We start from the raw sequence: 122,036 nt of genomic DNA, 5'->3' as shown, positions 1-122,036 counted from the left end.
ACAAGTGCAATCTCTCAGGCAGCATATTGAAATACTCCCTGGGAGATTTCCCCATCCACTCCCTGTGCCTGACATCTACGCAGACCTAACAGGACCCGTTTTCCTTCTGTCAAGCAGCACGGCTCTTCAACAATCACGATGCAATCTGAACTAGCCCCTCAATCATCACTGGCCTTTTGCTTCCCTGCATGAACTGCCAGAGCAGTCATGGAGGGAGGGTGCCTGGCTTCAGATCTAATGTGTCTATGTTGCAGATATCATTTTTGGTCAAGTTAAAACAAAATAAAAATCAACAGATGGTGAATATAGGTAATCGTATGCTTGAAAGAGGCTATATTTTATTTACAGACAATAAAGAAAAGTAGTGTCACCTTGCCTACTTGAAATCAAAGATTTATTGGCAAGCATTTGCATGGCTCATCAGCAGTGGAGTGGAACAGTGCTGTGATGAATTGACAGTAATACAGTCACTGTTCTCTCCCCCTTCCACAAACACGTGTAAATAAATCTAGCATTTCCAGGAAGATTATGATACATTCAATATATATGATGCTATCCTTTTCAGAAGCATTTCTTGTTTGAGATCTCGAAGCGCTTTACACATACTGAGTAAGACCTTCAGCTGGTGTAAATCAGTGTAGTTTTATCCACTTCAATGGAGCAATGCCGGTGTACACTAGCTGAAGGTCTGGCCTGCCATGTCACATCATATCCATGAAAGGTAAGAAAGTACCATTAGTTCCCTTTAACCCAGTGGTCCCCAAACAGTGGGGTCCTCCCCATCTAGTGGTCCAACTCCAGCTGTTAGAGATATTTGCTACTAGCAGTCGTTGATGGGCCACATGCCACTGTAGGCAGTCCCATCATCCCATCCCATCCCCTCCATAAACTTATCAAGCTCAGACTTGAAGCCAGTTCGGTTTTTTGCACCTACTGTTCCCCTTGGAAGGCTGTTCCAGAACTTCACTCCACTGATGGATAGATGAATAAGAAAAGACATGATAGAAGTATGCAAAATAATAAATGGAACAAAGAGGGTAAATTAGGTGCTGCTACTTACCCCTTCTCATAGTACAATTTCTAATATACTTGTCTGACAAAACCATTTTTCCCAACAATAAAATGTTTTCTTACAAAAAAATAATCCAAGCAGCTCTAATTCTGAATATTTCTTCTTGCAGGTGGATCAAAATGTCTTCAAGATTATTCATTAATGAGTGAGGCTAAGAATTTGTCATGGATATTTTTAGTAAAAGTCACGGACAGGTCACGGGCTTCCATGAATTTTTCTTTATTGCCTATGACCTGTCCGTGACTTTTACTAAAAATATCCATGATAAAATGGGAAGGAGCTGGGCAGATGTGGGGTGTCTGGGAGCTTCAGGAGCCCCTGCCACTGTGGGGGCTCGGAGCTGCTGGGTCCCCTTGTTGTCACACAGCCCCCTACTCCATCACGACAGCAGGAGTTGCGGGGTACTCCTGCCACCCATGGCGACTCAGAGGTTGGGGGCCCCGCTGCCTCAGTCGGTGGGGGTACCTCTCAGCTCCCCACTGCTATGGGAGGCGGTGGGACCCTGCAGCTCCCAGCCGCCGGGCTGAAGTCACTGAGGTGTTTGGAAGTCACAGATTCCATGAATTCTGTGATCACTGTGACAAAACTGTAGCCTTACTAATGATGCATTTTAAACCTATGAATTGTCGGCAAATATTTTCCTTTGATTAATCATAAGTAGGGATGTAAATATCCTTTTAAAAGTTACCTGGTTCAATGATTACAAACCATTTAACTGGTTAACTGATTAAAGGGAGAGGGTCTGGGGTCACTCCCGCTAGTGCGTGGCTGGGGTCGTTCTGGCTGGCCGGGGCTGGGGTCAGGGTCACTCTGGACAGCCTTTGCGGCTGGGGCTAGGTTCAGCCGGCCAGCCCAGGGCTGGGGGCCAATGATTAGGGTGGGTTAACTGGTAAGACTAATGCGTACCAGTTAACCATTTAATATTTTACATCCCTAATCATAAGGGCTCAGATTTTCATAACTTCATTATCATTAGTTAGCCTCAAAGCCCCACTGGGATGTTGGGAAGTGTTAATCCCCATTTTACAAAGTGGGAGCTAAGGCACAGGGTAGATGAAGGGCCAAATTTTTAATGATATTTTGGTGCTTAACTCTCATTGAAATCAATAGGCATTAGGTGCCTAAATACCTTTAAAATTCTTCTGCTAACATAACCCACACACCTCCTGGGTGTGACGTTCTGTCCCATCTAGTGGCACTGAGACCGCTGAGAGAAAGAGAGAGAGAGAAATTAATGAGTTTGCTCTACAGCCAGTTGGCTTTTAGCTCATGTAGTAGAGCAGGCTGCACAACATGCAGCCCGCGTGGGCTCACTGTGTGGTCTGCGGGCAAGTGGCGGGGTGGGGCTGTCGGGTTTGCAACCATCCGGGATTTTTCCTCCCTCCCCCTCACATAGAGTGTGGCGCAGCTGATTGGGCACCTGGGCCTGATTTAGCAGCTCCCATTGGCCTCAACCAGGCAGAGTCCCTCCCCGCTCCCTCCTCCCCCTGCCTCAGTGTTGCATCATAGCACTCTGCGGGGGGAGAGATTGTGTGCTCGGGAGCTTGTTTGGTTTGGCTCCACATGGAGCCAGCGGCTGAAGTGGCATGGTGGCAAGGGGAGTCCCGGGGGGCAGTCAGGGAGCAGGAGGAGGGTTGGATGGGTCAGGAGTTCTGGGGTGGGGGCTGTCAGGGGGCGGGGGTGTGGAGAGGGATTGGAGCAGTCAGCGGATAGTGAGCAGGGGGAGGGTTGGATGGGTCAGGAGTTCTGGGGGGGCTGTCAGGGGTGGGAGTACTGGGGGTCTGTCTGAGGGCGGGGAGTGTGGATAAGGGTTGGGGCAGTTAGGGTGTGGGGGGGTCTCAGGAGGGGGCAGTCAGGGGACAAGGAGCAGGGGAGGTTGAGGGTTCTGAGGGGGGTGGGAAGTGGGAGGGAGTGGATGGGGGCAGGGCTCTCACCACATCCTCTTTTTTTGATTGTTGAAATATGGTAACCCTAAAAAAGTGGTGCCGTGGCTAGGCAGGGAGGAGCCGCCTTCCGGAGGCACTGGAGAGCCAGAGTGTCGGCTTGCAGGGGTGGCGAACCCCAGCCATCGAGGAGCCGGCGCGGCACAGGGGGACAGCAGCCCTGCAAAAGCGGTGGCACCGCTAGGGGGAGCAGCCGTGCCCCCCCCTCCTGCCCACGCTGCGGCCTGGCACACACACACACCCCGGGGGCTCCTGCAAGCTGCAGCAGATGCATGCGGTTGGTGGCCCCTGTGCACCCCCTGGCTTCCCTCTTGCCACGCTTGGGCTTTGCGGCTCCTGGGCATTTGAGCCACCCGGGGCGTGGGGCCCTGAGCCAGCTCCAGGAGGGGCAGCGGCGGTGGTGGCTCACGCTCCCGGGAGCCAAAGAGCCCGAGTGCGGCAAGGGGGCAGCCAGGTGGGGCATGGGGGGCCGGTGACCACATGCATCCGCTGCAGCTTGCAGGAGCCCCCCAAGGGGGGCGCCAGGCCGCAGCCTGGGCAGGAGGGGTGGGGGGGCGTGGCTGCTCCCCGCTAGCCACGCCACCACCTTTGCAGGGCTGCTGCCCCCCAGTACCGTGCCAGCTCCTCCATAGCTGGGGCTCGCTGCCACCACAAGCAGGACGCTCTGGCTCTCTGGTGCCTCCAGAAGGCAGCTCCTCCCTGCCGAGCTGTTGCAGCAGCCCAAGCCCGGCAAAGCCAGTGAGTGGACTCGGGGCAGGGGCCGCCGGGGTGGGGTGAGGAGGGCTTGTGGGGGGGGCCTGTGCACCCTCCAGGGGAGTTCAGGGGGCAGGGAGGGGGGAACCTGGTCTGGGGAGCAGCCCCTGGGCTCGGCTGGCCCCTAGGCAGGCTGTCCCCTGGGGTCTATAAATGCTCGTTGGCATTTGCCCCTCAATGAACCGATGTGAGGGGCACAAGGTGGAAGTTTTGCCTAGGGTGCAAAATATCCTTGCAGAGGCCCTGGGTTCTCCCCATGCCTGGGAGGGCCTCACCTCACAGCCCCACACGCACGTGCTGTGCTCCAACTGCCCTAAGGGCCAGAAGCACACGTGTCTCCGTCTCCCGCTCCCCCCGCCTGGTATACAGTGGGTGCATTACTTCCGGGGCCTGCTGAGGTGGGAAGCACTGGGTATGAGGCAGAACTGGTAAGTGCCGAGCAAGGGGAGCGGCGCCTGGCCTGGGCTCGAGCCGCAACTCGTGGGGGGGGGGCGAGAATTGTCCAAGACCCGCCCAAACCCCTCCTTCGGTTGGAGGTGGGGCAGGGCAGCTACTGTGCTGGTTGCTCCCAGGGCAGCCTCTGTAGTGATGGGGGTGGGTTTTGAACTGTCTGTGGGCACCCAGGAAATCCCCGGGGGTGGGGTGGGGTGGGGTGGGGTGGGATGGTGTGTGTGTGTGTGTGTGTGTGTGTGTGTGTGTGTGTGTGTGTGAGAGAGAGAGAGAGTGAGAGACCTGCCCTGCCCCAACTGCTGCCCCTTTCCGTGGTCCAGGGACCTTCCCTGGCCCCCATCACACTGCCCTCACCCCCCAGGGCTCCCTGCGGCCCCTGTGTTTGTGTGTTGGACAGTCACATCCAATCCCTTCACACTGCCCCTCTTTCCCCTCCCCAGCTTAGTTCATAGCCCCAGAAAATCCCTTCAAACTGTCCCCCTTTTCCCCTCCCCTTATTTCATGGGGGGATTACAAACCGAGTGGGCAGCCGTCACTGGGGTGTGTGTGTTGTGTTTCAGGGGGGCTGGGGGAGTGGTGTTTTGGCAGCGCTGGGGGGGGGGGTTGGGCCCTCAGCTGTTTTCTTTGGAGTAATATGGCCCTCGTCGCTTTATGAGTTGTGCAGGCCTGTGGTAGAGGCTCATGCACTAAGTTCCAGAGGTCCCAGATTTGAGCCCATCTGCTGACGACAGGGGTCTGTTGGCGTTACACTAAGAGTACATCTACACTGCAAGTGGGAGTGAGCCGCTCAGTTCTGGCAGACAGGCTTGCGCTAGCATGGCTTGAGCTCGTGCACTAAAACTAGCAGTGTGGATGTTGCAGCTCAGGCTGAGGCTCATGATTTTGAGCCCAGGAGGTCAGGATGGCTTGAGGGCCTGCGCCATACGTCCACAGTGCTAGTGTTAAGTAGCTTGCACCACGCTAGCATGAGTCTGTGTATCTGGGCTGGGAGGCTCTCTCTTAGCTGCAGCATTGACATACCCTTTACAACTTGTCCAGGACTGTGTAAAATGTAAGTGGCTAAGCTGGGACTTGAACCAATGTCTCCTGAATTCTAGTCTGGAACTAGATCATCCTTTTTCCCTCCAAAGGAATTTCAGCTCCAAATAAGTGGCCAGATTTTCAAATGAGCAGAGCAAATTGGGTGCAGCGATCTTTGAAAATCTGGCCATGAACATCGTTAAGGGAGCTACTGGGTGCTCAGCATTATTGAAACTCTGGCCCTTATTTAAGTGCTTAAACAGCTGAGCCCTTGAAAATCTAACCTGACACTCATTTGAAAATCTGATCTCTAATGTCACCTCACTTCTAGAATGGAGAATGATCTTTTATAATAGCAAACAGTGAATATTCTTGGTCATAAACAAGTGGGCAGGCGACTAGACTCAATGACCCAAGAGATCCCTTCCAGTCCTACGTTCCTATAGGTACCCTTGTGATTTGTGTGTTTGCATGAGGAATGGCTATTCCCTGAATGTCCAGATGTACAAAAATGTGTTAGTGTAAATGCTCCCAAACAGCAACTAATGCAGATGCACAAATGTGGACAAATCAATCAGTGGTAGAACTGGGCAAAAAAAACCTGACAAATTGTTTTTAATCTAAAAATGCATTTCGGGACCCCTGAAACTATTGTCGATTTTGAGTTGAATTTGATTAATGCTTTTGGTTAAAAAATTTCAAATGAGTCAAAGCAGTTCATTTAGCCTTTTTTTGTTTCAAAATGGTGTTTTTATTTCAAATTTGGCCAATTAAAAACAAAAGGTGAAAACACCTGAAATGGCTGAATGTAAACAAAAAAAACTAAAAAAAAAATCATTTTGAATCAACTAGAAATATTTCAGTCTTTTCAAAATGCTGCTGATTCAATGAAAATTTTCAAAAAATGTGTTTCAACTCAAATTGAACTGCAAATATTAGCAGATGCTGTTTTCCAAGTTCCAGTAAGAACACAGAGTGTGTCATTTTTGAGGACTCTCCACTTGACCACAATATTATTTTCTTTTATGTCCAATAATTTAAAAAAAAAAAAGAACATTTTTATCGAGTCATTTCCCTATCAACAACCAAGTCAATTTTCTTTTGTCGTGTAAGGGTCCGTGTATGGGTCCCCTTGTCAGGTGAGGGATCGCTCTTCGCCCTCTCAGGTGCGGCTGGGAGCCAGGCCGCCTCACTACAGGAGGCTGAGTAGCAGTTCTGGCTTAAAGTCCACGCCCTAGATCAGGGCGGGGATACAGGCAGTAGTCCTGGGCTCAGACCCTCAGGCAGGGGCTGAGCAAACAAACAGTACGTTAAGCCCGAGCCCTAGGTCAGGGCCGGGCAACAAACACCAGTTCAGAGGCTCAGACCCTCAGGTAGGGGCTGAGCAAACACACAGTAGTTCAGGGGCTCAGGCCCTCAGGCAGGGGCTGAGCAAACACACAGGAGTTCAGGGGCTCAGGCCCTCAGGCAGGGGCTGAGCAAACACGCAGCAGTTTAAGTGGGAAAGCCCCAAGCCCTGGCTCAGGGTGGGGTAGCAACACAGGTACAGGGCTCAGACCCTCAGGCAGGGCTGAGCAGCAGTTTAAGTTTGTACAGGGGCTCAGACCCTCAGGCAGGGGCTGAGCAAACAAACAGTACTTTAAGCCCCAGCCCTAGGTCAGGGTTGGGCAAACAAACAGTAGTCCTGGGCTCAGACCCTCAGGCAGGGCTGAGCCGGAACTGGTAAGTCCAGGCTTCTAAGCCTGAGCATTGGGGGTGAGGGGGAGACTGCCATCCGTGAGTAGGGGGTGGCAGGGGGGATGCAGGCCCACCCACTCCACTGTATCCCAGCCCGGGGCCCTAGCAGCGGCGTGGATCCGCTGCAGTCAGTGGGGATCCTGGCCACAACACACTGACATAGGCTAGGGTCGGCTACAGCCAGACTGGGGTCAGCTATCCCCGGGCCACTTTCAATCTCCCCCTCTGTTGGTACCTGTGTCGTCGTGGCTTCGGCAGGGGGGTCCACCAGCATCGGCTCCTCAGGAGACGGGTGCATGGGTGGGCTCGACTCCTCCTCGGGATAGCGGGAGCGGGGCAGGCTCGGCCAGTCCCCCTCTGGGTACCGGGCTCGGGGCAGGCTCGGCCAGTCCCCCTCTGGGTACCGGGCTCGGGGCAGGCTCGGTTCAGCAGGAGCTTGGGCACCAGCGTCCCGTCCTCTCCAGCGGCCGGGGCCTAACTGAGCGTTGGGGCTGGGCCTTTATACTTCCTGTCCCTCCCCTTGACTTCCGGGGGGCGGGGACAGGCGGCGGTGACTCCGCCCACTTCGGCAGCTGTTCTGGCTTGGCCCTCTCAGGTGCGGCTGGGAGCCAGGCCGCCTCACTACATGTCCTTAAAAGAAACCAAAGTAAAATCCATATTTTATGTCAGTGCAGTAAAAATCAAATTAACACTCATTCCTTAAACTTCTCTAGCCCATGCAACAGTGGGAATAATTGGGACACAAAGGATATAGACATATGGTGCTAAATTCAGCCTTTCTACCAGCAGGTCACATTATTATTGACCTCAACATCTTTTAGTGCCCCCATGGCTGAATTTGATGGTAGAATATACCTAAATACAGACCTGATCCAATGTCCATTGAAGCCAATGAAAAGACTCCCATTCATTTTAATGGGCTTTGGGTCTGGCTTAGTGAGTTGTTTGCATGTGCTCGTCGAGTGTTTCTCAAGATGGGGGCTGCAAACAAGTTTCAGGGTGTGACCACTACACTACCCTTCCCATTCTGCTGACTGGAAGGGGACACTGTCTAGATCCCAGATAGATATAGAGTTAGCGTGACCACCTTCTCAAAAGGCAAAAGCAGAATACATGCAGAAACCCGTCCCCTCTGTCGCCCTGCTCCTGTTCCTCCTCTTCCCTAAAAGCTCCGCTCCCTGTCCCGCCTCTTCCCCCAGGGAACCCTGGACCCTCTGTCTGCCCTGGGTGGGGGTGGGTGGGGTGTCTAAGAGTAGCCCCTGACCTGTGTCCCCACCCCCAGGGTGCGCCACCCAGGGCAGGTGGAGAGTCTGGAGCTCCCCAGAGCAGCCTGGGCTTCCTGCACAGCAATTACCATGGTCCAGCTCCAGCTTCTGGCCTGTCCAGGGGGCAGGGCCTCAAGAGGGAAGAAGAGGTGCAGGGGTGGGGCCTCGTGGTGAAGGGGGGCTAAGGCCCACCTCAGCCCCCGCACCAGGAAGAGGTTGGCACCACTTGGCCAGGTGCAGAGCAACGCTGCCGGGAATCCCAAAGGCATTCAGCCCAGGACTTGAACTCTGCATTTCGGGACTGTCCTGCCCAATTCGGGACAGATGGTCACCCAATGTAGAGTATGAGGAGTGGAACTGGAGAAAGAAAGTCACGTTTCAGGAGGGACCTACTTTGGTGTGACATCGGAAGCTCGGAGTCAGGAATGCAGATAGAGGCCAGGCTGCTATCTCTGAAAGTATAGAATACCAGTATGTATCATTGGCCAGTCAGCATACTTAATAAAGATCTCTTTCCTACAACTCTGCCTGCCCTATACATCACTTATTACTAATGAAAGAAATGGAAGGGGAGCCCGGGGGAGTCTTGGTATGGAAAAGGGGTCAAGATGTGAGAACTAGGGCTGGGTGACATTTTTTGGCTATAATTGCTTTCCACCTAAAAACGAAGGTTTCAGTTGATCAAAATATTTTGTGAATTTGTGTCAAATTATCAAATTATTTTGGTTGGAACCCCCCCTTTTTTTTAAAGTTTCATTTTGACATTTTCAAAGCAAACCACTGTAATTTTCCAGTTTGAAATGACTTTTCATTTCTAATTTGATTTCATTTTTATATTTTAAGGTAAAAAAAAAAACCCTTGAAAACAAAATGTTTCATTTGACCCCAAGTGATTTTTTTCCCCAATTCTTTTGGTTTGTCCAAAATTCACAAAATTGTTTCAGTCAACCCCAAACTCCCCTGCTTCTAATTTGGCCAGCAAACCAAAACACTGCTTATTCAAACAACTCTACTGAGCCCTGGTCTACACTAAGCGTTTAAACCGGTTTTAGGAGCGTAAAACCGATTTAACGCCACACCCGTCCACACTAAGAGGCCCTTTATATCGGTATAAAGGGCTCTTTAAACCGGTTTCTGTACTCCTCCCTAACGAGAGGAGTAGCGCTAATATCGGTATTACCATATCGGATTAGGGTTAGTGTGGCCGCAGATCGACGGTATTGGCCTCCGGGCGGTATCCCACAGTGCACCACTGACCGCTCTGGACAGCAATCTGAACTCGGATGCAGTGGCCAGGTAGACAGGAAAAGCCCTGCGAACTTTTGAATATTTCCTGTTTGCCCAGCGTGGAGCTCCGATCAGCACGTGTGGTGATGCAGTTAAAAATCAAAATAAAGAAAGAGCTCCCTCATGGACGATGCGGACGTGATCGCTGTAAGGGCAGGCAAATCTGTTCTATCAGCGCTCCGTTACAGAAGACGAAATTCAAAATCATTTTTAAAAAATCTCCAGACAGATGCTATAGCAGGGACTCAGCGCACTGCTGCGTGACAAGCGTAACGGAAAGCCAAAGAATCAAATGGACACTCATGGACTGGAGGACTCAAGCTATCCCACAGTTCCTGCAGTCTCTGAAAAGCATTTGCATTCTTGGCTGAGCTCCAAATGCTTCTAGGGTCAAAAACAGTGTCCGCGGTGGGTCAGGGCATAGCTAGGCAATTTACACACACCCCCACCCACCCCCAGAAGTGAAAGGGAAAACAATCCTCTCTTGACTCTTTTACATGTCACCCTATCTTTACTGAATGCTGCAGATAGACGCGATGGTGCAGCACTCAACACCAACATCCTTGCTCCCCCCACGCCATGGATGGCTGATGGTACAATATGACTGGTATCCGTCCTCATCATCAGCCTATTGGCACATGGGGCAGTGCAAAAGGACTGGTAACCATGCTGACTAGCATCGGTAAGGTCAATCAAGGGCGCCTGGCCCTAATTTTTCATGGTAGATGGTACAGTATGGCTGATAACCATCGTCATCATAGCAACAGGGGGCTGAGCTCCATCAGCCCCCACCCTTCATGTGTAAAGAATAGATTCAATTGCCCCTGGACTAGCAGAGGGATGCTGGGCTCCTCTCCTCCACACTTCTTACTGTCCTGTCTGGACTATCATAGCAGCTGGAGGCTGCCTTCCACTCATATCTCACTAACAAGTCACTGTGTCTTATTCCTGCATTCTTTATTACTTAATCACACAAGTGGGGGGACAATGCTATGGTAGCCCAGGAAGGCTGGGGGAAGAACGGAATCAACAGGTGGGGTTGTTGCAGGAGCACCCCGTGAATAGCATACAACTCATAATTTCTGCAGGATCTGACACAGAGCAGCTGTGCTCTCTGGTTCTATGATACAGTGGTTCTCTAGTACACTTGCCCATATTCTAGGCAGGTCTGATTCTATTTTTAGATACCAAAAAGGAGGGATTGACTCAGGGAATCATTCCCAATTTTGGCTTTTGCGCCCCTGGCTGATCTCAGCCAGGGGCACTTATGACAGCAGCAAATGGTGCAGTGCAAAAGGATTGGTAGCCACGATCATCTTATTACCAATTTATGGTATGGTAGATGGTACAATATGGCTGGTAACCATCTCTGCTATCATGCAAAAGCATGCTGCTGTGTAGCGCTGCTGAATCGCCTCTGTGAGCGGCATCTAGTACACATACGGTGACAGTCACAAAAGGCGAAACAGGCTCCATGATTGCCATGCTATGGCATCTGCCAGGGCAATCCAGGGAAAAAAGGCACGAAATGCTTGTCTGCCGTTGCTTTCCCAGCGGAAGGAGTGACTGATGACATTTACCCAGAACCACCCGCGAGAATGATTTTTGCCGCATCAGGCACTGGGATCTCAACCCGGAAATTCAAAGGGGTGGGGGAGGCTGTGGGAAAAGACGGTTACTCGCCTGTAGTAACTGTTGTTCTTCGAGATGTGTTGCTCCTATCCATTCCAGTTAGGTGTGCGCGCCGCGCGTGCACGGCATCTCGGAACTTTTTACCCTAGCAACTCCGGCGGGCCGGCTGGGCGCCCCCTGGAGTGGCGCCGCTATGGCGCTAAATATATACCCCAGCCGGCCCGTCCGCTCCTCAGTTCCTTCTTGCCGGCTACTCCAACAGTGGGGAAGGAGGGCGGGTCTGGAATGGATAGGAGCAACACATCTCGAAGAACAACAGTTACTACAGGTGAGTAACCGTCTTTTCTTCTTCGAGTGATTGCTCCTATGCATTCCAGTTAGGTGATTCCCAAGCCTTACCTAGGCGGTGGGGTCGGAGTGAGACGTGGCGGAGTGTAATACCGCAGAGCCGAAGGCTGCGTCGTCTCGAGACTGCTGCACCAACGCGTAGTGGGAGGCGAAGGTGTGGACCGAAGACCAGGTGGCCTCTCGACAGATGTCCTGGATTGGAACGTTGGCCAGGAAGGCAACAGATGAGGAGTGCGCCCTCGTCGAGTGTGCAGTGACGCGGCCTGGTGGTACGCGAGCCAGCTCGTAGCAGGTCCGGATACACGCAGTGACCCAGGAGGAAATCCGCTGGGAGGATATCGGATCTCCCTTCATGCGGTCAGCTACCGCTACGAACAGCTGGGGCGAACGCCGGAAGGGCTTAGTCCGCTCGATGTAGAAAGCGAGCGCTCTACGGACGTCGAGGGTATGCAGCTGCTGTTCCCGAGGCGAGGCATGCGGCTTCGGGAAGAACACCGGGAGGAAGATCTCCTGATTGAGATGGAATGCTGACACTACCTTCGGGAGAAAAGCCGGATGAGGGCGCAGCTGCACCTTGTCCCCATGGAAGACCGTGTATGGCGGATCAACCGTTAGAGCGCGAAGCTCAGAAACTCGCCTCGCTGAAGTAATGGCAACGAGGAAGGCTGTCTTCCACGAGAGGTAGAGCAGGGAGCACGTGGCCAAGGGCTCGAACGGAGGACCCATCAGCTTGGCCAACACGAGGTTCAAGTCCCAAGTTGGGGCAGGGCGCCACACCGGCGGGTACAAGCGGTCCAGGCCCTTGAGGAAACGGGAAACCATCTGGTTCGAGAAGATGGACCGACCTTCCACGGAGGGACGAAAGGCGGATACCGCTGCCAGATGAACTCTCAAGGAGGAGACCGCCAGACCTTGCTCCTTAAGGTTCCAGAGGTAGTCCAGGATGGTAGGGACCGGTACCAGGAAAGGATTAAGACCTCGGTGATCACACCAGAGTGCAAACCTCTTCCACTTAGCCAGGTAAGTGGAGCGAGTGGAAGGCTTTCTGCTCTCGAGCAGGACCTGTTGAACCGCTGCAGAACAGCCCCTCTCCACGTGGGTCAGCCACTCAGGTACCAAGCTGTAAGATGGAGGGACTGCAGGTTCGGATGGTGGAGTCTGCCGAAATCCTGGGTGATGAGGTCCGGCCACAACGGAAGGGGGATGGGCTCCCGAACGGAGAGCTCGAGCAGCAGGGTGTACCAGTGCTGCCTCGGCCAGGCCGGCGCTACTAGAATGACGTGGGCCCTGTCCCTCCGAAGCTTCAGGAGCACTCGGTGCACGAGCGGGAAGGGAGGGAAGGCGTAGAGGAGGCGATCCGTCCAGTGATAAAGGAAGGCGTCCGACAGGGAGCCTGGTGCGCGACCCTGGAATGAGCAAAACTGGTGGCACTTCCTGTTCTCTTTGGAGGCGAAGAGGTCTACTTGGGGAAACCCCCACCTCCGGAAGATTGTGTGGACGACATCTGGACGGAGGGACCACTCGTGGGAGAGGAACGGCCTGCTGAGATGGTCGGCCAGCGTGTTCTGCACTCCCGGAAGAAAGGATGCTTCCAGGTGAATTGAGTGGGTCACGCAGAAGTCCCACAGGAGCATCGCTTCCTTGCAGAGGGGGGAGGAGCGGGCTCCGCCTTGCTTGTTCACGTAGAACATCGCGGTGGTGTTGTCCGTGAATACTGTCACACAACGGCCTTGCAGGCGGGTGCAGAAGGTGCGACAGGCCAGGCGGATGGCACATAGCTCGCGAACGTTGATGTGCAGGGCGAGCTCCTGGACCGACCACAGGCCCTGCGTGTGGAAATCGCCCAGGTGGGCCCCCCAACCGAGTGCTGAGGCATCCGTGGTCAGAGTGACGGACGGGCGAGGAGGGTGGAACGGAACTCCGGCACACACAACCTCCGGGTTGAGCCACCAGTTGAGGGACTCGAGGGTCGTCCTGGTGACCGTGACCACCATGTCAATGGGGTCTCGGTGTGGCCGGTACACCGACGCGAGCCATGACTGGAACGGACGAAGGTGGAGCCGCGCGTACGCGGTGACATACGTGCACGAGGCCATGTGGCCCAGGAGGCGGAGGCAGGAGCGCACCGTCGTGGTAGGGAAGGCGACGAGGTCCCGGATGATGGAGACCATCGTCTGGTGCCGAGCGCGAGGGAGGCAGGCTCTGGCCATCGTGGAGTCGAGGACCGCTCCGATGAACTCCACCCGCTGCGTCGGAATCAAAGTGGACTTCTCGGTGTTGATGAGAAGACCGAGCCGCTGAAAGAGAGACAGGATTTCTGCCATGTGGTCCATCACAAGCTGCCGGGACTGACCTCGAACCAGCCAGTCGTCGAGATACGGGTAAACGTGCATCTGACGACGTCGGAGGGCTGCAGCGACTACCGCCATGCATTTGGTAAACACCCTCGGGGCGGTGGAAAGTCCGAACGGCAACACTGCGAACTGGTAGTGGGTGTCGTTGACCACAAACCGAAGGTAACGACGATGGGGAGGATAGATCGCGACATGGAAGTAGGCGTCCTTCATGTCGAGGGCGGCAAACCAGTCTCCCGGATCCAGAGAGGGAATGATGGTCCCCAGAGTGACCTTGCGAAACTTGGGCTTGAGCAGGTACTTGTTCAGCTCGCGAAGGTCCAGGATAGGACGTAGCCCGCCTTTCGCCTTGGGGATGAGAAAATAACGGGAATAGAATCCCCTGCCCCGCCTGTCTTGAGGCACTGCTTCTATGGCCCCCACGCTCAACAGAGTCTGGACCTCTTGTAAGAGGACTTGCTCGTGAGAGGGGTCCCTGAAGAGGGACAGGGAAGGTGGGTGGGAAGGAGGGGGTGAAACAAATTGCAGGCGGTATCCCGACTGGACTGTTTGGAGCACCCAGTTGTCCGTTGTTAATTGGGACCACGCCAAAAAGAAATGGGAGAGGCGGTTGTAAAATAACAGGGAAGGATCCGGTAGGGAGAGTGATGGGCCGTCCTCGAGCGTCCCATCAAAAGGCCTGCTTGGCCCCTTGAGGGGCCTTGGAAGCGGCCTGGCCCTGGTTGCGGCGGTTGCCGGACGGGCAACGGCGATTTTGGGCCGGTCGTCGGCTATTGTAAGGTCGATACCGAGACTGATAGGCCGGTCGGGAGGGCTGTGGACGGAATGGCCTGCGCTGCGTCGCTGGCGTATGCATGCCTAGAGTACGTATCGCGATACGGCCATCCTTGAGAGTCTGGATTCGAGAATCCGTCTTTTCCGAGAACAGCCCCTTTGTATCGAAGGGCAGGTCCTGGAGAGTATATTGGACCTCCGGCGGCAGGGTGGAAGACTGCAGCCAGGCGATACGCCGCATCGTTACACCGGAGGCCAAGGTCCTCGCACCCGAGTCCGCAGCGTCGAGGGCGGCTGTGATGGAGGATCTAGATGACCTCCTCCCCTCCTCCAACATGGCCGAGAACTCCTGGCGGGAGGCTGTTGGCAGGAGCTCAGTAAATTTCGCCAGGGACATCAAGATGTCAAAGACGTACCTGGCGAGGAGGACCATCTGATTGGCAATCCTCATTTGGAGGCCTCCAGCAGAATAGACCTTTCGGCCTAGCAGGTCCATACGCCTCGCGTCCTTTGATTTGGGCGCCGGGGCAGGTTGGCCGTGGCGTTCCCTGTCATTGACCGACTGGACTACCAGGGAGTCCGGGGTCGGATGTGTGTACAAATATTCATAGCCCGTGGGAGGGACAGAGTACTTTTGTTCAACACCACGGGCCGTAGGAGGCACGGACGCAGGCGTCTGCCAGATAGTGGTGGCATTCCTTTGCACTGTCCGTACAAAAGGCAGCGCAACTCGCACCAGCATATCCGCCCCAACAACGTTCGTAATGGGGTCCTCGTCTTCCTGTACCTCCTCTACCGGCAAGGCCATAGCTGTCGCCACGCGGCAAAGGAGGTCTTGGTGAGCCTTCACATCGATGGGTGGAGGCTCCTTTGTCGCCGCGCCGGCCACAGCCTCATCAGGCGAGGACGAGGAGGACAACCCCTGGACGACCGCCTCCGAAGAGGGGTCCGCTGCTTGCTCTTCGGGGGGGGCGGGCTGCGCGTGGCTCTGGGACTCCGACGGTATAGCCTCCGCCTGCGGTGGCGAAGGGGCCGGTCGGGTTATCGTCGCCTCTGGAACCCTGCGCTCGGTCGCGGGAGGCCTTGGTGGAAAGGGCACCCCCTGAGCCTCATACTGGGCCCATGGAACCCAGAAGCCCCACGGTTGCGTCCCTTGAGGATGGCCTTGTGGGGTAGGTGGCAGGAGTCCGTAACCTTCGGTGCCAGAAGCGACCGAAGCGGGCCGAGATGGCCATGGCGGTGCCGAGACGCTCACAGAGTGCGCTGCAGAATGGGGCAGTCCGTCCCCAGACGGCAAAGAAGAGCGATGTTGCTCCATGCGGTACCGGGAAGGCGACCGGGAGTGACGTCCGTTACGGTGCCGGGAGCTCGACCGGTGCCGGGAGCTCGACCGGTGCCGGGAGCTCGACCGAGACTGAGACCTCCGGTGCCGTGAACGCCCTCGCGAGTCACGGTGCCGGGAGCGGTGCCGGGACAGCGATCTTCTACGGTGCCGACGCGATGGCGACCTGGACCTCGTGCGGCGTCGGGAGTACGACCGGTACCGCGATGACGAGCGGCACCGGGACTGCGACCGACGTTTCGACAGCGATCGGTGCCGCGAAGGCGAGCGGTGCCGAGATCGCGATCGACGTGATGGAGATCTGCCGCCGGACCGGGACCAGGACCGGGTGCGTCGTCCACGTCGCCTGTCCACGGACGGTGGCCAGGTCATTCTAGCCGGCTTCCCCGCCGACACGACAGCCCGCACCGGCGGCGCCGGGAGCCGGAGGCCTGGTGCCTCTATGAGCTTGATCAGCTCTCGCGCGTAGGCGAATGTCTCCGGCATTGACGGCAGCCGGGGCTCAACCTCGGACGGCACCGGGGAGCGTGGCGGCGCCGGACTCGACGGGCCTTGCGGCGCCGGAGTCAAGGGTCCGGTGCACGGCTTGTGCACGGGCACCGCGGGGGCCGCCAGGAGCGCCGCCGCTTTCGCCGAGTCTTCGGCGCGAGCCTGAGCCAGAGCCTTCGCTAGCCTCTGCTTCTTCGTGGGCGAAAGCGAGCGGTGCCGAGACTTCTTAACCGCTTTCTGCGTCGGCGGTGCCGCGGAGGTGGAGCGGCTTGGTGCCGCCGGTGCGCTCTGCACTGAGGCAGTTCGCGGTGCCGGCGCGGACGGTGCCGGTGGCTGAAGCAACGCCTCCATCAAAATCTGCTTCAGGCGGATATCCCGCTCTTTTCGGGTCCGCGGTTTAAAAGTCGAACAGATCGCACACTTGTCTGTTCTGTGGCCTTCGCCCAGGCAACGGAGACAGGCATCGTGCGGGTCTCCGATGGGCATAGGCTTCTGGCACGCCTCGCAGGGCTTAAAGCCTGGTGCCTTGGGCATGAGCCCGCACCAGGTGAGGTAAAAGGGGAAACCCCCCCCCCTTTTACCTTATCTATTTACACTAACTATCTAACTAAGAAACTATCAAACTAACTACCAAACTAACTATATACAAATCCGAAGCGAAAGCTAGGGTCGTGGAGAACGAAGAGCACTCCACAGTTCCAACTGGCCGTCACGGGCGGTAAGAAGGAACTGAGGAGCGGACGGGCCGGCTGGGGTATATATTTAGCGCCATAGCGGCGCCACTCCAGGGGGCGCCCAGCCGGCCCGCCGGAGTTGCTAGGGTAAAAAGTTCCGAGATGCCGTGCATGCGCGGTGCGCACACCTGACTGGAATGCATAGGAGCAATCACTCGAAGAAGAACTATGGGATAGCTACGGAATAGCAACCCACAGTGCAATGCTCCAGAAATCGACGCTAGCCTCGGACCGTGGACGCACACCACCGATTTAATGTGTTTAGTGTGGCTGCGCACACTCGATTTTATACAATCTGTTTTGTTAAACCGGTTTATGTAAATTCAGAATAATCCCGTAGTGTAGACGTACCCTGAGAACCAGTGGTCTAGGACTTAAATTGGTTTTTAAACTGATATAGTTAAACTTGTCCAAACTCATATGTAAATACTCTGATTTTGGATTAAGAGAGACTTATTTGAGGTGAATTTAAAACTGCTTCAAACTGATTTAAGCAAAATGAAGGAAACCAAACTCAAAGCATCTACACAGGGATTAGCACCAGTTTAACTATATTGGTCTAAATTCACACCTTAGGTTATATTGGGGCATCTCTGCCATGTAAACAAGCCCCCAGTCCTTTGTAACCTGACAATGTGTGTTTACATGCATGCATGTGTGTTGGCGTGCTAACAAAGTGGTTGTGTTGGTGTTTAAACTTTATTGTAGGGCTGATTCTTCCCTGACTCGAACATTAAAGAAGGAAGGAAGGGTTATATTAAGGATATCTGGGTTTGGGTGTATGGCCCCATATATAGTTGAACCCTGAAAGCTAAAACTATGTCCAGCTTTTTTCAGACTCGATCCCCTGCTGCAGTTTTCCTCACTGTGGAATATGCATAAGAAGCAAGTTCTTTAAACATTTAATGTGCCACATCAGCAGCAGGACAGGGTGCTAGTGAAAAGTTAAAATTCTGGAACAGCCTAATTTTCAGTCTTTTGAGACAAAGCTACATTAATCTTTCATATTCTCTCGCAGCCTTGTCACCAATTTGTTCTGATGTGATCAGCAAACATGCTAATGTAAAAGATGGGGAGGGGAAAATTTAGTGAAGTAGGAAAAATAATGCACTGAGGCGTGATCATAAGATCATCCATGACAAGCACATCCATCTTATAGGTCCCAATCCTGTGGGGGAGGGATAACTCAGTGGTTTGCACATTAGCCTGCTAAACCCAGGGTTGTGAGTTCAATCTTTGAGGGGGGCCATTTAGGGATCTGGGGCAAAATTGGTCCTTGGTCCTACCTAGTGAAGGTAGGGGACTGGACTCAATGACCTATCAAGGTCCCTTCCAGTTCTATGAGATGTGTGTGTGTGTGTATATGTATATACATATAAAATACACTAGCACCCTGTGCCCATGTAGAGTTCTACATACTGTACTAGCTGACCCAATTCCACCATAGAGAACAAATATGCTCCTAAGTTCATTTGTGCAACTGCTGCTCCCAATCAATCTTATTAACATCCATTTCCCATTGCTCTAGCCTCTTCTCACTGTAGATACTGAAAGATGATATTGTAGGATTTTTTTTCACAGGCATTCAACGTCTATAAATACTGTCAGCATAGATGCTTCAATCTTCTGTGTTACTGACTTTCATTACATGCACTTTGCAGTCATAAATTAATAGATTCCAATACCTGAAAGTACCATTCTGATTATCTAGTCTGACCTCCTGTATAACACAGGCCATTAAAGCTGCCCCAAAATAACACCTAGAACATCTCTCCTATGGAAACATCCCATTGCGATTTAAAAGTTACCAGTAATGGAGAATCCACCACATCTGTAGGTAAATTGTTCCAATGGTTAACTATACTCATTATTAAAAATGTATGCCTCATTTCCAGTCTGAATTTGTCTAGCTTCAGCTTCCAGACACTGCATTGTTATACCTTTCTCTGCTAGACCAAAGAGCCTTTACTAAATATTTTTCCAAAGTAGCTATGTATAAACGGGGCTCAAGTCACCCCTTCACCATCTCTTTGATGAGCTAAATGAATTGAGTTCTTTAAGTCAATCACTATAAGACAGGTTTTCAATCCTTTGATCATTCTCATGGCTCTTCTCTGAACCCTCTTCAATTTATCAACATCCTTCTTGAATTGTGGACACCAGAACCAGACACAGTATTCCAGCAGTGGTCACACCAATGCAAAATTAAAAAGGTAAAATAAACTCTCTACTCTTACTCCAGATTCCCCTGTTTATGCATCCAAGGATCACATTAGCCCCTTTGGAGTCATGCAGTACCAAGTCAAACTCCTTACAAAAGTGTAAGTATATGACATTAACACTATTAGCTTTATAAACCAAATATATAATCTCATTAAAAAAAGATATCACATTAGTTTGACAGGGTCTGTTTTCCATAAACCTATGTTGATTTGCATTAATTATATTACTCTCCTTTAATTCTTTATTAATCATGTCCCATATCAGCTACTCCATTACCTTTCCTGGGATCAATGTCAGACTGAAGGCTTTGCTTCACTTGAAATGCGACAGTATAGACACTACCTACTTTGAGGGGTGGGGTTCTCCTTTCAGCTGAGGTAATCCACCTTCCCAAGAGGTGGTAGCTAGGGTGATGGAAGAATTCTTCTGTTGACCAAGTGTTGCCCATATTGGGAGCTAGGTCAGCACAGCCACATCTATCTGGAGGTGGATTACCCCAAGAGACGGAGCTATGCTGATATAAGTTCCTAGTGTAGATCACCCTGACAAGCATATAATTACCTGGATCCTCTCGCTTACTCTTTTGAAATATTGGCATAACTTTGACACAAAAAGCAGACACACTGGTTTTATGGCCCATTACAACAACTTGCAACACACCTTGCTGTCTACTAACCCTCCATTGTCCTGTGACTGCAGAAGTTTTAATTGCCCACTAATTTTAAGTGGTCACCTACAACATGTGTGAACCCCTTATGATTAACAATCTGTCCCATCTCACATTTAGCTTAGACACTCTGGTTTCCTTCTCCAGACTTGAGGAAGAGCTCTGTGTAGCTCAAAAACTTGTCTCTTTCACCAACAGAAGTTGGTCCAATAAAAGTTATAACCTCACCTACCTTGTCTCTCGCAACAAAATATTGGCACTCATCCACAAGAGTAGAATGAAGGATATTCTGTTTAAAAAAACATCACTCACCACTTGAGCTAAAGAAAAACCTTCATTAGCTTCTAGTAGTATTAGATCTTACCTTTTCAGAAAGCCTCCAGCCACTTGATGGCAACAAAATTGTCAGTTTGCTTCCCCTTTTATGACTCCTTCCTGCAAATATTCTAGCAAGCAAGTTTACTGACAGGAACCTTGAAAATAGCAAAATTTAATTAGCTATTGCATATTATTCAGGAAAGCAAATTTTTTTCTCATAATATGCATATTCACAATAGTTCCAAGAGTCAAACTCACCCAATCAGGGGGTGGAAAACACAGCATGTGACCTACATGCACCATTCACACTAAGCGAGACAGGTTAAATTTAGAAAACTCATAACTAATTGCTTGCAACTAATTTACAGAGCAGAATTTAGTTGCAGATGCTATTCAGTGAATTGTTTAGAGTAATGACCGCATGTAAAAAAAATCCATCTCTCCATGGCCAATTTATGAATAGGGGGAAAAAAAGATAAATTCACTGAATAAATTATGAGAGCTTGTCAGGAACTTTTTGTCAGAAGATGCTGATTTGTCAAAACTGAAACTTTAATCATAAAAGTTTCACAGCTCCAGGATGGAATTTCCAGTCAAAATCAGAGGGAGGGAGATAGATTCATGGCAGAATAGCCAATAGCCCGGTGGCTATGGTAATCCTTCTTTCGTATGGCAACAACAACATTTTCAAGTTGACAGAAAGGTTTGAAATATGTCTGAAGGCTTCAGGAGATGCCCAGTGCTATACCTGTGCTATACCTCCTGGAAATTAACACAATGGGACTCTTGCTCACAATATTTTCAATGATTTGGAGGTCTCAGCATTTGCACGATGGTGAATCCTTCATTATCCATTTGTGCATCAGGTGCATCTTCTATATGATGTCCTGACATGCTTACTGGTCATCCTCTGTCTTTAGCAAAGCACAAGACCAGGTGGTTCGGCCACAGCATCATCTATGATGTGCTTGTTGTTTATATCACACCCTGCCCATTGCATCTGCCATGTCTCTTCTGGACTGAAGTTGAATGACAGAAGAACGTCTCCAGTCACCCACAATGGCCAGAACTTAGCATCTGGGATGTGGGAGTGTGTGATTCAAGTACCTGCTCCACCTGATGTGAAGTAGGGACTTGAACCTGCATCTCTCACACCAGTCCCCTAACCACTGGGCTACTGGCTAGTCTGGAATGAGCACTCAATGTTTTCAAAGGTCTCAGTTTCATCCTAATGTGGAACAAAACCAAATGCTGAAATCTCAATAACATTTGCAGAGTAGAATTCTAATTTTCCTGCCAGCCCTATAAATAGTTTGTGAAGACATTCTCCCAGCTTTAGTTGTAGCATGTGGTTGCTTTTCAGAGTTGATATGAAAGTAAACAATGATCATTGTCCAGCTTATATGCCCCTCAGCACCAATGACACAGAGAGCTCCTTCACAACTGACCTCCAAGCAGGCTCCAAGTTTATAGTAGAATCACCACCACCCTGCCCCCAAACACACACTTTTGGACCCAGAAGGAGCTTGCTTATGGACTGAAATTGGGGAGTCAGCTACCTGATTAAAATCAATAAGAAGGGGACATGATGAAAGCATTCAAAATAGTGAAGATAGCTCAGGAATGACTAGTCATCCTTATTATTAATACCAGAATAAGAAGACAGTCAAGGAAATGGAAAGGTGGTAAATTCAAAACTGAAGGAAATACTTCATCACCCAGGGCATGGGTAGCTTGCTGATCACCTTGTGTAAAGATTATCAATGCCAAGGGCTTTGCAGGTTTCCTAAAGGGATTAGATGTTCATCTGGATGACAAGAATACTCAGAATTAGAATAGTAAATCCAACAAAAACCAAACAAGAGCTTTGGAAAGGATCTAAGCCCTCCTGCTTTTAGGACACAGTAAGATCGACAGTGATGGACATAAACTGAATATCCAGTCAGAGCATTTTAAAGAACTATCTAGAGATTGATAGGGTGGCGCTCAGTCTGCAAGGAAGTTAGCCCCTTCGGGATTTGTCATCAAGATGATGAACCCACAACTGCCTACTACAGGGTTTCTTGCAGCTGCCTCTGAGCATCTGGGGCTGCCCTCTGTCAGTCATAGGACATTGGATAAGGTTGACCAAAGGTCTGATCCAGTCTGACAAGTCCTATGTTCCTCAGCACATGATCAGGTATCCACTTGTCTAGACAAAATGGGTACATCATCAACAGCCAGTATATGTATGTGACATTTGGGGCCCATACTGGGACACTGTGTTTGAAAACACACCCTTGCAGATAGCAACACATGCCAGAAATAGAACCCAGACCTGCTGAGTTCCAGGCGCTTGCCACTGGACTACACTGTCAGTCCCAATACAGCTTAAGTGTTTTGCACTTTAACTCAACTCTCCATGGGTTTTGTTGTTGTTATTCTTACAATTATGGTAAGCAAATTTCACTCATCTCAGTAGGTTGGGAATGAATTCACAGTTTACAAGCTTACTACCTGGCATTGAGGTCATTAAATATTTATGTAACCCTTCTGCCCCTCTGAGTTGGCAGCAACAGGGGCCGGGTTCAGTATCCAGGGGTTCCGTTTCAATAACGCAATGCAAAACTGGCTTGAGCCCCCACCCAGTGACCTGGGATAATTACATACCATCCCCTGGGCGCCTCTAGGAGGCAATACTTCCCCTCTTGCAAGCACGGAGTCTGAGTGTAGCAAAATCCTTTTAATAAAGGAGGGAAACAATGCGGCATCATGTTGGGGAAACACCACAAACGGGATTCATAACACAAACCATGAGCAAAAGACCCACCTCCAAGTAAGTTTTGGCAGTGTCCTTTTCCCCTCAGGGTCTTAAGTCCAATCACCCCAAAGTCCAACAACCCAAAAGTCTCTGTCACTGGTCAGTGCCGCCCCAGAGTTCAAAAGTTTATCTGCAGAGTTTTAACCCCCCAGCCTGGGTGGAAATGGGAGGGGGCACACAGGGTATTAAGGGGCACCTTACATGGTCCAAGGCCGATTGCCTCACCTCTCTGTGGAGTTCTGCTGCAACCTTCACCACGAATGGCTCCGCTCTACCAGCCGCTCTGCTCCTCCAGCCATCCGGTAAGCCGCTCCAGCCGCCCCCGCAAACTGCTCTGCTCTGCTCGCTGTTCCATGGGCTGCTCCAACCATCCCACAGACTGCTCTGCTCTGCCAGCCACTCCACTCCACCAGCCGTCCCATGAACCTCTCCAGCTGTCCCCACAAACTGCTCAGCTCCACTCGCTGTTCCGTGGACCACTCCAACCATCCTGCAAACTGCTTCGCTCTGTCAGCTGCTTAGCAATATATCTTCAGGCTCCCCCACTAGTTAACAGTGATCTCAGCTCAGTAATTTTAGCTCTTTTAGTGATTTCAGCTTGTAGCAAAGGTACCTCAGTGCTGGAGCACTATTGGCCAAAAGTGAATTCAGCTCAGCAACCTCTAGCTAGACTCCTAATGGAATAAAAATTATCTCTGCTATTCAACAGTGGAGAGACAAGGTAATACAATTGGTATTCCAGACCCTCAAAAGGTGACTTATACTATCAAGTACACATACCTACCCCCAGTCTCCCTCAATTCACTAGGTTTTGGAACCCATGTCCCTTGTCTAGTGAGTGCTACTTAGGTGATGGTGAGACCCTCTGTCATAAAACAATTTCATTGTCCTTGATTTGCATAATCAGGGTAACAACACTTTATTTCTCCTGCCCCAATAACAGAGAAACTGGGGATCCCACAGCTGCCAAAATGACCATTTGGGGCAGCTGTGGGCTCATGCTAGGCGGGGTGGGTGTGCCTATGCAAACAAGATCAGCCCCTGAAGTTCTTTTCCACACTCGCCATAATTCACCACCAGATGTCAGGGTAGAGCTCATCCTGACTCTGCTTACATCTATCATTTTATCCATTTATAGGGCTTCTAAATATTGTGCAGTGAACCTTTACAAATCATTACACTCCAAATGAAGAACCACCCTCCTGCCTCAGCCAGACAGACCCCAAGCATCTGGCCAAGGGCAATCTGATAGCTCTTAGACAGGTGAGTGCCAAGGGAAAACACAAAACATATAAAAACCAAGTGAAGAACCCAAGGACTGTATTCTGCTCCACATAATGGACCAAATCCACAGCTGGGGCATAGCTATGCTGAAGTCAGCAGAGCTATGACTGACTTGCAGCAGCTGAGGATCTGATCTATTGCTGGGAGGACATTCAGGAAAGAACTGCAGGGCTGGATTCCCTAGTAGTTCTCCAACAGCTTTATGCCTGTCTGGTAATGAGTAGCACCTGTGAACATGGCTGCAGTTGGGTTTATGGTCACTTTGCAGCATTGGGAAGATGAAACACAAATTGTATCAGGGAGTCTGGTCCTGAATTTACAACAACAAAAGGGAAGTGGAGAGTAGTTGTGGAAATGTAACCATGGAAGGAAAGTCAAACCATTTAAAATGTGACCAAAGGAAATGCCTTTTCACACACCCCATATAGTTAACCCATGGCACTCATTGGTGCAGATTACTGAAGCCCTGCATTTTCTGTCTTTAAAGTAAGAAAAGATGAAACAGATTAAACAGATGAATCAACCTCACTAGTTTGGATCAAGCTAAGAAGAGCTGCTGATCTTTATGCTTCAGGCCATAACCTGGCCACTGGCTAGGGTCAGGAGGGAATTTAGCCCTCTATGAATATTGGGCCATCATGTCTCAGAGGGTCACAACTGAGAATACCAAATTCAGGACAAACTGCTGAGAAATAGGGCAGACACACCCCAAAACTGGTGGTTATTCTTCCATAAGATATACCAAACCAGTAACAAAAGTAAACTGTCTTACCACACTGTCTAACAAGTCAGAAATGCAGCCTCCTTAAGTATTCCAGTCCTTGTTTCAACACCCAGACACCAGACTTAATGATAAGTCGTTATTTAAAACTAATGTCATCAACCAAAGGGTTCTTCTGATTCTAAAGGACCAGCCACATACCCAGGTGAATATATAACTCATATCTCACCCAATAATCACGCTGTTGCCAATCCTTTAGTATTTAATATCTAAGGGTATTTATAAGAAAAAAGAAGGAGATGAGAATATCCGCTGCATCCGAGGGTGCTAAAGGAGTTGGCCGATGAGATTGCAGAGCCATTGGCCATTATCTTTGAAAAATCATGGCGATCGGGGGAGGTCCCGGATGAGTGGAAAAAAGCTAATGTAGTGCCCATCTTTTAAAAAGGGAAGAAGGAAGATCCAGGGAACTACAGGCCAGTCAGTCTCACCTCAGTCCCTGGAAAAATCATGGAACAGGTCCTCAAGGAATCAATCCTGAACCACTTAAAGGAGGGGAAAGTGATCGGGAACAGTCAGCATGGATTCACCAAGGGCAAGTCATGCCTGACTAACCTAATTGCCTTCTATGACGAGATAACCGGCTCTGTGGATGAGGGGAAAGCAGTGGATGTACTATTTCTGGATTTTAGCAAAGCTTTTGATAGTCTCCCACAGTATTCTTGCCAGCAAGTTAAAGAAGTCTGGGCTGGATGAATGGACGGTAAGGTGGATAGAAAACTGGCTAGATGGTCGGGCTCAACGGGTAGTGATCAATGGTTCCATGTCTAGATGGCAGCCGGTATCAAGTGGAGTGCCCCAAGGGTCGGTGCTGGGGCCGGTTTTGTTCAATATCTTCATTAACGATCTGGAGGATGGTGTGGACTGCACCCTTAGCAAGTTTGCAGATGACACTAAACTGGGAGGAGTGGTTGATACGCTGGAGGGTAGGGATAGGATACAGAGGGACCTAGACAAATTAGAGGATTGGGCCAAAAGAAATATGATGAGGTTCAACAAGGACAAGTGCAGAGTCCTGGACTTAGGACGGAAGAATCCCATGCACTGCTACAGACTAGGGACCGAATGGCTGGGTAGCAGTTCTGCAGAAAAGGACCTAGGGGTTACGGTGGACGAAAAGCTGAATATGAGTCAACAGTGTGCCCTTGTTGCCAAGAAGGCTAATGGCATTTTGGGTTGTATAAGTAGGGGCATTTCCAGCAGATCAAGGGATGTGATCATCCCCCTCTACTCAGCACTGGTGAGGCCTCATTTGGAGTACTGTGTCCAGTTTTGGGCCCCACACTACAAGAAGGATGTGGATAAATTGGAGAGAGTCCAGCGGAGGGCAACAAAAATGATTAGGGGGCTGGAGCACATGACTTATGAGGAGAGGCTGAGGGAACTGGGATTGTTTAGTCTGCAGAAGAGAAGAATGAGGGGGGATTTGATAGCTGCTTTCAACTACCTGAAAGGGGGTTCCAAAGAGGATGGATCTAGACTGTTCTCAGTGGTAGAAGATGACAGAACAAGGAGTAATGGTCTCAAGTTGCAGAGGGGGAGGTTTAGGTTGGATATTAGGAAAAACTTTTTCACTAGTAGGGTGGTGAAGAACTGGAATGGGTTACCTAGGGAGGTAGTGGAATCTCCTTCCTTAGAGGCTTTTAAGGTCAGGCTTGACAAAGCCCTGGCTGGGATGATTTAGTTGGGTTTGGTCCTGCTTTGAGCAGGGGGTTGGACTAGATGACCTCCTGAGGTCCCTTCCAACCCTGAGATTCTATGATTCTATGATATAAACTAGTTAAAGGAATCAAATACATACAATAATTGCAAAATTCTTGAATCAGGCTTGTAGCAATGGTGGAATAAACTACTGGCTTAAGTCAAGTCTCTGGTTGCTTCCAAAAGATTGGAAGGTCCTCAGTCCCTTGTGTTAGAATGCTCCCATTAGTGTAAGTCCATAGTCCAGAAATCAGAGCAGGAAAGAGGCAAAATGGTGATGCTCCCAGGACCTTTTATAGCTTCTGCCATGTGGAGGGAACTTCATTGTTCCAAGAAAGCCCTCAGCACAGTTTGTGGAAAAGTACAGGTACAAGATGGAGTCCGGTATCATGTGAGCTGGTCACATGCCCTTTCATGCTTCGATGAGTCATAGCAGCCATTAGCCATATTCTGGCTGGAACATGCATAGAGAATTCCATCAGGTGGGGATAAGCTTCTTCCATGCCCATTGTGTTCGCTGATGGGCGAATAACCTGAATAATCCATTCACAATGTGCTGGCTAGACTGGATGCAAACTGCCTTGTGGGTGTTATCACAGGACCAAACACATTTGAAATACAGGAACATAGTCAATAGTCATAATTTCAGATACAAAAATGATACATGCATGCACATGGAATAATCATATTCAGCAAACCATAACTTTTCCATTGATACCTTATGTGACATACTTTGTACAATATTTGTTGCAATTGTATAAGGAGTGGTAGCAACAATGATACATATGGTCATATTTTAATCAGATAACTTCACATCTTGTCTTCACTGAGAATGTGTTTCATTTCCACCAGATGATGGCCAGTCAAATAACTTCCAAGGCTCACCAATTAAACAGCATCATTTGCCAACGACTGTCAGCTCACAGTACATGGAGCTGCCACATTGTATCCTGATACACAGAATTGTGCTGTCAGGAAGGGGTGGGCTTTGCGCCTGAACTGGCTCCATTCTGTTCCCCACCAACGTGCCTCAGCTCTCATATGGATTTCACCAGCGCAAGCCTGAGTGTGAACAGGGAGAGTGGCGACTTGTATCTTGGGAGCTAAGGCTGGTTCCCAGCAAGAATGGGCAATCACGGATCTGCTTATTTGCAAGAAGGGCTCACACTGGTACAGATACCTCAGTATCTGGACCCTGATTGTGGGAATAAGGGTAAATTCCTGAAGAAGGCAAGATCTTACTAACTGAGATGTGTTATGGAATGTCCTCCTCATCCTCGGCAATTAGGCACTTTTGCAAGCAGAATTTTGGATAATATGGACCTAACTAGCTCTTAAAGGTTGTCTCAAGGTCACACCCCACTTACCTCATATTTTATTCCCTGGATAACAGCAGTCCTGCCACTGGTCCTGGTGTATGCCATCTAGTTCTCTCTCTTAGCAAGTCTACCCCTTTGTAAGAGGGGCACAGCAGGGGTTGTAAAAATAGTCCAAACTAAGGGCTTGTCTACACTGGCAAGTTTTATTGCCAAAAACTGCCTTTTGGCGACAAAACAGCGATAGCGTACACACTGCAAGGTCCCTTTTTTAGAAAAAAAAACCTGCCTAGATTTGGCGACAAAAAACTTCCACCCCGTGAGATACTTTTGTCTTTTCCCCTCCCTTTATTGTTGACAAACAGCCAGTGTAGGCACCACAGATTTTTTTTTCCTCGATTTTATTGGCCTTCAGAAAGTATCCCACAATTCCCATGCTGCCGATCTGGTCAGCGGTTTGAACTCCACTGCCCTGCAGCCAATCCACCCCTCCCCGTTGCAAGCCCCAGGATTTTTAAATCTCATTTCCTGTTTGCTGACTTCCCAGAGGAGCTTCCCAGGTGAGCATGGTTGGCTAGAGCACCAAATGCACTCCTGCTTGGATCACCGCTGAATTGTTGGATCTGATCAGTATATGGGAAGAGGAGTCTGTTCAGTCGCAGCTGCGAGTGACCCATAGGAATCGGGACATATATGGGCAAATTTCTCGGGGCTTGTGAGAAAAGGGCTATGATCGGGACACGCAGCAGTGCAGAGCAAAGATAAAGGAGCTGAGGCAGGTGTACCATCAGGTGTGGGAGGTGAACCATCACTCCGGTAGTGCACCTAAGACCTGCCGCTTCTATAAGGAGCTGAATGCTATCCTTGCAGCTGAAAGAGGAGGTAACCCAGAGGCTGAAATTGTGGATGAAGAAGTCAAGCTAGAAGAATTTGTGGTGCTCCCAGTGGGGTCTCCTGGTGAGGCAGGTAGCCAGGAACTTTTCTCCATTCCAGAAGTGCTCAATGGGGAGCAGGAAGTAGATGAAATGCCGGATAAATTGCTGTGGCTTGTATAGGGAATAAATAAGTGGGAGGCAGGTAGTGTTTTCTGTGAGCTGGACATTGCCCTGTGTAGCTAATCTGCATGGCCAAGCAGAGTGTTGATGGACATTGAGACCTTCAGGGAATCCTCCAGAGAGAAGCTGTGGAAAGTTTCCAAGAGGTACTTGTTAATCTTCTGCTGCACATTCCAAGAGATTGCAGCCTTGTTTGTTCCCCCATTGTAGGAAACTGTACAATGCCATTTAGCAATCACTAGAGCTGGGACCAAAGCAGCACATAGCTGAACTGCTTATAGACCAGGGTGAAAACCGCAAGCATTGAGAAGCTGAGCCCTGGTTTCTCTGGTCACCCTCAACAGCGAGATGTCAGCCAGCAGGTTGGCTGCCTGTGAAAAATTGTGGGATAATTTTAGAATGAGTACCCTAAAAAGCTGCCCTGCAAGCCATGACCTTTTTGTCCGTATGCACAACTGCCTTCCCCCTACTCCCCAAACTCACCATGATTGGAGTGCTCACAGAGCTGCGTGCCTGCCTAGAGTCTCATCAGAGAGAAAGTGATTTCTACTAGGAAAATACCCTTTTTACTAAAATCTTTCAATCATTTGCTGGAATGTAACAATCCCTCTTCTGTTCAGCACAGACCTTGAAAAAAACCACCACGCATCCCCACGGACCGGCTGTGGCAGATAAGAAAAAACCCTAGGCGCAGCAAAGAAGACATGTTTCTCAAGGTTATACAGTGTGATGAGAGACAGACCAGGGAATGGATAGAGTGATGAGAAGCCGAAAGACAGGGCAGAAAAAGAGAATGCTGCTTTTGCTAGGCAAGCGACAGAGCAGATGATAAAAGTTATGGAGGATCAGACAGAGATGCTCAAGTCTCTGATACAGCTGCAGACTGAGCAGATTTGAGTTTGAGCGCCACTGCAGCAGATGCACAATTCTTTGCCAACCCCACCCCCCTCTATGCCCACACATTCCTTTTCACTTTACAGCATTCCTGAGTTTCCCCATCACTCCACCCCCTCTCACAGCTTGCACAATGATAGTTGGAGCTACACACAGTTGTGAGGTTTTACCCTTTTTAACAATTCATAAAGGCTAAGGTATTTAATGGTACAGTGTTTTTATTCTGTATTCTACAAAAGCATATAGCAATAAATTCACTCTCGCGAACAGGTTCCTAAAGCATTGTGTTGCACGTATCTTGGGCTCTAAAATTGTACATGGATGCAACAGGGAAGCAACTGCAAAGCAGACCTCATTGTGAAAGTGGTTCCTTAAAGCCTCTCTGTTGTTAATAGCAGCCCTCTGGGCTCCTCTGACAGCCCTAGCATCTGGGAGCACTCTGCCTCAGTGCTCCACACCTGAGCAAACATTTCACCCTTAGATTCACACAGATCATGCAAAGTGCAGCACACGGCTATCACCACAGGAATATTATCCTTGGTAACTTCTAGCCTGCCATTTAAACACCTCCAGTGGGCTTTCAAATGGCCAAAGGCACATTCGACTACCATGCGGCACCTGCTCAGTCCGTTGTTAAAACGCATCTTGCTGCTGTCCAGGCAGGGCCGGCTCCAAGCACCAGCATTCCAAGCTGGTGCCTGGGGCGGCAATCTGTAAGGGGCGGCAGTCCCTGTTGTTTTGCCCCCAAGCAGCGTGCCGAATTGCCACCCCGGGCGTCGGGGGCAGTCCGTGTGCCCTTAGGGCTGCAGGTGCGTTTCTGCGGTGGCGGCAATTCGGCAGCAGCTTCTATGTTTAGCTGTCCATGGCGGCTTCAGCTAAACATAGAAGCTGCTGCCGAATTGCCGCCACCGCGGAAACGCGCCTGCCGCCCTAAGGGCACACGGACTGCCCCCGCCGTCTGCGGCGGCAATTCGGTGCACTGCTTGGGGCGGCGAAAACTGTAGAGCCGGCCCTGTGTCCAGGTGCCCTGTGTAAGGTTTCATAAGCCAGGGCTGTAGGAGGTAAACCAGGTCTCCCAGGGATTATTATGGGCATTTCCACATCCCCCACTGTGAACTTGTGGTCTGGAAAGAAAGTCCCCGCCTACAGCTTTCTGTACAGGCCAATGTTCCTGAGGATGCATGCATCATGCACCTTTCCAGACCAGCCTGCATTGATGTCCGTGAAACGCCCCCAGTGATCCACACGTGCCTGCAATACCATGGAGAAGTATCCCTTCCTATTGATGTATTCAGAGGCAAGGTGGTCTGGCACTAAAATTGGAATGGGCATGCCATCAATCACCCTGCCACAGTTAGGGAAATCCATCCCTGCAAAGCCATCTACTATTTCATGTTCACTTCCCAGAGTCATGGTCCTCCGCAGCAGGATGCCATTTATTGCCCTGTACACTTGAAGTAATACAGCCCCAACAGTGGACTTTCCTACTCCAAATTGATTTGTGACTGACTGGTAGCAGTCTGGATTTGCCAGCTTCCACACAGTGATTGCAACATGCTTCTCTACCAGAAGGGCAGTTCTCAATCTGGTGTCCTTGCGCTGCAGGTCGGGGGCCAGCTCAGCACATAGCTGACAGCACATGAAGGTTGCTTTACGCATCTTGAAGTTCTGTACCCACTGGTCGTCATCCCACACCTGCAAGACAATGTGATCCCACCAATCAGTTCTTGTTTCCCTAGCCCAAAAGCGACGGTCTACTGTATGTAGCTGCTCTGTGAATGCACAAAGCACTGATAAATTGCTGCTGTCCATATCACACTTGCGTGCCTGCGATTCATCCTCTGCTAACTTTGTGAGCAACTCTGAGAGTAACTGTGCTGCCATGTGCAATGTCCTCACAACAGCTAATAGCGCATAAGAGAGAAGTATGGGATTTATCCTCTCTCACTGCAGATGCTGGCACGCACTACAAAAGAATGACAGTTGGAAAAATGGCGCAAAAGGAAGCCAGAGACCTTTGGAAGGGTGGGACACAATGCGGGTACATTTTGCACATCCCAGAATGCGCCGCGCTCCGTTTCCGCATTCCCACAACACCTAGCAACGGATGTTTGTCACCAGGCACTGTGGGATACATACCCACAGTCCATTGCTCTCACTGTCAACGAAGGTGCCCCAAATGTGGACATGATCTGTCGACAGAGGGAGCAAATGTAGACACACTTTGGCGACTTTGCTTTTTGTGAAGTCTACCAGGATCGCGCTCCAGCGTGAACTCTGGGACTCTCCCACCTCGCAGGTTCCTAGAGCTCCACCCTGAGCCCAGAAGTCTACACTGCAATTAAATAGGTCTGTGAGCCCAAGTCAGCAGGCACTGGCCAGGTGCAGGTGTCTAACTGCAGTGTAGACGCACCCAAAGTGACTTGCCCAGAGTCATACAGGAAGTAAGGAATAGCAAGGAATTGAAACAGTCTCTGGAGTATCATCCCAACCACTGAACCATCCTTCCTCTGTCTAGGCTGTGTGGATAAATAGCGCCTTCATTCTCCAGGGCTCTCTGTCTTGGCATCTTTCCCCAGCACTGAATGCCCTCCCTGCCAGGCCGTAGCATACATCTCCATACAATTACATGACTTCTACTTTGGCACCACTACTTCAGTGGGTAGTTTGAGAAAGAGAGTCCTCTAATTAGACCATTTCCCTGTTTCCTTCCCTCCCATTACTAGAATGTATGCGGCTAACAGAGGCACTCAACCACCGCTAAGCCATCTGCTTCTCTGCACTTTGCCACACATTATTTAATGTTCAGTAATTCTGCCTAATGGAAAAGAAATGCATGCAGTGATTAGCTGCGACGCTGGAATGGTTGTGGGAGTGGAAAATCACCACTCTTCCCTGAGATGGCTTTTGAGTCACTAGCCGGTGAGGGTGCTCCTTGCACCCATCAATTCTCACTAGTGAGGTTGCTGGAAATGTGTGATCTTGATGGCTTATTTAATGAATGCATCCTCGTGTGCGTGCACACACACACACACACACACAGTACTTTGCTGAGAGGGTGGGGCTGCTATATGGGTCAGAGCAGGTCAGAGAACTCTATCAGGAAAGTGAGAGGAATAGTTCTATCCGGTGACCACGTTGGTGAGTTCCAGACAATGGTGTTCTCACAGAGTCCGCTCTGATCTGCCGTGCTACCTACTCTGCCAGGCTGGCCAACACTGGCTGTTCTGAGGATTACCTTGCTCATTTGACATTTGCTTTTGTCGATTTTTCCTTGGTGACATTAGTTTAATTGAAAAAACTTCCCAGTGTAGACAAGCCCAAAGAAAAATGTTTCAAGGCCTACCCGGGGCCAGGCCCCCTTCTCACACCAAGGAGGGGATGCAGTCTTTCAGGCTCCGCAGGCAGACGCAGCTCCCCTATGGTAAAAGACTCTCCATTACTCCTGTAGATTTCAACATCAGAAACAAACTAGCCCATCTTCCATCCTCAGATGCTTCAGATTGGTGGTATTCTTCAGCAAGCAATAAAGCTATTCCAAGTTGTTCCCCAGCAAGTAACACATCCAGACTGGAAATAAGCTGTACATTTTTAAGGGTGCAAGTAATTAACTATTGGAAAAACTTCCCAAGGGTCATGGTGGATTCTCCAGTTCTGACAATTTTTAAATCAAGATTGGATGTTATGTCGACACTCAAAAAGCACTATAATAAAAATCAGTATTGGTCACACTCCCTCCCTCTGTCAGCAGAGTGCATCCACAGTTGGGGCACTAGCATCGACAGTGTGAGCAGTGCACTGTGGATATCTATCTCACAGTCCAGCTCGACACCTTCTGCCACTAGATCTTGTGGGAAGGCAGAGCGGATCATGGTGCAACTTGGGACCAGGCTCAATGTCCCCAGATGCATTGCTTTCTCTCCCAGGATTCCATGGGCTTCTGGTTTTCTTTCACAGCATTTTTCAATGGCCCTTCTTTGCTGTGCACCCCAGCATCCTTGTGAGAAGGGATGGATCCTGTACTTCTCTCCTATGCTCTGATAACTGTCATGAAGACATCACAGATGGCAATGCAGTTAATAGCAAAGTTCCTAACTGCAGAAGACTCCCATCTGCCTGACATGCTGTGTGATATGGATAGAAGCAACTTTAGATTGCTTTTGGCATTCGCAGAACAGCTGCAGAGGGTGGACCATCGCTTTTGGGCTCGTGAAACAAGTATTGAATGGTGGGATCGTATAATCATGCTGGTGTGGGATGATGAGCAGTGACTACAGAACTTTCAGATGCAGAAAGCCACCTTCCTGGAACTGTGTGCGGCACTCACCTCAGCATGAGAGCTGCCCTATTGGTAAAGAAGTGTGTGGCAATCGTGGTGTGGAAGCTGGCGACTCCAGATTGCTACCAGTTGGTAGCAGTTGAATTTGAAGTCCAGAAGTGGACTGCTGGGGCTGCATTAATGCTAGTGTGCAGAGCAATTAATCACATTCTGCTACAAAGGACAGTGACTCTGGGAAATCATGGACGGCTTTGCAGAAATGGGTTTCCCTAACTGTGAAGGGGCGATGTAAGGCACCTTAGAGAGATTAGCTGGGGCTTGTCTCTCTCAGGGGCAGCGGGGAACCCCACCGCTCTACTAAGTTCGGGATGAGGCCTAGCAGGGAATTAGTCTGGCTGCAGGAGTCTTCCTCCACGGCCTTTGTGAGGGCAGAAATAAACAGTTAGTCATGAGTTCTGGCAGTGTTGCAGCCAGACTAGGGTAGGCTGTCCCCGGCTACTTCAGGACTCCCCCTCTGAGGTACCTGGGTCAGGGTGATGTCCTCGGAGGGGGCCAACACCATAGGTTCCTCAGGATCGCTGGTGCCAGGCAGGCTTGGCAACTCCTCTGGGTCTTGTGAGGTGTGCCAGAGAGTTGGAAAGTCCCACGACTTAGCAGATGGGAGTGTCTGGCTCAGCAAAACAGGGTGCTGGAGTCCTAAAGTGGCAGGGAAAGCAGGAGCAGAGCTAGTCTTGGCACATCGGGTGGCAGCCCCCAAGGGGTTTCTGTGATCCAACCCGTCACACCTCTCATTTGGAGTAGGTTTCCGAAGATGATGCATGAGAAGGAATACACACACCACCTACCTTTCAGGGCCCAGGTTGAGTTTATAAGGTTGGTAATTAGTAAAAAGAAACGTGTGTGTAAACTTGGGCCAAAATCTGCTTGGGCTTACACCTCATGCAAAGCTCTTTGGGCTTCAGCACCCAGGACAAGTAGCATCGACCCCCATTCTAGCACTTTACCGTCACTTGTCAGAGCAAAGCTATATCTGTTAGGACTCCACAGGTACTTAGGAGGAGAGTGGACTAGATGATTCATCTGAGGGAAGGGAGCAGAAGGAGACTCCACCATTTGGAAGGCATGAGATGCACTGTCGTAGGGATGGGGGTTCCACGACCACCACTCCCAAGAGAAGGAGGCAGGTGGTGGTGGTCGGGGACTCTCTCCTCAAGGGGACTGAGTCATCTATCTGCCGTCCCGACCGGGAAAACCAAAAAGTGTGCTGCTTACCAGGAGCTAGGATTCACTACGTGATGGAGAGACTGCCGAGACTCATCAAGCTCTCAGATCGCTACCCCTTTCTTCTTCTCCATGTGGGCACCAACAATAATGCCAGGAATGACCTTGAGCAGATCACTGCAGACTACGTGACTCTGGGAAAAAGGATAAAGGAGTTTGAGGCGCAAGTGGTGTTCTCGTCCATCCTCCCTGTGGAAGGAAAATGCCCGGGTAGAGACTGTCAAATCGTGGAAATCAACAAATGGCTACATAGGTGGTGTTAGAGACAAGGCTTTGGATTCTTTGACCATGGGATGGTGTTCCAAGAAGGAGGAGTGTTAGGCAGAGATGGGCTCCACCTAACGAAGAGAGGGAAGAGCATCTTTGCAAGCAGGCTGGCTAATCTAGTGAGGAGGGCTTTAAACTAGATTCACCAAGGGAAGGAGACCAAAACCCTGAGGTAAGTGGGGAAGTGGGATATCGGGAGGAAGCACGAGCAGGAGAGCACAAGAGGGGAGGATTCCTCTGTGACAGTGTAACCCATAAGGCTTTATGGGGTGGGGGTGCTCATAAATGTATGTATGATATAACTGAAATAGGGTCTTGCTACATATGCCATGTAACATATCTATGTAAAGGTTATGATCTACTGGTTATGTTCATCCTAGTTGTATGCAGGCACCATTTGTGTGTTCAAAGTTATGAACATTGGCCGTATAATTGCTTGATTTCTAAGTAGCCTTAGGCCTGGTCTACACTGGGGGGGGGGGTCGAACTAAGGTACGCAACTTCAGCTACGCGAATAGCGTAGCTGAAGTCGAACTACCTTAGTTCGAACTACTTACCCGTCCTCACGGCGCGGGATCGACGTCCGCGGCTCCCCCGTCGACTCCGCCACCGCCGTTTGCGGTGGTGGAGTTCCGGAGTCGACGGGAGCGCGTTTGGAGTTCAATATATCGCGTCTAGATGAGACGCGATATATCGAACTCCGAGAAGTCAATTGCTACCTGCCGATCAGGGCGGGTAGTATGGACGTACCCTAAGTTAGAACATTTGGTCACTTCTTGGGAAAGGAATGTGCAAATTAAGTGCTCAATCCTGAAGCACTTAACAGACAAAGGAGCTTGGAAGGCTCCAATCCACATAAGAAGTCTTCCTGGAGACATACAAGATACCATGTGGAAATTGGCTTCTGCCTGTAAAAACTGAGTCATGCATGGACATGTGACTTGCCCAGGTGACTCCAGAACTCCATCTTGGAGCTTGACTTTGCATAGGAGTGAGGAAGGGGGTCTCCACCCACAAGAGAATGTCTATTTAAACCCGTGAGAGACCCCTCCATTTTGTCTTCAGCTGGCTAAAGAAGGAGCCTCTCCACCCCGCGCCCCCAGGATACTTAAAGGAAACTGGAACAAAGGACAGTAACTACAGGGGGTGTGAGTGATTGCTGGACCCAGGCTAAAAGGAGATTAGCCTGTAAAAGGGAGCATTCTGGAACTGGTGAGGATCTTATCTGTATTCAGTTTGAGTAGATATAGATTTGCGCATTTTATTTTATTTTGCTTGGTAACTTACTTTGTCCTGTCTGTTACTACTTGGAACCACTTAGATCCTACTTTATTTAATAAAATCACTTTTTACTTATTAATTAACTCAGAATATGTATTAATACCTGGGGGAGCAAACAACTGTGCATATCTCTCTATCAGTGTTATAGAGGGCGAACAATTTATGAGTTTATCCTGCATAAGCTTTATGCAGGGTAAAACGGATTTATTTGGGTTTAGTTCCCATTGGGCGTTGGGCATCTGGGTGCTAAAGACAAACACACTTCTGTGAGCTGTTTTCAGGTAAACCTGCAGCTTTGGGGCAGGTAATTCAGACTCTGGGTCTTTGTTGAAGTAGACAGGAGTGTCTGGCTTGGCAAGACAGGGTGCTGAAGTCCTGAGCTGGCAGGGAAAACAGGGATAGAAGTAGCCTTGGCACATTGGTTGGCAGCTCCCAAGGGGGTTTCTGTGATCCAGCCCGTCACTCCTCCCTCATACTGAGAAAGCAGGACGATCAGCGAATTATCTTAAGTGCCTACACACAAATGCAAGAAGCCTGGGAAACAAGCAGGGAGAACTGGAATTCCTGGCACAGTCAAGGAATTATGATGTGACTGGAATAACAGAGACTTGGTGGGATAACTCACATGACTGGAGTACTGTTATGGGTGAATATAAAAACTGTTCAGGAAGGACAGGCAGGGCAGAAAAGGTGGGGGAGTTGCATTGTATGTAAGAGAGCAGTATGACTGCTCAGAGCTCCAGTTTGAAACTGCAGAAAAACCTGAGAATCTCTGGACTAAGTTTAGAAGTGTGAGCAACAAGGGTGATGTCGTGGTGGGAGTCTGCTATAGACCACCAGACCAGGGAGATGAGGTGGACGAGGCTTTCTTCCGGCAACTAGCAGAAGTTACTAGATCACAGGCCCTGGTTCTCATGGGAGACTTCAATCACCCTAATATCTGCTGTGAGAGCAATACAGTGGTGCACAGACAATCCAGGAAGTTTTTGGAAAATGTAGGGGACAATTTCCTGGTGCAAGTGCTGGAGGAACCAACTAGGGGCAGAGCTCTTCTAGACCTGCTGCTCATGAATAGAGAAGAATTAGTAGAGGAAGCAAAAGTGGATGGGAACTTGGGAGACAGTGACCATGAGATGGTCGAGTTCAGGATCCTGACACAAGGAAGAAAGGAAAGCAGCAAAATATGTACCCTGGACTTCAGAAAAGCAGACTTTGGCTTTGGCTACACTTGCATTTCAAAGCGCTGCCGCGGCAGCGCTTTGAAGCGCTTAAGTGTAATCAAAGCGCCAGCGCTGGGAGAAAACTCTCCCAGCGCTGTCCGTACTCCACTTCCCTGTGGGGAATAACGGACAGCGCTGGGAGCGCGGCTCCCAGCGCTGGGGCTTTGACTACACTGGCGCTTTGTAGCGCCGCAATTTGCAGCGCTGCAGAGGGTGTGTTTTCACACCCTGCTGCAGCGCTGCAAATTTGTAAGTGTAGCCAAGCCCTTTGACTCCCTCAGGGAACAGATAGGCAGGATCCCCTGGGAGAATAACATGAGGGGCAAAGGAGTCCAGGCGAGCTGGCTGTATTTTAAAGAATCCTTATTGAGGTTGCAGGAACAAACCATCCCTATGTGTAGAAAGAATAGTAAATATGGCAGGCGACCAGCTTGGCTTAACAGTGAAATCCATGCTGATCTTAAACACAAAAAAGAAGCTTACAAAAAGTGGAAGCTTGGACAAATGACCAGAGAGGAGTATAAAAATATTGCTCATGCATGCAGTAGTGAAATCAGGAAGGCCAAATCACACTTGGAGTTGCAAATAGCAAGAGATGTTAAGAGTAACAAGAAGAAAGTCAAGAAAAGTATGGGCCCCTTATTGAATGAGGGAGGCAACCTAGTAACAGAGGATGTGGAAAAAGCTAATGTACTCAGTGCTTTTTTTGCCTCTGTCTTCACGAACAAGATCAGCTCCCATAAGGGAAAAAAATCTCCAGTCTGAAGGGGCTAACTTACTTCAGCTATTACTTCTGAGAGCATCTGTGGCTGCTTGGTCACAATCCAATTCCTTTGCTACACCTCATGGGAACAAAGGACTGGAAGGGATATCCTGGGGCATCAAATCAAGTCCCTAGCTATCACAGACAACTCCATCATACCACCCCATTCATAAACATATCCTAAACTGGAAACTCCTTAGGGAGTTACAGAACAGGAGGTCCCAGTGTGATGCTGTGACCAAAATGGCTAATGTGATCCTGGCATGCATAAACAGGTGACTCTCCAGCAGGAGCAGAGAGGTTATTTTATCTCTGCATTTGGCACAGCGGCGTGAGAGCTGCTGGAATACTGTGTCCAGTTCTTGTGCCCACAATTCAGGAAGGATGTTGATAAATTGGAGAGGGTTCAGAGAAGAGCCACGAGAATGATTAAAGGATTAGAAAACCTGCCTTACAGTGATAGACTCAAGGAGCTCAATCTATTTAACAAGGAGAGGGATAAGGGCTGGCTTGATCACAGTCTATTAGCACCTACATGGGGGAACAAGTATTTGTTAATGGACTTTTCAAGCTGGCAGACAAAGGTATAATAAAGCTATTCAATGACTGGAAGTTGAAGCTAGACAAATTCAGACTAGAAATTAGGAATAACTTTTTTAACAGTGAGGGTAACTAACAACTGGAACAATTTACGAGCATCATGACGGATTCTCCAATCACTGGAAAATCTTAAATCAAGATTGAATTTAAAAACTAGCTATGACCTAATTCAAAAGGAATGGTTTGGGGGAAAGTTTTATGCCCATGTTACCCAGAATGTCAGCTAGATGGCCTTGGAACCGATGAAAATATGTAGAAGACATGGCTGATTTATATAAAGTACCACTGCACCATCTTACCTTCTCTTCAACCTGCTGGCTGAGCCAAGGGGTCCAGGAAAAGCTTCAAGAGCCCTGCCTTCTGGAAAGAAGAGGATGTTGCACAAAAACATGTTATACACAGTCATGCCTGCCACTTTTACAGTGTTACCAGGATACGTGCATGTACATATGTGTATGGCCCTGTTTATACTCGCATGTTTCTTCCAATTTTCCACCAGTGGTGGGAGAACTATGAAGACTAGCCTCTGTCAGTGGCAAGATTTTAACCACAAAGTCATGCAGAGATGCCATGAAATCCACTAGAGAGTGGGCTATTGCTATCAATTTTACATGGAAGGTGCTCAGATGATTGGCAGCAGTATAAAACCGTTAGATGGGGCTGTAGATCTCTCAGCTTACCTGGATACAGGGATTAACACACTGGCAGCCAGTCTACACTAGTGTTCTCACTAGCAATACTGCTGCTGGAACTGCACTAGCTAGTGCAACAGTGGGACATGGGTAAGAAAGTCCCAGTGTGGCCTAGGGGACAGAGCACTGCACTGGGGCTCAGGACACCTGGGTTATAGTCCTTGTTCTATCACTGTCCTACTAGAAGAGTCACTTCCCTGCCTTGTGCCTCAGTTTCCCCATTTGTAACAAATGAGGATCATGATAATGACCTCCTCTGCAAAGTGCTTTGAGGTCTGTGGAAGACGATCTAGGTGTGACAAATGTTGACATGGACTGTGTGTATTTAGGGGAGGAGGGGTTTATAAAGAGCTTTGAGAACCCTTATCACCTCCAAGGACTACAGAAGTCACCCTGTTATTTGGCAGTACAAGCATATCTTGCAGTGCCTTGTTGTGATGACCTCAGCCTGAGCTATCAGTCCTTTATGCTCAGGGACACCAAGATTTACCCAAAACCCCTGGACATAGAATTATAGACATGTAGGACTGGAAGGAACCTAGAGACGTCTTCTAGTCCAGTCCCCTGTATTCAAGGCAGGACTAAGTATTAGACTAGATACTAAGGACTAGATACTATTATCCCTGACAGATGTTTGTTTAAGAGCAGGTTAGACATCTCCCAGTGATGGAGATTCCACAGCCTCTCTAGGCAATTTATTCCAGTGCTAAACCACCCTGACAGGAAGATTTTCCTAATGTCAAACCTAAACCTCCCTTGCTTCTATTTAAGCCCATTGCTTCTTGTCCTATCCTCAGAGGTTAAGAAGAACAAATCTTCTCCCTCCTCCTTGTAACAACCTTTTATGTATTTGAAAACTGTTATCCTGTCCCCACTCAGTCTTCTCTTCTCCAGACGAAACAAATGCATTTTTTTCAATCTTCCCTAATAAGTTATGTTTTCTACATCTTTAATCATTTGTTTGCTCTTCTCTGGACTTTCTCCAGTTTGTCCACATCTTTCCTGAAATGGGGCATCCAAAACTGAACACAATATTCCAGTTGAGGTCTCATTAGCGTGGAGTAGAGTGGAAGAATTACTTCTCGTGTCATTCTTACAACACTCCTGCTAATACATCCCAGAATGATGTTTGCTTTTTTTGCAACAGTTTTACACTGTTCACACATACTTAGCTTATGATCCACTATGACCCCCAGATCCCTTTCCACAGTACTCCTTCCTAGGCAGTCATTTCTCATTTTGTATGTGTGCAACTGATTGTTCCTTCCTAAGTGGAGTACTTTGCATTTGTCCTTATTGAATTAAATCCTATTTACTTCAGACCATTTCTCCAGTTTGTACAGATCATTTTGAATGTTAATCCTACCCTCCAAAGCACTTGCAGCCCTTCCCAGCTTGGTACCATCCACAAACTTTATAAGTGTACTTTCTATGATATTATTTAAATAATTGATGAGGATATTGAACAGAACCAGACTCAGAATTGATCTCTGTGGGACCCCACTTGTATCCCCTTACAGCTTGATTGTGAATCACTGATAACTACTATCTGGGAAAGGTTTTCCAGCCAGTTATGCAACCACTTATAGTAGCTCCATCTAGGTTGTATTTCCCTAGTTTGTGAGACAGTATCAAAAGCCTTACTAAAGTCAAGATACACCACATCTACTGCTTCCCCCATCCACAAAGGCTTGTTACCCTATTAAAGAAAACTATTGGGTTGGTTGGATGTGATTTGTTCTTGATAAATCCATGCTGACTGTTACTTATCAGATTATCTTCTAGGTGTTTGCAAATTGATTGCTTAATCATTTGTTCCATTTTCTTTCTGGGTACTGAAGTTAAACTGATGGGTCTTTAATTCCCTGGGTTGTCTTTATTCCCCTTTTTATAGAATGTAGAGAAAAGAGTGGAATTCCTGCCATGTTCATCAGAGCCCAGCTAGGTCACAGCAGAAAATCTTAGGCAGTTACAGACCCATAATATGAGCCTTTTCCACATGTCCTGCAAGCTCTAGGAACTGGAGGATGCATGGAAATTAACCAGATGTTCTGCTGCAGTCAAACACAAAGGACATAGGGATTTTTCCCTTGAAATGAAACCCAGCTAATATCCTGCCATATTGCTTGGCTGCTTGCCGAGCACAAAAGTAAGTAATTGGAACCAAATCAGCAAGCTGAGCTTCCATTCTAGCAGCTTTGTGAAAGCAAAGAGATAGGGCAAAATCTCCCTTCCTGGGGGGAACATATATGTCTACCCCATAAAGTCCAGGCAGGCAGCTCGGTCAGAGGCCCAGGAGTAAGATACAGGAGCTTTGGGATCAAGGAGCTTTGGCTGAGGAAGAGTTAGAAGGACTTTGGCCTACTGAAGTTACTGTACAGGAGGGAACTGAGGTAGGACTCACTCCAGATGGGGCTGTGTCTACTTAGGAGATGCCCAGGCAGGTGAGGTGAGTAAATCTGCCAATAAGTGCAGGACCCACCAAGGTAGAGGAGGAACTTTGTCACAATACACACATCTCCCTTCTATCTCTCACCATACGTACACCTCTCCATCTATCACCATACACATAACTCCCTGTCTACCTGTCACCAAACATATACCTCTACCTATCACTACACGCACACCTCCCCTTCTGTCTATAACCATACGTACACCTTTGTATCTATCACCATACATACACCTCACCATCTATCTCTCACCACATGTACTGCTGTCCATCTATCTCTCACCATCGTACGCCTCCCCATCTACCTATCACCATACATACACCTCCCCATCGATCTATCACCATGTGTACACCTCTCCATCTATCAATCACCATGCATACACCTACCCATTTATGTATCAACATGCGTACAGCTCCCTATCTATCTACCTATCTACCTATCACTGTACATACACCTTGCCATCTATCTCTCAACTCACGTATACCTCCCCATCTATCACTATACATATATTTCCAAATCTATTTACCTATCACCATGCGTACAGCTCCCCTTCCATCTATCTATCACCATATGTTTACCTCCCCATCTATATATGTGATAAATGCAGTGTGTTTGGGTCAGGCTCAGTTGGATAAACACTCAGCCAGCCAGTTGGCTGTAAAATACCTCTTGGTAGCTGCTCTCTGCTTCCTTTATCAGTACAAAGGCTGGTCAGGAATATGGACTTTTGGAGTCTATGACAATTATCCCATTCCTATGCTGCTGGGAGAAGACTTAACCAACCATGTGAGGCTAACAGAAAAGGTGGGGATGGTCACCCGCAGCCAGGCTAAACAGGCCTCCACACCTAACTACATTCCTGAGCCTCCTACAGGAAACCAGCCAGAGGTGGTGGAATGAGACTCCAGACCAGAGTCTATGACAGCAGTTGTAAATCCAGTTCCTGGAACCCAGCGAGAACCAACCCAAGGATTGGAACTGGTGGAGCAGTCAGCACCAGAGCCTGTGCTTGCAACCCCACCAGAGACAGGGGAGCCAGCACCAAAGGGCACCAGAGAGCCTGAACCTGCAGCAGAAGCTAGACCAGTGCAAGAAGCTCAACTGGAGCCTGAAGTACAACTAGTGCATCAGTGGAGAGCGGTTCACAGTCAACGGAAACCACCCCGTCACCTGCTTCGCTTCCAGTGGGATCAAGCCCAAGTCCACAACCCAGCGAGGAACTAATGTCTCCATCATCAAGGAAACAGCTCCAGGCAGAGCAGGAAGCGGATGAGAGACTCAACAGAGCTTGGACGGCTGCACAGAGCAACCCACCACCTCTCAGCTCTTCCAATAGGTCCAGATTTGTTATAGAAGGAGGACTCTTATACAAGGAGACTCTTTGTGGTGGGCACAAGGAGGACTGGCATCCTCACAGACAGTTGGTAGTTCCAACTAAATATAGGGTAAAGCTCTTGAGCTTAGCCCATGATCACCCTAGTGGCTCTGCTGGGGTGAACAGGACCAAAGACCGTTTGGGGAAGTCATTCCATTGGAAGGGAATGGGCAAGGATGTTTCTATGTCCAGTCTTGAGAGGTGTGCCAGAGGGTGGGAAAGCACCAAGACCAGGTCAAGGCCCCACTCCAGACACTCCCCATCATTGAGGTTCCATTTCAGCATTCAGCGGTGGATATTCTGGGTCCTTTCCCTAAGAAGACACCCAGAGGAAAGCTGTACATACTGACTTTCATGGATTTTGCTACTCGATGGCTGGAAGCAGTAGCTCTAAGCAACACCAGGGCTAAAAGTGTAAGCCAGGCATTGACAGACATTTTTGCTAGGGTAGCTTGGTCCTCTGACATCCTTATGGATTCAGGAATTAACTTCTTGTCAGGGACCATGAAACGTCCTTGGGAATCTCATGGGATGAACCACTTGGTTGCCACACCTTACCACCATCAAACGAATGGCCTAATGGAGAAATTTAATGGGACTTTGGGGTCCATGGTATGTAAATTCCTGAATGAGCACTCCAATGACTGGGACTATTGTTTCAATAGTTGCTCTTTGCCTAAAAGGCTGTATCACATCCCAGTTTGGGATTTTCACCCTTTGAACTCATTTATAGCCACGAAGTTAAGGGGCCATTACAGTTGGTGAAGCAGCAATGGGAGGGGGTTACATCTCCTCCAGAAACTAACATTTTGGACTTTCTAACCAACCTGCAAAACACCCTCAAAGACTCTTTAGCCTTTGCTCGAGAAAACCTACAGGATTCTCAGCAAGAGCAAAAGGCCTGGTATGATAAACATGCCAGAGAGCGTTCATTCCTAGTAGGTGACCAAGTCATGGTCCTGAAAGCGCTCCAGGCCAATAAGATGGCAGCATTGTGGGAAGGGCCATTTATGATCCAAGAGCACCTGGGAGCTGTTAATTACCTCATAGCGTTTCCAGACCCTACCCTAAAACCTAAAGTATACCATGTTAATTCTCTAAAGTCCTTTTATTCCTGAGAAATCAAGGTTCTCCAGTTTACAGCCCAGGAGAGAGATGGCACTGAGTGACCTGAAGGAGTCTACTAAGAAGGAAAAAGCAACAGTGGCATAGAAGAGGTGAGCCTTTCCATGACCCTTGGGCATAAGCAGCGACAGCAAACCCAGGAGCTGTGCACCAGGTTTGCACCAATGTTTTCAGCCACCCCAGGATGGACAGAACAGGGATACCACTCCATTGACACAGGTGATGCTCGCCCATTTAGAGCCCAATCCTACCATGGCTCCTCAAGTCAAAACCACAATAGAAATGGAGATCCAGGACATGTTACAGATGGGTGTAATCTGCCCCTCAGAGTGCATGGGCCTCTCCAGTGGTTCTGGTTCCCAAACCAGACAGGGAAATATGCTTTTCTGTGGACTACTGTAAACTAAATGTTGTAACTCGCACAGAAAACTATCCAGTGCTATGCACAGATGAGCTATTGGAGAAACTGGGACGTGCCCAGTTCATCTCCACCTTAGACTTAACTAAGGGGTATTGGCAAGTGCTGCTAGATGACCCAGCCAAGAAAAGGTCAGCATTCATCACCCATGTAGGGCTGTATGAATTTAATGTGCTCCCTTTCAGATTGCGAAATACACCCACAACCTTCCAGAGATTGATAAATAACCTTCTGGCTGGATTTGGGGATTATGCAGTTGCCTAACTCGATGATGTGGCTATAGTGTCAGATTCATGGGCAGAACACCTGGAACACCTCCAAGCTGTCTTCCAGCACATCAGGGAGGCAGGATTAACCATTAAGGCCAATAAGGCCTAAACAGGGTAATGTTCCTTGGACACCAGGTAGGTAAGGTACTATCAACCCCCTACAGGCTAAGGTAAATGCTATCCAAATTTGGCCTGTCCCTAAGTCAAAGAAGCAGGTCCCATCCTTCTTGGGCTTCACCGGTATTATCGACGATTTGTACCAAAGTACAGCCAAATTGCCACCCTACTGACAGACCTGACAGAAAGAAACAACGAAATGCAGTTCAGTGGACTGAAAAGTGTCAGAAAGCCTTTAACCAGGCCCTGGACTTCAACCAACCATTCATCATAATACATCCGAGCGTGGTGTGGGAGCAGTTTTAATACAGGAAGGACCACATCGACAATTCCATCCTGTCATGTTTCTCAACATAATCTTCCTGAGAGGAAAAGCCACTGGTCAGTCTCAGAAAAAGAATGTTACGCCAATGTTATGTTCTCAGGTTCTTGTGCCATTGTGTATGGTCTGGAGAAGCTACGCCCATATATTTGGGGATGGCGGTTCCACCTGCAGACTGAACATACTGTACTGAAGTGGCTTCACACAGTCAAAGAGACTAACAAACTTCTTCGGTGGAGTTTAGCTGTTCACGACTTTGATTTTAAAATACAACACATTTCAGGAGCCTCTAACAAAGTGGCTGATGCACTCCTGGGAAGGCTTCCCAGAATCAGCTGGGTAAAAATGTCCCTGTGTTCTAAGTCATCGTAGTCCTTGAAATGTAAAAAGTACTGTCTAATTCTTCATGTAATTATTAGTAAAATTAGAGGTGCATGTATCTTATCAACTCTGTTTCCTAAAGGTCCAGGAAGAAATCTCAGCTGGTGTGGACGTGACCTGAACCATGCTGGCCGGCACCATCTGTGATTGGGGGTCGTGTGATAAATGAAATGTGTGTGGGGTAGCTCCCTTTGATGGACACCCAGCCAGCCAGTTAGCTGTAGAATCCTTCTTGGTGGCTGTTCTCTGCTTGCTTTACCTGTAAAGGGTTAAAAGTCCCCCAGGTAAAGAAAAGGAAGTGGGTACCTGACCAAAAGAGCCAATGGGAAGATAGAACTTTTTAAAATTGGGAAAGAAACTTTCACTTTGTCTGTTGTTCTCTCTGGGTTGTAGGGACACGTAGCAGCAATGCTGTAAACAGCTTTAAGCCAGATATGATTATAGATTATGAATTCATACCTCGAAGCTACTTATCTGAAGCCTCAAATATGTAAGTAAAATTAGGGAATGTTAAAAAGACGCAATTAGTTTTATTTTTGTTTATTTTTTAAGGCTTATGGACTCCTCTGTGCTAACCTCAAATGAGGGCTGTCCTTAGGCATACGCAGCTGCGTAGGGCACCATGAAATTTGGGGCACCAAATTGTCCCAAATTTTATGGTGCCAGAGGCAGCTGCATGCTGCATACGCGGCAGCACCAGCCCTGGTGACCAGCCCTATCCATCGGCCTGACCCCCTGCAGGCTGCGCCCACTGCAAGGGGAAGGGTCGTCCCTAGGGGGATGTGGGGCCCCGGACAACTCCCTTCGCCCTGCCTCTTACTCTTTCCCCTGCTCTGTCCCCAGCCCACCCCCATTCCACCTTTTCCCCCAGTGACCCCCGCACTCACCAGCGGCAGAAAGCAGAGCGATGCGGCCCCAACTCTCTCCGCTTCCCTTTCCCCAGCCCCAGGCATGTCACTTGGGTTGGGGAAAGGACGGCCCCCGGCTCTCACAAGCGTCGGGAAGCAGAGCCTCGCGGCTGGGAGCTGGTGGAATAGAGCGGGCTGGGGCTGTGCTGCTCCACTTCCCACCACTGCCAGTGAGCATGTGTGGGGGGATCCCTTCCCCCAAGACCCTTCACCCGAGTGACACAGCTGGGGCCGGAGCGAGGGAAGTGGAGCGGGCTGCTCCCAGCCCCCTGCTAATCGCCTGGGCCACTCTGGGCCTGAGGGGCCCCCAAAAGTGGCCCCCCACAGCTCCTGCCTCCCAGGCCCTAGGGGGGGAGACCTGGGGCCCCACACAGCCCCCCATGGGGTGGGGGGGGATGCGTAAGGCACCCAAAATGGCTAGGAATGCCCCTGCCCCAGATGCTTTTGTTTGCTTGTAACCTTTAAGCTGAACGCCCAGGAAAGCTATTTTGCATGTTTATTTTTTGGAATTACTCCTTTAAAATCTAGCAAAGCCTAAATTCCAGATGTATTTTCTTTTTTTGTTTTTAATAAAATTTACCTTTTTTAAGAACAGGATTGGATTTTTGGTGTTCTAAGAAGTTTGTTCATGTTATTTGATTAACTGGTAGCAACAGCTAATTTCCTTTGTTTTCTTTCTCTGCTCTTCCCCAGACTGGGGGTGAAAGGGCTTGAGGGTACCCAACAGGGAGGAATTCCCAAATGCTCCTTCCTGGTGCAATGGGATTTTTGGCATTTGGGTGGTGGCAGCAAGGTCAGAGAAAAGCTGTAACCTTGGGAGTTTCATACAAGCCTGGAGTGGCAAGTATTAATTTTTAAAATTCTTGCAGGCCACCACCTTCTGTCCTCAAAGTGACAGAGTAGGGATTCAGCCTTGACAATCTCTCTCTCACCATTCATACACCTGCCTGTCTCTTACTATACAGCCTCATCTATCTCTCACCATATGTACACTTCCCCATCTATCTATCTATCACCACATGTATACTGCCTTATCTATCTACTACCATAGAATATCAAGGGTATAAGAGACCTCAGGAGATCATCTAGTCCAAAGCAGGACCAATCCCCAACTAAATCCCCACCTCAAGGATTGAACTCACAACTCTGGGTTTAGCAAGCCAATGTTCAAACCACTGAGCTAGCTCTCCCAACATACACACACCTCCCATCTATCTATTACCATACATATACTTCCAAATTTATCTACATATCACCATACGTACACCTTCCCATCTATGACCATATGTACACCTCCCCATCTATCTACCTATCACCATACATACACCTCCCCATCAATGATCATACCTACACCTCCCCATCTATGTCGCAGCATACATAACCATACCCATCTATCTATGACCATATGTACACCTCCCCTCTATCTATCCATCACCACACGTATATCTCCCCATCTATCCATCACCATACTTATGCCTCCCCATCTATCTACTATCAACATACACACACTTCCCCATCTATCACCATGCATATACCTCCACATCTACCTATCACCATGCATATACCTCCAAATCTACCTATCACCATCACACACCTCCCCATCTATGTACCTATCAGTATACGTACACCTCCCCATCTGACTATGACCATACGTACACCTCCATATCTATAACCATACATACACCTCCCCATCTGTCGCCACATGTACCACATGTACCACTGCCCATTTATCTATGAATCACCATATGTGTACCTCCCCATCTACTGTCACCATATGCACACCTCCAGATCTATCTATGACCATGCGTATACCTCCCCATCTATCTACCTATCACCATACATACATCTCACCATATATACCCATCACCATCTCTCTCTCACCAGTCCCTTTTCTTCCTTAGTTGGGGACTCTGCAGCAGTCTCTTGTTCCCTTGGGTTTGCTCCTGTCTCCTCCTGGGTCCTCTCCATCACAGTCTCTTAATTTATCTTCTCCCCACCCCCACCCCCCGCCCCCACTGGGCGTGGGAGATCACTCTCTGCCATGGTCTTCACTGGCCCATCTCCCTGGTCAGTCCTCGACCTGGCCTGTTTCCTAGACACCCCTTTCTTAGCCCATTTCTTGTTAAGAGGGCAATGTCTCTTTAGGTGGCCCACTTTCTGGGCACCTCTTCTGATTCCGCCTAGCTATGGACCTTACTGTGACCTTCTCTTCATCAGTCTCTTTTGGGCTAGGCCTGGCTCTGTGGCTCCTGTCCAAGCCCTGTGTATTCAAGTGCCCTTGTCACCCACAGGCCCAACATTCCCATCCCCACCCTGTTCTCTTCACAGGTGGGGCTCGCCTGGGCTTCCCCTTTTCCTCTCAATAGGGGCATTCACTCCTCCCTGCTCCCAGTTGCCCACAGGTATCACAAAGCACCTTCACCGCTTCTGTGCACCTGATCCTGGCATCCTGCCTTCCCTCTCTATACCTACAACTTTCCTGGATCTCCTCCCATAGCAGCTGGAGTATACACAGCTGCTGCTCGGCTACCTGAGCCATATAGATCCACAGGTACTCTTGGGCCTCATACTGTCTTTGCTGGGCCCTGAATAGCTGCCTTAGCAGTGCCTTCAGTACCTCTTTCTGTGGTGGCTGCGTCTCTGGAGCCCATACTGGGAGGGTACACAAGCCTTTCAAAAAGTAGGCTTCCTCGTATTGCAGTCCCATAGTCTGAGTCTCTCAAAACATTATCCCTGCACAATCCCCACACAGTCCTCTATCCTCCCCTTAAATCAGGGGTGACCATGTGCCCGCATTCTCCACCATGTGTCATGGAGTCACTCACCACACTGGTGCCTCCTGCTGGGTGTTTTGGGAATTAGATCAGTCCCAGTGGGTGCACCCTCAGGTGGTGGTGGCTCCCGTCCTTGCCTCCACCTGCAAACCCATTATGGCTCCTTTCTCTTGGCGTCTGCTTCGTGGCACAACCCTCCAGCCGTGTCACCATCTGGTTTCCACCCCTTCTAGGGGACTCCTCCAACAACAGTCCAGCCACTCAGAGTGGCTTGGCAGTCTACAGACGGGCTGCTCCTTCATCAGCTAGTGTGTGTGTGTGTGGTGATGGTGGTGGGGGAGCTGTAAGTCCTGGAAGCCCATCAGAAGCTTCCTAGGAAGCCAGTCTTTTCCCTAGGGCTCCCTGCAGCAGACTAACTGACTCTGGTCTGGAGCTTCCTTTCATATGGGCCAGCTGGGCCTTGATTGGCTGGTCCAGCTGCTGCCCTCATTGTCTACAGCAGTCACCCTAATTGGCTGTTTCCCCTCCAGCCACTCCTTTGGCTGCCTGCCGCTCAGCCTCCCTAGGCTAGTTTTAACCCTGTCAGGGCCAGTGCGGGGCAGGCGCACTGGAACACCAGGAAAAAGCCATTACAGGTTGTCACGTGCTGACCATAATGTACCCAAGAACTCAGACTCATAAACTTTAAGGTCACAAGACCATTATGATCTTCTACTCTGACCTCCTGTACAATGCAGGCCACAGAATCTCACCCACCCACTTCTGTAACAAACCCCTTACCTATGTCTGAGTTATTGAAGTCCTCAACTTGTGGTTTAAAGACTTCAAGGTGCAGAGAATCCTCCAGCAAGTGACCCGTGCCCCATGCTGAAGAGGAAGGTGAAAACCCCCCAGAGCCTCTGCCAATCTTCCCTGGAGGAAAATTCCTTCCTGACCCCAAATATGGCGATCAGCTAAAAGCCTGAGCATGTGGGTAAGACTCACAAGCCAGACACCCAGGAAAGAATTCTCTGTAGTAACTCAGATCCCACCCCATCTAACATCCCATCACATGCCATTGGGCATATTTACCTTCTAATAATCAAAGATCAATTAACTGCCAAAATTAGGCTATCCCATCATACCATCCCCTCCATAAACTTATCAAGCTTAGTCTTGAAGCCAGATATGTCTTTTGCCTCGACTGCTCCCCTTGGAAGGCTATTCCAGAATTTCATTCCTCTGATGGTTAGAAACCTTTGTCTAATTTCAAGTCTAAACTGCCTGATGGCCAGTTTATATCCATTTGTTCTTGTGTCCACATTGGTACTGATCTTAAATAATTCCTCCCCCTCCCTGGTATTTATCCCTCTGATATATTTCTAGAGAGCAATCATATCTCCCCTCAGGGTTCTTTGGGTTAGGCTAAACAAGCCAAACTCTTTGAGTCTCCTTTTCCATTACTCGGATCATCCTAGTAGCCCTTCTCTGTACCTGTTCCAGTTTGAATTCATCCTTCTTTAACATGAGAGACCAGAACTGCACATAGTATTCCAGATGAGGTCTCACCAGTGCCTTGTATAACGGTACTAACACCTCCTTATCTCTACTGGAAATACCTCGCCTGATGCATCCCAAGACCGCATTAGTTTTTTTTCACAGCCATATCACATTGGCGGCTCATAGTCATCCTGTGATCAACCAATACTCCGAGGTCCTTCTCCTCCTCTGTTACTTCCAACTGATGCGTCCTCAGTTTATAACAAAAAATTCTTGCTGTTAATCCCTAAATGCATGACCTTGCACTTTTCACTATTAAATTTCATCCTATTACTATTACTCCAGTTTACAAGGTCATCCAGATCTTCCTGTAGGATATCCTGGTCCCTCTCTGTATTGGCAATACCTCCCAGTTTTGTGTGCAAACTTTATTAGCACATTCCCACTTTTTGTGCCAACATCAGTAATCAAAAGATTAAATAGGATTGGTCCCAAAACCGATCCCTGAGGAACTCCACTAGTAACCTCCCTCCAGCCTGACAGTTCACCTTTCAGTATGACCCGTTGTAGTCTCCCCTTTAATCAGTTCCTTATCCATCTTTCAATTTTTCTATTGATTGCCATCTTTTTCAATTTAGCTAATAATTCCCCATGTGGAACTGTATCAGATGCCTTACTGAAATCAAGGTAAATTAGATCCACTGTGTTTCCTTTGTCTACGAGTTCTCTTACCTTCTCAAAGGAGATCAGGTTGGTTTGGCACGATCTACCTTTTGTAAAACCATGTTGTATTTTGTCCCAATTACCATTGACCTCAATGTCCTTAACTACTTTCTCCTTCACATTTTTTTTCAAGTCCTTACATACTACAGATGACAAACTAACAAGCCTGTAGTTACCCAGATCACCTTTTTTCCTTTCTTAAAAATAGGAACTATGTTAGCAATTCTCCAGTCATATGGTACAACCCCTGAGTTTACAGATTCATTAAAAATTCTTGCTAATGGGCTTGCAATTTTATGTGCCAGTTCCTTTAATATTCTTGGATGAAGATTATCTAGGTTCCCTGATTTAGTCCTATTAAGCTGTTCGAGTTTGGCTTCTACCTCAGATATGGTAATATCTACCTCCATATCCTCATTCCCATTTGTCATCCTACCATTATACCTAAGCTCCTCATTAGCCTCATTAAAGACTGAGGCAAAATATTTGTTTTAGATATTGGGCCATGCCTAAATTATCCTTAACTGCCACTTCATCCTCAGTGTTTAGCTGTCCCACTTCTTCTTTCTTTGTTTTCTTCTTATTTATATGGCTATAGAACCTTTTACTATTAGTTCTAATTCCCTTTGCAAGGTCCAACTCTACATGGCTTTTGGCCTTTCTCACTTTATCCCTACATGTTCTGACCTCAATAAGGTAGCTTTCCTTGCTAATCCCGCCCATCTTCCACTCCTTGTAGGCTTTCTGCTTTTTCTTAATCACCTCTCTGAGATGCTTGCTCATCCAGCTTGGTCTACAAATCCTGCCTATGAATTTTTTCCCCTTTCTTGGGATGCAGGCTTCTGATAGCTTCTGCAACTTTGATTTGAAGTAAATCCAAGCCTCCTCCACCTTTAGATCCACAAGTTCTTCAGTCCAATCCACTTCCTAACTAATTTCCTTAATTTTTTAAAGTTATCCTTTTTTAAATAAAAAACCCTAGACACAGATCTATTTTTATTTATCCTTCTATTTAGTTTGAACTGAATTAATTCATGATCCCTCAAACCACTATCGCATCCAGGAAAATCTGAGCCCTATTATTACTACTAACACTTGTCCTCCTGTCTGTATCTGGGAAGTTAAAGTCTTCCATGATAACACAATTCCCATTAGTATTTACTTCATTAAAAACATTAAAGAGGTCTCTATCCATAACCAAATCGGATCGCAGCAGTCTATAGCACACCCCAAACACTATTCCAAGGGAGGCTCTAGTAGCTTTCTTCCCCAATGTGATTTTTGCCTGGACAGACTCTGTCTTATTCATTCCATCACTTCTTATTTCTTTACAGTCTACCTCATCATTGACATACAATGCTACTCCACCACCTTTGCCTTTATTTCTATCTTTCCTAAACAGCACATACCCTTCAATACCTGTACTCCAGTCATGACTACTATTCTACCAAGTTTCTGTTATCCCTATAATATCCGGTTTCACTTCCTGCACCAAGAGCTCTAGTTCTTCCATTTTGTTACCTAGGCTCCTCGCATTGGTGTACAAACATCTTAATTTTTGCTGTTTTGTTTCTCTCACATTCTTTACCTAATTAGGCACAGCCATTCTACTGTCAGTATCACTTATTAGACTAGTATCTACACTACCCTTCCTCCTTATGTCCATTATCCTACCCACGGCTGTATCCGTTCTTATTTTGTTTTCTTTCCTCTCAATGTTAAAATCTGGCGTGGAGATTACCTGGACATCTCCCAACCATCTCCCCCAAATTCCTAGTTTAAAGCTCTCTTAATCAGTTGTGCCAGCCTCCATCCTAGAAGTCTATTCCCCTCCTTACTCAGGTGAAGTCTGTCCCGAGAGAACAGTCCTTTGTCCATGAATGCTTCCCAGTGGCCATACATCCCAAAGCCCTCCTTATAGCACCACTGCCTGAGCCATCTGTTGATCGCCATAATCTTCTCACACCTTTGTTGCCCTTCTCTAGGACCAGGCAGAATCCCACTGAAGATCACCTGAGCCTCGATTTCCTTAAGCATCTTCCCCAGTCTGGCATAGTCTCCCTTGATACGTTCCAGCGAGAATCTAACCATATGATTTGTTCCCACATGAAGGACAATCAGTGGATTCTTTCCTGCTCCCGTTAGGATCCTCTTCAGCCTCAGGACCACATCCCGTATCTTAACACCCGGCTTATTAGGCCAGATCCTTGGCTGGTATAAATCAGGGCAGAACCATGGAGTCAGCGCAATGTTGACTCACACCAGCTGACAGGGCCGGCGCAAGGATGTTTCGCGCCCTAGGCGAAATTTCTACCTTGCGCCCTCCCCCGTCCTCGAGCCCCTACCCTGAGGCGCCCCCCTGCAGCAGCTCCCCCTCTCTGCCCTGAGGCCCCCCACCCACAGGAGCTCCCCCTCTCCGCCCTGAGGCGCCCCCCCTGCGGCAGCTCCCCACCCCTAAGCTGATTGGCGCCGCAAGCCTGGGAAGCGGGAGAAGTGAAGCTGCCATGGCGTGCTCGGGGAGGAGGCAGAGCAGGGGTGAGCTGGGGCGGGGAGTTCCCCTGGGTGCTGCCTCCCCCCCTTACTTGCTGCAGGTGGCCCTCCCCGTGCTCCCCTGCCCCAGCTTCCTCTGCCTAAATGCTGGCGGTGACCAGGCAGCCGAAGATCCGGCCACTGCGGTCACTGCTGAAGAAAATGTTGCCCCCCAAATCCTAGTGCCCTAGGCAACCGCCTAGGTCGCCTAAATGGTTGCACCGGCCCTGCCAGCTGACCCAAATAATTTCTTGGGTTACTTATTAATCTAGTTCAAGTCTTCAGGCAAAATCAGGAATCCTTTAAGCCCAGAGAGTGTCTGGAGACATCTGGATTGCAGACTACTCTCAGGAAGCCTGCTGGCCCCTAGCTAACAGAGCACATGCTTATACCTGAGTCACAGCAAAGCAATTTCAGATTTTTTTTAAAAAGCCCTCCAAAGCTCTGGTTCTTTCAATAACAAAACCTATCCAGGTCAGCCTCTGAGTGAACCACATGCAGATTAAGTCTATTTGCACAACAGAAATTGATACAACCAGCAGCAAGAAAGATTAATACTGCCGAGCGGCACAAATCCAATTTCCTAGAAAGTAAATTTTCAAGTCAGGGAAACGGCAGATTGCTGAGCACCAGCATGAGCATGTGGGGCTTGTAATAGACCATGATGAAAAGGAAGGGTGACTGGGGCTCTTGTGGGTCAGCCTGGGCATTTATTCACGATTCCATGGGGTGGGGGGAAATCTGCTTAGCAGAAATAATTCAGACAACTTCCCCACTGCTGCTTCCAATGCTCACTGAAGAAGAAACTAAAAGGAACACAGGATTGTCACACTGTGTTTTATGCCTGGTCCATCTAGCCCAGTCACTTGTCTCTGATGCTTCAGAGGAAGAGTTCAGAACCCTGCAGTAGCAGATATGGGATAATCTCCCCCAACCTTGATTACATCTCCTCCTGATCTCTAATATTCAACTAATGGCTAACTACAGCATGGATTTTCAATGGCATATTTGAGAGGAAATTTTGCAGCTGGCAATCTACACCTATTCAAGCTCAAAAATTTGCTTTTCTCCAAGTTGGCCCACAAGTAAACCCAGAAAGTTTGCAGAACAAACAGACTTGAAGCAAAAAGTTCAAGGATTCAAACAAACATTTGCCATCGTTTTGTATAAGACATTTTCCAGGTGCCACTGATTGTTTCATTAACAAAGCTCTTTTGCATCTCATTTCCTAGGTTTTCCCCCCTCCTTGGAGAAATCTGAGTGAAAACTCAAAGAATGTCAGGACCTGATCCTCTACTGTAGACACAGTCTCCATTCACCTACAGAGGGGAAAGCATTTCACACCCACTTCACAGGAATGCACACGGTAGAAAGCAGTGGAGACTCAAGCCCTCAGTCTCAAGGGCTTCCAAACTCCATCAGTTCTCTACTGTCCCTCCACTCCAAGCAGGGCCGGCTATACAGTTTTCGCCGCCCCAAGCAGTGCACCGAATTGCCGCCGCAGACGGCGGGGGCAGTCCATGTGCCCTTAGGGTGGCAGGCGCGTTTCCGCGGCGGCGGCAATTCGGCGGCAGCTTCTATGTTTAGCTGAAGCCGCCGCGGACAGCTAAACTTAGAAGCTGCCGCCGAATTGCTGCCACCGCAGAAACGCGCCTGCCACCCTAAGGGCACACGGACTGCCCCCGCTGTCCGTGGCGGCAATTTGGCGCTCTACTTGGGGGCAAAAAAACAGGGACTGCCGCCCCTTGCAGATTGCCACCCCAAGCACCAGCTTGGAATGCTGGTGCCTGGAGCCGGCCCTGACTCCAAGAGAGCCACGGGCGTTGGATGAAAATAGCCCATCGCTCTGAGATAGGGTGTATTTTTCCTTCTCTGTTACAGACTGTGTTTTCATGGGCATGTTTGTATTTGACATGAGCTTTCTGGCTCAATCATAGAGGAAAAGACAATGGGCCAGATCTGAAGCAGCACCTGTTTACACCAGCTATGGGTCTGTCCTGATATCCTCTACCAAGCCCACCAGAAATGCAACAAGCCACTTCTCTGCCACTGCTACCACTTCCTCCCCACCAACAGCCTGATCCTTAATGCCACAACCGATGTATTTCAGAACCTCTTTATCAGCGCTAAGAAAACTGACCCCCGATACCTGCCGAAAATGGGCCTGCTGAGCTAATTACATTGGGCTTCCAAGGGAAGCTTTGTGAAGAGAGACGTGCTCAAACCAGCCAGGAAGAGCTTTCTCTGCAGTAGCCAGGAGTCGCACACTTGCAGGACTCAAAAACTATCTATCTGCCTGCCCCCTCCTCCCCCCATCCTTCTTCTGCTGCTAAACCCAAACATTTCATTTGTGTCTAACACACTGCACCAACCTCCGGAGCCCAGGGAACGGAGATAAAAGGGAATAAACAAATGGCACTTACTTCCCTATTGAAAAGGATCTGTGGCCAGTAATTACAGAGTGTCTCCACCTACCCCTCCCCTGAAATCCCTCATTAACCTGCCTTTGCAGGTATGTGCCAGAGGCCTCCAGCCATCCCAGCTGGCTCACTGGGCTGACATGGGAGACCCCTGTCTGACAGGTCTGAGAAGCAGAAGTTAATGACAGCTTTAAACATGGATTTCATTCTCCTTCTCAGAGACGTCCCTCCAGCACCATCATCAGCTGACAAGGAAGAGGTTTTCTGTGCCTTGACTGCCATGTGATGTGTCAGGCAGATGTGGTGTTACACCCATTTACTCTGCTAAATGGGCAGGGACGTTGGCACTGGGTGGCTCAGGAGCTTGGCAATAGGGCACTGAGGCCTTTAAGTCTAGGTCAGCTGGTGAAATCCACCCAAGGCCCATGTTAGCCAGGGAGCTAGAGAGGAATCATGGAGACCCAGAGGCACACAATGACCTGTTGAATCCCGTCCAAGATCTCAGGGTATTCTTGTGTAGGGATTTGGGCCCCATTGTGGGAGGGAGGTGTGAGAGTAAACATCAGCCCTGATGGAAGAAAGTGAAAACAACTCCACAAGGTGCCCCGGGCCTGTTCTCATAGTGGGGCAATTGGACACTTAGCTCAAGATATATTCTAAGGTAAAGGAAAGGGAAAGCCAATGACACAACCAGGTACCGGGCAACCTGCCACCACACAGTTCTGCTGGTGCATTTCAATCCAGTCCCACTGCCCCCATGCACTAATCAGCTCCCCATGCACAGCTCTGGCAATGCACCTGAATCCAGCCCCAGAGCTCCCTGCTATTCAAGTGCTAAGCTCCCCACACACAGCTCTGGCAATGCACCTCCATCGGCTATGCAGCCCCCCTGCTATTCCAGGGCTGTGTTTCTTCCAGGGAACTACAAATGATGTTGAATTGTGTGGTGATAGGATGTTGGTCAGTATGACAGCCAGATTTGAACTCAGGCAAAACACTCATCCATTAATTGACTGTGTCTGCATAGACCCTATGAGCACAGCTGTCGGAGATTCACTGCATCCTCCCCCTTGCCCTTGTCTGCTGTGTGAATGTATGTCCCACAGCTCCCATAGGAAGCATATGGGTCTTCACTGCTGGCTCACTGGAGTGGCACTGCAGCCAATTGTTACAGAAGCTCCTTCCCTCTTAGTAGCAATTTGCAAGTTCTCACACTCCTGGCTGCCACCGCCACCACATGGGGCAGAGGTTGAACTTCTTAAGTGCAGGTAGTGGTGTGAAACTGACATCTAAAAGCCATGTGGGAAGCCACATTCAAACCTTCCCTACAGTTCAGAGGGATTGTTTGATCCTCAAAGGAAACCTGACACACCACTGCTCGTCAGTCTCGGTTCCAGCTGGCTACAAAGCCAGGAACTCCTGTAACAGTGCCCTCCCTGTCCTCAGAACAGGGACATGCAAAAAGCACTCAGAGAACATTCAAAGTGCTTCCACGGAACCTCTTTGCAATTGCAAGTTGTCTTGCACATGGGCCAGAGAATCTGGGAGTTTCAATTTTCGGCCTTGATCCAGCAAAGTACTTAAACACATGCTTACCTTTAGGTGCACAAGGAATCCCATCCCTCCACAGCATGGGGCTTAAGAACAGGCTCAACTCCAAGCATGTGTTTATGTTTCTTTGAAGTTAATGGGCATGATTCACCAGCACACTGCACTTGTGCAGGCATTTACCCCAGTGCCAAGTGGGCATGAAATAATACCAATACCTGCTTTGCACTGCTATAAATGAACTACATGAGGGGCAGGGTATGGGGAATCTTCAAGGCCAAGGGGTCACAGTACACATTAATCCTTCACTAAATATGGGCAGGGTTATACCAGTGTTTAAAGTTAAGCACATGGTTAAATGCAGTGCTGAAACAGGGCCTGTTTGAGGAGTCAGCCTCAGGAGTTCTTTTTTATAGTATCCAGGAAGTGGGTCAGGTGAAGCCCGCCCACTGCTAAAGGACCTCCCCCCAGCCTAAGGGGAGGATCCACAGGTCTGTGATCAGCCTCAGGAGTTGAGCTCCTCTCACACCAGTCGCCAATGGGAATGTCAATACCAGGTGGAAATGGGCCAAGCACCCCCTCATGGGCTTAAGAGACTGTGCAGAAGCTCTGCCTCTGCCCCACTTTTCTCTCAATCATAAACATCTCAAGTTCAACTCATCTCAAGTTCAGCAGCACTGCTCCCAGGGGCTGGACGTATCAACGTAACAAAATATTCCCCCCAAAAGGTTCTTAAATCCTCATCAAATCCCTGCTCCCGGTCTTCTTGCTGGGAGTCTCCCAGGCCTTGCTCAACCAATTCTGCAATTTGTCTCCCTAACCATTCCCCCCTGCAGCTTCTTGCAGCTCTTTATAGGAAACTCATCTCCTCCAGACCCAGCTGGTTCCACTAATTCAGTGGTTCTCAAACTTTTGTACTGGTGACCCCTTTCACATAGCTATCCTCTGAGTGTGACCCCCCCCTTATAAATTAAAAACCCTTTTTTATATATTTAACACCATTATAAATGCTGGACGCAAAGATGGGTTTGGGATGGAGGCTGACAGCTTGTGACCCTCCCACCATGTAATAACCTTATGACCCTCTGAGGAGTCTCAACTGCCAGTTTGAGAACCCTTTCACTAATTAAACCTTCCCCGCCCCAGATGTGGCAGGCAGGGTTAATGGTACAGGACTGGCCAGCTTCAGGTGCCAGCCCTCACAGGATCATTACAAAGTAGCTGGCCAACATGTTCTCAAGTGGCTGCTGATTTGGGGTCCACTGTGAGACACCTAGGCCCTGATTTTCAGAGCTGCTGAGCATTTTCAACTCCTGTTGAGTCAGGCAGAATCTGTGAGGCCTCAGTGCCACTGAACATCTGGCCCTAGACATCTAAAGTTGGGCATCAAGAAATATAGAGGATGCAACTAAGTGGTCATTTCTGAAGAGTTTGGCTCATGTGACCTGTAGATTTTCAGGCTGCACTCGGCAGCTGGACTAGACAGCTTTTACAGGCATGTGCAGTTGCAGGCTCATCAGATCTAGACCCAGTCAGACTCACCACAGCGAAATGGAGCAATGCCCAGGGCCCCTAGTCAGGAAGGCCCTGCAATGGTGAGTGGATTTAATATATTATTGTACCATCAAATGTCAAACTCAGCTGGCTAATGGCAGCTTAGCCAGTGCTGAAGAGTGCACCTGTCTCCCCGGGCCACGCTGCAGCTAGGAGCCTTCATTTCTGGTGGTAATAATGTTACAAATGCAATAAACTGAGGCTCAGGAGGGGGAACTGACTTGTCCAAGGTCACACAGGGAGCTAGTCAGAGAGGCAGTGTGGTCCAGTGGATACAGCTCTGCCATGACCTGCCATCGCTTCAGTTCTGCTCCCCTCCCATACCCTTTTCCTAGATAGACTGGGAGCAATTTGGGCCAGGGACAGTCTCCCACCACCTGTATGTACAGCACCTAGCACAATGGGGCTCCAATACGAGTTCAGACTCTGGCCACTACCACTGTATTAATAAGTCAGTTGCAGCTCCGGGAATAAAATCCAGGAGTCCTGACTCCAGACCTACGGCTATTTCAGTGTGTGTAAAATGTGCCCATCCAACCCAGTGCAATCATATGGCACTGGTGGCTTCCCAGGCTTGCTAATGAGACCTGGAGCCATTTACTAGTATCAGCCCCAGTAAATGGTAACCAAAAGCTAATCCCTTCTCATACCCTGTGTGCAATGACCTTGTGGCATCAGCTCCATTCCTAGAGTCACCCTTGAGGCCAGAGGATCTTCACTATACCACAGGGGGAGCTGCTGAGACCAGTGCATCTGCATCTGGGCATTCACAAAGCCCCAGCAGATGAATGTTTAATCAAAGCAATTGGCTGCCATTCAGAAACACCTAGGATAGGAAATGGGATAACATTGATAAGCCAAAGCAAATGCGTACATTCATTCACTGCCCCTTCTCTGATGGAATTACTCACACTCTGAGCTAGCAGATCTGCTGGGCCTCACATGCTGAAGGATGGGAAATCATTCATGGTACTTAGAGGCTAACATGGTGAGGAGGCAGCTAGTAAGCCAAAGGTGTGGGTTGGAGAGAGAGAGAGAGAGAGAGAGAGAGTGTGTGTGTGACTAATATGCAATGGCCTGCCAGATGCTTTGAAACAGAAGGTGCCTTCCAGTAAATTTCAACAGATGTGACTGGAGACTGTCCTGAGTGGCTAGGGAGAGCTGTTATCTGGGCACTAGGACTCCTGGGTTCTGTTCTCAGCAATGCTACTCACTTGCTGCATGATCATGGGTAAGCCAACTAAGTGAGTGCTGTATCTATCTGCTTATCTGAAAAATAAGGGCATGACATAACTAAACACCAGGAGGTTGTGCTCATTCATGCTGGTAAAGTGCCTTGAGATCCTTGAATGGAAGGTGCTCAGAGCAAAATATTGCCAGTTAATGGGTATGATGCTTATTAAGTACTTCTCCATTGTCCTTTGTTTCTGCTTCCTTTAGTGATTTTCAGGGTACGTCTACACTACGGGATTATTCCGAATTTACATAAACCGGTTTAACAAAACAGATTGTATAAAATCGAGTGTGCGCGGCCACACTAAACACATTAAATCGGTGGTGTGCGTCCACGGTCCGAGGCTAGCGTCGATTTCTGGAGCATTGCACTGTGGGTAGCTATTCCGTAGCTATCCCATAGTTCCCGCAGCCTCCCCCGCCCCTTTGAATTTCCGGGTTGAGATCCCAGTGCCTGATGCGGCAAAAATCATTGTCGCGGGTGGTTCTGGGTAAATGTCGTCAGTCACTCCTTCCGCTGGGAAAGCAACGGCAGACAAGCATTTCATGCCTTTTTTCCCTGGATTGCCCTGGAAGATGCCATAGCATGGCAATCATGGAGCCTGTTTCGCCTTTTGTGACTGTCACCGTATGTGTACTAGATGCCGCTCACAGAGGCGATTCAGCAGCGCTACACAGCAGTATGCTTTTGCTTTTGCATGATAGCAGAGATGGTTATCAGCCATATTGTACCATCTACCATACCATAAATTGGTAATAAGATGATCGTGGCTACCTGTCCTTTTGCACTGTGCCATTTGCTGCTGTCATAAGTGCCCCTGGCTGCTCTTAGCCAGGGGCGCAAAAGCCAAAATTGGGAATGACTCCCTGAGTCAATCCCTCCTTTTTGGTATCTAAAAATAGAATCAGTCCTGCCTAGAATATGGGCAAGTGTACTAGAGAACCACTGTATCAGAGAACCAGAGAGCACAGCTGCTCTGTGTCAGATCTTGCAGAAATTAGAGCTGTATTCTATTCACAGGGGGTGCTCCTGCAACAACCCCACCTGTTGATTCCGTTCTTCCCTCAGCCTTCCTGGGCTACCGTAGCATTGTCCCCCCACTTGTGTGATGAAGTAATAAAGAATGCAGGAATAAGACACAGTGACTTGTTAGTGAGATATGAGTGGAAGGCAGCCTCCAGCTGCTATGATAGTCCAGACAGGACAGTAAGGAGTGTGGAGGAGAGGAGCCCAGCATCCCTCTGCTAGTTCAGGGGCAATTGAATCTTTTCTTTACACATGAAGGGTTGGGGCTGATGGAGCTCAGCCCCCTGTTGCTATGATGACGATGGTTATCAGCCATATTGTACCATCTACCAGGAAAAATTAGGGCCAGGCGCCCTTGATCGACCTAACAGATGCTAGTCAGCATGGTTACCAGTCCTTTTGCACTGCCCCATGTGCCAATAGGCTGATGATGAGGACGGATACCAGTCGTTTTGTACCATCAGCCATCCATAGCGTGGGGGGAGCAAGGATGTTGGTGTTGAGTGCTGCACCATCGCGTCTATCTGCAGCATTCAGTAAAGATAGGGTGACATGTAAAAGAGTCAAGAGAGGATTGTTTTCCCTTTCACTTCTGGGGGTGGGTGGGGGTGTGCGTAAATTGCCTAGCTATGCCCTGACCCACCGCGGACACTGTTTTTGACCCTAGAAGCATTTGGAGCTCAGCCAAGAATGCAAATGCTTTTCAGAGACTGCAGGAACTGTGGGATAGCTTGAGTCCTCCAGTCCATGAGCGTCCATTTGATTCTTTGGCTTTCCGTTACGTTTGTCACGCAGCAGTGCGCTGAGTCCCTGCTATGGCATCTGTCTGGAGATATTTAAAAAATGATTTTGAGCGTTGATAGAACAGATTTGCCTGCCCTTACAGCGATCACGTCCGCATCGTCCATGCGGGAGCTCTTTCTTTATTTTGATTTTTAACTGCATCACCACCCGTGCTGATCGGAGCTCCACGCTGGGCAAACAGGAAATATTCAAAAGTTCGCAGGGCTTTTCCTGTCTACCTGGCCACTGCATCCGAGTTCAGATTGCTGTCCAGAGCGGTCAGTGGTGCACTGTGGGATACCGCCCGGAGGCCAATACCGTCGATCTGCGGCCACACTAACCCCAATCCGATATGGTAATACCGATATTAGCGCTACTCCTCTCGTTAGGGAGGAGTACAGAAACCGGTTTAAAGAGCCCTTTATACCGATATAAAGGGCCTCTTAGTGTGGACGGGTGTGGCGTTAAATCGGTTTTACGCTCCTAAAACCAGTTTAAACGCGTAGTGTAGACCAGGCTTCAGACAGCTCCCCCTCCTGATGTTGAGGAGTCTGATCATATATCATTTCCACTAGATACACTCTGATCCAGGAACCAAAGCAATTGTTTTGTCTCAGCAAAGAGAGAGTCTGGAATTGCCTCGTGCTTTGGCTGTGCAAGGAGGGAACAGAGTTGGACTCACTCTATTGCAACCCTCTTGGCTCCTGTTCAGGAGAACATGGAAGCAGCAGAGGTGGACTATGTCACTAACAAGGTGCCATTTTTACAGGGCCACATTGCTAATCCAAAGCACACTTTAATAAGGGACTTTTGCTCCACAGCAGGAAAACAATGATAGCAAATATCAGAGGGGTAGCCGTGTTAGTCGAGATCTGTAAAAAGCAACAGAGAGCCCTGTGGCACCTCTTAAAGACTAATAGATGTATTGGAGCATAAGCTTTCGTGGGTGAATACCCACTTCATCAGACGCATTCACCCACAAAAGCTTATGCTCCAATACATCTGTTAGTTTTTAAGGTGCCACAGGACTCTTTGTTGCTTTTTAATGATAGCAAAGGATGTGGCTAGCAGGTGTTCTGTCCTCCTGCACTAGCCCTGCAGAGATTTGACAAGGGGTCGTTTCCCTCCCCTCAGCCTGTGCACCCTACAGAGCACTCAACATGCTGTAAATATTATCAGCAACAGGGACCAGGATCAAGGCCCCCTTATGCTAACACAGACACTGTCAGAGAGAGTCCCCACTCTAAACAGCTTACAATTCAATAGATGATAGATAAAGGGTGGGAAGAAGGGAGGACTGTGTGATAGTAACTGGAATATGCTTCATGCAAAAAGTCTCTTGTAAGATATCATTACAAAGCTTATAATCTACTGAGTGTGTTCATCCTATTTGTATAAATGTATCATTCTTCTATCTGAAGCTAGAAATATGAAGTATTACTCTGAAGTCCTATTGTAATTATGCAAAGTGTGGGCCATTAATAGTGGCTTGGAATCTTGATGGCTCCCATAAACCAGGACAATTGGTTGTAAATGGCTCTGTTTACTTGCAAGTCTTCCTGTATACATGTATGCTGGCAAATGGGTAATGAAGTCTTACAGTGCATGTGATCATGTCACCTGAACTGGAATCCATCTTTAACCTGGTGCTTTTCCATTTAGAAGGAGGGGTGGGGACCCAAAGAGACAAAAGATTCCCACTTTGTGCCAAAGCTATATAAGGGAGTGGAACAGAACAAAGGGAGGCAGTCATGAGAAATCCCTAGCTACCGCCTGAGCTGGAACAAGGACTGTACCGGGGAAAAGATTGGGCCCAGACTAGAAGGAGGCTAGTCTGTCAAAGAAGCTTATTGGAACATCTCTGAGGGTGAGATTTACCTACATTTAGTTTCCTACTGTATTAGGCTTAGACAGGCGTGTTTTATTTTATTTTGTTTGGTAATTTACTTTGTTCTGTCTGTTATTACTCAGAACCACTTAAATCCTACCTTTTGTATTTAATAAAATCACTTTTTACTTATTAACCCAGAGTACATATTTATACTGGGAGGGGGGAGGGAACAGCTGTGTATATCTCTCTAGCAGTAGTATAGAGGATGAACAATTTATGAATTTACCCTGTATAAGCTTTATACAGGGTAAAATGGATTTATTTGGGTTTGGACCCCATTGGGAGTTGGGTATCTGAGTGCTGGAGACAGGAGCACTTCTTAAGCTGTTGTCAGTTAAGCCTGCAGTTTTTGGGGGTCATGGTTCAGACTTGGATCTGTTTTTGCAGCAGACTAGCATGTCTGGCTCAACAAGACAGGGTACTGAAGTCCCAAGCTGGCAGGGAAAACGGGCTCAGAGGTAGTCCCAGCACATCAGGTGGCAGTCCCAAGGGAGTTTCTGTTACCCAACCTGACACAGCTTGTTATTCCCAGTTTACCGATGGGAAACTGAGGCACAGAGAGATTAAGAGACTTGCCCCAGGTCCCACAAGGAGTCTGTGGCAGAGCCAGGACTCCAGAGCTCCTGAATCCCACTATGTGCCTTAACCAAGAAACTGCTTCCAGCATCCTCTATAGCAATTCTAGCTGTGTCCTGTGAAGCACAAAGAGCTGCCAGTTACAGCCTCCCAATGAAAGAACTAGGCTGAGTCTCCCACTGGTTCTGCACCCGTTCTGTGCATGGGACTCACTCAGTGGAGCTCCTTGGCCTGAGCACAGCAACAATCAATACAGTTCCGTACAGGGTCTTGGCTGTCCTCAATTACCCTCAGATCAGAAAGCATTAAGTAACATGACACACATCTGTCATGTGTCATTTGTTCTCTCACTCCCATCTTCTCCACCAGGGAAGAAGTGTGTGTAGTGGAATGCCTTGTTTTGGTAGGTTTTATATATGGCCATACCACTCTGTCTATATTAGAGAAGGAGAAGTGTGCCTGGCACTTGGAGTGGAAGGGGGGGAGGTTTGGGATGGTCCTTAGTTCTTGGGGTTGGGCATTTGTTCCACAGTCTCACACCAGCCCCCAAGAAAGCTCTGGTTCCTGTACAGACAAGCTTTGCATGGATGGTAGAAAGTTTCATTGTGCCAGAGGACTGGTATTGTCAGCCCCAGTCTCCTGCCCAGGAGATATCCTGAGTGCAGGCTGTTAAATACCATGAAGCTAAGGACCTACACTTTCACTTTGACTCCATATTATATGGAAAGCCAGTGTGGAGAACAGAGATGGGTTCACAATATCCCATGTTGAGGAGATGCACTGCAGTGTTCTGTACCACAACCACAGAAGTGTAGGACTGACGGGACCTCGAGATATCTTCTAATCCAGTCCCCTCTCCTCCACTTTCAACTCCAAGTGCTTCACCTCTTTTGTCCTCTGCTTCCAAGTACATTATAGAATATCAGGGTTGGAAGAGACCTCAGGAGGTCATCTAGTCCAACCCCCTGCTCAAAGCAGGACCAATCCCCAGACAGATTTTTGCCCCAGAGCCCTAAATGGCCCCCTCAAGGATTGAACTCACAACTCTGGGTTTAGCAGGCCAATGCTCAACCCCCTGAGCTATCCCCCCATCTGTAGGAAGAAATCCCTGTCCTCCTCAGTCAGAACTCAGGAGGAGCAGAGACAGGCAAAGCGCTTGACGGCGGAAGCGGAAAGAGTGGTGAAGCGCTTGGAGGTAGAAATGCAGGTGAAGCACTTAGAGCTGGAAAAGGCTAAACTGTACAATCAGGTAACCCTAACAGTCCTTCTCCAGGTACCACTCCCCATGCCAAGAAATTCCCCATATACAAGGTGGGCAATGATACAGAGGCTGTCTTAGAAAATTTTGAAAGGGCCTGCCTTGGATACAACATAGACCAGTATATGGTGGAGCTGAGGCAGCAACTCAGTGACCCTTAGCAGAGGTGGCACCTGAAATACCTAAAGAACACATGAATGAGTACAACCTTTTAAAACAAAAGGCCAGAATTAGAATGGGACTAACACCTGAGCATGCCCATTGACAGTTCAGAGCCCTACAGTGGCTTGTCATTTTCCTGCCACGCCTGCCACATGGTAAAAGATTGGGATGCCTGGATATCAGGAGCAAGTGTTAAATCTCTGGAAAATCTGTCTCTCCTAATGCTAATGGAACAGTACTTAGAGGGTGTTCCTGAGGAAATAAAAAGGTACATCCTAGATGGAAAGCCCAAAACTATAATTGAGGCAGAGGAGATCAGAACCTAATGTGTGGAGGTGGTGGAGAAGAAAGCTAGTAGCAGTTGGAGCAGATACCAGAAGGGGCAACCGGAGACAACACCCCATCATCGGGGTGAGCCCAAAGCCCCACCTTGCAAGGAGGAACCCTCCATGCAGCCAGGGAGACCCCAGATGCCAACTCATCCCACCACCCCACTCTCCAACCACCCACCTCGCCCCAGCCCACAGTCAGTTGGGTGATGCTTTAAATGTAATGAGCTGAAGCACGTGAAGGCCAACTGCCCCAAGAGCACCAGCTGACTGCAGCTCATCACCCCAGAGTCCCACCAAGAGCCTTCAGGCCCAGATGTCTCCCAAATACTCCAAGAGTGAAGGGAAACTGTGAGTGTGGACAGGAGGAAGATTCCTGCATGGAGAGACACTGGTGCACAGGTGTCAGCTATCCACCAGTCCCTGGTGGACCCCAAACTCTTCGAACCAGAGGCCCAAGTGATGGTGCAACACATTAAGGCCAACTCTTTTAACTTGCCTACAGCCAAGTTGCCTGTCCAGTACAAAGGCTGGTCAGGGATATGGACTTTTGCAGTCTATGATGATTATCCCATTCCCATGCTGCTGGGAGAAGACTTAGCCAACCAACAGGGCGGCTAACAGGGGAGTTTGAGTGGGAGTTCCCATTGGAGGAGCCAGGTATTTCGTGTTTGCGTCTGTCTCTGGGGTGCTTGTGTCTCTCTCTGTCGGGGCAGACTGCTGAGCCCTGATTAGGGGGCGGAGCTAGGCGGAGGAGGGGGCCTATAAAAGCGGCCGCCCAGCCAGGCAGCGGCACAGCTGATCGCAGCGGCCCAGGAGCCGGCCAACAGGGTGGCTAACAGGGGAGTTTGAGTGGGAGTTCCCATTGGAGAAGCCAGGTATTTCGTGTTTGCGTCTGTCTCTGGGGTGCTTGTGTCTCTCTCTGTCGGGGCAGACTGCTGAGCCCTGATTAGGGGGCGGAGCTAGGCGGAGGAGGGGGCCTATAAAAGCGGCCGCCCAGCCAGGCAGCGGCACAGCTGATCGCAGCGGCCCAGGAGCCGGCCACCAGGGCGGCTAACAGGGGAGTTTGAGTGGGAGTTTACAGGGAGAGGTGGAAGGGGGCGGCGCCGTGTCCCCTGTGTTCCCCAGGTAAGAACGCCGAGCGAGGCTGAGACAGCAGCAGCCATGAGCCAAGCAGTGGAGGATACACCGAGGATGAGAGCATGCAGCAGCTGCGGTATGTACATGGTTCTAGCGGGGGACCCAGAACAGTACTATGTATGCATGAAGTGCCGCCTAATAGAGCTGCTGGAGGAAAAGATCCAAGGCCTAGAGCTGCAGGTAGAAACCCTGGTAGAGCATAGAAGGGGGTTCGAGCAGCTGATGGAGCAATGGCAAGCAGTGACCGAAGGGGAATGCCCAGGGGTACAGGGGGAAGCAGGGGCTAAGGCCAGTGAGGGGGGACCGCCGGATGAGGAAGATGGGCGGTGGAAGCATGTGACCGTGAGAAGCAGGCCGAGAGAAAGGAGAGCCAGTGAGGGAGAAATAGAGCTAAGGAACAGGTTCGAAGGTCTGGAGAATGAGGAAGGGGTAAAGCAGGTGGTAGCTGACGGTGGGAGGCCAAGGAAAAAGAGAAGAGCGGCTAGTCCGATAGAAAGAGGGGAGGAGTCCATGGAGGCAGCACCAAGTGTGGGCCAAGGGAGGATACAGGATGGCTTAACGGGAACCACAAGGAATGATAGGAATGAAAGGAGCTTGCAACCAGGGGGGACGGAGGATAGGTTAGAGGACCGCACTGTCCCCAGGCAAAGGCAGGTCTACGTGATTGGGGATTCCATACTGAGAAGGTTGGACAGGCCTGTGACCAGGGCCGATCCGGAGAACAGAAGGGTGTGCTGTCTACCGGGCGCTAAAATACGGGATGTGGACCTGAGGTTGAAAAGGATCCTAAGAGGAGCAGGTAAGAACCCTTTGATCATCCTTCATGTAGGAACGAATGACACGGCTAGATTCTCGCTAGACAGGATCAAGGGAGACTATGCCAGGTTGGGTAAGACGCTCAAGGAAATTGAGGCTCTAGTGATCTTCAGTGGGATCCTACCTGTCCCTAGGGAAGGGCGCCAAAGGGGTGACAGGATTGTGACGATTAATAGTTGGCTGAGGGAGTGGTGTTACAAGGAGGGCTTTGGGATGTATGGGCACTAGGAGGCTTTTGGGGACAGACAACTGTTCTCACGGGATGGGCTCCACCTAAGTAGGGAAGGAAGTAGACTTCTAGGAGGGAGGCTGGCTCATCTGATTAAAAGAGCTTTAAACTAGACACTGGGGGGAGATGGTTGGGAGAGGTCCTGGTGTTCTCCACGCCAAATTTATACATTGGGAGTGAGAACAACAGGATAACAACAGATATAGCCAGAGGGGGACGGTTAGGTGTAAGGAAGAGGGGGGGGGGGACGGATACTAGATCGACAGGTCATACTGGTAGTACTGTGTCCCTACCAAGTTGGGTGAAAAGGGTGAGAGGAGCCAAACAGCAAAAATTAGGATGTTTGTTCACCAATGCAAGAAGCTTAAGTAACAAAATGGAGGAACTAGAGCTCCTGGTCCGGGAATTGAAACCGAATATCATAGGAATAACCGAAACATGGTGGAACGGTAGCCATGACTGGAGTACAGGTATGGAAGGGTATGTGCTGTTTAGGAAAGACCAATGCAAAGGTAAAGGTGGGGGAGTAGCATTGTATGTCAACAATGGGGTGAAATGTAACGAAATAACTAGCAATGCAATGGATAATACGGAGTCTGTTTGGGCAATGGTCACATTGGGGAAGAAAACTACTAGAGCGTCCCCTGGGATAGTGATTGGGGTGTGCTATAGACCGCCGGGATCTAGCCTGGATATGGATAGAGAGCTCTTTAATGTTTTTAAGGAGGTAAATACTAATAGGAACTGTTTGATCATGGGGGACTTTAACTTCCCGGATATAGATTGGGAAACAAATGCTAGTAATAATAATAGGGCTCAGCTTTTCCTAGACGTGATAGCTGATGAATTCCTTCATCAAGTAGTTGCTGAACCGACGAGGGGGGATGCCATTTTAGATCTGATTTTGGTGAGTAACGAGGACTTTGTTGAGGAAATAGTTGTAGGGGACAACCTTGGCTCGAGTGATCATGAGCTAATTCGTTTCAAAATAAATGGGAGGATAATCAAAATTGCATCTGAGACTAAGGTATACAATTTCAAAAGGGCTAACTTTACTAAATTAAGGCGACTAGTTAGGGAAGTGGATTGGACTAACATATTTAGGGATCTAAAGGCGGATGACGCCTGGGGTTACTTCAGGTTGAAGTTGCAGGAGTTGTCAGAGGCATGTATCCCGAGAAAGGGAAAACGGCTCGTAGGTAGCAGTTTTAGACCGAGCTGGATGAGCAAGCGTCTTAGAGGGGTGATTAAGAAAAAACAGAAAGCGTACAAGGAGTGGAAAATGGGAGGGATCAGCAAAGAAACCTACCTTATTGAGGTCAGAGGGTGTAGGGAAGCAGTGAGAAAGGCAAACAGCTGGGTGGAGATGGACCTAGCGAAGGGGATTAAAACCAATAGCAAAAGGTTTTTTAGCCATATAAATAGGAAGAAAACCAAGAAGGAAGAAGTGGGACCGCTTAAAACTTTAAACGGAGTGGAGATTAGGGATTATCTTGGAATGGCACAATATCTGAACGAATATTTTGCCTCTGTCTTTAATGAGGCTAATGAAGGGCTAAGGAATAGTGATAGAGGGACTGATGGGAATGAAGATATGGGGGTAGACATTACGGTATCTGAGGTAGAAGCCAAACTTGAACGGCTTAACGGAAGTAAATCGGGGGGCCCGGATAATCTTCATCCTAGAATATTAAGGGAATTGGTGAGTGAAATTGCAAGCCCGTTAGTGATGATTTTTAATAAATCTCTAAACTCGGGGTTTGTACCGTTAGACTGGAGATTAGCTAATGTAGTTCCTATATTCAAGAAGGGGAAAAAAAGTGACCCGGGTAACTACAGGCCTGTTAGTTTAACATCTGTAGTATGCAAAGTCATGGAAAAAATTTTAAAGGAGAGAGTGGTTACGGAGCATGAGGCCGATGGCAACTGGGACAAATTACAGCATGGATTTACGAAAGGTAGATTGTGCCAAACCAACCTGATCTCCTTCTTTGAGAAAGTAACAGATTTTTTAGACAAGGGAAATGCAGTGGATCTAATATATCTTGATTTCAGTAAGGCATTTGATACGGTACCGCATGAGGAATTACTGGTTAAATTGGAAAAGATGGGGATTGAAATGAAAATCCAGAGGTGGATAAGGAGCTGGTTAAAGGGGAGACTGCAGAGGGTCGTATTGAAGGGGGAACTGTCGGGTTGGAGGGGGGTTACCAGTGGAGTTCCTCAAGGTTCGGTTTTGGGTCCAATTTTATTCAATCTATTTATCGCTGACCTGGGAACCAAGAGTAGGAGTGGGCTGATAAAGTTTGCGGATGACACCAAGTTGGGAGGTACTGCAAATTCGGAAAAGGATCGGGATATCCTCCAGGGAGATTTGGATGACCTTGTAAACTGGAGTATTAGTAATAGGATGAAATTCAATAGTGAGAAGTGTAAGGTAATGCATTTAGGGATGACTAACAAGAACTTTAGTTATAAGCTGGGGACGCACCAGTTGGAAGTAACGGAGGAGGAGAAGGACCTAGGAGTCCTGGTTGATCGTAGGATGACTATGAGTAGGCAATGTGATGTGGCCGTTAAAAAAGCTAATGTGGTCTTGGGATGCATTAGGCGAGGTATTTCTAGTAGGGATAAGGAGGTGCTTGTCCCGTTATATAAGGCGTTGGTGAGACCTCATTTGGAGTATTGTGTGCAGTTTTGGTCTCCCATGTTTAAGAAGGATGAATTCAAACTGGAACGGGTACAAAGAAGGGCCACTAGAATGATCCGAGGAATGGAAAGCCTGTCGTATGAAAGGAGACTTGAGGAGCTCGGTTTGTTTTCCTTAACCAAAAGAAGGATAAGAGGAGATATGATTGCACTCTTTAAATATATCAGAGGGATAAATACCAGGGAAGGAGAGGAATTATTTCAGCTCAGTGCTAATGTGGACACGAGGACAAACGGATATAAATTGTCAGTCAGGAAATTTAGGCTTGAAATTAGACGAAGGTTTCTAACCATCAGAGGAGTGCAATTCTGGAACAGCCTACCAAAGGAAACAGTGTGGGCGAAGGACCTCCATGACTTTAAGATTAAGCTAGATAAGTTTATGGAGGAGATGGTATGATAGGATAACGGGCTTAGTCAATAGGTCAATTAAGTGCCACACTGGTAATTAGTACAATGGGTCAATGATAGGATATTGTTAGCCTTTTTCCAGAGGGTATGGCTGGAGAGTCTTGCCCGCATGCTCGGGGTTCAGCTGACCGCCATATTTGGGGTCGGGAAGGAATTTTCCTCCAGGGTAGATTGGCAGTGGCCCTGGAGGTTTTTCGCCTTCCTCCGAAGCATGGGGCAGGGGTCGCTTGCTTAAGGAGTGGGTGGATCGGCTTATGTGGCCTGCATCTTGCAGGAGGTCAGACTAGATGATCATAATGGTCCCTTCTGATCTTGAATTCTATGATTCTATGATTCTATGTGAGGCTAACAGAAAAGGTGGGGATGGTCACCTGCAGCCAGGCTAAACAGGCCTCCACACCTAACTACATTCCCGAGCCTCCTACAGGAGCCCAGCCAGAGGTGGTGGAACGAGATTCCAGACCAGAGTCTATGGCAGCAGTTGTAAATCCAGTTCCTGGAACCCAGCCAGAACCAACCCAAGGATCGGAACTGGCAGAGCAGTCAGCACCAGAATCAGGGGAGTCAGCACCAAAGGGTGCTACAAAGCCTGATCCTGCAGCAGCAGCTAGACTGGCGCAAGAGACTCAACCGGAGGCTGAAATACCACCTAGTGCACCAGCAGAGTGGTTCACAGTCAACGGAAACAACCCAGTCACCTGCTTCGCTTCCAGTGGGACCAAGTCCACAACCCAGCGAGAAACTAATGTCTCTAGCATCAAGGGAACAGTTCCAGGCAGAGCAGGAAGTGGATGAGAGAGACTCAAGGGAGTTTGGACGGCAGCACAGAGCGACCCACCACCTCTCAGTTCTTCTAATAGGTTCAGGTTTGTTATAGAAGGAGGACTTTTATACAAGGAGGACTGGCATCCTCAGAGACAGCTGGTAGTTCCAACTAAGTACAGGGAAAAGCTCTTGAGCTTAACCCACGATCACCCTAGTGGCCATTCTGGGATGAACAGGACCAAGGACCGTTTGGGGAAGTCATTTCACTGGGAGGGGATGGGTAAGGACATTTCTACCTATGTCCAGTCTTGTGAGGTGTGCCAGAGGGTTGGAAAGCCCCAAGACCAGGTCAAGGCTCTCTCCACCACGCCCGTCATTGAGGTTCCATTTTAGCATACAGCAGTGAATACTCTGGGTCCTTTCCCTAAGAGACACCCAGGGGAAAGCTGTACATACTGACTTTCATGGATTTTACTACCCGATGGCTGGAAGCAGTAGCTCTAAGCAACACCAGGGCTAAAAGCATGAGCCTGGCATTTTTGCCAGGGTAGCTTGGCCCTCCGACATCCTTACAGATTTGGGAACTAACTTCCTGGCAGGGACCATGAAACATCTTTGGGAAGCTCATGTAAACTACTTGGCTGCCACCCCTTACCACCATCAAACGAATGGCCTAGTGGAAAAGTTTAATGGGACTTTGGGGGCCCTGATTCGTAAATTCATGAATGAGCACTCCAATGATTGGGACCTAGTGTTGCAGCAGTTGCTCTTTGCCTACAGGGCTGTACCACATCCCAGTTTGGGATTTTCATCTTTTGAACTCATTTACAGCCACGAAGTTAAGGGGCCATTACAGCTGGTAAAGCAGCAGTGGGAGGAGGTTATATCTTCTCCAGGAACTAACATTTTGAACTTTGTAATCAACATGCAAAACACCCTCAAAAACTCTCTCGCCCTTGCTTGAGAAAACCTACAGGATGCTCAGGAAGAGCAAGAGGCCTGGTATGATAAACATGCCAGAGAGCATTCCTTCAGAGGAGGTGACCAAGTCATGGTCCTGAAAGCGTTCCAGGCCAATGAGATGGAAGCATCATGGGAGGGGTGATTTATGGTCTGAGAGAACCTGGGAGTTGTTAATTACCTCAGGATTCCCAGACCCTACCCTAAAACATAAAATATACCATGTTAATTCTCTAAAGTCCCTTGATTTCTCAGGAATAAAAGTTCTCCAGTTTACAGCCCAGGAGAGAGATGAAGAAAGCAATGGTGGCATAGAAGAGGTGAGACTTTCCATGACCCTTGGGCATAAGCAGCAACAGCAAATCCAGGAGCTGGGCGCCAGCTTCGCACCAATGTTTTCAGCCACCCCAGGATGGACAGAACGGGTGTACCACTCTATTGACACAGGTGATGCTCACCCAATTAGAGCCTCACCCTATTGGATGGCTCCTCAAGCCAAAACCTCAATAGAAAGGAAGATCAAGGACATGTTACAGATGGGTGTAATCTGCCCCTCAGAGTGCATGGGCCTCTCCAGTGGTTCTGGTTCCCAAACCAGACGAGGAAACACGCTTTTCTGTGGACTACCATGAGCTAAATGCTGTAACTCGCACAGAAAACTATCCAGTGCTATGCACAGATGAGCTATTGGAGAAACTGGGATGTGGCCATTCATCTCCACCTTAGACTTAACTAAGGGGTATTGGCAAGTGCTGCTAGATGACCCAGCCAAGGAAAGGTCAGCATTCATCACCCATGTAGGGCTGTATGATTTTAATGTGCTCCCTTTCGGATTGCGAAATGCACCTGCCACCTCCCAGAGATTATAGATAACCTTCTGCAAATTCCCCAAATCCAGCCAGTCACCTACCTCAATGAGGTGGCTGTATTCTCAGATTCATGGGCAGAACACTCAGAACACCTCCAAGCTGACTTCCAGAGCAGAAGGGAGGCAAGATTAACTGTTAAGGCCAAAAAGTGTCAAATAGACCTAAACAGGGTAACGTACCTTGGACACCAGGTGAGTCAACGTACTATCAACCCCCTACTGGCTAAGGAAAATGTTATCCAAAATTGGCCTGTCCATAAGTCAAAGAACAAGTCCAATCCTTCTTGGATTTGGCCAGGTATTACCGATCATTTGTGCCATACTATAGCCAAATTGCCACCCCACTGACAGACCTGACCAGAAAAAAAAAAAAAAAAGCCAAATGCAGTTCAGTGGACTGAAAAGTGTCAAAGCCTTTAACCAGCTTAAGGTGGCCCTTATGTCTGGCCCTGTACTAAGGATCCTGGACTTCAACCAACCATTCGTCATAACCAAGATGTGTCCAAGTGTGATGCAGGGGCAGTTTTAATGCAGAAAGAACCAGATCAACAATTCCATCCTGTTGTGTTTCTCAGCAAAAAACTTTCTGAGAGGTAAAGCCACTGGTCAGTCTCAGAAAAAGAAGGTTATGCCATTGTGTATGCTCTGGAGAAGCTATGCCCATATATTTGGGGACAGCGGTTCCACCTGCAGACTGAACATGCTGCACTGAAGTGGCTTCACACATTCAAAGAGACTAAAAAACTTCTTCAGTGGAGCTTAGCTCTCCAAGACTTTGATTTTAAAATACAACACATTTCAGGAGCCTCTAACAAAGTGGCTGATGCACTCTCCCGGGGAGGTTTCCCAGAATCAGCCAGGTAAAAATGTCCCTGAATTCTAAGTCATTGTAATGTAAAAAGTACTGTTTAGTTCTTCATGTAATTATTGGGAAAATTAGAGGTGCATGTAACTTATTAACTCTGTTTCCTAAATTTCCAGGAGGAAACCCCAGCTGGTGTGGACCCTACCTTAACCAGGCTGGCCAGCACCATCTGTGATTGGGGGGCATGTGATAAATCAAGTGTTTGGGGGGTAGCTCCCTTTGATGGACACTCAGCCAGCCAGTTAGCTGTAAAATCCCTCTTGGTAGCTATTCTCTCTTGCTTTACCTCCAGGTAAAGAAAAGGAAGTGGGCAGCTGACCAAAAGAGCCAATGGAAAGGTAGAACTTTTTAAAATTGGGAAAGAAACTTTCCCTTTGTTGTTCTCACAAGAAGAAAACACAGAACAGCAATACTATAAGCAGGAATGCTGTGTAAAGTTTGAACCAGATATGAAAACCATCAGATCATATCTAGAACTACTTTCAACAACCCATATATGTAAGTAAATTAGGAATGTTTAGGAAGATGTGATTAGGTTTATTTCTGTTCATTTAAGGCTTGTGGATTCCTCTGTGCTAACCCCAGATGTTTTTGTTTGCTTGTAATCACGAAGCTAACCCCCAAGGAAGCTCTTTTGAGTGCTTAATTTTTGGAATTGCTCTTCTAAAATCTAGCAAAAGCCTAAGTTCCCCATGTATTTTCTTCCTTTTTGTTTTTAATACAATTTACCTTTAAGAACAGGATTGGATTTTTGGTGTCCTAAGAGGTTTGTGCATATGCTGTTTGATAAGTTGGTGGCAACAGCTGGTTTCCTTTGTTTTCTTTCTCAGCTCTTCCCCAGAGATGGGGGTGAAAGGGCTTGAGGGTACCCCACAGGGAGGAATTCCCAAGTGCTCCTTCCTGGGTTAAAGGCAGTGATGAGCTGCCAAAATCTTAACAACGGGTTCCCTATAAAAAGTTCTGATTTAACAACGGGTTCCCTATAAAAAGTTCTGATTTAAGGGATGTGCGACAGCATGTATTTTTTGTACCAATAGGGTTACCATACGTCCATATTTTCCCAGGAGGTGATTAAGAACCGAAAAGCCTGACATGTCAGGAAAATACAGATGTATTTTAACCCTACCTAAAGTTCTTTTTTAAAAAGATGGGGCTGAACTAGAAATGAGCTCCGTTTCACATGTGTGGGTGGTGATCAGGGACAGTCTCAATTTTTGGGTCTTTTTCTTATATCGGCTCCTATTACCCCTCACCCCCGTCCCGATTTTTCACACTTGCTGTCTGGTCACTCTAGGGTGTGCACATGTGTGGGTCCCAGCTGCTCCCTGCCCCCCCCCCCTTCATTAAAGCAGGTGTGCAGGGTTACTGCCCTGGGAACTGCAGGGCACCAGTGGATGTGGGGCTGGCTGCAGATAGGGGCGTGGGGCAGGGCTAGCTGGAGGCAGGGAGTGACACGGGCTGGCTGTGGGCAGGTGATGCAGACGGGCGGGCTGCGGGTGGCTGTGGGCAGGGGGTGGCTGCGGGCGGCTGCGGGCAGGGGGTGGCTGCAGGCAGGGGGTGGCTGTGGCAGGGGCTGCAGGCAGGGGGTGGCTGTGGGCAGAGGGTGGCTGTGGCTGCGGCTGGCTGGGGGCAGGGGCTGGCTGGGGGTGGCTGTGGGCAGGGAGTGGGGCAGAGGGCGGCTGCGGGCAGGGGCTGGCTGCGGGCAGGGGCTGGGGGCAGGGGCTGGCTGGGGGCAGGGGCTGGCTGGGGGCAGAGGGCGGCTGTGGGCAGGGGCTGGCTGCGGGCAGGGGCTGGGGGCAGGGGCTGGCTGGGGGCAGGGGCTGGCTGGGGGCAGGGGCTGGCTGGGGGCAGGGGGTGGCGGGGGCTGGCTGGGGGCGGGGGGCGGGGGCTGGCTGTGGGTGGCTGTGGGCAGGGGGTGGGGGAGGGGGTGGCAGGGGGTGGCTGGGGACAGGGGGCTGGCTGCGGGCAGGGGGCTGGCTGCGGGTGGCTGGGGGCAGGGGCTGGCTGGGGGTGGCTGGGGGCAGGGGATGGCTGGGGGCAGGGGGTGGCTGGCGGCAGCTGGCGGCTGGGGGTGGCTGGGGGCAGGGGCTGGCTGGGGGCGGCTGGGGGCAGGGGGCGGCTGGGGGCAGGGGCTGGCTGGGGGCAGGGGGTGGCAGGGGCTGGCTGGGGGCAGGGGGCAGGGGCTGGCTGTGGGTGGCTGTGGGCAGGGGGTGGGGTAGGGGGTGGCAGGGGGCTGGCTGGGGACAGGGGGCTGGCTGCGGGCAGGGGGCTGGCTGCGGGTGGCTGGAGGCAGGGGCTGGCTGGGGGCGGCTGCGGGCAGGGGATGGCTGGCGGCTGCGGGCAGGGGCTGGCTGGGGACAGGGGGCTGGCTGCGGGCAGGGGGCTGGCTGCGGGTGGCTGGAGGCAGGGGCTGGCTGGGGGCGGCTGCGGGCAGGGGGTGGGGCGGCTGCGGGCAGGGGCTGGCTGGGGGCAGGGGGCGGCTGGGGGCAGGGGGCGGCTGGGGGCAGGGGCTGGCTGGGGGCAGGGGGTGGCAGGGGCTGGCTGGGGGCAGGGGGCAGGGGCTGGCTGTGGGTGGCTGTGGGCAGGGGGTGGGGTAGGGGGTGGCAGGGGGCTGGCTGGGGACAGGGGGCTGGCTGCGGGCAGGGGGCTGGCTGCGGGTGGCTGGAGGCAGGGGCTGGCTGGGGGTGGCTGGGGGCTGGGGGTGGCTGGGGGCAGGGGCTGGCTGGGGGCGGCTGGGGGCAGGGGCTGCGGGCAGGGGCTGCGGGCAGGGGGGTGGCTCTGGCTGGGGGTGGCTGGGGGCGGCTGGGGCTGGTTGGGGGCAGGGGCTGGCTGGGGGCGGCTGGGGGCAGGGGCTGCGGGCAGGGGGGTGGCTGTGGCTGGGGGCAGGGGGGGGCTGGGGCTGGCTGCGGGCAGGGAAGGCGGGGGAGGGGCACAGATACTCACACGGGGGGGGGGCTGGGAGCAGCAGGACGCAGCCGGGGACTCACCAGGCAGCAGCAGGAGCCCCAGGGCCAGAGGTCCAAAGAGCAGGAGCAGCAACAGGGCCAGGAGGCAGCTCACATGGCTCTCGCAGCACAGCGCAGCGCCCCCCGGGGGCCGGGAGGAGGAATTACAGGCTTCCCAGGCAGAGCCCATCAAAGCTTCCCTCGCAGGGAAGCTAGTTAACAAGCGGTTCTAAAACCGCTTCTAAATTTAACAACGGGTTCGTGCGAACCGGTGCGAACCGGCTCCAGCTCACCCCTGCCAATACTCCCATCTCATCTCAAGAAGATACTATGAGAATGTGGTGATGGGGGAGGAGGGTCACTGGCCTTCCTGATTCTTCCTGATTTCCATAGCCTGCTCCACAGACTGCGTTATTGCTAACTGTCTATTATCTGAGCTCTAGGGGGAAGGTTGCAGGGAAGAGGGGAGCAGAGAGATAATTGTGGGACAAAAATAGCAGCTGCTGTGCAAGCAAAGCACCCTGCAATGTCCCTTTAATTGAGGGATGAATTCAGCAGTTTCTATACGTTGCAGAGAACATATTCAGCACATCAAGCCATCTGAGACACAGACTGTTCCACAGGTATTATTTAATATGGAACAAGAATTAAATGATGAGAAAATCCTGTATGAGAAACTCAGTAGGGCCAAATTCACTACCACGGGTATTAATGGGTTTACTACAGGAATCCATTTGGCCCACAGTGCTTGAGTAGCTAAACTGAGACTGACTCTCACACACTGAATACCACAGAACTGGTGTAAATGGCAGGGATAAACTGTTATGAAATTGCACAAATTGGAAGGCTGTATTTCTACAACCATCAGCCCAAATCCTTGATTTCTATGATGCGCATTAACTACTCGGGCTGATCAGCATGAAATTTAATTTACATTAAAGCAGCCTGAGATGAAGGGAGCACAAAATTAACTTGACTTGATTTACTGCACAGAAGCTGGAGTGAATGGGACTTTTGCAACCCTGGCCTGATGCCCATCAGAAAAAAAACCCAGGGTAGGGATTCGGCAGGGAAGATAGTAGTTTAGAGTCAAGTCACTTACCCAACAGCCATCTCTGAAATACATGCCTATCGTGTGGTATTGGTCTTTCAGACAATGCAAGCTCCTGGCCATTTGCAGTCATTAAAAAAAGCCCATGACGCTTTTTGCAAAAGTTGGATGATAGCCCAAGTATCATGACTAACCCCCTGTGGGTGCAATTAATGATATTCTGTCTCCTAGCATTCTCACCTGAGGCTTCAGTTGGTTGCAGTATTCTTCACCTCCTCTCCGAACCACCCTCCCAAAAAACCAAATCGTTATATGTTGTTGTGTGTTCTGCTAAACAGCTGCAGTGCTCCACCTCAGAAGTAGCTCCATTTTAGTGTTGGGTGATGCTATTCCTTCTAATCCCTTTTTCACCTCACAGAGCTTTATTGTGAGGCTTAATTGGCTAATGTTTGTAAAGCGCTTTGAGATCCTCAGGAAAACAGTGCTATAGAACAGAACAACATTATTATTGTTGTGAGGTTTTTTAAAGTATTTTTCATTGAGAATGTAGAGTTCTGCAAAATATCAATGATTGCAGATATAATGTGAATACAAACAGAACTGGGAGTCAGGCCCCCTGGGTTATAGTCCCAGTTCTGCCACTTACCTGCAGCGTGATCTTAAGCAAATCACCTTTCCTCTCCATGACTCAGTTTCCCCTCCCCCAGTTTATCTACCCTGTCTGTCTAGACTATAAGCTCTTTGGGGGCAGGGACAGTTTCTTACTCTGTGCTTGCACAGCACCTAGTGCTAGGGGGGCCTTATCTTGGGGTGGGAATGCTTACCAAGCACTATTGACTAGAAATAAATAGTATTGAACAACAACTACAGTTTCCTGACTTTCAAATGTTTTGATTTGTTGGTTTTTTGTTTTTTTTTAAATAAAAGTAGTGTTCCAGAGCTGCAGTTCTAGATGAGCAGAGGTCTCCTATGTCCAAACATACAAATCTTAAGGATGGCTGTATGCTTTAATGTCTTCTTTTTGAATTATTCCATAATAGGGACAGGACTCCTCAGACAAATCCCATCACCGCCATGTAAATGAAAGAGCATCTTCCAAGATGAGCAGGAAGAGCTAGCTGGGCTAAGCACCAATGACTTTGGTAGGAGCTGTCCACATGCTGCCTTAGGCAGCCTTCCATTCCACCTACAGGTCCTGGGCCACATCCCAGTAGCTGGCAGGGGGACCCAGGCCCACCCACTGCTGTGAGCTCCAGCCCAGGGACCCTCTGACTAGCAATCCAGCTCTGTTCACTCTCAGTCCTGGTTGCTGATTCCCTGGGCTCCTTCCTACTCAGCCTCTATCTCCTCCCTTATCTCTGGGTTTGCCACCAGAGCTTCCTCCACTCCCCATGGCTACTCCACCCCTGTAGGACTCTTGTAAGACTCCCTAGATCGGGCAGGACCCCAGGGCTCATTTGACCTCAGATGCTCTCTTTTTACCTACTTAGCACTCTATCTCCCTAGAGAGTGACTGCAAGACCTTCCTTGTGCTTCCTGCTGTGCTTATTGCCTGGTTTTATAATCCTAGCCCAGCTCCTCCCAGCTGGGCTTCCTTTGCCCTTAAGTGTGATCAAGCCTTGGCTCCCCTCAAGGTGCAGCATATACAGTTAATTGGCCCCCTGACTCACTCAGGGCTCATGTGGGTGAGCACCCAGTTAAACCCCAGCTGTAAAAAGAATGGGAATAATGATATTGACCTTCTTTGGAAAGCCCTTTGAGATCTACTGGTGAAAAACACAAGAGAAGAGCTAGATAGTATTTCTTATCCCTCTAGTTCAAGTAGAAATGCACTAAGTAGGACAGGTGTTACAGGGTCACAACCATCCTACCTTGCTCTTATTGATAAGATCTATAGATTCAATGTGTATCATTAGGTTTTTAGTCTGTAAGGGACCAATATGGTCATGTAGTCTGATCTCCTGCATAACACAAGCCAGAGAATTCTTGCTTTGAACCCATCACTTCTGCTCTAAATGAGAGGGAGATTCCAGCTAGATGAGAGTGGGATCGGAGTATGTAGGGGTGTGTGAAGAACCATTGCACTGGAAATTCAGGTATCCTTGCCCTACAGCAAAATGTGCTGCTGATGTTTGTCTTTCTCTGTTAAAAAAAAGGTACTTACTTTGTTTATAACTTTCTTCTGAATCAACATATTGATTATTGATACATGCAGAGAAGAAAGGAGCTATTTAGAGGCTTGTGTTTTTCTATTACATCAAAATGATGAGCTATATTTTCCTCTATTAAGCCTGCTTTCAAGAAAGGAGCCAAAAGAACAAATATATAAATGGGGATGCACAACTTGGGAGTGAGTAAAGAGCAGACCAAAGAAGCGAGGCTGGATGAGGTGAACTAAAATAACCCTGTCTGAATTTTCTAGCTATTCCGTGAGTTTACTGTATTAGGTCTGCTTGCCTAAGACCACGATAAAACAAGTAATAGAATCATAGACGTTAAGGTCAGAAGGGACCATTATGATCGTCTAGTCTGACCTCCACAAAATCTCACCCAGCCACTCCTGTATCAAACCCCTAACCTATGTCTGAACTATTGAAGTCCTCAAATTGTGGTTTAAAGACCTCAAGGTGCAGAGAATCCTCCAGCAAGTGACCTGTGCCCCACGCTGCAGAGGAAGGCAAAAAACCTCCAGGGCCCCTGCAAATCTGCCCTGGAAGAAAATTCCTTCCTGACCCCAAATATGGTGATTAGTTAAACCCTGAGCATGTGGGTAAGACTCACCAGCCAGCACCCAGGAAAGAATTATCTGTAGTAAGTCAGATCCCATCCCATCTAACATCCCATCACAAGCCATTGGGCATATTTACCTGCTAATAATCAAAGATCAATTAACTGCCAAAATTGGCTATCCCATCATACCATCCCCTCCATAAACTTATCAAGCTTAGTCTTGAAGCCAGATATTTCTTTTGCCCCCACTACTCCCCTTGGAAGGCTGTTCCAGAACTTCACTCCTCTAATGGTTAGAAACCTTCATCTAATTTCAAGTCTAAACTTCCTAGTGTCCAGTTTATATCCATTTGTTCTTGTGTCCACATTGGTACTAAGCTTAAATAATTCCTCTCCCTCCCTCGTTTTTATCTCTCTGATATATTTCTAGAGAGCAATCTCCCCTCAGCCTTCTTTTGATTAGGCTAAACAAGCCAAGCTCTTTGAGTCTCCTTTCATAAAACAGGTTTTCCATTCCTTGGATCATCCTAGTAGCCCTTCTCTGTACCTGTTCCAGTTTGAATTCATCCTTCTTAAACATGGGAGACCAGAACTGCACATAGTATTCCAGATGAGGTCTCACCAGTGCCTTGTATAATGGTACTAATACCTCCTTATCTCTACTGGAAATACCTCGCCTGATGCATCCCAAGACCGCATTAGCTTTTTTCACAGCCATATAACATTGGCGACTCATAGTCATCCTGCGATCAACCAATACTCTGAGGTCCTTCTCCTCCATTACTTTCAACTGATGTGTCCCCAGCTTATTATGAAAATTCTTATTAATCCCTAAATGCATGACCTTGCACTTTTCACTATTAAATTTCATCCTATTACTATTACTCCAGTTTACAAGGTCATCCAGATCTTCCTGTAGGATATCCCAGTCCCTCTCTGTATTGGCAATACCTCCCAGTTTTGTGTCATCCGCAAACTTTATTAGCACATTCCCACTTTTTCTGCCAACATCAGTAATCAAAAGATTAAATAGGATTGGTCCCAAAACCGATCCCTGAGGAACTCCACTAGTAACCTCCCTCCAGCCTGACAGTTTATCTTTCGGTATGACCCATTGTAGTCTCCCCTTTAACCAGTTCTTATCCATCTTTCAATTTTCATATTGATCCCCATCTTTTCCAATTTCGCTAATAATTCCCCATGTGGAACCGTATCAAATGCCTTACTGAAATCAAGGTAAATTAGATCCACTGCATTTCCTTTGTCTACGAGTTCTGTTACCTTCTCAAAGAAGGAGATCAGGTTGGTTTGGCACGATCTACCTTTTGTAAAACCATGTTGTATTTTGTCCCAATTACCATTGACCTCAATGTCCTTAACTACTTTCTCCTTCAAATTTTTTTTCAAGACCTTGCATACTACAGATGTCAAACTAACAGGTCTGTAGTTACCCGGATCACCTTTTTTCCCTTTCTTAAAAATAGGAACTATGTTAGCAATTCTCCAGTCGTACGGTACAACCCCTGAGTTTACAGATTCATTAAAAAATTCTTGCTAATGGGCTTGCAATTTTATGTGCCAGTTCCTTTAATATTCTTGGATGAAGATTATCTGGGCCCCACAATTTAGTCCCATTAAGATGTTCGAGTGTTGCATCACAGGAGCAGGAACAGAGCCCAAGCAGAGAGAGACAGCGTGTGTGTGTATACATTTTTCTTTATTCATTTCCCAGCATGCTCTTATATACAATATGGTAGTCAATCAATTACTAATTGATTAATCAAATCAACACAGCTGCAGCTGTAACCCATAGGGTAATTATCCTACACACCTGTATCCTATTTACAATTAGCTGGCCAATGAGAACAAGCCCAAGGCCAGTCCTTCACACACAACTCCCAGCATAATCAGCTCAGTATCTCACATTCTAATCCCACATCTCCCCCCTCTAATCAAAATAAAAAGGAGGGAAAGGAAAAGAGGATAAAAAACATTCACAAGACATTTCCAACTTATAACAACATAACACCACAATCTATCACAAGCCAAAATTAAAACTTTATACCTGTTTTCAAAAGTTACTCTGTTTTGTAGATACGATCCTTAACATATAACCCCAAAATATCGAACAAACAAAAACAAGACACAACAGACAAATGATGTAAATTCTGCAGGATTCCCCCCTCACTGATCCCTCAGATGTCAGGCGATCAAACTGACACTGAGGGTGGGGGGAGGTCCTAGACACATCAAACCACATAACAACACAACAACAATTCTGGCCAGAAAACAGACAACACGAAACATAACAAAACACAAGACATAAATTTTAACTCTAAATAATAAACACAAAATTTCTTTCAGGCACAGCAAAAATCATTTCAAACAAGTAACTCATTCACGGAGGATCAAACAGGAAAAGTCCTGACAGAGCTAACAAACAGTTCTCCTCCGGGGGCTCTGGTTCCGCGGCGCCTGAGCGCGTCTCGTAAGGCTCTCCGAAAGATGCAGCCAAGGCCAAACCCACTTCGCCGGTATGCACCTGGGACCTGCATCAGTGGCAACACACGCATAACCCCTGCCCCACGTTAGCAAGTCAACTGGTCCTTTCCATATTTGCTGCTGATAATCAAACCATTTGACCGAGGGTCGGGGGGCCGCACCCTGCTCTTCCCCAGTCATCCCGTTGACATGTTTAATCGCGGGGGGCACCTGGCTGTTTTTACCAAGATGTAACCAATTAAGCACATGAAGAGCTTTCAGCAACCGAGCGGCAGGCGTCTTATCCAAGGCGTCTGCCCGCTCACTGCAAATCCCCCCTTTCTGTTTTAAGAGGAGCGCCTTAAAAGAGGCGTGAGCACGTTCAATAATAGTTTGTAGTTTGTCTGCTTCAACCTGAAGGGTTTGGACAAGCAGTTCTTTGGCTTGTAGCTCCTTCTTAATTTCACTTAGCTCAAGAACAGCAGTTCTATAATGACGATGGTTATGTGCTGCATCTACTTTGGCTGCCGCAACCTGCTTTTTAAGGTTATTAACTTTTGACTTTTCTCTTTCTAAGGCAGTCTGTAAAGCTTGAATATTTAGGACTGCTTGAACCCGGAGATTCAGCTGCACCAGGTCTGCCTCTCTTTCTGCTAGTACTGTTTCGGGGGTGTTGCTGTACTCTCGCAAAACAGTGTTAGACTGACCAAGACCAGTGAGCTTCCCCCGTTCATGTTCCAGTTCGAGGGCCAACTTCTTGTTTATGTCTTCCAAACGTTTTATCTTCCTCCTGAAACCTCTAGATTCTTGAAGCTCCTGGCTGGTGAGTGAAATTACTTCTTGCAGCTCTTTCTCCGACATCATCTTACTGTGGCTAACAGCCTGCAGCTCTATCTCCAAAGCTTGAATCCTTTCATGGGAAGCCTGGTTATTTCCTCCATCAGCGATTTGTGCTTTTAGTTTGCTCAGCTCTAGTTCAGAAGATTCCTTTGCAGTGAGGGCTTCCTGCAGCCGGCGGCTAAGAATGCCAACTGCATTCTCATAGGCTTTATGTTTTGCCTTCATTTCTTTCTGTGCACTGGTCAGATCTAACCCCAGACGCTTCATTTTTTGTTTCTGTTCAGTGATGGCCTTTTTGGCTTCCTCTTGCATGTGTTCTACCTGTAGTTTTAATACCTCATTCACCTCAGCAAGAGATGTTATTTGTTCTTTATCAATCTGCAAAGACTGTAGCTGTATCTCCATGTCATCCCGTTCTTTTTGTACTGACTGGAGGTGGCTTTCTAACTCCACCATCTGCTGGTGAACCTGGGATACTTCCTTCTGAAGTCTTGAGCATTCAACATCAATGGACTGCTTTTCACTTTGAAGTTTCAGTAGCTCCCGTTTTAGTTCTTTCACTTCCAAATCCAGCCGCTTCTTTGTAGATTTCAATTCACTAATCAGCTGGTCCTGTGAACTTGCATCTCTTCGATAAGCTTCCACCATTACCTTTTGCTGTAGGAACTGCTCCTTTACTTTTTGGGTCTGTTTCTTCAGGCTGGCATTTTCCTGTTGCAGATTTTCCACCTGGCTCAATTGTGCCAAGATTTCTGATGCTGCCTCAGTACTTTCACCTAAGAAGTTTACTCCTTCATCAAGTTCTTCTTTGCTTGCTTTTGCTGCCTGCAGAGCTACCTCTAAGACAATCTTCTCATTCTGCAAATATTGGATCGTATCATTTTTGGCCTCAAACTCCTCCAGTCTTCTCTGCGCGGTGAGCCATACTGGACTCAGGGAGAAAGCCTCCTCATCGCCCTGAGTCACCGATTTCCAAAGCTCACAGCCCAGCCGCTCCCAAACAGTTTTAACGGAAAGTCCCCTTCTTCGTCCCCACCGCAACAGGCGGGATAACGCATCAGAGGGGAACTTTTCTCCCCGCCGCTCCGTGATGCGTGTCACCGTCTTCTCCTCTGTTGACGCAGCGGTTCCCATATTAGCTGCTCACCTCTGAGCTCAGGTTCGCCCCCCCCCCCTTTTTTTTTTTTTTTTTTTTTTTATACCAACGGGTTATTTCTTAGACCTCAAAGTCATGTTACAAACACAAGGTAAAATCTGCCCCATGCAACATGCTTCACTTTTGTTTCCAAGTGTAGATTCACACGTCAGAAAATATTGCTCCCTTATAAACTCTCACACATACACAGGCTGTTGGCTGGCTGACTTCTGCCTCTTCTCCTCCACACACACGGATTTTTTTTTTTTTTCCTTTTTTTTTTTTTTTTTTTTCAGGCCTTTTAAATTGCCTGTAAGTAACAAATGCACGTAGCTCCCGTTCCTGATCTCTCCTCTCTCTGCCACGCTCCAAACTTGCCAAAAGGGAGCCGCACAGACACTAGTTGAAGATTCACTGAGCGCACCCAGGCTGAGCGCGGCATTTCTCACTGGAGCTTTTCGGAAAAGCCCTTGCAAAGGCGTTTTGTTTTTGTTGCAGGTGACACCAGAGCCCTGTTAGACTCCGCTGCTCCGGGAACGCCGCTCCAGCGCCTGTGACAAGCGCCTGGCAGGGACGATACTGCAAGGCATCAGCGCTGGCTCAGGAACAGGGGCCAGGTGGGACCCGAGCCCCCCTTTCTGTCTTAGCCCCCTGCCCGCTGCGTCTTCACAGCGCCGGGAAGTTTTCCGGAGCGCGGCTCCTCCGCCTCTCTCCCCCTCCTGCAGCGGGGGATCTCGGACGCCGTTTTTTGTTTTTTTGTTTTTTTTTTTTTTCAGGCCAGCGATATCATGGCCCGCAGCTTCTCCACCATTTGTTGCATCACATCGGGGTCACCATTTGTTGCATCACAGGAGCAGGAACAGAGCCCAAGCAGAGAGAGACAGCGTGTGTGTGTATACATTTTTCTTTATTCATTTCCCAGCATGCTCTTATATACAATATGGTAGTCAATCAATTACTAATTGATTAATCAAATCAACACAGCTGCAGCTGTAACCCATAGGGTAATTATCCTACACACCTGTATCCTATTTACAATTAGCTGGCCAATGAGAACAAGCCCAAGGCCAGTCCTTCACACACAACTCCCAGCATAATCAGCTCAGTATCTCACATTCTAATCCCACATTCGAGTTTGGCTTCTACCTCAGATGTGGTAATATCTACCTCCATATCCTCATTCCCATTTGTCATCCTGCCATTATCCCTAAGCTCCTCATTAGCCTCATTAAATACCGAGGCAAAGTATTTGTTTAGCTATTGGGCCATGCCTAGATTATCCTTAACCTCCATTCCATCCTCAGTGTTTAGTGGTCCCACTTCTTCTTTCTTTGTTTTCTTCTTATTTATAGGGCTATAGAACCTTTTACTATTGGTTTTAATTCCCTTTGCAAAGTTCAACTCTACATGGCTTTTGGCCTTTCTCACTTTATCCCTACATGTTAGGGATAACAGAAATAAAAAGGTACAGTGACTAGAGTGAAATCTTTGTATGCTGCATGGACACTTTTCAAAGACACCATAATAGAGACCCAACTTAAATGTATACCCTAAATTAAAAAACGTAAAAGAACTAAAAAAGAGCCACTGTGGCTTAACAACCATGTAAAAGAAGCAGTGAGAGATAAAAAGGCATCTTTTAAAAAGTGGAAGTCAAATCCTAGTGAGGTAAATAAAAAGGAGCATAAACAGTGCCAAATTAAGTGTAAAATTTTTAATAAGAAATGCCAAAAAGGAGTTTAAAGAACAGCTAGCCAAAAACTCAGAAGGTAATAAAAACATTTTGTTAAGAACATCAGAAGCAGGAAGCCTGCTAAACAACCAGTCAGGGCCCTGGACGATTGAGATACCAAAGGAGCACTTAAAGACGATGTGGAGAAACTAAATGAATTCTTTGCTTCAGTCTTCATGGTTGAGGATGTTAGGAGATTCCCAAACCTGAGCCATCCTTTGTATGTGACAAATCTGAGGAATTGCCACAGATTAAAGTGTCACTAGAGGAGGTTTTGGAATTAATTGATAAACTTAATAGTAACAAGTCACCCGGACCAGATGGCATTCACCCAAGAGTTCTGAAAGAACTCAGATGTGAAATTGCAGAACTATTAACTAGGGTTTGTAATCTGTCCTTTAAATCAGTTTCTCTACCCAATGACTGGAAGATAGCTAATGTAACACCAATATTTAAAAAGGGCTCTAGAGGTGATCCCAGCAATTACAGACTGGTAAGTTTAACGTCAGTACCAGGCAAATTAGCTGAAACAATAGTAAAGAATAAAATTGTCAGACACATAGAAGAACATAACTTGTTGGGCAAAAGTCAACATGGTTTCTGTAAAGGGAAATCATGCCTTACTAATCTATTAGAGTTCTTTGAAGGGGTCAACAATGTGGACAAGGGGGATCCAGTGGACATAGTGTAGTTAGATTTCCAGAAAGCCTTTGACAAGGTCCCTCAACAAAGGCTCTTACATAAATTAAGTTGTTATTGGGATAAGAGGGAAGATCCTTTCATGGATTGAGAACTGGTTAAAAGACAGGGAACAAAGGGTAGGAATAAATGGTAAATTTTCAAAATGGAGAGGGGAAACTAGTGCTGTTCCCCAAGGGTCAGTCATAGGACCAATCCTATTCAACTTATTCATACATGATCTGGAGAAAGGGGTAAATAGGAAAGTGGCAAAGTTTGCAGATGATACTAAACTATTCAAGATAGTTTAGACCAAAGTAGACTGTGAAGAACTTCAAAAAGATCTCACAAAACTAAGTGATTGGGCAACAAAATGGCAAATGAAATTTAATGTGGATAAATGTAAAGTAATGCACATTGGAAAAAATGACCCCAACTATACATACAATATGATGGGGGCTAATTTAGCTACAACTAATCAGGAAAGAGATCTTGGAGTCATAATGGATAGTTCTCTGAAGATGTCCACGCAGTGTGCAGCAGCAGTCAAAAAAGCAAACAGGATGTTAGGTATCATTAAAAAAGGAATAGAGACTAAGACAGCGAATATCTTATTGCCCATGGTATGCCCACATCTTGAATACTGTGTACAGATATGGTCTCTTCATCTCAAAAAAGATATACTGGCATTAGAAAAAGTTCAGAAAAGGGCAACTAAAATGTTTAGGGGTTTGGAACGGGTCCCATATGAGGAGAGATTAAAGAGGCTAGGACTTTTCAGCTTGGAAAAGAGGAGACTAAGGCCTGGTCTACACTAGGAGTTTATGTCGAATTTAGCAGTGTTAATTCGACTTAACCGTGCACCCGTCCACACCAGGAAGCTAATTAGTTCGACCTAGAGGGCTCTTTAGTTCGAATTCTGTACTCCTCCCCGATGAGGGGAGTAGCGCTAAATTCGACATGGCTATGTCGAATTAGGCTATGTGTGGACGGAAATCGACCTTATGAGCTCTGGGAGCTATCCCACAGTGCACCACTCTGTTGACGCTCTGGACAGCAGTCCGAGCTTGGATGTTCTGACCAGCCACACAGGAAAAGCCCCGGGAAAATTTGAATTCCTTTTCCTGTCTGGCCAGTTTGAATCTCATTTCCTATTTGGACATCGTGGCGAGCTCAGCAGCACCGGCAAAGATGCAGAGCTCTCCAGCAGAGGAGTCCAGGCAATCTCAGAATAGAAAGAGGGTCCCAGCATGGACTGACCGGGAAGTCTTGGATCTGATCGCTGTGTGGGGCAATGAGTCTGTGCCTTCGGAGCTGCGCTCCAAAAAACGGAATGCAAAGACCTACGAGAAGACATGAGAGACAGAGGATACAGCCGGGATGCAACGCAGTGCCGCGTGAAAATCAAGGACCTGAGACAAGGCTACCAAAAAATCAAAGCAGCAAACGGACGCTCCGGAGCCCAGCCCCAGACATGCCGCTTCTACGAGGCACTGCATGCCATTCTCGGTGGGTCTGCCACAACTGCCCCACCAGTGTCCGTGGACTCCGACGATGGGATAGTGTCGATGGCCAGTTCCTCGGCGATGTTCACGGACGGGGAAGATGAGGGAGGAGATGAGGAGGAGGAGGCAGTCGACAGCGCTTACAACGCTGGTTTCCCCGACAGCCAGGATCTCTTCATCACCCTCACGGAGATCCCCTACCAACCCTCCCCAGCAGTTACCCTGGATCGTGAAAAGGAGGTCTATATATATGGGGATAGAACAGAAATCCTCCTGGGAGATCTCCACGAAGCTCTCCTGGAGGTATTCGAAAAGCCTCCGCATGAGGTTCCAGGGGAGAGCTGCCTTATTGGGTGCTCCGTGGTAGCACACTTTTCCGCGCCAGGCTTTCATGCGGTATTCTGGGAGCATTGCCTCCACGAGCATGGCAGCGTAGGCCCCTGGTTTGTGCTGGCTTTCACGCAGCATGCGCTCTCTATCTCCTTCAATGACCCTCCTCAGGGTGATCTCGCTCGGCGACTCCTGCATCTAATTAGGGGAATTAGTGTAATGTTAGGCCTGGTCCAAAGTATTTTTAAAAAATCTCCAGACAGACGCCATAGCAGAGAGTCAGCACGCCGCTGCGTGACAAGCGTAATGGAAAGCCAAAAAATCAAATGGACGCTCATGGAGGGAGGGAGGGAGGACTGAGGACGCAAGCTATCCCACAGTTCCTGCAGTCTCCGAAAAGCATTTGCATTCTTGGCTGAGCTCCCAATACCTGTAGGGTCAAACACATTGTCCGCGGTGGTTCAGGGCATAGCTCGTCAATGTACCCCCAACCCCCACCCCCAGAAGGAAAAGGGAAAAAAATCGTCTCTTGACTCTTTTAAATGTCACCCTATGTGTACTGAATGCTGCTGGTAGACGCGATGCTGCAGCACTGTACTGTAGCATCCTTGCCCCCCTCCTTGGTGGCTGACGGTACAATATGGCTGATATCCGTCGTCATCATCAGCCTTGTGGCAGATGGTGTAGTGCAATACAACTGCTATCCATCCTCGTCATCAGCCCATGAGTGCTACTGCTTCCCAGTAGACGGTACAGAACGGCTGGTAACCGTCTTCATCATAGCAACAGGGGGCTGAGCTCCATCAGCCCCCGCCCTTCATGTGTAAAGAAAAGATTCTGTACTGCCTGGACTATCATAGCAGCAGGATTGAAAAATCATGGCGATCGGGGGAGGTCCCGGATGACTGGAAAAAAGCTAATGTAGTGCCCATCTTTAAAAAAGGGAAGAAGGAAGATCCAGGGAACTACAGGCCAGTCAGTCTCACCTCAGTCCCTGGAAAAATCATGGAACAGGTCCTCAAGGAATCAATCCTGAACCACTTAAAGGAGGGGAAAGTGATCAGGAACAGTCAGCATGGATTCACCAAGGGGAAGTCATGCCTGACTAACCTAATTGCCTTCTATGACGAGATAACCGGCTCTGTGGATGAGGGGAAAGCAGTGGATGTACTATTTCTGGACTTTAGCAAAGCTTTTGATACAGTCTCCCACAGTATTCTTGCCAGCAAGTTAAAGAAGTATGGGCTGGATGAATGGACGGTAAGGTGGATAGAAAACTGGCTAGACGGTCGGGCTCAACGGGTAGTGATCAATGGTTCCATGTCTAGTTGGCAGCCGGTATCAAGTGGAGTGCCCCAAGGGTCGGTGCTGGGGCCGGTTTTATTCAATATCTTCATTAACGATCTGGAGGATGGTGTGGACTGCAACCTTAGCAAGTTTGCAGATGACACTAACCTGGGAGGAGTGGTTGATACGCTGGAGGGTAGGGCTAGGATACAGAGGGACCTAGACAAATTATAGGATTGGGCCAAAAGATATATGATGAGGTTCAACAAGGACAAGTGCAGAGTCCTGCACTTAGGACGGAAGAATCCCATGCACTGCTACAGACTAGGGACCGAATGGCTGGGCAGCAGTTCTGCAGAAAAGGACCTAGGGGTTACGGTGGACGAAAAGCTGAATATGACTCAACAGTGTGCCCTTGTTGCCAAGAAGGCTAATGGCATTTTGGGTTGTATAAGTAGGGGCATTTCCAGCAGATCGAGGGATGTGATCATTCCCCTCTACTCAGCACTGGTGAGGCCTCATTTGGAGTACTGTGTCCAGTTTTGGGCCCCACACTACAAGGATGTGGATAAATTGGAGAGAGTCCAGCGGAGGGCGACAAAAATGATTAGGGGGCTGGAGCACATGACTTATGAGGAGAGGCTGAGGGAACTGGGATTGTTTAGTCTGCAGAAGAGAAGAATGAGGGGGGATTTGATAGCTGCTTTCAACTACCTGAAAGGGGGTTCCAAAGAGGATGGATCTAGACTGTTCTCAGTGGTAGATGACAGAACAAGGAGTAATGGTCTCAAGTTGCAGAGGGGGAGGTTTAGGCTGGATATTAGGAAAAACTTTTTCACTAGTAGGGTGGTGAAGAACTGGAATGGGTTACCTAGGGAGGTAGTGGAATCTCCTTCCTTAGAGGTTTTTAAGGTCAGGCTTGACAAAGCCCTGGCTGGGATGATTTAGTTGGGTTTGGTCCTGCTTTGAGCAGGGGGTTGGACTAGATGACCTCCTGAGGTCCCTTCCAACCCTGAGATTCTATGATTCTATGATGCTGGTCTCCTCTCCCCCACACTGCTTAATGTCCTGTCTGGACTATCATAGCAGCAGGAGGCTGCCTTCCCCTCATTTCATTTCACTAACAAGTCACTGTTTCTTATTCCTGCATTCTTTATTACTTCAGCACACAAATGGGGGGACACTGCAACGGTAGCCCAGGAAGGCTGGGGGAGGAGGGAAGCAACAGGTGGGGTTGTTGCAGGAGCACCCCCTGTGAATGGCATGCAGCTCATCATTCCTGCATGATCTGTCATGGAGTGGCTGTGCTCTCTGGTTCTCTGATACACTGGATCTCTAGTACACTTGCCCATATTCTAGGCAGGACTGATTCTATTTTTAGATACCATAAAGGAGGGATTGACTCGGGGAGTCATTCCCAGTTTTTTCTTTTGCGCCCCCTGCTGATCTCGGCCAGGGGCACCTATGACAGCAGCAGATGGTACAGCGCAAAAAGACTGGTAACCGTCATCTCATTGCCAATTTACAATGGCATGGTAGACGGTACAGAACGGCTGCTAACCATCTCTGCTGTCATGCAAAAGCAAATGAATGCTGCTGCATAGCGCTGCTGAATCGCCTCTGTCCGCGGCATCTAGTACACATATGGTGACAGTGACAAAAGGCAAAACAGGCTCCATGGTTGCCACGCTATGGCGTCTGCCAGGGCAATCCAGGGAAAAAGGGCACGAAATGATTGTCTGCTGTTGCTTTCCCGGAGGAAGGAATGACTGACGACATTTACCCAGAACCACCCGCGACAATGATTTTTGCCCCATCAGGCACTGGGATCTCAACCCCGAATTCCAAGGGGTGGGGGAGACTGCGAGGGGGTGGAACAGGGGCAGAGTTTATGCTTTCCGGATTGCCTGCAGCAGGATTGCGCATGAGATAGGTGCTGTGCATGGTCTTGTTCACAGAGACAGACTAGACTGTGTTCATTGTTCGCAAAAATGTATCTTTGCAAGGAATTCACTCCCTTTTTCCCATCATACAGCTTCGACTGCCTCCAGATCTGCCCCAGCATCCCCCTCACAGAGGCTGGCGCAGATTAGGTGGCGAAAGAAAAAGACACGGGACGAGATGTTCGCTGAACTTATGGGCTGCTCCCGAGCCGAGGCGTCCCAGCAGAGCCAGTGGAGGGAAAACCTCTCTCAGTACCAGCGCTCACACAGCGAACGGGAGGAGAGGTGGCGTGAGGAAGACAAGCAGGCGACTCAAACGCTGCTTGGACTAATGAGGGAGCAAACGGACACGCTCCGAAGCCTTGTGGATGTTCTGCAGGACCACAGGCAGGAGGACAGAGCCCCCCTGCAGTGTATCTGCAACCGCCCTCCCCCGCCACAAAGTCCCATACCCCCCTCACCCAAAATAACAAGAAGGAGGGGCGCCAGGGGCCGTGAAAACTGTCACCGCACCCCAGCAGAGTGCTCAAGTACCCAAAAGCTCCCATTCCCTAAATTTTGAGAAGTCCTTCCCTTCCTGACTCACCCTAGCCCCAATCCCAGTTTCATCCCCTAACTGTCTAGTTGATTATTAAAAATACTTTGCTGTTAATTACTGTTTCCGTCATGTTTTTGTACAGAAGACTGTGTTTGAAGGGTGGGGTGGGGAAGGGGGTAGGGTATTGCATAGGACAGTCACCTTTACCAGGGTACAGACACGGGGGCAGGATCAGCAGCAGGTCACAGACACAGTGCAGTCAGTAGGCACCCTGGTCGGTATGGGAGGTGGTTTCCAGGTTCTGTGTGGGTGGGGGGGTACGTGACTTTGTAGCGGGGGAGGGCGGTTACAGATCTTATGCAGCGGTCCTTGTCCTGGACCACAGAGCCACGCAGCAGGGGAATCTGTATCCGTCCTCCTCCGCAACAAGGTCACATAGCCCCCGCACACAGAGTCCCAAAAAGGAGGGATGGCAGGCTCCGTTGAAACAACCAGTCCGGCACTGCGGACTGCTCTAGGAGCAGGAGCCTGTCATTCCTCGAGTTTAGAGGCGGTCTTTACATCACTGCACACCCTACCCAGCACAGTCAGCGTCCCAGTTTCAACCCTTTAACGCAAAGTCATTAATAAAGAAACCTTTGTTAAGTAACAATGGAACATGTATTTTAGTTTTACACGTGTGTTGGAAGGGGGGAAACGGGGTGAACGGGGTATGTAACTGCAGAGGATAGTCAACAGTAACTGGGCAAAGAAACAGAGGTAGGTTCAGCTTCTCTGTAAGGAAACTGAACAGTCACAGGTCACGCTGCTCGCTGAGGAACCTAGCTTTCAAAGCCTCCCGGATGCACAGCGCTTCCCGCTGGGCTCTTCTAATCGCACGGGTGTCTGGCTGAGCGTAATCAGCAGCCAGGCGATTTGCTTCAACCTCCCATCCCGCCATAAAGGTCTCCCCCTTGCTCTCACAGAGATTGTGGAGCACACAGCAAGCTGCAATAACAATGGGGATATTGGTTTCGCTGAGATCCGAGTGAGTCAGTAAGCTTCGCCATCTCCCCTTGAGACGTCCGAAAGCACACTCCACCACCATTCTGCACTTGCTCAGCCGGTAGTTGAAGAGTTCCTTGTCACTGTCCAAGGCGCCTGTATAGGGCTTCATAAGCCAGGGCATTAGCGGGTAGGCTGGGTCCCTGAGGATCACTATAGGCATCTGCACATCCCCAACAGTTATTTTGTGGTCCGGGAAGAAACTACCTTCCTGCAGGCGTCTAAACAGATTAGAGTTCCTGAAAACACGCGCGTCATGAACCTTGCCCGGCCACCCGACGTTGATGTTGGTAAAACGTCCCCTATGGTCCACCAGTGCTTGCAGCACCATTGAAAAGTAGCCCTTTCGGTTAATATACTGGCTGGCCTGGTGGTCCGGTCCCAGGATAGGGATGTGAGTTCCATCTATAGCCCCACCGCAGTTTGGGAATCCCATCGCAGCGAAGCCATCTATGACGACCTGGACGTTTCCCAGGGTCACTACCTTTGAGAGCAGGAACTCAATGATTGCGTGGGCTACTTGCATCACAGCAACCCCCACGGAAGATTTGCCCACGCCAAAGTGGTTCGCTACTGACCGGTAGCTGTCTGGCGTTGCAAGTTTCCAGAGGGCTATGGCCACTCGCTTCTGCACAGTCAGGGCTGCTCGCATCCGGATGTCCTTGCGCTTCAGGGCAGGGGACAGCAAGTCACACAGTTCAAGGAAAGTGCCCTTACGCATCCTGAAGTTTCGCAGCCACTGTGATTCATCCCAGACCTGCAGCACTATGCGGTCCCACCAGTCAGTGCTTGTTTCCCGGGCCCAGAATCGCCGTTCCGCAGCATGAACATGACCCATTGCCACCATGATCTCCACGGCGCGGTATCCCGTGCTTTCTGAGAGGTCTGTGCCACTCTGAGACTTCATGTCCTCACTGTGCTGCCGGAGCCTCCTCACCCGATTTCTCAGCATCTGACTGTGGAAGAGGTGGACAATAAGGTGCGAGGAGTTGACAACGGCCATAAGTGCAGCGATGATCACAGCGGGCTCCATGCTCACAGTGCTGTGGCGTCCATGCTGTCACTGACCAGAAAAGTGTGTGAACAGATTTCCCGCCGGCGCTTTCAGGGATGGAGGGCGGGAGTGACGGTTGAATGATGACAGTTACCCAAAACCACCCTCGACACATTTTTTCCCCCAGCAGGCATTGGGGGCTCTACCCAGCATTCCAATGGGCAGCGGGGAATGCGGGAACTGTGGGATAGCTGCCCACAGTGCACCGCTTCCAAAGTCAACGCTTGCCCTGTTAGTGTGGACTCAAAGTCGAATTAGTGTCCATAGTGTGGATACACAAATTCGACTTTTAGGTCGATTCCACAAATTCGACTTAAGTTGAATCGAACTACTCTTGTAGTGTAGACATACCCTAAGGGGGGATATGATAGAGGTATATAAAATCATGAGTGGTGTGGAGAAAGTGAATAAGGAAACGTTATTTACTTGTTCCCATAATACAAGCACTAGGGGCCACCAAATGAAATTAATGGGCAGCAGGTTTAAACCTAATAAAAGGAAGTTCTTCACACAGCGCACAGTCAACCTGTGGAACTCCTTGCCTGAGGAGGTTGTGAAGGCTAGGACTATAATGAGGTTCTGAAGGCTAGGACTATAACTTAGAAGTGTGAGCAACAAGAGTGATGTCATGGTGGGAGTCTGCTATAGACCACCAGACCAGGGGGACGAGGTGGACGAGGCTTTCTTCTGGCAACTAGCAGAAGTTACTAGATCGCAGGCGCTGGTTCTCATGGGAGACTTCAGTCACCCTGATATCTGCTGGGAGAGCAATACAGCGGTGCACAGACAATCCAGGAAGTTTTTGGAAAGTGTAGGGGACAATTTCCTGGTCCAAGTGCTGGAGTAACCAACTAGGGGCAGAGCTCTTCTAGACCTCCTGCTCACAAACCGGGAAGAATTAGTAGGGGAAGCAAAGTGGATGGGAACCTGGGAGACAGTGACCATGAGATGGTCGAGTTCAGGATCCTGACACAAGGAAGAAAGGAGAGCAGCAAAATACAGACCCTGGACTTCAGAAAAGCAGACTTTGACTCCCTCAGGGAATGGATAGGCAGGACCTCCCGGGAGAATAACATGAGGGGCAAAGGAGTCCAGGAGAGCTGGCTGTATTTTAAAGAATCCTTATTGAGGTTGCAGGAAAAAAAACATCCCGATGTGTAGAAAGAATAGTAAATATGGCAGGCGACCAGCTTGGCTTAACAGTGAAATCCTTCCTGATCTTAAACGCAAAAAAGAAGCTTACAAGAAGTGGATTTTGGACAAGGAGTATAAAAATATTGCATGGAGGAGTATAAAAATATTGCATGGAGGAGTATAAAAATATTGTTCAGGCATGCAGGAGTGAAATCAAGAAGGCCAAATCACACTTGGAGTTGCAGCTAGCAAGAGATGTTAAGAGTAACAAGAAGGGTTTTTTCAGGTATGTTAGCAACAAGAAGGTGAAGGAAAGTGTGGGCCCCTTACTGAATGAGGGAGGCAACCTAGTAACAGAGGATGTGGAAAAAGCCGCGGGTCTTTGGGGCACTTCGGCGGCGGGTACCGGAGTGGAAGGACCCCCCCCCTGCCTCCAACTTACCACCGAAGCGGGGGCCTGCCGCCGCCGAAGACCCCAGGCACCTGGAATCCTCTGGGCGGCCCTGGAAAAATCATGGATCAGATCCTCAAGTAATCAATTCTGAAGCATTTAGAGGAGAGGAAAGTGATCAGAAACAGTCAGCATGGATTCACCAAGGGCAAGTCATGCCTGACTAACCTAACTGCCTTCTATGAGGAGATAACTGAGTCTGTGGATGAGGGAAAAGCAGTGGATGTGTTATTCCTTGACTTTAGCAAAGCTTTTGATACAGTCTCCCACAGCATTCTTGCCAGCAATTTAAAGAAGTATGGGCTGGATGAATGGACTATAAGGTGGATAGAAAGCTGGCTAGACCATCGGGTCTAGTTGGCAGCCAGTTTCAAGCGGAGTGCCCTAAGGGTCAGTCCTGGGACCGGTTCATTAATGATCTGGAGGATGGCGTTGACTGCACTCTCAGCAAGTTTGCAGATGACACTAAACTGGGAGGAGTGGTAGATGCGCCGGAGGGTAGGGATAGGATAAAGAGGGACCTACACAATTTAGAGGATTGGGCCAAAAGAAACCTGATGAGGTTCAACAAGGACAAGTGCAGAGTCCTGCACTTAGGACAGAAGAATCCCATGCAATGTTACAGACTAGGGACTGAATGGCTAGGTTGCAGTTCTGCAGAAAAGGACCTAGGGGTTACAGTGGACAAGAAGCTGGATATGAGTCAACAGTGAGCCCTTGTTGCCAAGAAGGCTAATGGCATTTTGGTCTGTATAAGTAGGGGCATTACCAGCAGATCGAGGGACATGATCATTCCCCTCGATTCAACATTGGTGAGGCCTCATCTGGAGTACTGTGTCCAGTTTTGGGCCCCACATTACAAGAAGGATGTGGAAAAATTGGAAAGAGTCCAGCGGAGGGCAACAAAAATGATTAGGTGGCTTGAGCGCATGACTTATGAGGAGAGGCTGAGGGAACTGGGATTGTTTAGTCTGTAGAAGAGAAGAACGAGGGGGGATTTGATAGCTGCTTTCATCTACCTGAAAGGGGGTTCCAAAGAGGATGGAGCTAGACTGTTCTCAGTGGTAGCAGATGAAAGAACAAGGAGTAATGGTCTCAACTTGCAGTGGGGGAGGTTTAAGTTGGATATTAGGAAAAACTTTTTCACTAGGAGGGTAGCGAAGCACTGGAATGGAATCTCCTTCCTTAGAGGTTTTTAAGGTCAGGCTTGACAAAGCCCTGGCTGGGATGATTTAGTTGGGAATTGGTGATGCTTTGAGCAGGTGGTTGGACTAGATGACCTCCTGAGGTCCCTTCCAACCCTGATATTCTATGATTCTAAGAGGGTTTACAAGAGAACTAGATAAATTCATGGAGGTTAAGTCCATTAATGGCTATTAGCCAGGATGGGTAAGGAATGGTGTCCCTAGTGTCTCTTTGTCAGAGGGTGGAGATGGCTGGCAGGAGAGAGATCACTTCATCATTACCTGTTAGGTTCACTCCCTCTGGGGCAGCTGGTATTGGCCGCTGTCGGTAGACAGGATACTGGGCTGGATGGATCTTTGGTCTGACCCAGTATGGCTGTTCTTGTGTTCTGACCTCAATAAGGTAGCTTTCCTTGCTGATCACTATCATTTTCCACTCCTTATAGGCTTTCTGCCTCTTCTTAATCACCTCTCTGAGATGCTTGCTAATCCAGCCTACAATTCCTGCCTATGTTTTTTTTGCCTTTTTGGAATGCCGGCAGCGACCGGGGCGGCTGAAGATCCGGCCGCTGTGGTCTCTGCCGAAGAAAATGGCGCCCCCCAAATGCCAGTGCAATAGGCAACCACATAGGTCACCTAAATGGTGGCACCGGCCCTGGGGAGGATTGAATAGCACCTATTCTCCCCTCTGTGTCACCTAGATGTAATGATGTAAGTGGGGAAGTGAAGAACAATTTCTTTGATTGAAACTCCTGGGGAAACATCAAGATAGGCAGAGTAAAGTAGAGTAATTACCTGGGCTGGGATCTGCCCAGGAGACAGCACAATAGAAGGCCCTAACTCTGCTGTTCAGCTTTATTATGACTGAACCTTATCCATGGCATTTAACAGGTGGCTGATTTCTTACTTCTAAGGCAATTAAAGACCAATTTAAGCAGCAGGGCGGTAAGGAAGTATTTCAATTCTCATGTTTCAGGGCGTAAGCTGATGGCCAGCCTAGGCAGGTCAGGAAGGAAATCTCCCCCTTCAGGCATTCCCCACCCAGCCCTTGGCATGGTTAGATAAGCACAATATGGCCTGTTCTTTGCCTTTCCCTGAGACATGAGGTACTGCTGGCCATTGCTGGAGGTGGGTTATGGAACTGATGTGTAGTTTATACGTGAACTCCAACAGGACAGAGGGAAAGTCACAGACAGGACTTGGCTGCATTTCTCCCATTGAAGTCAGGAAGAATTTTACCTGGGGAGAGAGATGTCATTGAACTCCAAGCAGCACTTCCATCCCAATGCCTTCATGCCAACGCTTGTGCTTCAGCTGGGAAGATAAGGCTGGACTCCCATTGGATCCCTGCCGTCCATGCTGAGACACATCCAGACAAATGGTCACCTCCACCCTAGAGACATCTGACCTGGAGTGTGACTCATGGAGAAACTGAGTTTCAAATTCCCCAACCTCTTCTGGCTCCCGCTTTGTGTCCTTCCATAACTGTGGCATTGCTGGGATTGTGGACAACCTGAGAGGGAGTTCGCTGAATATGCCCATCAGCCTTCAGCCCACATAAACTCTGTTGAAAGCACTTGATCAGAGAAAACCCACAGCTATAACTCTCTGGCCTATGGGACCTGTACACTAGTGTTTCCGAGGCCCCCAGGACTTATGGAAACCTCCTGAAGAGGGCATTCTAACTTAATAAGAACAATATAATCTTCTCCACAGGAGGCACTGTAACTTAGTCTCTCCAGGAACACTGACAGCTCTACATCCAAAGGGATGCCTCTATTCTGGTTACATTGAGAGCACCCCAAGTTCTCCTGCCAGCCTATTAATAATTATTAATGATGTATTATTAATTGTGATGTAATAGTATGATACTGTTAAGAATTATTTCTCTTATTTCCTTCCATTTTGATTTCCACGTGTAGAATCATAGAATATTAGGGTTGAAAGAGACCTCAGGAGGTCATCTAGTCCAATCCCTTGCTCAAAGCAGGACCAACACCAACTAAATCATCCCAGCCAGGGCTTTGTCAAGCTGGGCCTTAAAAACCTCTAAGGATAGAGATTCCACCACCTCCTTAGGTAACCCATTCCAGTGCTTCACCACCCTCTTAGTGAAATAGTGTTTCCTAATATCCAACCTAGACCTCCCCCACTGCAACTTGAGACCATTGTTTCTTGTTCTGTCATCTGCCACTACTGAGAACAGCTGAGCTCCATCCTCTTTGGAACCCTCCTTCAGGTAATTGAAGGCTGCTATCAAATCCCCCCTCACTCTTCTCTTCTTCAGATTAAATAACCCCAGTTCCCTCAGCCTTGCCTCGTAAGTCGTGTGCCCCAGCCCTCTAATAATTTTCGTTGCTCTCTGCTGGACTCTCTCTAATTTGTCCACATCCCTTCTGTAGTGGGGGGCACAAAACTGTACACAATACTCCAGGTGTGGCCTCACCAGTGCCGAATAGAGGGGAATAATCACTTCCCTCGATCTGCTGGAAATACTCCTACTAATACAGCCCAATATGCTGTTGGCCTTCTTGGCAACAAGGACACACTGCTGACTCATATCCAGCTTCTCATCCACTGTAATCCCCATGTCCTTTTCTGCAGAATGGCCGCTTAGCCAGTCAGTCCCCAACCTGTAGCGGTGCATAGGATTTTTCCTTCCTAAGTGCAGGAGTCTGCACTTGTCCTTGTTGAACCTCATCAGATTTCTTTTTGTAGAAGTTGCACCCCCATTTCCAGACTCTGATTGCTTCCCTACAGTGCTGAACCCATTTCTGCCTCATTTTCTGGACCCCTCCAATTCTTTAGCCACATGAGGCTGGGCGGTAGAGAGCCCGTCTCCTGCTCCAGGGTGCAAGATGGTCCAGTGAAATCAAGATGGCCATCAAAATGAGGGTCACCATTTCACTTCTTCCCCTACCTTATTCATGTTAGTATTGACCTGGACTGTCATGTGTATGCGTGTGCACATGTACCTCTGCCATTCAGTGGGTATTATCAGAACAGCTCAGCAACATATCCAAGTAGGGTGACCAGACAGCAACTGTGAAAAAACTGGACAAGGGGTGGGGGGGTAATAGGTGCCTATATAAGAGAAAGTCCCAAAAAACGGGACTGTCCCTATAAAAACGGGACATCTGGTCACCCTATATCCAAGCCATAATTCGACTAGAAGCTGCTAGAGCTTCTCCTCTAGCTAAAGTGAGCCCGTGCTGTTTGGAGAAGAAGGACTGAAGTTCTTTTGCTGTGACGTTTCCAGTTGCCATAGTGCAATTCCTGGGAGCAGCCATGAATTGCAATTACAGTATTAATCCCAGTGTTCAAGGCCAATTTTCCAGCCAGTACTTTGTCTGGAGCAGGCCACTGCAGATGGAACCTGACCGTCCACTTGTGTCTCGGAGGTTTTGCCACCTGTCACGGACTCACAGATTGTGCCCACTCTTGGCCCTGTGTGGTCTGTGGGGAATGCCCCTTTCAGTGAGACAGCCCTTTTCCCTGGGGTCCACTTTCACTCGGGGTTGGCCCCTCCACCTCCTGGAGCCGCATCTCTCTGAGCCTTAACACACCTGTTTCTTGCCATGGGCCCCCTCAGGGAGTCATAGAATCATAGACTATAAGGTTTGGAAGGGACCTCAGAAGGTCATCTAGTCCAAACACCTGCTCAAAGCAGGACCAATCCCCAACTAAATCATCCAAGCCAGGGCTTTGTCAAGCCTGACCTTAAAAACCTCTAAGGAAGAAGATTCCACCACCTCCCTAGGTAACCCATTCCAGTGCTTCACCACCCTCCTAGTGAAAAAGTTTTTCCTAATATCCAACCTAAACCTCCCCCACTGCAACTTGAGACCATTACTCCTTGTTCTGTCATCTGGTACCACTAAGAACAGTCTAGCTCCATCCTCCTTTGGAACCCCCTTTCAGGTAGTTGAAAGCAGCTATCAAATCCCCCCCTCATTCTTCTCTTCTGCAGACTAAACAATCCCAGTTCAGCCTCTCCTCAAAAGTCATGTGCTCCAGCCCTCTAATCATTTTTGTTGCCCTCCGCTGGAGTCTTTCCACTCACTCTGGACCCCCGGGGCCTCCACCCCCCGAAGGGGATGATGCAACCCTGTTCTCTAGACCGGAGTGACTCTCAGCCAGTGTAAAACAGGAGGGTTTATTGAGCATTGAACACAGCACAGGAAACTCTCTGACCCTCAGGCCTGGCTTCTCTCAGCACAGCACATTCCCCGTCTTCCCTGCATCCAGGTCGGCCCTGCCTGCCTCCTCTCTTCAGCCCCGAGCCCCCTTGCTTCCCAGCTGGGCATCTGATATCAACGGCCCCAGGCCCCACCTCCGTCCATTGTCTTCTTTCCAGGTAAACAGGGTCGTCTGGGCCTCCTCTCCTCTCCGCTCTCCTCTGGCTGGAACTGGCTGGTTAGGTCATGGGGTCCTCTCTTCGCAGCCCATTGTCCTGCAACTCCTGAGCTGGGTCTCTGGGTCATCAGGTCACCAGTCGCTGGGGTGTCCCTCCTTGGAGGCTGGGGTCCCAAGTTTCCTCTCCAGTCCTCTGTAACAACAAACTCCCTCTCCCCTCACCCTGTTAAACCAGTAACACCCAGGGACACTGAATCCCACTCCCTCTGCATGCAAACCATTGGAAAACCACAAAAAAATAAGAAAATTCCCCACTTTGTCACACCACCCAAGTCAGGTGACAGTTTAGAATCATCTGACTGCTAGAAGGAAGTCGTTCTATAACCATTTCAGTTACATGAGTCACCAGGAAGGTGTTCCCTAAGTTATCCAATAGGGCCCAGTATGCAGAACCACTGGTCTAAGGCTCTGGAGGCCAGGTTCTAGTTTGGCTCTCCCACTAGCTGGCTGGGTGAATGGCAGCTGGACATTTTACTTACCTCTGCCTTGGTTCCCTATCCCCCCTTTTCCATTATCTGTCTTGCATGTTTAGCCTGTAAGATCGTTGGGGCAGGGACTATGCACAGCACCTAGCACAACGGGCCCTGATCTCAGCTGAGGCCTCTAGAATACAAATAATATCATCTCACCTTCCTTTTCCTCCGTTGCGTCTCTGTTTCTACTCAGCATCTGCAATTAATATTAACCTCAGTCTGCAGGAGCTCAAGGACTCACATGAAGTTTTACTAGCATAGCTAGTGCTTGGGGCTGTTACCAAAGATATTCTTGTGGGGCTAAAGCACAAACATGGGAGCCCGAAGACTTTGATTCTGTTCCAGGCCTTGCCACAGTCTCAGTTTTTGACCTTGGGCAAGTCTATTAACTGCCCTGTGCCCCAATTTCCCCATCTATAAAACAGGATTATAGTTGCATCACCGTGGGGATGGAAGAATAAATCCCCTGATGTTGGTAAAGTTCTTTGAGCTCTTTGGGTGAAAGATGCAAAATATTATTATGATAAAATAACCAGCTTGCTTATTGTGTAGCATCAATCACTACAGACAGGTGTTCAACTGACCCTGCATGAGCCAGGGGAATTACTTACCATCTCTAATTATTCTCCTGTGATGTTATTTTCCATGCTGGTCACTCTCTGTGCTGATCTGATGTGGCTGTTCTGTAGATCCTGTCTGCATCTCTCCTTCTTGAATAATGCAACCTCTTCACTTTCTTTATTTTTTCCTTCATTTCTTCCCCTCCCCCGCACCCCCAGTTTTTCTCTCCATTTTCTGCCAAGTGATTTGCACAAAATGGAACCAGGGGCAATGAAACAGCTGCTGATTTTTTTTTGTTCTGAATGTGCCTGCCTCTTGTAAAAAAGAATGAAAAAATAAAGTAATAAAATGCAGAATATTACAGAAACAGCAGGAGGGCCTCTGGAATATATCAATACAGAGAAGATACAGGAATTTTCAAGAGGCAGAATCACCTGCCAATGAAAATCCTGGTTGGTTTTTAGGGGGTATAGTCTGCTGGAGAAGCAAAAGGGATTTGGAATAGAACAGAACTTTGTTGTTGCACCTTTTATACTCATGGTATCCCAGAGCGCTGGAGAAAGAAATGAATTAGAGTTGGAGAGTGCAACAACTGTTGGCAAATGCAGCACAGCAGTTGCTCACGCCCCAAATAGGGCAAGGCAACCAGGCTGTTTGTTAACTTTGTTTCAAGAAATCAATGTGTAAGGGTAGTTATCTTCAAACAAACAAACATAATCTCTCCCTACTTGAAGAAGAAAGAATGCTATGTGCACAGGCAAATGGTAATTGACATTAGGTGAGAGACAAGGCCGTTGTGTACTCAATCATCTCCCTTATTGCTCATTTGTGGGTGACCATTTGACCTCTCCTGCCACAATCCCTTTATGGCTTTAAAGTTTTCCCAGAAGGCTGCGTGGAATCCTATATATTGTGCTGTAGTTTGGAGCAGTACTGGGAAGTATGGGAGGTGTGCCCAGAAGTCATTGCAGCTAATATGGAGTGTGGGTGTGCGGCATATTGGCCGAACCTATGTGTGAATGTGGATTCTCTGCCTGATACTGGCATGCATCGAGCTAAGTAACTTGGGTTAAGGTCAATCAATGTGACTTTGACGTCTAGACAGAACTGAGATGGCTACATGAAGGCTGAAAGCAGGGCATATCACACCAGTAAAGTCCATCTAAACTGGGCCGTTGTACCAGTGTAGCCACATGGGTGTCAAAATCTCTAATGCAGAAGAGTAGAAAGCAAGGGAAAGAAAGATGGAGACGTTAGAAAAGAAGAGAATGAACAATGTATGTATATGGAGAGAGGTAAGATTATGCCTTGGTAGGAGATATTTATGGATTGTGGTCTGAGAATGATAATTCATTCAGGTTGTAGTTCCTCGTTTCCTGTGCAGCTGATGTTCCCTATGATAATCTGAGAGGAAGATTCTGTGCTTAAGACATTGAATTTATTAACCCCCAGCTGGGGAACTGAGGGGATGTCCACCTTGCAGTATAAACCCATTCTTGAGCCCTGACTCAAGCCTATCCCCTCCCCACCTTGTGTCTACGCTGCAATTGCACTAACACAGGGCTTGGAGGCAAGGCCCCAGGATCCTGCACGGATGGAGGGCCCGAGCTCGCTGCTCAAGCAGGCTTCAGGACCATTTGCTTTGCAGTGTAGCTGCAGCCCCACTTGGCTTAAGTTCTGGGGAGTCAGCCCAAAGTATCCCGCAATTCTATGGGACAACTTCCTTAGTCTTCTCTTTCCCAACAATCACAGAGCCTCCTGGGTTTGCAATGGAGAGCAAATCCATCAAGCCTTTTGCAAAGCAAGCTGCTTCCTGGTACCATGCAGGGTGAATGGTAAAGTTTTCCCACAGTGTACCATGGTCCTAGGGCTACAGCAGCCACATTTTTGGGGGGGAGAGGCGGGGGACTAGGGAGTCTGGGATATGGTTCCTTTGACTCGGGTCTGCGCTCTCCAGTGTGAACACCTAGATTCGAGCACAGGTTGGAAAAGTCTTAACCTAGGGTTAAAATGCAACGTAGACACTCAAGCCCAGCGTTCCCTAACATGGGTCAGCTGACTCAAATCCCACCAACCCTGGGCTTAAATTGCAGTGTAGACATACCCTGAGGCACAGAGAGATGGTGATGGGCTCAAGGTCACACAGAGAGTGTGTGGCAGAGCAAAACTTGAACCAATGTAGCCTAAATCCTCATGGTCTTTAGTGCCACTGCTGTGATACCACACCACAGCAGCAGCAGCCACCTTCTCTCTTTATTGCCTAGCTGTTGCACATGCTAATTCAGTTGCACATAAATGAGATGCAAATGGCTATTTAAATATAATTTAGGGGTGAACTGCTTTGCTCTGGGTGACAGTGCTCTGATCTGGCAGTGCTCCGATCTGTCTCTCACTTGCTTTGTCAGGAAATGGTTTGTACTGTACATTTTCGGTTACAGATTTTTCAACTGGTCGTTGAAGATTGTTCCCCCCCCTACCAAAAACCACTCATGACTGCAAACATGAGGGATGATACATGATGCATAGTTTATTGAAAGGATCTGCATTATCTGATCCTCTCAGCTCCCTTACCAAGAGGTCTTTTGGTCCATAAGGACATGAAGTTAAGCAATGGCTAACATGGCTTGATCAGGGTCTATCGGAGATGGGATTTGTAATAGTAGGCTGCTCTTTACTCTAGCATAATGAGATCCAATGGTTGGAAGAGGAAGCTAGACTAAGTCAGACTAGAAATGAAACACTGAGGACAGTGTATCTCAGGGTACATCTACACTACCCGCCGGATCGGCAGGTAGTGATCGATCTATCGGGGATCGATTTATCATGTCTAGTGTAGATGCAATAGAATTGATCCCCGATCGCTCTGCCGTCGACTCCGGAAATTCATCGCAGCGAGAGGCGGAAGCGGAGTCGACGGGGGAGTGGCAGCAGTTGACTCGCAACCGTCCTCATGGCCAGGTAAATCGACCTAATCTACGCTGACTTCAGCTACGCTATTCGCATAGCTAAGTGATTGGGCAACAAAATGGCAAATGAAATTTAATGTGGATAAATGTAAAGTAATGCACATTGGAAAAAATAACCCCAACTATACATACAACATGATGGGGGCTAATTTAGCTACAACGAGTCAGGAAAAAGATCTTGGAGTTATCGTGGATAGTTCTCTGAAGATGTCCACGCAGTGTGCAGAGGCGGTCAAAAAAGCAAACAGGATGTTAGGAATCATTAAAAAGGGGATAGAGAATAAGACTGAGAATATATTATTGCCCTTATATAAATCCATGGTACGCCCACATCTCGAATACTGTGTACAGATGTGGTCTCCTCACCTCAAAAAAGATATTCTAGCTAGAAAAGGTTCAGAAAAGAGCAACTAAAATGATTAGGGGTTTAGAGAGGGTCCCATATGAGGAAAGATTAAAGAGGCTAGGACTCTTCAGTTTGGAAAAGAGAAGACTAAGGGGGGACATGATAGAGGTATATAAAATCATGAGTGATGTTGAGAAAGTGGATAAGGAAAAGTTATTTACTTATTCCCATAATACAAGAACTAGGGGTCACCAAATGAAATTAATAGGCAGCAGGTTTAAAACAAATAAAAGGAAGTTCTTCTTCACGCAGCGCACAGTCAACTTGTGGAACTCCTTACCTGAGGAGGTTGTGAAGGCTAGGACTATACCAATGTTTAAAAGGGGACTGGATAAATTCATGGTGGCTAAGTCCATAAATGGCTATTAGCCAGGATGGGTAAGAATGGTGTCCCTAGCCTCTGTTGGTCAGAGGATGGAGATGGATGGCAGGAGAGAGATCACTTGATCATTGCCTGTTAGGTTCACTCCCTCAGGGGCACCTGGCATTGGCCACTGTCGGTAGACAGATACTGGGCTAGATGGACCTTTGGTCTGACCCGGTATGGCCTTTCTTATGTTCTTATGTTCTTATAGCTGAAGTTGCATATCTTAGGTCGACCCCCCCACAGTGTAGACCTAGTCTTAGGGGATAGAGCATTGGTCTGGGACCCCACAGGTTCCATTCCTGATTCTGCCATGGGCATGCAAGTAGACCTTGGGCAAATCATGTCACCCTTCTGTGCCTCCGTTTCCCCACCTGTAAAATGGGAGTAATGATGGAATGCTTTGAGGATCTACTACTGAAAAGTGCTCTGAGAGGTAGGTATTATTATTTAGGGATGTGGTGGATTCTCCATCACTTGTGGTCTTTAAGTCAAGAGCGGGTCTCTTTCTGAAGATGCAGTAGTTCAAACAGAAGTTCTGGGCTGGATGCAGGACTCATTGGGTTAGGTTTTCAGGTTTTCTTCCTTAAGATTTGCATTGATTTGAATGGGAGGTGGATCAACACACACGTCAACTGTAAACTTACTCATACGTTCACCCTTTAGCCTTTACGAGTCAGAGCCATGGCCCCAAGCAGTGAGAAACAATTCATTTGCCATGGTGACAGGCACCCACACTGCCTGCTTTTTCCGTCTCAAATCCCTTCTTGTAAGAAGCTTTGTCCATGTAAAATGAAACAAAATTGTGACTGCTTACTCGTGTCTGTTGGTTTTGACTGAGCGACATGCGTTAGGGCCCAGAGCCTGAAGATTTGACTTAGGAACTGAAGCCAGCTGGAGGGTTGCCTGAATGGATTTCAAGATTGGCTCTGTGTGGTGCATGCTATAATGAAGACTGCGGGAATGAGATTGCATGTTACAACCCTTGGCAAATGCAGATTGGTGTCTGAGGAGGTTATTCCAGACAGCAACATATTCATGTTACTGAATGTAATCGTGTGGGTCCGGGGCTCAACCCTCCACTGGGAGGAGGGGAGCCACACCGGCCCGTCATTCCTATGAGGGTTCTGCCCGGCTCCTTTAAGGCGGAGCAACACCATCAGAGTCAATTAGGGCTCAGGCCTTCGGCTGCAAGGCTGAGCAATAAGACAAGAATCAGTTAGGGCTCAGGCCTTCTGCTGCAAGGCTGAGCAATACTACAGTTCAGGGAGCTCAGGCCCTTTGTGGCAGGGGCTGAGCAGCAAACAGTTCAGGGTGGCTCAGGCCCTTTGTGGCAAGGGGCTGAGCTGCAAACAGTTCAGGGTGGCTCAGGCCCTTTGTGGCAAGGGGCTGAGCTGCAAACAGTTCAGGGTGGCTCAGGCCCTTTGTGGCAAGGGGCTGAGCTGCAAACAGTCCAGGGAGGCTCAGGCCCTTTGTGGCAAGGGGCTGAGCTGCAAACAGTTCAGGGTGGCTCAGGTCCTTTGTGGCAGGGGCTGAGCTGCAAACAGTTCAGGGTGGCTCAGGCCCTTTGTGGCAAGGGGCTGAGCTGCAAACAGTCCAGGGAGCTCAGGTCGTTTGTGGCAGGGGCTGAGCTGCAAACAGTTCAGGGTGGCTCAGGCCCTTTGTGGCAAGGGGCTGAGCTGCAAACAGTTCAGGGAGGCTCAGGCCCTTTGTGGCAAGGGGCTGAGCTGCAAACAGTTCAGGGAGGCTCAGGCCCTTTGGTTCAGGGGCTGAGCAGGAAATAGTACAAGGTGGCGCAGGCCCTTTGGTGCAGGGGCTGAGCACTAAACAGTTCAGGAAGGCCCAGGCCCTGGATTAGGGCGGGGCAACAACAATTAGGGCTTAGGCCCATAGGTGCAGGGGCTGAGCACTGGGGTGAGGGGGAAAACTGCCACCCGCAAGTGGGGTTGCAGGGGGGACGCAGGCCCACCCACTCCACTGCGTCCCAGCCTGGGGCCCTAGGCAGCGGCTATGACCGCTGACGGTCAGTGGGGATCCTGACCGCAACACACTGACATGGGCATTGTTTGATCAGCAGCCTGACTGAGGTCAGCTTCCACTTTCAATGGAAAAAAAAATGGAACGGGCCACTTCCAATTTCCCCCTCGGGGCCTACCTGGTCCGCGGCGTCCGCTCCCGAGAAGTCCCACAGCATGGGCTCCTCGCAGCCCAGGCTGGGCGGTAGATCCGGCAGTTCCTCGGGGAAGTCCGGCCAAATCTGCTCCAGGGGTTCCTCGGGGTAACAACAAGGGAGCGGGGAAGTCTCTGGCGGCTCCTCCTTGTATGTGGCGCAGGGAAGCTCCGGCGGGCATAGGCGGCAGGTTATATACATTTGCGGTGCCCGAGCACCAGGAATATTCAGGGCTGGGTGCCCTGCTCCAGCAATATTTGGAGCTGGGTCTCTCCCCCGGCCCTGCCTGGCTCGGGCCCTGGCCCCTGCGGGTCTCCCCCGCGCTGCCGTGTCTCTGCCTGGAGCGGTCCCGGCCTCCGCCTGCCACCCTTCCCCCTGCGTGTCGTCCCCGTTCCCCTCCCCCCCCCGCCCGCCGCGTCCCTGCCTGCTGCTGCTGCCGGAGTGGAACGGCTCCCGGCAGAACTGCTGTCTGCTGCCCCAGGGTCCTAGTGCCTGCCATCTACTAATGGCAGGGCAGGCTGCCCTTACCCTGCCCTTCCGCCCTAGCCCTGAGCCTCTCCAATGCCCCAAACCCTTCATCCCCAGCCACAGCCCTCATCCCCCGCGCACCCTAATCCTCTGCCCCAGCCCAGAGCCTCCCCCGCAGCATGAACCCTCATCCTCAGCCCCAACCCTCATTCCCCTGCACCCTGATCCTCTGCCCCAGCTCTGAGCGCCCCCCAGCATGAACCCCTCATCCACAGCCCTCACCCCACAGCCCAACCCTCTGCCCTAGCCCTGAGCCCCCCCACATCATGAAACCCTCCTCAGCCCCGCAGCCCTCACCCTGCACTCCCTCCTATCCCCAAACTCCCTCCCAGAGCCTGCACACCCACCCCCTGTCCCAGCCCGTAGCCTGAACCCAGCACCCAAACTCCCTCCCAGAGCCTGCACCCCTCCTGCACCCTAATCCCCAGCCCAAGACCTGCATCCCAGACCTCCCCCCCGAAACCCTGCCCAGAGCCTTAGGCAGGTGGGGGCGGAGTTGGGGGGCAGGTTCTGGGCACCACCAAAATTTCTACAAACTTGCCACCCATGCCGGCGGGTCCTCCCAGTAGCGAGCGAGGGGAAGCTCCGGCCAGTCCGGGCAACTGCTCTGGGCCCCAGTGGCTTCCCAGCCGCAAGCCCTCTCGGGCAGGTCTGCTCCCGGTGGTGGCTGGGCTCCAACTGAGCGCTGATGGCCGGCTTTTATGCTTCCGGGTCACCGCCTGACCCTCTGAGGGGCGGGCTCACTGCTCGGTAGCCCCGCCCCTTCCGGTGTCCGGGGCTCAACCCTCCCAGGGGAGGAGGAGGGCCACACCGGCCCGTTACACCGAAATATTGGGTCTGCCTAGCTGAGAGCCAATAACAGCCTGACAGGGATAATGAAAAGATGCTTTATTCTGCAGAAGAAAGGAGAGCCCTGTATCAAGATACAAAAACTCTACTGCACACAAGTTTCACAAGCTTTTTATACACTTTCAAACAAAGACCATGCCGTGTTAACACTTCATTGGTGGTTGCCATACCCTGTGAAACCGTTATCTGGTCAGTGAAAACTGGCTTGGAGCAAGATTTCTCTGCTTTGAGGCAGAAGAGAAAAGATAGTTAAAAGAGGCTTCTGCTTCCCCCTACTGGCCGCTTGTAAGCTATTAAGGGGGTGGGGCACCAAATAACTTTCACATTCATACAGGAGACCTGACATTTTTCACATGTTCTTTTGTCAGTCCAACAACTGAGGGTGAAATCTTATTGTTTCCTTCCAGGCAACAGAGCTTTCTTGGAGAGAAAGGCGGGGAGGGGGGGGAGAGATTCTGTTTTTCAAAAAAATATTGTAAATCTTTTCCTGATTTTCATGGAAGTTTTGGAAGGAAATGGCTGCTCATTGGAAAACAATACATACTATCTCTTTGTTGTACCCACCTGTGTTCCATAATCCTGTATCTAGATTACAAACTCTTTAAGGTGTTATTATTTGTGGCCAGGGCCTAGCACACTGGTGTTTGCAGGTGCTCTTTCTTGCAGTACAAATGATAAGTAAGAATAAACTTACGTGAGGAGAAAAATAAGAATTCAAAGAAAATGAATCAGAGTTGGATTTGGTAGAAGCTGGTTAGAGAAATGTGTGCATGATTTTTTTTTCTATCTCACAATGCAAATTTCCCCCTGGACCTTAATAAGGCAAATTCATGGCATTTATTCAAATGAAAATCCACAAGTGCCTTGTACTTTTTGCAGTGTAACAACCACAGATTATCTTTGATAATAACTGTGAGCCTTTTTCTTTGTTTTCTGTGAACTTGCACACAAGTGAATTTCTGGTTTGTGAGAACCTCGTGAACACTTGTGCCAACATGCATTCATGTAAGCTTTGAGCTGGAAATGTGCATGCTCCCAATCACTGGAATTGCTTTGATTGCCTTCCTCATAAAAGGTTCGGCTATCCAATTGGAGAGCAGAAGCCATGCCGTATGACCTAGATGATTAATCACACCCCAGGAGTAACAAATAGTCAAAAATATAATCACAATGACTAGGATTATGACCAGACCACTAGCTGTAACATGTTTAAATCAAGTTATTACTTATATTACAATATGTACAGAGGACCCACCTGAGATCAGGGCCCCACTGTGCTAGGTGCTGTATAAACACACTGTAAGAGATGGCCCTGCCCCAAAGAATTTACTATTGAATAGAAGGGACCATCATGATCATCGAGTCTGACCTCCTGCACACTGCAGGCCACAGAACCTCACTCACCCACTCCTGTAACAAACCCCTAACCTATGTCTGAGTTACTGAAGTCCTCAAATCATGATTTAAAGACTTCAAGTTACAGAGAATCCATCATTTACACTAGTATAAACCTGTAAGTGACCCAGGTCCCATGCTGCAGAGGAAAGACAAAATCCTCCAGAATCGCAGTTAGACCCTGAGCATGTGTGCAAGACCTACCAGCCAGACAAAGAAATGTTAATCAAGTGAGTGCCAGTAGTCCTCCAATGCCTTCCCACAATGCCCCATGAAGGGCAAATTCTCCCACAGTTGGCACTGCTGTCTGGGAAAAAATGCAAGAGCATCCTAGCATAAAGAACCAGGGGATATACCCCCAGACACACTTAATGCAGAAATGGTGCGGACGCAGTAACATGGGTAGGGCTTTGCAGTGGGGATGCTGGCACCCAGGCTAGGCTAACCCAGGTGCTGAGCCCCAGGTGTTGATCACCGCGGCTAACTGTACAGTGAAGATATAGCCCCTGAGTTTGTACAACACCTAGTACAATGCAGGCCCAATCTTGGATGGGACCACTAAGTGCTACTGGCCTACAAACAATAGTACTTCTAGTAACACCCTCTCGCACTATCCTGGATAAAGTGAGTGCAGCACTTATGGCTTGGCAAGGATAAGGGCTCTGCGCCTTCCCTTTGCTTCTCATGGAGCAAGGCACCTGCTTCTCAGAAGAGCCAGAGAAACCAAATTATAACACAGTGTGGTGGGCTGCTGGAGAGTCTGCAAAGCCTCCTGCACAGAGAGGGCCTTTCTCTGGCTATAACACTTAGTGGGGCTCTGCAAGCACCCCCTACCTTCAGCGGGGGCTTTTTCAGGTCATTTCTGCCCCCTGCCCCAGAGCACCCAAGATTTAGTCAGGGGTATATAGTACAAGTCATGGACAGGTCATGGACCATGAATTTTTGTTTACTCCCCGTGACCTGTCCATGACTTTTACTAAAAACACCCATGACTAAAACGTAGCCTTACCTATAATACTTAGCTACCACCATCATGGGGGCTGGCTAAGAACCTCACAGCAGCCAAGTGCTGTTATCACCACTGCACAGAGAAACTAAGTAACTCACCCCAGGTCCCACAATAACTAGGTGGCAGAGTAGGACATTAAACTTGGGTCTCCGAATTCCCAGGCTGCTGCATTAATCACTGGATCAGCCTGCATCTGCGTGGAGATGAAGTGAGAATTCTCCCATCCCACAGCCTGGGACAGATTTCCACAGGGCTCCTCTTTAGGCAACTAAGGTCAAGTTTTTGAGAGGTGACTAGTGATCAGTGCCTTGAAGAGCCTGGTTTACAGACAGCACTGAGCACTCACTCTTTGAAATTCAGACCCCTTTAAAGTGTCTCAAGTTGGGCACCATAATAGGGAGGCACTCCAAATGAAAATCTTGGCCTAAAATAGGTAGCCAGATTTTCAGAGGCATGTAGGATGCTGAAACCTTTGGGAAATCTGGCCTCTCTTTCAGTTCCAAAGTGAGCACTGAGATCTTTGGAACATCTGGCCGTGACTGCAGGTGGTGAGCTCTTGAAAATCTCCTCAGTACCTCTGAGGATCTGGGCCTTAGTGTTTGCAGCTGTCAGTCATCTCTGTGCCATTGTTTGCAAACAGTCATTCCCATTCTGAGCTGCTATTTGATTCCACTATGGCTGTGCCCCCTGCTTATGCAGTATTCACAAGAAAAGATTTTGTTTGTGCAGATGTTTGAGGAATTGCAGCTGGCCACACAGATACCTGTGGATGTAGGGTGACTCGCAAGCAAGAGACTTGCTACTGCTTGTCACTCACTATTCTTCGGTACAGTAGGTGAAGCATCTTGCTGTGAGAGTATTCATTCAATGCTTCACAACTTTCCAGGGGAAGATTAAGGCATTGCTTTTGACCTTTAAAGCTCAAAATAGCTTAAAACTGCTGCTCTCAGCTAGGGTAGTATGATGTGGAGTGGAGATATGTTCTCTGATGCTGAATAACATCCAGCCCTTATTCAGCATTTCTCGACAATAGCTCTCAAAGCACTTTACAATGAAGTCAGTATCATTACCCCCATTTTATAGATGGGGAAACTGATGCACGGGGAGGGGGAAGTGATTTGCCCAGGTTAACCCAGCAGGCTAGTAGCAGAGCTGGGACTAGAAGCTAGGCTTTCTAAGTCCAGTGCTCTCTCCACAAGGTAAAACTGCTGCTTGTGAAGCCAGAGCCCTAATGATATAAACAAGAGGTGGATACTGGTCCGATGTTCCCCACAAGAGCCTCAGAGCTTTGGAATTCCTTTCCCCTCCCTTGGTCTGAAATAGTCCCATTCTGATTGCATCTTCAGGGTGCAATGCGAAGCTCATCTCTTCACCCATGCATGTGAATATAAGGGATTGTGGGACAGGAATTCATGGCAGGGAGGAAGAGTTTGGAATGCCCATTTCATTGCAGGTGGTGTACAGTGAATTCTGCTGCTGCACTTTCATTACCTTAGGGCATTAGCTTTTTTGTATTTTTAAGCAATGTCAAGGGCATCTAAAGCATATGGAAACAATAGCACCAGCTCTCACTATTTTGTTACAAGTCTCATGACATCTGGTGTTTGTGTTAAAGTCCTAGCTCCTGGAGTCATGTGAATATGTCTGAATCTGAATTTTCATTTAAAAAATCTGAAGTTTCTAGTTGTTCATAGTTGCAGAAAAAAAACTTGAAAACTGATTGTGGTGGCGGGAGATTTTTGAATGCTTGGAGCTGGCAATACACTGGAGACGTGCTCCTTTTTTTAGCCTTTCTATATGTCTAAATAATTCAAACATCTAGTTTCCCAATTAGAAAGCAGAAACAATGCCATATGATCAGTCATCACCACCATGAGCCAATTGTCAAAGGGCACAGTTTACAAAGATCCACGCTGTTGAAATGTACTCCCACCAACTGTTCACTGGGTAATGATGAGTACTGAAGCAATTTGTGAGAACCATCTCAGTTATATGAACAAGTCATGGACAGAACAAGAAGCTAAATTTGCAATGCTGGTTATTCATGGTGATGAATCTGATTGTTCTTTAGTTGTACAGCACCTAGCACCAGGGGGTTCTGGGCCATGACAGAGGCTCAGCTGCAAATAATAATGTAAAATATATAGAATCAGAGAACTATTGGAAACTTCAAGGCACAAGTTCAGAACACACAGGTAGCATGTGACTTCCAACTCACCCCCCCTCCCAGATCACAACAACATACGACACAACAACGGAACACTAAGATAAAGACACAGTACTATCTATTAGTGGAGGTGTTTTCTTCACTGATCATTGCAGTATTGATAACACTAGAGGCTGGGGAAGGGTGGAGAGATATCTTCTGATGATGCAGGAAGGCTTGTGAGAAGCATGAAGGCAGGATGCAAGGAAGTGCCAAGTTGTTGCAGCACAGGTTGCCTTGTTGTGGCAGTCTCCATGGCATGAGGAGCAGGGGATAGACTGGGCTAGTTCAGAGCCAGTGGAGCTATGCTGAATCACAGCAGTGGAGGAGCTGCCCCTATATCTTTAGCCATTATGGTGGTGAAGAAAAATGTGCATACTTGAAGCGAATGTAACTGATGCATGGATGCCTGCCCACATCTGAGAAGTGTGAATTGTTCCATTAATTTCATCTGCATGTTAACTCTGAAAACCTAAGGATAGCTATTTAAATATCACCATTGTTGATTGTTTCAATGGTGACCAAAGTACACAAGAAAGAAGGGCCTGAGTTTTATAAAGAATTGCACAATTTACTGTGAGTAGCTCCCTTTTTTGGTGCCACACACGCCTAGCCCTTGGGATTGAAAGCAGAGTCAAATGGAGAAACTCCATATTATTTTTCCCAGCCAGATGCTCAATCAGGAAAGACGCCAAGTTGAGCATTTTGAAGGGAGAGTCCCTGCTTCCAGACAAAGCTGTAACATTTGTACAACCCTGCATTGCATGCAGCTCTGTATTGTGTGTTTGGCAACTACAGAGCTGCTGAAGCTATCTTCAGAATGCTGGCAGACCTTCCCTTGATCTGACCTGAATTCTAATTGCAACACAATAGTGAAACACCTGGCTAATAATCCCCTGGGTGGTGCTTATGCTGTGTAACCAGAACCTCAGTAATGGAGGTGGCTTTGAAAAGGAGTTGTGACTGGTGGGTCACTTGGCCATGCCCTCTTCATCTACTCCACAGCAGATGAAACAATGCCAGATGGCCCCATCCAGCGCTGGGAACTTCCAGTGACAAAAATGCTCATTAAAATGCAATGGGAGAGGAACTTCACAGCCTACGATCTGGGGAAGGAGGTGGCATCTGCTCACAGGCTGTTGTTCTGCCAGTTCAAGAACTTCAATAGCTGTAAAGGGAATTGTGATTACCAAGTCACCAAGTGCCATGGAGGAAGATGATTTTCAGAGACATTGTTGCAGTTGCTCTCCTAGCAAGCGTAGGAAGGGGACAGGTGTCTTTCTCACTCCCACTGTGGGACAATTTCCCCAAGGCCTAGCAGAGGTTGCCCATGGGGTGGGTTTCCACCCAGAGAAGAAGTCCCTTGGGAGGGTTGCCATACAGCTGATGAAAGGTTTGTGTGTGCAGCTTCTCATGTGACTGAAGGGATGCTCACCCCTGCAGGTTCCTCACTAGTGCCCAGCTTGTTCCTCTACATGTGAGGAAAGAGAAATAACTCAGCTCTTTCCCAAGACTTGCTGAATCCTGCAAGCTGTCAAAAGGCCCCTCCTGAACTAGAGATGGGCCTAGACCCACACATCTCCAGCTCTCCCTGGGGATCCCCCAGGGCCACCCAGACGATTCAGGGGGCCTGGGGCAAAGCAATTTCAGGGGCCCCTTCCATAAAAAAAAGTTGCAATACTATAGAATACTATATTCTCGTGGGGGCCCCCATGGGGCCCAGGGCAAATTGCCCCACTTGCCCCCTCCCCGGGCAGCCCTGGGAAAAATAAACATTTAAAAACCTTCCACATCTCGGCACAAACCCAGTTTTGAGAAAACTTCTTTTCAAGTTACCTATACAAGTGATCACTGGTTCTCAGCATCAGCTAGTGCTAAAGGGCACTAAAGCTCATTAAAAGGGTTGGACAAATATTTTCCATCAAAACTTTTTTTGGACCGAAAACTAGGGGGTTTTAAAAAGCAGAAAAAAATCACGGACAATGTCTGCTTTCCTTCAAAATTTGTTGTGGTTTTTTTAATTGAAAAGCTGAAATTGGTCTGCCAAAACCTGAACATGGTTTGGGGTTTCAGAAGCGTGTGTCCAAATATTTGCTGCTTGCTGTGTTTGATTGTTTAATGAAACAATAGAAAAAGTTCTGCTTAAAAAAAAATCCAAAACTTTTGCACCACCTCAGCGTGTGACCAAATGCCTGAGCCCATCCAGTCAGAGATTTTTCCAGGTTTCTGATACTCTGCTGGCTTCCTTGACTCTCATCTGTCTCCATAACTTTGGGTTCATTTAGGTTAGAACATAAGAATGGCCATACTGGGTCAGACCAAAGGTCTATCCAGCCCAGTATCCTGTCTACCGACAGTGGCCAATGCCAAGTGCCCCAGAGGGAGTGAACCTAACAGGTAATGATCAAATGATCTCTCCCCTGCCATCCATCTCCACCCTCTGACAAACAGAGGCCAGGGACACCATTCATTACCCATCCTGGCTAATAGCCATTAATGGACTTAACCTCCATGCATTTATCTGTTTCCTAGAGACTGGCTCCATGGGGTCCCTCACAAACTGGTGACGGTTACTGTGGGTTTGTCTTTAGTATAGCTTATGTACATACTCCATGAACTGAGCATTGAGCTTGTTCCAGAATCTGGGATAAGCCTATGTTGTAAAAACTGAAATGCTCAAAATAGAACATGCATGTGAATGGACACAGGGTGCTAAAATTAAATTAACCCAGGGGTTCTCAAACTGGGGGTTGGGACTCCTCATGGGGTCATGAGGTTATTATTGGGGGTTGCTAGCTGTCAGCCTCCACCTCAAACCCCGCTTTGCCTCCAGCATTTATAATAGTGTTAAATATATAAAAAAGTGTTTTTTAATTTATAAGAGAGGGGGTTGCACTCAGAGATTTGCTATGTGAAAGGGGTCACCAGTACAAAAGTTTGAGAACCACTGAATTAACCCCTCTGGAGCCTTGGGGAATGCAGGGGAGGGGGGGGGTCTCCATTGGTAGAGTTGGGAAGGAGGTAGTTGGTGTAGGATATTGCTCTTCTCAGGTGATCCCTCCCCATGGCTCTCTTGGCTCTATCACTGTTAATCTAAAGTGGCTAATTTTAAATGAAGCTACCCTCCCCTGACATGAATCTCCTTATGGCACTGAAATTAAATGTAGACTATAATTTGGCATTTGAGAAGTGAAAGGGATGGTAGCCCTAAGGGAAAAGATAACAGCTTGGCTCTTTGTGTTAAATAGCTGTCTGCAAGCCTCAAACTGCTGAATGAACTTTAGGGTAGGGAAGGCTGTGCCTCCCCAAACAGCCTGGCCCTGCCCCCTATCCGACCCCCACCCACTTCTTGCCTCCTGACTGCCGCCTCAGAATCCCCCACCCATTTTGCTCCTTGTCCCCTCATCGCCTCCCCTCGAGATGCCCCCCAACCACCACCCTGGGACCCCACCTCCCACATACTCCCCCTGCTCCCTGTCCCCTGACTGCCCCAACCCCTTTCCACCACCCCCCCGCCGAGTACTGACAGACCCCCGGAATGCCCACAATCCAACCCCCCATTCCCCGTCTCCTGACTGCCCCCCCGAACCTCTGC

At 48.8% G+C, this 122,036-nt stretch overlaps 1 protein-coding gene across 1 annotated transcript; it reads right to left on the bottom strand.

The window, feature by feature from the left end:
* Positions 1-12,118: 12,118 nt before the first annotated feature.
* On the bottom strand, positions 12,119-88,223 carry LOC123344095 (golgin subfamily A member 3-like). Its single transcript, XM_044979885.1, has 3 exons — positions 86,511-88,223; positions 15,111-15,650; positions 12,119-12,148 (listed from the first exon to the last, which is right to left on the bottom strand). The coding sequence occupies exons 1-3, from the start codon at positions 88,215-88,217 to the stop codon at positions 12,119-12,121; spliced, it is 2,277 nt and encodes a 758-aa protein (XP_044835820.1). The 5' UTR covers positions 88,218-88,223.
* Positions 88,224-122,036: the final 33,813 nt, after the last annotated feature.

Source organism: Mauremys mutica, chromosome 11 (genome assembly GCF_020497125.1).
Source record: "Mauremys mutica isolate MM-2020 ecotype Southern chromosome 11, ASM2049712v1, whole genome shotgun sequence".
NCBI lineage: Eukaryota > Metazoa > Chordata > Testudines > Geoemydidae > Mauremys > Mauremys mutica.
Note: the sequence above shows the minus strand (reverse complement) of the source record. Positions and strands in the feature narration are given on the sequence as shown.

Bases quoted from the DNA above. Each gene is read 5' to 3' on its own strand.
- LOC123344095 (XM_044979885.1), bottom strand. From the start codon at position 88,217: ATGGGAACCGCTGCGTCAACAGAGGAGAAGACGGTGACACGCATCACG. The intron at 15,651-86,510 runs GTGCTTAATTGG...TCGCCACCGCAG, and splicing joins GGTTGCTGAAAGCTCTTCAT to GCGGAGGCTATACCGTCGGA. The intron at 12,149-15,110 runs GTCTATTCTGCT...CCATTACTTCAG, and splicing joins TGGACCTGCTAGGCCGAAAG to CGAGGCGAGTTTCTGAGCTT.